This window comes from Cygnus olor, chromosome 7, assembly GCF_009769625.2.
Source record: "Cygnus olor isolate bCygOlo1 chromosome 7, bCygOlo1.pri.v2, whole genome shotgun sequence".
NCBI classification, from domain to species: Eukaryota; Metazoa; Chordata; class Aves; order Anseriformes; family Anatidae; genus Cygnus; species Cygnus olor.
In genome coordinates, this window is record NC_049175.1 from 28138883 (window position 1) to 28283061 (window position 144179).

At 40.2% G+C, this 144179-nt stretch overlaps 3 protein-coding genes and 1 long non-coding RNA gene across 11 annotated transcripts in view; 2 read left to right on the forward strand and 2 right to left on the reverse strand.

Moving 5' to 3' along the window:
- Nucleotides 1–36899: 36899 nt before the first annotated feature.
- GPAM (glycerol-3-phosphate acyltransferase, mitochondrial) lies at nucleotides 36900–85706 on the reverse strand. 6 transcript variants are annotated; one of them, XM_040564120.1, is made up of 21 exons: nucleotides 85627–85706; nucleotides 66178–66308; nucleotides 64035–64157; nucleotides 60995–61068; nucleotides 58523–58636; nucleotides 57150–57299; nucleotides 56179–56275; nucleotides 55081–55217; nucleotides 54350–54449; nucleotides 53405–53617; nucleotides 52852–52965; nucleotides 50757–50842; nucleotides 49676–49791; nucleotides 48710–48780; nucleotides 47373–47637; nucleotides 46722–46864; nucleotides 45185–45262; nucleotides 42089–42229; nucleotides 41380–41569; nucleotides 41211–41269; nucleotides 36900–40196 (listed from the first exon to the last, which is right to left on the reverse strand). In XM_040564120.1, exons 2-21 carry the CDS (start codon nucleotides 66277–66279, stop codon nucleotides 40080–40082), a joined length of 2490 nt encoding a protein of 829 aa, XP_040420054.1. In that variant the 5' UTR covers nucleotides 66280–66308; nucleotides 85627–85706; the 3' UTR covers nucleotides 36900–40079. The 6 variants fall into 6 exon arrangements, with proteins under 6 accessions (XP_040420054.1, XP_040420052.1, XP_040420057.1 ...); XM_040564118.1 differs by lacking the exon at nucleotides 85627–85706 and adding an exon at nucleotides 67658–67852; XM_040564123.1 differs by lacking the exon at nucleotides 85627–85706 and adding an exon at nucleotides 67658–67845 and having other exon boundaries at nucleotides 42089–42226.
- A 14896-nt stretch (nucleotides 85707–100602) lies between these two features.
- On the forward strand, nucleotides 100603–111113 carry TECTB (tectorin beta). Its single transcript, XM_040564124.1, has 11 exons — nucleotides 100603–101056; nucleotides 101954–102042; nucleotides 103852–104042; nucleotides 104534–104676; nucleotides 104761–104833; nucleotides 106331–106434; nucleotides 106509–106592; nucleotides 107192–107354; nucleotides 109285–109354; nucleotides 110297–110329; nucleotides 110805–111113. The coding sequence occupies exons 2-11, from the start codon at nucleotides 101967–101969 to the stop codon at nucleotides 110855–110857; spliced, it is 990 nt and encodes a 329-aa protein (XP_040420058.1). The 5' UTR covers nucleotides 100603–101056; nucleotides 101954–101966; the 3' UTR covers nucleotides 110858–111113.
- Nucleotides 101619–111737, reverse strand: LOC121073321. Of its 3 annotated transcripts, none has more exons than XR_005821615.1 (3): nucleotides 111395–111737; nucleotides 110781–110927; nucleotides 101619–102828 (listed from the first exon to the last, which is right to left on the reverse strand). It is a non-coding gene; the product is annotated as an uncharacterized LOC121073321 (long non-coding RNA). The 3 variants fall into 3 exon arrangements; XR_005821617.1 differs by lacking the exon at nucleotides 101619–102828 and adding an exon at nucleotides 104149–104182; XR_005821616.1 differs by lacking the exon at nucleotides 101619–102828 and adding an exon at nucleotides 108464–109810.
- Nucleotides 111738–141692: 29955 nt separating this feature from the next.
- ACSL5 (acyl-CoA synthetase long chain family member 5) overlaps nucleotides 141693–144179 on the forward strand; it is a 20840-nt gene continuing 18353 nt past the window's right edge. Inside the window, exon 1 of the mRNA XM_040564126.1 lies at nucleotides 141693–141830. The gene's annotated coding sequence lies outside the window, so the exon portion shown is untranslated. The remainder of the gene's footprint in view (nucleotides 141831–144179) is intronic.

A 144179-nucleotide genomic window follows, 5' to 3' on the forward strand; every position in this document is an offset into this window, starting at 1 on the left:
CACGCGGGAAATAAGAATCTCTCTGGCAGAGGGAAAGACTTGGAGGAAATGCTGGGCAGAGTCTTTTCTTCTTAAGTCACCCAGCATTTAAATCCAGCCCTTTATTACAAAAGGTGTTCCTCCTTTCCCTGCCTTCACAAAAACTTCCTGCATTTCCAGCAGCTTCTAAAGCCTTATATTAACTCCCTGCTCTTTTGTTCTCCTGTCTGCCAGTATCTATATCTACCTTTTTAAGAAAAGATTAGCAGGAACTTGTTTCAAACATGCTTTAATATCAGTGTCAATTCACCTTACCTCTAAACTCGGCATGGTCAGGAGACCACAACTTTCAGGAAGATAGCATTGCAGTTAAAGTACACCAGCAGCAACTATTGTTACTGATGGGTACAAAAACCCACACACCATAACCGCACCCCACTGAGAAAGAAAAGCAAGTCAGAAATTGATTTTTTGGTAGATTGCAATTACTTGCTTCCTGCTCTGCTGCCAGACACTCGCACCCCCAAGCCATGCCTGAGGAAAACCAACATCCTTTCTTTACTTCTAAGGCCTCTCTCTACAACCTCGCTTGCCTCATTACACACACAATTGGTCCGATGTTAGTTTATGTTCCAAAGCTAATTGCAATAATTGTTAGATGAGGAACAGAAACCAGGTTCACTGAGGCTACAGAAAAAGGAAGAGCAGACCATGAGAAATCTGATTTCTAAAAGCTTGGTTAGAGACAATTTGAAAAAGGTTCTGGTAGAGGAACCTGACCTGAATGGTCTCCATCAGTTATGGAAACCTTTGACTTCCCATTTCCACCCATTTTACCAACTGTCTTCTGAGCATTTCAGTTCCCTAATCATTTCCATGTTCCCTGAGCTTGCTGTTTGCTTGCTTACTTTCAGCCATGAAGGATATCCCTTCTTGGCATGACTAGGTCTAATGAAGGGTACTATTTCCACCATTGTAAAACATCCAAACATAAGATCTCTTCCATGTTTCCCTGGTTTGTGATTTTCACTCAAGATTTACAAAGCTTGAAAGTGCTCATTTTCCACAGGAATCTGAAAAATTCCTTTGCATGAAAGATACGTTCTGTGCACATAACAGATTGTCAACAGACAGAAAATAAGCTTAATTTCTTCCTACACAGGAAAAGGTATGCTCCTAGGTAGCGTCTGTTACTAACCTAGTTACCTATGAGGCTTTTTTTCTAAGCACATTAATTCATAGATAGAAGTTGGTGGTTTTTTGTTTGTTTCTGGGGAGAAGGAAAAGTTTTTCTACTTTTTAAACTGTGTTCAATGTGAACATTTTGCAAACTCAAAACTATAACTATTACTTTGGAAGTATGACATGTATTACCAATGTATCCAGAATCATTTTGGTCCATACAATGTGCTGTTCTCTATACACGCATCTGAAGAACTACCCCTGCCCTGGAGAACCAATCTGAGTAGTGAGAAAAGTCTCGCCATGCCTACTTCACAACAGGAGAAGCTACCATAATGAAATTCACTGACCATGGGTCACAGCTGGAGCTCATTCCTGGTCACCAGGAAGCTAGCTTTGAACAGACACCATGCATGGTAGCTATGGAAGCACAGGATGACTGCAACACTGCTGCATGTAAATACACAAGTGAGGCAGTTTAAGACTAGTGCAAGACCATTCCAGTTGTAGCAACAGCTTTGGGATGGGGTCAGAGACAGCCTTAACCAAGAGCACGTGAGAAACCACTAACAGAGCACAGCACTCTAATCCAGCTCCCCTAGATCACAAATCAAATCAGCAGTTTTTAACTCAACTTTTTTTTTTTTTAAAGCTATGGTGTCCCTGAACACCAGAAGTAGAGACATTTCTGTTACTTTTTTTTTTTTTTAAAACAAGTAGTTTTATTTTTCGTTTTGCACTATTACTGCAAATCACTCCACAAGACCTTTACTAAGTATCTGGAAGTGCTACTTAATTACTTGTCTTCAGCGGATCAAGCTGCTCACCTGATCAGAGGCGAGAGATGTAGAAATCACAGCTTTCATGTGTTTTAGTTGAAATTGTGCTTTATATTTGAAGAACAGACATCAGATAGCTACAGAAGGGAGTTGTGCTGCCAAATCAGCAGCAACTGCACAGTCACAGGAGCATTAGCTGGATGAACACACATAGCTGTTTTATCCATTTTTTTTTCTTCTACCCCGAGTCTTTGCTGACATACATTCATGTGGAAACAGCAGAGCTTAAGGCTACCCTTCTCTTTCAAACAATTACATGCAAACAAGAGATTGGTCAGCTACCTCATGCCACCACATTTATTTTGTTTAAAAGGATTCAAACAGTGAAAGTATGTCTTGCATTCAGCAGCCTGACTCAGGCAACTATTTCTCAGCCTACTAACATGGGCCTCTCATTCAGTAAGGTATTTAAACACATGATTATCATTATTTTCAAGCCAAATACAATGAAAGCAGTGGGGTTGTATCTGCCCTTATTATTAGGCTTTCCTTTGATGAAGGCAAGGCTAGATAACCCATCCATGGGGCACATATTACTCCAGTGAAATATTTGCATGCTCTCAGGTTTCTTTGTTCATTCCCTAACACCAGATTTACAAAGATTGATCATATTTTCCTCTAGTAATATATATCTGATCCTTGAGCCCACACTGATCCTGACATTCAGCTTGAAATACAGTGATCGCATTCACCTCTGCCTGTTCCATTCCCTCCTGTTACTAACATTGGAGAAGAAATTAGTTTTATCAGACACAGTAGCCAGGACAATTCTTATGCCAAGTTTTCCTGAATTGACATGTTTTCCTATCTTTATTATTAGGAACACCTAAAGCCTAAGAGTCACTACTGATAGACTTGACTAAGTTTGCAGATCTGTTATACTGCATATCAGTATAAAACAATTTGTTTTCTCAGGACCTGACTCGCATAGTCACTCAAGAAGAGGGGAATGGGAGGGGGTCTGAAGGGAAAAAAAAAAGGCCCTTTCTATCTACTAAAAATCACAAATCATGGCAGAGAATGAGAGAAGTAAATTTTCTATTTAGACTCCAGCCTCCAAAGACTGGTTGAATTTCTCCTTACATTACTCTCACCTCATACTGGCAGGTTAGTTTCATCAAAAAGCAAAATAGCTCATGAAGAAAAAAATGATAGATATGCAAACAAAAAGCATCAGAATACCTTGTTTTGATAATATTTGACTAACAAATTTTTTTTTTTTAAGTACTTATTTCAAGTTTAATGACAAATCTGCCCATAAAACATACAACAAAAAGTTTCAAACCTGATGCTTTGGAAAACTGTCCCATTTTGCAAAATATATTTTTAGAACACTGCCTTATCCCATTTCATGATGGTTATGGTAATTTGAGTCATTTTACACACAGCAGAAGTTATGATTTTTACCCTTGCACACAGGGCTGTGGCTAGAGAAGGCAGACCAGGGCTTGCATGGGAGATAACATTTCTCTTTTCCTTTCCCATTTGTAGGAAAAGACGGACAACTCTGGAGCCTTATAGGTGTTATGTGTGTGAAGCCAATGGGTATCCCACATGAGAGAATCAGTTCTCTACTCAGCTCAGGAAAAGGGTGAAATTAACTACTGCTGTTTTGCACAGTGCATTGAAACATGGTATTAGTTATTTGACATTCATACAAAGGCAAAAGGAGAATCAATCTTCTTAGACACCACGTTAATTTGGTTCTTTTGTATATTTCAGCAACTGATAAGACATGCTCAAAATTTCATCCTTTACTGAGTCACTTTACTTTTCCTTGTTCCCTGCTAAAGGATTTTCTCCCCACTCAAGAGAGATGCAAGCCTCACCTCAGGTGTAGGCCCATTTTCAAGGGGCGAGGAAGAAGTGGAGAGACAGGAAAGAAAAGTTTGGCAGATGGCATCTCTAAGGAAATCAGTAAGAGTGGGACTGGAGAGGAAGTGAAGCACTGCTCTTATATCCTAGTTATCTCACTTGAATCACAACTAACTTTATAAGTAGTAAAAAAAAAAAAAAAAGTAAGCTAAGGTCTGCATCAGTATTTCTGCTACGGTACTGGGTAGCGAAGTTCACAAGCTCCCATGGTTATACCTAAGATTCTAGAAGAAGCAATCTCCCTTTCCAATTTATTCCTTACCATCCAAAGCCTAAAACCAATATTCAAATTATGTACTCCAGACTTACAGAGAAAATCCCACTGACCCCAGAGACAGTTGCTTCATTAGAAGCCAAGTGAAAGCTGCCATGCTAGCCATTTGACAACTAATTAACCCCTTCCCAGTTTGAAAGAGTGAAGAGGGTTTCCTGACTAGACCAAGATACTATGTAAAATACATAAAGACCAGTGAGTTAAGCTGAAGCAATCCTGATAGGAACCTCCCCAATGCTGCCATTAGAAAAAATGGAGTGGGAGAGAGAGCACTAGAAGCAAAGCATTAGCTAGGGGATCACAAGAACTTGGTTCAAAACTTAAGTGCATTTTTGTAATGTAAGGGGCTCTTCAACTTGTCAGCATGGAAATATTTTGGAAAAAAAAAGTTTTCTTAGCTTCGTATACACGTCTTGTAAAGAAAATTGGAGGACACACTCCAAGGTATGACAGGAAACACTGCCAAAATAATAAAACCAAATAGAGAAAAAGCATGCATGCTGAAAAAGATTTGGTTTCGCAACACTAGCCACAAGACAAGTAATTTGGTCAGCAGTAACAAATCTGCATTCTCAGACCATCCAGGTGAAAGATTCCTCCTGAGTCCTCACATGATGTATCCTACACTCTTCAGAGGAAGCGACATTCACTAACAAAGCACACAACCTCATCTATAACATCAGCTATTTTCCTGTGGAAGGCACAAGAGCTCCTGAATACTGTACTAAGTGCTAACAAAACAGAGGGCACAGTTTCAAGTTTTCAGATTCTGCATCCATCTTCCCAGCTCATTTAATTAAACAAGAGAGTTACAGCAGAAGTTGGCTGTCAAGATCTGGATGATTTATTTGGTACTGCATTAGCTTGCGGGCAAAAGTTTGGCTCTAGCCTAGTCCATAGTGAATGTGGATTCAGTTCTTATAATGCCAAGAGAGCACTATACAGCCTTAAGCAATTCCTCCTCTCCAACCTCTTGTTGGTAGACTAGGGTTATACTGCTGCTTCCCACAGGGGAGAATACCCACTCTGGAAGCTGTCATGCCTTCTGTTGTATGCTGACCTGAATTCACTGGTGGAGACAACTGAGTAGAAGTGTGAACTGGAAGAACAGTCAGTCCACCTTATTCATACAGCAAGTCCATTAAGTACCCTGGGAGCACTCTAGTGCCCCGAGTCATTTGGGTCAGCTGCACAGAGCAGCTGTGGCCTTTCCACAGAGCTCTGCAGGGACATCTGCATCCCCAGAGATGCATTGCTCAGGAACCAGGTTTCACCCTGTTACCTCATTGTGCAACGAGCAAACCCAGAAACAAGCTCATTTTGTCTACTGTACAGTTCTTCAGCCACAAGTTTTGACAGCAGCTGACCAAGTGGGTCAGAGAACTGTTGATAAATACCAGAACTGGCCTGTCACATCCAGGGCACTCTCTGCAGACCATGAGCATATCCCAAGTGATGAAGCAGGCTCAGCTGTGGTTTTAACACTGGTGGCCATCATGGGATAGCAAGACCATCCCCACTCTGCCATCACTTGGCTCTCTCAGCAGCCAGCAGAACAGGGGAATAAGGGCAGGAAGTAATTCAGGAAAGGGAAGCTCTCTCCAGGTCATAGTGCCTCACAAAGCATGTTGCAGGCAGATTGTCCTTGGAGCTGGCTACAGCTCCCAAAGAGGTAACCCGCTTACTATTCAGTTACATTGAACCTGCTCCACAAGTTTCTCACTAAATACTTACACAGCAGGAAAATGAGTTAAGCATATGGAAAAAGCTCATTTTATAGCTAAGCCAATCTCTGCCTTGATGCACCACAAAAAAACCACGAACACAAGATAGGAAAGCCTCAACACTAATGAGCAAGAACTATGTGCAAGACAGAGGCAAGTTAAATCTGTAATAGCTGCTAATGAGCTGATCAGTTGCACATTTACCATTATTAAAAGAGGACAGTCACTATAGCAACAGGAGCATCTACCAGTTCCTATTTCTCCAAGACACAGGATTCCTCTTGGGAACGTACACCATGGACTGACAAGCTATCAGAGCTTTCCACAGGGTCTCCTAAGAAATACTCACTTGTTTTTCATTGCAGCAACTTCTGCTGTACCCCAGTCCCTTATTTTGACTGAAAACTTCCCACCACGACTCCTCAAAACAGGGAGGAGTTGCTACCAAGAGTAATAAGGCCATACCAAGACCTGTGGTACCTTTGGGACCATCTCCCACATTGGAGCAGTTTGTCATTTCTCAGTGCTCAGCTCTGCTGTCCTCATTTCAGCTCCACTTCCCTCCAGCTCACCTTAGGTCTCAGGACTCTAGCTACCCCTTTCCCTGATCCAGTTACCACGCCCTTCTAAGGACTGAAACAGTTGCTTTGAACTGAATTGGGAACTGATCTCATTTCATTATGCAACACCAGGGAAGAGCTCTTCCAATACAATCAAGGAGCAGAAAAAGCAGCAACATCAAATGAAATGCTGATGTATTTTTATGCAAAAGTGAATTTTTACAAAAACAAGTGATGCAGACAGGAGAGCGATTGAAAGAACAGTGTTTTTGTCTCTGTCTGCATGATTGTCCTATCTTTGTGCTCCATAGGGAGCCAGGGGATACAAGTCTGACCATATTATTTTATTGGCCAAGTCTATCCCAGAAAAACAAGTTGGTTCTCATATCAGGTCAGCTAGGTCTTTGAATCTCCCTGAGGCCATACATTGACATCTGGTACAAGGGGCTCTGGACCACAGCAAGAAACAAGCCTAAAGTTATATCAAATAAAGTCTAACAAAAGTCATGCCCTAATGCCTACCTGCAGGCACCTGAAGTTACAAATATACTTTAGGTCATGATGACACTGTTTCAAATTCATTGGCCATTGATAATAACCAAGGTGCGTACCATTTTACAGTTGTGGCAATTTTGAGTACAGAAGCACAGTGATATTTTGGAGTATTGCAGTAGCAAAAATCTACAGTAGTTCCTCAACAGCTAGCAGATACTTTCTACTTGCAGAAAGCTCAGTGGACAATATGAGAGCCAAGAGATTTCAATTCTTATTTCTGAAGTTACTGGAACACAATTTGTCTTAGCATTATTAGAAAATTAAATGTATGTTAAGACACTTCCTCAAGAACAGCAAAATGAATGTGACCTTATTTTCTGTATTTGCCTAGAAACACCTTATCTGAAGATTGCAGGAACATAAAGTACCCTAAGGAAACTGAATATTTTAGAACAGTGCTAGAAAATAAGTCAAGGAGCAATGCAGACTTTCTAAAGATGCTTAGGATCAGCATAGTTAAGAATAATCAGCAGTAAAACAATTGGCAACTAAACTCCACGCTGGTCATTGAAACAAACTTTATTTCAAAGGAAAAAAAAAATCTTGAGGAATTGCATCTCTAAGATAAAAGATAAAGAAGAGTTTCCCACTTATTTCCCCTACTTTGGTTCTAAAAAGTCTCAATTAGGTTGCTCCTTGAAATGACCAGTTATTTATGATTTCTATCAGGTTAGAAATATCATTAGCTAGTATTTCTGATGATGATCATGCCCTACCGTTCAGGAAAAAGAACAGAGTGCCAAAATAGCGAGACATTTATGAACCTCAAAAGCGTTCATGTTCAAAATGAAAGCATATCTTCAAGATTTTCATGCCCTCCAACTCTGCCCCAAAACAATTTCACTGAGGATAGAGAACAATAGAAACAGTTCCTCCTATTACAGAGAAAGTGAAAAAATGACTTAAAAGCTTGCATTTAAATTTCTTTAGCTTTCTCCAGAATCTAGCCAGTAATTCAACAATGGCATAGAAGAGAGCTACCTGTGCCTACAGTGAGCTCCTAACATGTGAGCTATGCACTGTGAGCTACACTGACTCAGAAACCAGAAGAGACATTATAAGCTCTAGAACACCAACCCAAACAAGGTTCTGCTTATTCCTTCAGAATTCCGTCTTGCTTCCCTTAATTGCCTGCCTGACAGGGTAATATTAAAGTGCCTTGTAGACTCTTCTAACAACCTGCTGCCATTTCCACTGAAGAGGAAAAGACAACAGAAAACATCAGTGGTCCCTTTCTCCCTTAAGGACAGCCCACTGGCCCCCTCAGGGCTTGGGCAGGAGCCCAGCATTCAGCCTCCTTACACCTGGAGAAGGGAGGGGGGAGCCCAGGTGACCAAAGGGATCAAAACAACGAATCATCTGGAGGTCCTGAAGACAGGCAAGGAAGCACCACACTAAGTACATCTAGAGGACCATGACCTATTTGGAGAGTGAGAAGTAGAAACCACAGGACATAGCAACAAGATTGCCTGCTACACCAGAGCAGATCCTCCAATATGCCAAAAATCAGTGCTAGTAATCCACAGGAACAGGCACGTCCCAAACAGCAAGATACAGATGTCTTCTAAACATCTTTATTTCCTTGTACTCCCAAAGTCATAATGCTGGGGGCCATACACTACCATAGACCAATATTATTTGGGCTGACAATACTGCATGGTAGGTTCATAAATCCATGGTACAGCTTCAAAGTTAGAAACATTGCTCTGGAGGCACCACTCATAACATGAAAGATGACACTTTCACCCTCCAGGATGTTATAGAAACTGTACAGAACCGATCTGACACAAGAACATTTTGTCAGCTGCTCTACAAGGACAGACTTTTCTTGTTCTTGTTTTAAATGATTTTACCTCACCGTACCTGACTCAGTTTTCCCCACACAGTTTTTCTTTCCCTTCAAATCTGAAGATGTATTTTTTATAACAAGATGCTTTTCACTTAAATGTCCTTTTCTTTTGTACAATATTTTCTGTGCAGATGTATGTCAGTCCCCATCTGTCTCCTGCTGGGAAACGCAGGATGTGCCTTCCCACATTCAGCCCCAAAGCTGAGCCACAGGCTTGTTCATCTTTCTGTTTGTGACAGCTTGCTCCAGTTTCATGTTGAGAAAAACATCTAGAAAGAAAAGCAGCTTCCATGACCTCTGCTTTACAGACTCCCAGGGTCTCCTGTGCCACACAAGCAACCCTACCCCCACAGCTTGCTCAATAACCACGTTAGTAAGTAGCTACCTTTGAATCAGTTCTTGGAGTTGGGATATATTGCCTCAGAACTTGTAAACTCTGCCTAACTTCTAACTCTGTAGCCTTCTTTGTTTTGATGGGGAGGAGGGAAAGAATTTGGGGGAGTTTCTAAGGGATTTTCAGGCTTAGAAGACAAAGCATTCCTTTTTAGGCAGATGGATGTTGAGGTTACATTCCAGAAATTTTGAGAAATTCATTAATGGTTAAAAATAGCCAGAAACCACTCCCACCTCAAGAAGTTTTCAGCTGAAAAATAGAAGCTGGGAGAGTGCTCAAGGCAAATTTTTACCACCACCACCACCCAAGCATTCACCTGGACCTCTGTTAGAGTCAGGATACAATGCTAGATAAACCCCAGCCATGGACATTATGCCCTAATCCAAGTATGGCACAACAGATCTGGTGCAGCTCAGTGAGATTAGCTAGAACTCATCCACCTGAAAAAAATCCTACCATTGACAAAATATACATCACTTTACCAGTTGAGAGTGCTGAGAATCTTCCACAAGTTGCTGCTGTCCAAAAAGTTTTCTTTCCAACAGCATTTCATCTTGGAATATTAGTTGACCAACTGGTCAGTTGGGGGACTGAAGTACAGCCAGGGAGGAGCAATAAAGCCAAAAACATCCCCGTCGATCCTTCCTTCTCACTGGACACCTGCAGCAGCTCCACTGCCCAGATGGCTGAAAATGATGCATCTCCCTGGAGCAGGATTTCACACGCACACACTATCAATGCAAGTTGAATGCAACCCCTTCCTTCATACCACTTATAATCTCTTCAGACCCGGGACTATTATGCTCCATGACTAAAGGCTGGTCTTTAGGAACACAGACTGATCAGGAATCAGAGGAAGCTCAGTAACATCATTGGTGAGAGCCAGAGTACACAGATTCAGCTGCTCCAAATAAAGGAGAGCAACAGACCAGCATCCTTGAGTGGCACACCCCCTAAAAAATAAGCCAAGGAAAGCAGCTGTCCCTTGAAAGCCTTGCAGACTAAAATTATTGCTAAAAACTGGGGGAACGTGCAAAATATATTTAGTGTTGAGGTGAAGGACTCTGGAATCCACCCAGAAGAGGGGTTACAAGCAGATGAGCTCCAACAGAAGCTTAAAGTGGGGCTTTGCATCTTATTAAACATTATAGAAACCCATAGAAAACAACCTCAGGTTGTTCTGTGAGCAGTAGAGTTTACTGAAATTCCTTTGGGTAAGAAAACTAGCAGAAAACACAGCCTGACTTTAACTGGAAAGTAGTCAAAATGGAACAGTAAATAAAATAATCAAGTGTCACAGTCCCACTTAAATCACCAGGGGTATGAAAATACTTGTTTTGTAGAAGCACTGTTGTACATGTTGGTCTAGGCTTTCAGAGTTATTTATGCCAACCCCTTCTTATACACAATCAAGTAATAATTAAGTCTCAGCGCTCTGCACACAATGTAAGTGCCTTACAATTTTCTGTGAGCATAATTAAAATTATTTATAGACAAGAATGACAGCTGTGGATATGAGTGCAATGCTTCAGTATTAAGTTTAATATCAGCAGGCAGGAAGGTAATTAGTTAATGGGCATGCAGAGTTTTTTGTTTTGTTTTAAAGGGCAAAAGCATTAATTATTTCTATTTGAAATTGCTTTAATACATATTCCTCCCTGAGTAAATCTGAAGATTTGTTTCAGCTTAGGTACTGTTTTATATAATTGAAATCCAGGCTTAAAGTTAGCTGTCACCCAGGGAATTGGTAATAACTATTATCCTACAGTTTTTAACTTGAGAAGTAAATCACTTACTCCTGAGGAGTAACGCACAAAGGCACTAGTGATGCTGAAGTTATCTGCAAAGACTCTGGTTTGCCTAGTTCAGTCTTTTCCTATGAGATCTTTAAGGTGCTTCTGACCATCCTATGAGTGTTCATTCACACTGTTTCTCACACACACTAAAGGACTTTTGCTCACAACAATTTACAGGATTGACCAAGTTCAGAGGAAGGTCACTCCAAAAAAAAGCTTCATGTAGGGACATTAAAAACAGAGCAGTAAAGCTTCAGACAGGTCATGAAGTGACAATCAGGAAGTTATACTCTTTCCAATTTTAGCACTATGAAGTCTTTCTATTTCATGCAGGCAATATATGCTTGACAAAATCCGTGTGTTGTTTTGGAAGCTTTCATAAAAGCCATGCACATAAAAATAATGTGGTGACAGTACAGGGCCAGCAGTCTTTCCAGATAGGCATTAACAGTAAACCCTCCCATGAGTATTGATGCTGTGCCTCTTCAGGCAAGGGCAGGACTGCTGACATTATGATCTTGGAGTAACTCTAAACACCATTATGTCTATCTTGTTTCCTGGTATCCCCAGCAAGCAGCAGTCAAGTAAACTCAATCTTTACTCAGCAGCAGAGCTGTTCCTGTCACCCAACATCATCTCATTGCTCTATGCACATACAAAGACTCCGAGTTGCAATGCTTCCACACATCAGGATTGAGCCCACGAAGCAAGAGCTCCGATGCTGCAAAGATCACGAGCAGCAGAAACTGGTGCTCAAGAACTGAGATCCCAAGGACAGAACTCCACTTCCCTGCTCTTTGCCAAGGGCCACTGTTAGCACAAGGGAATTCTTAAAGATGAGCCTCAAAGAGGCACCACCCCCACCAAGCCGTGAGCTTTATTTGAAGACAGCCCAGGTTACTGCTAAGATCCACTCTACCCCCATCTTTTTTTTTTTTTTAAAGACAAAGTTGATGCTGATGTCCACACCCATAGCCAAATCTGGAGCACAAAATTGCACTGTTTCAGCATTCAGTGGTAGAAGGCACCAAAGTAATGCCAGTCAGCTGCCAGAAGAAAGCATTTCCATCAGCAGAGCAACAGAGTTGTTCAAGACAAGCTCTTATATCTATCATCCACATTTTGCATCGATGCCTGTCTGCCTTATACATATGTACCAACTGAAGGTATCATCTTCTGCTTCAGCTATTGAGCATTTCCTATGTTACTTCCCATGCAAGCGTCAAGTTGTATAACACAGATACTGATTCATACTTGCTAAAGACTTCACCATCATTTAATTGTGTGTACTAATTAAAATGCAGTATGCTGATAGAGGTGACAGTGTAAACAACACTAGATTGAAAGCTTCTAAGCAATTCATCATGCTGCTAAAATATGCAGGCATGTTTCTCAACACCAGAGCATCTTTTCTAATTTAGAAGTGAATTAAGCATTGCTGTATGTCTGTGACTCTAAAATAATTGCAAGACACTTTTCCTGGATTCTCGTGTTTTCCATTTACAATTGTTGCAAGAAGTTTAATGGCAGCTGTAATTCTTTGTGCCTCCCCAGACATCCCTAAGGGGCAGGCCACAATGCCAGTTTCTCAGAAAGTAAACCATTACAGTATTTGCCTGCTATAAAGATCAAAATGTAGAATAAATGTGAAATAGAATGCGATTAAGAACTCTTTCACCAAGAACCATTTCCATCAGGATGTTATTCAGAAAGGCTGAGTATTTCAATGAAAGCCAGTGAAAACGCATCTCTTGGCCAAGCAGTAAGGACTACCTCATGATAATTACTTTCTTAAAAATTAAGAATCCCCTCCAATTATATGCTCATTGCAGATTAGACTGAGAAACAGCATACTAGGTTGCTTAATGCTGAATCACATTTAGTTCACCACAGACAAGGAGGTGAATTCCCCATGAGGTGGGTTAGAATAAGGAAAGATAAGCTTTTTATAACATTCAATTGGCCAATTTTTCATACTAAAGGCAGAAAAGCTTACCCCAAAATTAGCTAAATGAATGTGCGTGTGAATGTTTTTTTGTTTGTTTGCTTTAAGTTCCACCTATAGGATCCTAATATTCTTTGGCAGCTGTTTTCCAGTCTCTTGAAGAGAAAGTGTGGGAAAATAATTTGTGATATTTATGACAGATTATCATTAGAAAACAGCAGAAGCAAGAATGCAAGTTCTGGATACTGAGCAGTTGCACATCTGTGGCAAACCCATGTAATTAGGATCAAAGTGTAGCCACCACTAACCCATATTGGGGTTGAGGAAAATGAACAGATTTATTGGAAGCCAGCCAACGAGAGAAACATTTAACCCAGCAGAACCCTAAGAGTCCAGACAATTCAAAAGAAAGGTCACCTCACCAGATCATCTTCCAGATAGTACTTAATTTTAGACTCATTTTTCCATGCCTGCACAGCCATGTTAACTCTTCCTCCAGCCTCAAGTTCTTTAATTCCTTTAAAGCAGTACATAGCTCCCTTAAATACACAGCAGAGTTCTGTTGCACTTTAAAGCACATGTCCCAGGGTTCTGCATCGTAGCTTCTGAACAACTACAGACCATGTGTTTACCAATGAAAGAGACTAAGCGATGAACAAATAAAAACTACTTCTGAAATCAAGACAAACGCTTAGAAATCAGAAGACAAGAGGGGGAGGTCAGAAATGGAGCCTGCTACAGAGGAATACAACAGAATTATACATCAAACACCCCATCAGCATAGTCAGAGCACAAACATCACTGCCAATACCACCACACTGCCTCCCAGATGTAATCACACCCCTTGAAGCATACTTGAGCACAAATATATTCTGCTTCTCCTCAAGACAAGATCAACTGCAAACCTTAAGCGTCCCAGAGATACACAAATATGAAACCCAAACTTGGGGGTTGAGGTTACACAAGAATAACGCCAGATAATCATGGAAAAATAGATAGCTTGAGAACCCCAAGTCATTGGACAAAGGCATAATAGTTGTAAACAATTTAAAGATGAAAAATCTAATGAAACACATTAAACTTTTCTACAGCTTATTCTCACCTTTCTTCACTCCAAGTTTCACATCGCATCAGGAGACAAGAGGAGAATACTCTCACAAGTCACTCCAAGGTCTCCAGCTGTAAGGGTACGCATCCTTAATACAGGACCTTTCCATAAGGGTGAAGACTTGCATCAGTTCATCTATACAAGAACTAAGCTTGTGGGTAGGAGTCACTTATATTCTACCCACAGACACTCTGGGGACACTGTTGGACCTACCAGTCACAAGAAACTCATGAAGTGGCTGTTACTGTGGACTCACATCATCAGGGCCCCAGTAAAATGCTTCTCTTCCTTGTTGTGAAGTAACCTGAAGAGCTTGAGATAGAATTAATAGTGTATGCTATGTAGCTACTGCCATCTAATTTTCTATCAGGAAGAAGTAATTTATTAGGAGACCTGCACAAGGCAAGGAATTTAGTTCAAGCCTCCTGCAGATCAGGAAAAAAAAAAGAGTGACTTTTATTGACATGTACACACCCTGTGATTCCAAATGAAGGATTTTTAGCCTGGTACAGTTTAGATAATGAATGAGAACCAAACAGAGCTCTCACTGCTGGAGTCACTTCAAAGGGAAGCCATATTTTACTGAAGAAATCTGGGTAGAAACACAGAAAAGTCTGAGACCACATTAAACAAATCCTTGCCAGAGGGAGATAAGCTAAAACATTTTTAAAGGAATATTCAATTAAGCACATATTCAGAAATCACACCTGACATGAATGGAAGAGTTTTGTTTTGTTTTTTCCATGCAGTGGAATTGTTTGTTTACAGACAGGGTGAAACAGATTTCCTTTAGCAAGTTAAAAATCAAGCCTTTCAGAAAAAAAGGCAAAATGTTTAACACAATAGCATGAGATTTAAAGAGTACTTTCCCACATAATAAAGAACAGGATACCCAAGCTTGCCACATTTCATTTTTAGATAACAATATGCTGTTAACTCACTACTTTCTACTCATTTTAACCACCTGTAGCTCCCAACCACATTCCTGCGAAATGTTAGCAGAAGTTAGCTATTCCCTGCATGAGACTTACAGCCCACATCTGCACATAACAGATGTTTCAGAAAAAAACACAACCAAATAAACAGTATTGCAAGATAGCTTAGATAAACCAGGAACAAGAGGTGCAGATGCATGGTGTGCAAAAAGAGGGGAGAGCTCCAGGTGTGCTCCTCCACACCTGGACAGCAAGAGGTCTGGGAAGACTTCTCTCCCAGCAGCTCTGCAAGCTGCTCCTTGTCAGTACCTAAATACCTGCCAACCTTCCTGTTCAAAACCAAAAGCCATATTCACACTCATCCACTTCATACAACACCCTTGTTCATAAACATTGCTGAGTATTGCCCTATTTGCTCAGATTTGCTGGCTGAATAAAATCTTCAACCAAGCACAGAATTACTCACAGAGCAGTGCTTGTTAGAAACAAACAAAAAAAACACATCATTCAAGCAGAGCTCTCCCATTCAGTCAGCCTACCCCTCCAACACCTCATTTTTCCTGTTTAGCCTAGCACAGCATTTCCCTGAAAACAGGCATAAGGCTGACATTTTATGTGATTAACTGATTTACTTATTTCTGAGGCCACTCCTAGGTGAAAAGCAGACTCACCACACACACAGAGCCTTATTTCCCCATTGCATTGTCCTTTGGGGAAGGCCTGCTCCCCACTGGGTAACTCCCTCCATTTATCATAGCCTGCAGAGAGCCCTGTTACAGGGCTTGGCTGTATGCTGCAGCACCCTACCGACTGCTCTGCAGGTTACAGAGGAGTGCAAGCATGAAACAAATTATGCCCAATGTTCAACATATCTCCTTTCCTCTATTAATCACCTGAATAGTCAACACACACAAGTTTTTGAAAGATGTCTGTACTACATTTCATTGAAGTACAACCTGAACACAAGTTTTGGCTCCTGATATTACATAGTTAATCAAAATCCTCGGGCTATGGCTATGACTAGCTTGTTGATAAAATAAAGGTTTTATTTGCTTATGAATTACTGATTCATGAATTCACCAACAAGAAAAAGTGTTATTTAGCATACAGGAGAAAGATTGTGTATTTTGTGCTGTTCTCTCTATCACATGATGGACATCCTATCGCTAATTAAGTTGCGCTCATTGAGCTCTACCTTCACTTTTTGACAAGTAGTTTATTACATTCTCTGTTATCCAGGACCTACAGAGCTTGGCCTAGTCCATGTCACAGCCACCGCTCTGAAATTACAACATCTGTCTGCCAAGTTCAGCAGCCAGCGTATAACAACTCAGTCTGCAGCTCAGAGTTCATCCTGCATCTTGCACCATTTTATCCCTTCCAAACAAAGGTCTAAAATCATAGTTGAAGTGTGAATTCAGCAATAAAAACAAGAAACACTGACGATAGAAGCAAGGCTTGCATCCCTGATTAGCAGTACTTCTGCAGCTCTCACCATAGTCCTCAGGTAAAACAGGTATTTAGCACAGACTCTCTAACAGTTTATTTTCCTTTCTGAGAGAATAAAAGGATGCAGGACAACTGGAGCATCTTATGACATTCTTGACACAGGTTTTGCAGATAGTTTGATACCCTGTCTTCACTAAGCAACATATCTGAAAGGAAGCTCCCTTCCACAGCACTGATGCACCACCTTAACGTGAGCATCTGAAAGAGCTAAACTTGAATACTCATATGTATTGCTTTGAGTAACATCCACAGCCTCTTACAGATGGGTATCTTACTGAGGTTCAGTGCTACATCAATGAACCTTGGTATGTCTTACTGAGGTAAAACTTCTTCAGGAGAAAAACTAGGACTCCCTCAAGTCACTGGCAGTTTCACTCCCTATTCTGGAACAATGCAGAGAGGCAAGCAGTAACTCTACAACAATATGATTACATTTTACGTAGACTATGAAAAGCACCTAGAGATGGTAGGTTTTCGTTGTAGCATCTTTGCTACGTTAAGAAACAAACAAAAAAACTCAGTGCTTGAAAGCTTTGGTGCATCTACCTTGCAGGCCTCCTAAAGCTCTGCAATAGGTACCAAAGTATCTTGTGAAAGAGAATTAGCCCAGCACACACAGCCCAAAGAAAGCAGGGCTCCAAATAGAACAATACAGCCTACAAGTTCGGTCAGCTTCTGGAGAAAATGTTATCGTAATTAGGGAAGAAACAAACCAGACCTATATTTAACAAGGTAGGAAACACACATACATGGAACCTTACGCATTACTCTTTTGATACTAGGTAAAGATATCCCCAAACTAATCCTTCCAATGCATTTCAGCAGCAAAATCTAATTTCCACTTTCCCTCTAGATTAAACATGACCTACCTACAGTTCTCCACCATCACCTAGCTAAGGCACAATACTTGCATCTCAGGAATTCAACATTTCACAAGTATAACTTACACGCATCTTCAGAAGTCAGTAACTACAAACAGTAGTCAGACTTATAATGTTTTTAGGTAAATTCCAGCCATACCACAATTTTATTTAATTTCATCCCACCACAATACTGTAAAGCACTTAACATTTAACCAGACCTTGTCCAAAGAGCACATTCTTCTCCCAGCAGTCCGTAGGAAAACACAATCATCTTTCACAGTCTGAAAAAAGCTTTTGCTTCCTCCTTCAGATTTTATCCTTTGTGGTGTACTGGCTTGTTAAGCCAGGAACTTGGCTTCACCTGGAGCATGTGTGTGTGTGTGTCATTTTGCAGGTGAGAACAATGAACTAATCTGAGACCAAGGCACACCAACAATGGGAAGTGCATAATGTAATATTGATAAAACATGAGTGGTTTTTACAGAATAAATATTTTATGTGTCCTTGTAAGTCTGCTAAAGACAACAAAAATATTTCCAGATTTTCTTGTGCTTCAGACCTAAATCAACCATAAGGATTTCTGTACTTTTAATTTAACCATCCTAAGGTCCTAAACACATTTGGGAATGATGCAGTTTTTCTAGGACCCTGTATCCTTCATGAACACAGGCCCCCACCTGCTTCCAGTTGGATCTCAGATTAAACCTCAAGTCCCCCACCTGTGAGAGTGATGGCATGGTTTTTTCTTGGTATCCACCAAAATATTTTCTTTTACTTATGCTTTCTTTCTATATAGTAAAAAATAGCTCAAGTATTTTAATAATATCAGACAATTTGGTTTTGCTTAGGATCAATCTCCATGTTTTATATGCAGGTCTTTTCATAGAAAGAAAACACTTAAACTCTCAAAACGTTGTTACCAATCTTTTCTCACCTGGGTTCTATCCATCAACTCTCTTTTTCAGTTAACTTCCCCTTGAAGTTTTCCCTATGCTTCCAGAGAAATCTTCTTTTATCTCTCTCTTTCAGCTTCATGTGTTTTTTCCTTGTGATTACCTAAGAGAGTAGATAAATATTTCATCTTTGTCTCATAGTCAGAATTAATTGTTTTATGTTCCACTCAGAATATTTTCTTTGATTAATTAAAACACACATGCAGGAAGTTATACAGTAATTTTATTGCTGTTTTCTACTAAATAGCATTTTGTGTTCTGGATATTATCTGGCAAATATGAAGTTCACTTAAGAACTACAAAACAAAATTGAAAATTAATATAAACTGGTTAATATTGTAGCAAAACTAACAGCAATGTCATCAGTTATAAGAATAGTCATGACACACTATGCATTACTTAAGAAAAGTGTGGGTTTTTTTGGTCAGTTATTACTGCTGCAGAATTTAAATACAGTGCATTGCTTTGATGACATGATAGAAATGCATCAGGTTGCTTACACACTGCCTGAGCTGATGTAGATAATTTAACATTCAACAGAGAAACTTAAATGCATGGCAGGCCCTTGTGCATTGTTATTCCAGGTGCAGCAGATCAAACCGTAAATAACAGACCTCAGCGTACCTGAACCTTGCAGCATCTGAAATACAGCTGAAGACTCAAATCTTTCATGTTGTGACCGCTTCTAGGAAAAGCTTATTATAAAGCAGAAGATATATTTCATGCATTGGTGATAATTATCACTTTAGCCAATATGGGCAAACAGATGTCTTCTTCCTGTTGGATGTAGATAGAACAGATATCCATCACCTTTAAACGGGGCTTCTGCAGTACTCTCAGTTGTAAATACCACAGCTATCAGCAAGCATTTTAAGCACAACAGTGTAACAAAACCAAATCTCTGTGCATGTGCATCCTTTTCCATGTTTTTTGCCTCAGGAAGGGACTAGTTTCAATGAGTGTATAATTCATCCTCTGCCTGGTTTTGATCTCCCAAGGTCTGCACGGAGCCACGTCTGCTCCCATGGTTTCACAGATCAGCTTTCTGGATCCATCCGGCTGAATCCAGACCTGTTCATTCTGGCCACTGCCAGTCTTTTTGTATGCCTTAAAACTCACCTCCAGATAAGGAAATCAAGATTTTTTTACTATAAAGCCCGTCACATAGCCTGATTTTGGCTGTAGAGTCCATACATCTTTTAAACTACGAGGTTGATCCCCAGAAAGTGTGTCGACCACACCACACAGCTTGGTGTCATTGGCAAACTTGCTGAGGATGCGCTCAATCTCACTGTCTATGTCACCAACAAAGATGTTAGGCAGCACCAGTCCCAGTACTGCCCTCTGAGGAATGCCACTTGTCACTGGTCTCAGCTTGTACAACTGTGTTGACTGCAACTCTTTGAGCATGACCATCCAGCCAATTCCTTACCCACTGAGTGGTCCATGCAACAAATCCATGTCTCTCCAATTTCAAGACAAGGAAAGAAAGGCAGGTCTAGAGGCAAGAGTACCAGATATTCCTGTGAGTCCATCGAGCACACAAACTACCTACAGAGCAGAACCAAGTCCATTGAGGATGCAGGGTCATAGACAGGCACATCTACAGATAGAGCCTGACAGCCCTGGGCCGATCTGAAATGAGCCTCCTGGGCCATGGACAGGGGTGAAGCAGGTCCCAGGGGAGGCTGGGCAGGAACACTAAGGGCCATTAGTGCCCTCAGGGGCCTGACAGTATGACCTGTCCCTTCTTTTAAAAGGCGATATTTGTAAACATCATTGCCAACATAAAAGTCAACAACTAATTACCTACACTTTTATGATCTCAGTAGCTTCTGGAAATTCCCCTCAAATACTTGCTGGGCTGATTTTATTTTTTTTTTTCACATTTTATTTTTTCATATATATTGGTAGACAATTACCTTCAGTACCAGATTAGAGAATCCACCTAATGGCTCACAAAAGTAGGGAGTCTTCATCTCTCATCATTAACACTCAGTTAGTTCACCAGCTGACTGAATTATTGCTCATAAGTACTTTTGGATTGATTAGCTCTTGCAGCATATTTTGAGCAGCTTGAATCAATGTACATTAATTTGGGGATCTTAAATTGTAAGACATCGCAGTATTGGGCACACACAGAAATTATTTATTCTATCATCTTTTATATTCTTTGCTTCATTTACATGGATACTTCTGATGCCTACCTGGAGTGAAAATCCTATTCCAAAGTATTCCTGTCTCATTACACAGATAATTAAGGCACAATTAGATCACTGACATCTCTACAGTTTTCTCTCGGAACTGGATGGTCAATCCAAATTATGCTAATTTTTGTTTCCCTGCTTTACATTAGTTTTTTAAACAAAACTTATTTCTTCACTATTCACTATTTTAAAAATTCCTATTTAGAGCCTGACATTAATAGCATGATCCATCCAAGGGCTGTTGTATTTTTTTTTCTGATCTTCTTAATAACAAGCTGGATTTACTACAAGTAACAAATAGAAACAATTCTATTTTTAAACCTCAAATGACAGAAAACCAACACGAAATCTGCAGTAATGTAGTAGTAATATAAGCCTTTTTGAAGAATGAGTTCAAAATACACCTTTCAGACCTGGTACAAAACTGAATGCATTTCAACCTGGAGATGACAGCCCATGATTTTTGACAGAAGTTTTCCCAATATTTTGCCATTTCCATCATGCCACAATGAGTGATTCTGAATATCTCACTTCTTTTTGCAGCAGCCTCCAGCAGTGGAAACCAACAAGACACAATCTGTTCAGTCACATCTTCAAAGCACACATCATAAATGAATATGCAGTACTGCCTCTACATGTGGAACAAGTTGAAATATTTAGTATTAGCCAGCATTGAGGGTATTCAAGCAGATTTCACAAAAGCTACAACAAAATGCAACGCAGAACCCAAATATTCCCAGTCTCAATTCTCATTCCAAAGTTTACATGAAATGTGTCTTTAATAATTGCCCCACTGCCTCCTTAATAATTGCCCCATAATGCCCGCTAATGCCCCCAGCTGGGACTAGGTCTCTCAGACCAAGGTACTAACACAAGCAACATTTTTTGCTATGTGTAGACACTGTCTGCAGTGCAGACAAAGTGGTCCTGAGGTGAATAAGGTCTCCAGGTACTGCCAAAGTTAAAAATGGAAGATATGGTCCTTGGACAAATTTACCCATCACACAGTCAAAAGGATATGTGAAATTTAAGGCACATAACCCACAGCAGATGATGGGTGGGAAATGTGCGATTGAAAGTTAATTGTTTAACAAATTAACTGAAGACTTTATTAACTTATGAAATTGAAGACTTACAAGTTCCAGTGACTGTAGTGGATCAGCAGTTATGAAAACATTTCATATATGTAAAGAAGGAATGAATCTTCCTTCTTGCCAGCTGCTGGTATTCTCAAATCCCAGGAGGTCTTCCCAGTGCTCCCCTGGGGTCTGCGATAAACTTCAGCAGTTTAAATATTAGTCAAGTGGAATGTTCAAAGCCACATAAGGGACTTGTAGGCCCAAAATTCATTAATTTTAGAAGGAACTGAGTGCTCTAAAACCTTTGGAAACATCAAGCATTTTACCCTCATTTCCATGCCTAAGATTTCTTTTCAAGGAAAGCTTTTGGTAAGAAATGCTAGTGTGAAAGCACTGATTTACAGCTATTGCTGGAGAGAACTGATCACTACAAGCAATGGCCACATGAATTTTCTTTGTGCTTTCTAGTTACTCATGGGTGCTGTTTGTAGAGGTGATTTTTTCTAAGATCTCTGGGCTCTCTGTTGCAGGTGACAGCTGTAAGGAGGGGTGATGAAGGATATGTGCTCTAAGAAGCTATGGGATAAAAGTTTTAAAGCACTTGCCTATGACAAGCAGAAGGATTCCATCGCTGAGGGTTACTGACTCTCTAACACAGCGGTTTATCACTTTTGGCCATTCTCTCTCTCTGCTTACTTCCCCCAGGAGAAGTGCTGTCAGAAATGAAGCAGATGACAGCACAACCTCACACAAATATTTATGTTACTGATAGACCAAGACACCACTATCTTCAGATGTTTACCCTAATGATTCAACAAAAAGCAGGGGTGTTCAAACCTCAGATTTTATTTCAACATTTCCTGAAGACGGGGATTAGCCAAGTCAGCAACATTCACCATTGAGCTACAGGGTTAGTCATAAGAGATGTTACAGGGATTCACTAGGACCATTTTGCTTTTTCAGTCCCATTACAGAAGCAGAGTGGTAGTGCCTACATAATGTAGGTATTTTCAAAGTGCTCTTAGGTCTGGCACACTGAAGAGGCTCATGGGGTGGCTTCTTCATCACAGCTCTGCACAAGTAGGTCTGCAGCCCATTGCTTTGCTCAGCAGTGCCATGCCTGCCCTCCAACCTTCCTTCACCAGGTAATCATACCTTAGGGACAGAGCATTTCATTGCAGCCAGCCGTCACAAGAGCCTTTCTGGAGGACCCAGCCTTCACATGATTCAGTTAGGTGCTTTTTAATATTCTACACCAGAGCAAACTTCAGATGTGGTATGAGACATTTGTTGACCTTGGCAGACAGGTATTGTAAAGTCCCCATGGCAGTAACCTCATGTCCTGCCCTCTTCCTCGTCTAGATGACAAGAAATCTGCTCACACATCTTTTCTCTCTCGGGATCATTTTGGATGGTGCTTTCAGATGACTCCCTACACAAGCAATATTGCAAGAAAAAAAAATAAAATCCCCTTTCTTTATGAAACTCCTTAACAGGAATTTATTACAGAACAAATGGTAATAAGAAAACTGTATTTCTGTCTCACAAGCTCCCTTGCAAGAGGAAGGGTTTGAGGTACCTTAAATGTCCTGGACCATCTGCAGAGTTCCCTACGTGGACAACTGCAACCTTTGAACACATCAATTGTGCCCTTTGACAGCACTGTGGCCTGACACCAGGCAAAGCCTGACCCAGTGACTCTGGCTCACAGTCTGTTACTGTGAAGCAGTGCAGGGAGTTCTGCAGTCTGTTAGACTGATGAAACACATCAGGTGTTTCTGAGGGAAAGCTAGAGGGGAATAAAATGGTAAGAGAACAACATATTTCTGAATTTAAACTTTGATTTTTGAAAGAAGTCCTAATTCCTTCCTAAATCCGGTAGTAAGTAATAGTGTTGCTTTATGAAATCAAAAGTTATACAATGCAACATCACCCAGGTTTAAAATGCCACAATACAGCCTGACGAAGGAGGATTAGGAGGGACTGTTTGTTCCTGCACCCACAAAACATGCAGGGAACATCCACACTGCCCAAACCTCATTAGTGAGCAAGAGCTGATTCCTATAAGGCCTTTTTTATCTGAGTGAGTCTCACTTTCTATTATTACTTAAATCCTTCTCTATTACAGAAATAAAGGATAATATTGGCATTTGCTTAAAAATATTCCTGAAGCAATATGGGACTGTGAGTGATCCTGTGCCCCACACACACTCAGCGGCACCCTGTGAGAAGATCTAACCAGCAGAGACCATAAACTTCACCTGATCTGTATAGACTACCAAACACACTATTCCATGCCAAATATCTCTTTCACATACACTGACAGGCACCCCAAGTATCTAATCCAAAGGAGCAGCTGCAGAGCAGGAATAGGAACGTAAGGGCAGTTAAAAGAGAAGACAGGAGATACAGTGGTAAAACGGGTAAAATATCAAGTTGGGTATGGAAAGGGCAATAGAGCACTCCTGCATACATCCTTATGAAAGGAGGGCAATGGTCTTGTTAACAAGAATTGGGAACCCATTGCAGAATGGTCAGAGGAAATGCATGTCAGTTTGGGAGAGAAATGATTCAAACAGATGCTAAAGAGCCTTTGAAATTCATTATGAAACAGTGTCATTTGGTGCCACAGCACTGAGGGATACAGAAGCTCATACAACAAAAGCTATACTGCATTTCAGCCCGTGTTCTCAGCCATGAAGAGAAAAACCTTGGAAATGAACTGGTGTCTTAGCACACGGTCCTGGCGGCTGTCTGAGGTAGGATGACACAGACCAGATTTTCCTCCATCAGGACAAATCCTGCATTTCCGTAATTCACAGAAACTAGAGAGTCCTGCTAAGAGTTGTGTTTATTAACCCTACAATACGATGGAAAACTCCCTTTTTTTCAGTTCTTCTGAGCAAACAAAAATCCTGGGTTCTTGCCCTTCCTCTGTATTCTTTCACATATTTTGGAGAGACACTTTGCAGAATTAAAATCCTCCCCAGGAAGATTTTGTAGGTACAGCAGCACATCTTAAAGATCCCTGCCAGCTAGCTGATGTCATTCAAAATGGCTCTCAATGAGAAATGAGGAATCAAATTCTAAAGCAGCAAAAAACAGCAAGCTTTATTTTTAATTTGTGATAAGCAGAAATAAAGCTATGAAGAAACTGTGATAACAGATTTATAATTTGCTCTATAATAAATGCACTAATAAAAGTGTTTTAAAAACATATTTATTAAGGTTTTGTGGTGGAGTTTCCGCTGAGTCAATCCAAGAGCTGGAGCAGAGCCTAACACACTCTTATGAGTTCATAAAATACTTTAAAGATCTCATGAGCAAGACCCTAGAAAACTAATTTGAAGTCTGAAGCACATTATTTTGTAGTTCATATATAAAATCAGAACATCAGGGGTTTGTAATGACAGTGCTGACACATCATTAACTATAGGGGGGGCTGGTAATTTTAAAATGAAAAAGGAGAAAAATATGAAGAGAAAAATGTGCTGGGTACTGTAAGTATACATGTTTTCCGTTATTTTACCTGGAAGCAGAACTCTTACTTCAGACAAAGACAAATAGTTGAAAGCACTGCTGAAATCCTACCTCATGTCACTGAAAAGTAATGGTGCTTTCCAAAAACTCTTTCAGATGAGGACTAAGTTATAAACCAACTGAGCCGCTCCCCACACTGGGATTTGCCATGAGTGCCATTTGTTTCTTTGCAATGTACAGCCATAAACTTTCCTTTCCTGACAAGGAAAGGCAAAAGCAAAAAAACCTTGTGGAATATGTAATTGGGATTTATTTGACGTTAATGATATAGTCTTGCTAAACAACAACAAACAAACAAAAAGACAACAATAAAAAACCACTTTGCCAAGACATACAAGTCAGAGGATGAACACAGAGAAATCTACATAATAATTAATTTCATTTTCACATATCTAGTCAAGTACCATTAGTTTTCTTGCATGCGTATTGTGTATAGGGAAACAACTATGAAATACATTGTAAATATGCAGATATGTAATTAATATGTATTACAATGCAATACATTTCATTGTAAATGAAATAAATAAAGAGTGTCAATCATTTTATTTCACAGAAGCAATCACTGATTGGGTCATCAAGCCAAGAACATAGACAATTCATTGAACTGGGACCATTCAAAATAAATTCACTTTCACCTCCTTCTTCCTCCATCAATTTGCATGAGTTAGTAACAGATTCATTTCAGTCATGCTATAACTGATTGCTATAATTTTGCATATTTTACCTATATATACTAAGAGGTAGCATGGCGAGTCTCAGGATTAACAGATCTATGCTTTGAATTACCTTTCTTTTTCATGCAAAATCCATGCAATTCTTTACAAGGGCTCTTCAGAAGAAGTTCTTCAAGAAAAAAAAAAAAAAGCCAGTAAATTCACAGTAGATTAAAACTCAGTAGTAGTGAATTCCTATGTGATGAAGAAAGGAATTAAAATAAGAAAAGAGTTCCACTTTACATTTTCAAAAAGAGAAAAATCATGACCTTACAATGATCTTAATTCTTACAACACAAACCATAACGTCTCAAAGGCTGTTCATGTCTGTTAATTTATTTAAGTAGACAGCTAAAAAAGTATAGTTGCCTGAATTTTGTTCCAGTTCCCAACATGAAACTGAGAAAAAAAAAAAAAAAAAAAAAAAGCATATTTTAGGTTGGGAACTACATCTGGAAGTCACCTGGTCCAACACCACCGCACCCTAGCTCAAAGTAGGGCCAACTTAGGAGAGGTTTCTCAGCCTTTTTTCCCCGTTGGGCATGTCACACCTCCAAGAACAGTGGTACAATAGCATCTCTAAGCCCTTGCTCCAGCGTTTCACCACCCTCACTGTGAATTTTTCTCCTGGTATCTAATGGGAACTTCCTTTATTGCAGTCTGTCCATTGCCTCTTGAAAGAAAGACAGAGCCCTTCTCTATACTCTCCGTTCAGGCAGCCAACAATAAAAACTTGTAGGGGGTGGGAGGGGCAAACCACACACATTATTCCAGATGTGGCCTCCTAAGTGCCCAGTAGAGAGGAGCAATCACTTGCACTCCAGCTAACACAACTTCTGTGCAGTTGTCCTTCATGGCCTGGGGAAGTACTGTTGGTGCAAGAGCACCTTGATGCCCACCAGGCCATGCTGCTCCTTTTTTTGTAACCAACATTTATAGACCAGTCGGTGACACTGAGAAATAAATAACGTCTATACCATGTCCTCTGTACTAGCTGAAATTTTAGAACTTTCCAACGTTGCCTTGGTGTATCCACTATAGTATAAAAATGTCTGAATTTGTGGTATACTTTAATTTTCTCCTGGTCTGCAGTCGTCTTATTAGAAACCATTGATCCAGAGTAGATTTTGAAGACACATCTGCAGAAGCCTATCTGGAGAAACAATTAAGCCAGTGCTTTTCTTGGGCATTTGAAAGAGAAAGTTACAATAATTTCAGTAGATGATAAATTTGAGTAAGCAACTGATGCCTCTCTGCATTTATTAAATGCCAGTCTCCACTTCGAGTTAAACTTTCAAATGAATTAGAGTCCAAACCTAAACTCTCCAGCTGGGTGTGGTAAGAAATTTATCTAGCACCTGATATGTAGCTCTCATGTAGTCCTCCAACTACACTTGAGCCCAACTCTACTTTTTTACAAGGGTGGAAAGATACAGATAAGTCACTCAAATTTTTCTCCTGCCTAGAAGTTTCAGGTGGGTGTTATGTTTTTATTCACTGAGCTGCTGTCATTTGATGCTGTTTCAAATTGTTAAGCAGCTTCTCGATCCTCTCTTCTGATGGATGAGACAATTCTGTCTTTACGTAATTCAGAGGAGCCACATGAGACTTAATTAATATTTATAAAGCATTTAGGATGCTCAGTTGAAAAGGGTGATGATATAAAGGCTTTACAAAAACACTCCATTTTTTTCAAGCTCTCTGATGGTGCAGGTCAAGTTAAAGACTCATTTTTCCCTTTCATTTTCCTACAGTAATTCTGTCCCCTATGGGCTGTGTGGAAATAGTCAGTGCCCCGAAGCCAATAATACAGGGAATTTAGAAGAAGAGAATAAACTATTTACTTGTAAAGAATGGCATCCCAGGAACAGCAAAACCAATTAAACATTATTTCCTGTGAATTTGCGTCCTGTCTCCACTAACCACCAGCTCATCGTACATCTTCCCACAGCCCTTACATCTCCAGCGGGGCACGCAACAGCAGAGGCAGCAGCTGGTCCAGCACCGTGCTGTGCCACGAGGCCGCTCAGCTGGTGCATGCTGCTCAGCCATACGACTGCCACGTCTCGAAACAGCAAACAAGTTGAACCGCATAGCGGTGATATTGTATCTTGTTATTACATCTGCAATTACTCTGGCTTGTGCAAGTTGGTTGAAATTGCCTGGAAAAGAAGACAGACATCCCAGCTGTCTGAAGGGCTGCCAAGCACACCCCCAAGCAGAGCGAAGCAGACCAGACTGAGGCTCTTGAGGCCTCTCAATGGTGTCTGGCTTCTACCTATGCCTCATTCTTGCAAACAGCTGCTGGTGCCAGCAAAGAAATCAAAAACTGCTTAACTGAGGCTGGAGCAAGCTGGAAACCTTCCCACCCTACTGCAGGGCAGTACCGAAGAAATGCAATAGGGATCACAGTGACAACAGCAAGGCAGCGGGCCTGAAGGGATGTGTTACAGCTGGCAAACAAAAGCACCGGTTAGAGGAACATCATTGCCCATAGGGAAACACGCGTGTTTATTTTTTCAGGTCTCATCTACCACACAGAGAAAAATTATAGGGAAAGAGGCTGTTTGTCCGTGTTTGTACCTCCGCTCAACCATGCCAGCAAAGCAAAATCATCCAGAGCACAAATTTGTCTCATGTGGGCTGATTTAATGGCATACAGCATAACTCAGTGAGTAACCGAGGCGGCCTCCTCACACAGATGGGCAGGGCCCTATTGCCACCCTCCCCCTGTCCCAGAGGTGGGGCCTGCCAGGCCGAGGCCTGCTCGCCCCACCACTGTCTCCTCTTGCCCCAAATGCTGCTCCCACCAGCAGCTGAGGGGAGGACAAGCAGCTGCTCCAAGGATAAAAAGTTAGAAGTATACACCTACAGCCCCTGAGACCTCTGCCAGCTCCGCCACAGACATCACACTTCTGCTGCTAGGCGCTCTCAGCCGCCTTTCATCCCGAACACCCACAGTGCCCGTTGTGTGTCCAAAACCGTTACACCAGGTTGGTGTAAGGGTGGCATCAGCGGGGAGAAAATTGGGGAGCTGCAGTCCTGGGTGCTGGAAGAGCTGCTGGGTGCGAGCGGTGGGGAGAGAGGAGAAAGAACCCGGGGAAACAAAAGGGAAACGTTTGACAAGAGGAGCCTGAAATGAAATGTGCAGGGAGAGGTTGGGTTGTACTGGGCAGCTGTGAGTTTTGACGCTGCCCTCCGGTGGCCACATTAGTATCCATCCTGCTCCCCCTGCCTAATTCTCTAACCCTTCAGACGTGGAAGAAATCCTTTCAGACTTTTTCTTGTGCCAGCATGGCCACTCCTCCTCTCACAAGCAGCTTAATGGCAGAAGAGTTGTTTCCTTACAAGTATGACTAAAGAAAGCATATTCTGATCCCAAACCATTTAGGGACAGAAAACCAAATGCAGTATTTCTACAGAAGCTATCCCCAGGCCAGGGCACGGAGTTGAACGCAGCAGTCTCAGCAGAAGTTGTTGGGTGCATGGTTTCTGGGCTGGCAGCCACCACCGTGTTCCTTCTTGCTGCTCAATCACCTCTAAGGCAATTGCTCAGGTGCAGGCCCAGCACTGGTGAGCACTGCTTGCACGTCATGAGGTGACCCATGGGTCCTCTCCTTGTTGTTTCATTCCCCACTCCTCCTTCTCTGGGCTAGCTGGAGACTGCCTGAATCACCACAGAGACCCGAAGCCCCTGAACAGCTGGGACAAGGGGAAAGCAAAAGAGCAGGATTTTTTAGCATCAGTGCTGCTGGCTGGAAATGCACATGAGTCACATCTCCTGTGCTCCACAGCGCTGCTGGACATGGAGACTTTTATCAGAGGTGCTCTGCAGGGCACTGGCCATCTCCCTGTCCAGACCCCACACCTACTTCACCTTGCTACACAGGGACTGTGCAGCAGAGTGTAGAACACAATCAGGGGACTCCTCAGTTTATTTAGGGCAGGTTCAAATCTGCTTTGCACTAGTGCCTCTGGAGATTTTTGAATAAAAAGCACTGTTGGCTGAAAAATTAAGCTGTTCACTGGGACACTTTGATTCAGAAGGTTATCTTCACAAGGAAAGGAAAGGCCTTCCGAATATTTTAAAAATAAACTAATGCTTGTAATGATTTGCAGAATATTTAGGAGGCGCTCTAGGAACACCTGGTACTCACATCCAGCCACGGTTTTTGAGTTGCCCTCCAGCTTCAGAGGAAGGTTTTCATCTCCAGGGGGATGGGCTGAGCTGGCAGCCCAGCTCCCCGAAACACGCCAAGGGCAGTGCTTCTCCTTTTCATCAACCTTCCAGAAGACCCACTTCTCAGCTGCCATCAGCTGTAGGGGGCCCTTGGTTTGCATGGGCTCTGGGGACCTGATGTGGGTCTACACCCCAGAAAGCAGATCTGGCATCTGGGGCACTTCCGAGCTGAGGTGTGCTCGGGTCAGGACTTTGAGTGATGGCTCTGTTTCCTTGAAGAGCTTGTCTGGACTGGAGGTTGCAGGATGACTAGTGTGGTTGGGGGGATGTGAAGTGTTGCTCAGAGCCTCTCTCCTAATGCTAATTTTCTCTTGAAGCAGCATGAACACCACTCCATGCCCACAGGCATCAAAGTCGTCTTTCAATGTGTTGTTGTTAGTGTTGGGTGACAAGCACAGCCTGACTCCTGCGTTTATAAAAATCAATCACAACCACAGATAAAATCAGCTCTAAAAGACGTGCTTTCCATGTTAGGCAAATATTTCATCTGGCTGCCAAGGAAATGATGTTTGGTTTCTAATGGACAGCCTAGGGGCTGAGGTATGGGAGTGGTGGTGTCCAGGCCCTCCGCAGGAATCACAGCTGTAGATGAAACTCCACCACCATCTGCTGGACACTGAGGATGGAGCTGCTCTCATCCCTGCTTGTTTACTAGCCAAATGCCAAAATCCATCCAAAGAAACGAAAAAAAGAAAAAGACCAGGGCTAAAGTCCTTAACCCCTTGTTTTCCAGGCACTGGGAATTTTTCTACCCATGGACATAAGTGGCAGCTGCTTATCTCCTTTGGAAAGCCTGTTTTTATTTCATTTTATTATATACTTCTGAGAAGCAATTTTTACCTCACAAAGTACAGCCTGAATGCAAAGTGACACACAGCGGGAAAAGAGTGTTTTCTTAGGCAATTTAAGCAAACAAAAAACCTCTTGTGTGTTTTACACACTAGGGAGCAATCAGAATTAAGGTTAGCCCACTGTATAAGAATGACTTGGGAGGAAAAAAAAAAAAACAAAAAACACCACTGTACCAGAACCCATGCAGGCAGTAAAAATTACCATAGCCACATGGCAGCCACAGGGAGAAATGAATTTTGGTATTGAAAAAGAAAGTCCCCCGAGCCAGTTGGGTTGGGAGTCTCACAGCGTCTCCCTCCCCCCATTTATTCCTACCTGCCGTGATGCTGATGGGCCACACGCTCCATCATGGGCGTGGAGCAGCTGAGCAGGTGCCGCCTGCAGCAGAGGTGCCCTGAGCGGAGCTGTGAGGCCGTGCCCAGCACCAGCACCTCGGTATGGCTAGCACAGGATGGCTCAGCCCATGAGCGTTAACAGCTGTGGCACTGCAGAGGCATCGGTCCAGCCTCCAGCACTGCTCCCAGGACCTGGGTACCACAGGGCACCACGCTGTCGCCTCACAGGCGCTGAAGGACTTTCTAACAAACAAAGAGAACTAAGTGATTTTCCCAGGGTAACATCTGGAGATGTTTTCAGAGCCAGGGGCTGAGTCCTAAGCCCTCAACCCAGGGAAGAGATTTGTCTCTTTACTAACCACTTCACCTCCTCACACGACCTCCAGCAATAATCCACAAGGAATGAACCGTTTCGTCAGCTACCCACTTAGCAAGGATTTAATCCACAGCCCAAAGCTGTGGCAACCCAAAGGTGCCAGGTGCCCAGGCTGTCTCCAGGAGGTCCTGCAGAGCCAGGACTTTCTGCACCAAAGCCACCTTCCAGCTTATCCCAGGTCTGAAGCCGGGCACGGCACACAAGGCTATTGCAATGTCTCAAGCCTGCTGCATCATTTAGATCTGATTCCTTAATAAACAAAGAAGTGAGGCTTTAATAAGAGATAAGGGAGCTTCGGACTGCCTCACTCAGGCTAATCTTTTAATGGTTGAAAATGATAGACAAGCTGCTGCAATTTCTTATCTAGCATTTTGCTTTGAATTATTAATATCCAATTTGTACTTAATTTACTTAGTTCAGAAAATTAACTACATGTGTCATGGGTTCCAACATTTTTCATTTTTATTGCATTCTGCACCGGCAAAGGGATAACTTTGTATAAACCAATTAAAAGACAAAAACAGCCAACCTCCTGCCCTGCATTCTCTCTCCTAACTTTCTGGAGCATATCCAGAAATACCAGCTTTAATATTTCTATGCTTCCTTGCTTCAGATTTCCCTAAACTACAACTCGGGTTAATGATTATAGCTAGTAAAGGGATAAAATTCTCCTAATATCTAAAAGAGTTTTCCCAGGCTCTTGGCAAAAGAGGAACAATTTTGAGTAAAAGGGACAGAATTAGCAGTGCTGAAGAACGAATGGAGGTAGTGCTTGTGGTCAGGGTTTGCAAGGAGGGAGGGATGAGGACAAAGTGATTTAGGGAATACGAGTTCAGACTGGAGCTGGTAAACAATGCAACTCCTGTTCTGTTGTGACTGCTGATCCCTTGCCACCATCTTTATTTCAAATTAGAATGAAAAACTGAAAAGTGTCCACCTCCTAGACACTGAAAATTCTGAAAATGGTGGGCTTACAGTAAGATGTTTCCTTACAATTATGTCAGAATCTAGTTCATAGCCATGGGAAATAGAACTAGAATTAATTCATATTATACCTAAACATTACAAGATATGACACAAGACATCTAAATTTTCCTATCTCCTAGAGACAGGGAATATTCATTTTGTTCCATGTAATGGTTTATATGTGGGATTTCAAAAATATTGGTCAAAAACATGTCCTGTGCTGTGTCTCCCTCAAAACGTAATTTCTTTGCATAGAATGCATTTTTTCTGGGAACAGCAGCATAGCAGTAAAATTATTCTCATTTAGTCATTCTGATCATTTTCAAAAAAGATACGCAACATTTATTCAGAAAAACAAATATTACTTAATGATTCAAGCTAGTAGCCGAAAAGAAGGGGAGATGGATGACTTTTCAATGGGAGCTCAATGAAACATTACAAACATTTTGATGGAAATTGTTTTCTTAAAAGTTTTTAAGGAAAATGTTTATGAGACAAGGTTTGCTCTACCTTCACTTCCAACATTTCAAACTGAGCAGCTGCTTGCTAACACAGCAGTTTTTAAGGAAACGGGATTTTCTGATAGGAGAAAAAAGATGGAAGTTACTCATTAATTTATTTCCACATCCGTATTTAAAAGGATCTAATGCTTACATTTTAGGGGCTCTGATTGAATGAGAAAGCTGAAGAGTTGCTGTTAAAAAGGAATGGGAATGACACGCACCTGGACATAAGAACGATCACAAGTGTCTGAGGCTGTGGCATACAGGAAGAGGAAGCTGTGGAAAACAGTTTATAAATGGCCAGAGAGAAATTTGTAGGCAGAGGTGCTGAATTGTGAGTTTAATTAAGGGGGATATCAACACTGAAAAAGGGCTTTTACAGCTGACAGGTAGCATTTAAATTGTCCTTCTCCACCCTGAAGAGATAAGGGGATGTCTAATTCAAGGTGCCCAGCACCACTGCTAAAAATAGGCTTCAGCTAAATTTAGGTAATCCATGTATTAACATAGCCATAAGGCGAGCCTGTGAAGTTTTCCAGACATGCAAAAATACTTAGCTGAAGAACATAAACCAATCAATCAGCCCTCCCTGAGCCTCATCTGCTGGTAGAGAATAAATCAAAGGCAAGACACATGTTTTATTGATGCACTCCAGCTGGCTGTTAACAAGCCGTGGTGGGTACCCATCACGTGGCAGCCATCAAACAGCACAGAGCTCATGTACAGAGGCTGCTTAAGTATTTGTTTGGGGTTCAGGAAAGCCTCCCAGAGAAAATGCGTGGTGCTAAAATAGTGCTACCATGTATTCTGTGGCATTTATAAACCTTGTTGACTTTGGGTAGATACGATCGGTGGAGCCCAAAGCCCTGAGATAACGCAATAGTCAAGGCAGTGGTAAACTAAAAACTCAGGAAATGCCACTTGGCTTCCAACATTTCCAAAACAGGGGCAGAGTTAACCTGTAACCTAACAGATTGCAGAGTTAATTTTTAATTTGTTGTTTTAATCTGCCAGGAAGAGTCTGGAAGGTGAAAAGGTCAGGGGCAGGATTCCTTCAGTTTTCTGGTCACTGCGGATTTTACAGCTGGTAGGATGCTCCTACTGATCTCCCGTGGAAGCGCTCACACAGGATGCAAGGCGCAGTGCAGAGGCACGGTGATGTTACTCGGTTTGCCCTCTATTCCTTTCCTAATGAATTCTGGTACTGCATGTGCTTTTTGACAAGCTGAGACACTGAGCAAACATTTTTACAGAACAATCTTAATAAAGCCCTCATTTATGTTGTCTTGAATGGTAACGGGAACAAGTGTTGTAATTTGAATTAGAGCTGCTCCTGATCTCAGGGCTCAGGAATAAAGAGCCAACCAGCCAAAGGAGCCTGACCAAGCTGCTTCTGCACAAATCCAGTTCTAGTATGTCTAGGAAAAGTGCCTGGACGTGGAAGGCTGACCTTCACCATCCATCCTTCTGCTCATCCCACAGCACAAACAGGGACAGAGGCCATGGACCCAGCACACCAAGAACAAAGGGAACTTCAGCCTCACCAGGCCATCTATTTCAGGGTTTCTCTATGCCTCCATTAAAAAAAGATTTTACTGCATCAAACCTGATTCTTTTTATTGCAACTTGAAGACTAAATTCACTCTTATCCAATTTAGGAGCTCCCATATCTAGGGATTAATCCAAATTATTCTTTTTTTATTCACAAGGGCAAAAAATAGATTTTTTTTTCCTTTTTTTCTTGTCCATATCATCCTTCAAATAGAGCTCTTCAAACTAAACATGGTATCCCAGCTGATATCAATCTGAAAAGACTGGAAAATTATGCCCTGTGTTTGTCATTCATGTGCAGGGATTTTGCATCCCATCTACCCTTTTCACAACATCATGCCACTTCTGGCCCATGTTCAGCTTGTGATCTACCAGTAAACTCAAGAGTTTTCTCCAAAGAATTGCTACAACCTCCAGGGTGCCACCTGGCTCTCCCAGATCATGTTAACTACAGATGTAAAGAGCATACCCTCTGTCCCATTCCCCAAATCACCGAAGAGACCAGACTTAGAACAGATGCTAGTGGAAGTGTCCACTCTTAATAGGAATTATTTCAATCCATAAATCCATAATTTTTCCATTCTGACTGTGAATAGTTCTTTAAGGAGAGAAGAAAAAAAAACAACTCTTAAAATCCGTACATATGCAGCCTTCCTCAAACTTCCATCACTTCCTAGATGGAAGACAGCATCAGAAGTGACGTGGATTAGAAGAAAAAAAGAAGAGGTTCATAGGCGTCATTGAAGTCACGTGTGGCTTTAGGCACCTTATCTGAGGTCCATGTCTAGGTTTCCTTAACGGTCAGGGATTGTAAAGCATTTGAGACCTAGAGACTGTAAGTACTACCAGTTTAAGAACCATATTATTACTATGCTGGAGAACGTCCTTTTAAGGCCAGTTACTCACATAAATTTTTCCATGCATATTTCGTTGAAATTTTGCATCTGTAAGTACACATGTAACTAATAGCTATACAATAATTAATTAATTGGCTTTTCTTTCTGTTACTGTCAATGGCTATGACATAGACGAAGTCTAAAAGTCTCTTCAGGCTTTACAGTCTCTGGGGCCTGAACTCTGGCACAACACACAGCAATGAACATTTCATACATATTCCTTCACAAAAGTCAGAAAGTTTCAGGTGGGACAACATACAGAAGAATGAACAGGAACAATATTTCTCACCCAGGAAATCCAAAGTGCAACAAAGATCTATAAAAGACTGAAAAGAAAACATTTCAAGTAGCAATTCAGATCAAAGGGGATCTTACCTTGAAAATGCAAGGCTGCTGAAAACTTGATGTACCATAAGAGAGAACAAAGCAGAGAGTTCAAATCAAGTGATCCTTCTAAATAAGCCTGACAAGCTTTTATTACAAGAAAACTGAATTAAGCAAAAAACAGAGATAAGTGCTTTATCTGACATTTGGGATTTTAGAAGACTGAGCAATAGGAAGACATTTACACAAAGAATAACTTGTAAGGTCATCACCAATAAAAATTGGGTTTTATTCAAGCTATTCACTATAATTAAATTTCAGTTTCCTACCTCAGCCAAGAGTTGTCAACTAATTGAACTTTGCTTGCAGGTGAACATTGCTAGAGGCCTCTTAAAGAATCAGTTGATTATGACTTTTTTTTTTTTTTTGAAAGGTGAAACAGCATCCCTCCTTCTCGATTTAAGTAATGATCATCTATGCAGGTTTTATTATATTAGAGCCCCACTCCAATTGATTCACATTTGCCAGATGCTGTCAGAATTGCTGAAAGGGGCTTATTGTTCTCTTGGTCGGTTTGAAATCACCATGCGAAGGGATAATCTGTAGAATCAGACTTCTGCATGGCCCACCCCTCCCTGTAAGGTAAGAGGAACTTTCAGAGCCTTTAAAAAACATGGAAGCCACATACAAGATCCTTGAGAGGATGGGAACAGTGAAACTAAATGGCACCTCTGCTTTGTGACCAAATGGAACTGACTCAGGAGTCAGGATGTCATCTCAATTGGCTTTTTAAATGGTTCTGCTCTAGCCAATACACCAGTAGAAATTCCTCTCGGTCTCCAACTTTCATGTGCACCCACATCTGTAAGGAAAGCTTTTCATGGTTTAATTTCAGGAACTACATGGAAAGGGACAAAGTTATCAAATGAATTATTTTAGCAGGTTATTAAAAAAAACACACTAGAAGAACTTACTAGATGTCATATTAGCAAACAGTTTAATTTATTAAAATGAATCCAGTACACCTCTGTGCTTCTACAATAGACACCCATTACACGTAACAAGTAAACTGCGGTAACATTCACAAGGAAGCAGTACCAGTCTCCTAAGCACAGAAACAAAATAGCAACAGTATCTTACAACACCTCCAGCTCAACCTTCTTTTAAATTTGTGATTCCAATACTTCGTGGAGCAGGCGGTCAGTTCCGTTAAATATAAGTGTGCGTATTCACTTCCTAATCGAAGATATGTGAGTAAAGCCCTATGCTGTCAAAGAGAAGGCAGGTATGCCTCATACATCACTGTGATTAGAGTAAACGTTAACAAAATTATGATCCCCGGGGGACTGGGTAGTTGTGGCAGCATGGCAAATGGAATTTTTCTATCACTCTAAAATACAAGATCTATAGGATGCATATGAAAGCATTACATTTCACTTCTTATGAAAGACCCTGGCCCAAAAGACTTGCACACCTGAGTAATATGTTTGTAAGAATGATGGGACTTGTGTAAGCCTTTATAAGAGGAGAGTCTTAAAATACATTTGTGGTAATTCAGAGTCCATAATTTCTTCTTTACTAGTTAACTTTACCAAGGTTAACTCAACCTGGTGTTGTATCAGCAAAGGAAACATGAGAGATTAATAAAATCAGAAGACACTGAAGGTATAAATACAGTGCAAAAGTGTTGGGTATAGTTTTTGACTGTTACAGTCTGATTATTTTTATTCTGTGCTTTATTTTCAGGAAAAAAGCATAGTTGTGTGTCATAATATACATGCTTGCATACATACACACTTGCTGCAGAAAGCAAAGGCTTCCACTGGCAGATGATTCATAGTACATGACTTCTCACATGCAGTTTTTTCTTACAAAACACAGTCTTAGAGGCGTACCCTCCCTCTGCATACTAAAAGGATTCATTAATGTGTATTCACATGCATAGTACCCTACCCTCTCATTGACTTACATTAATCAGATTTTTTTATTTTTTAAAAGGTAATCCATAAGTTATCTTTAGATGCGACACCTAGCCAGAACACTCCAGTGACCTTAGTACTCCTGGGTTTTACGGTAAATAATACAGATTGTTGGCAGAACAATCTTAATAAAATGACTCAAGTTTTGTTTGCTTCATATTGCTTCATTTATAAAAATCTTTTTATATACAGTCTTCACTGTTAGTACACTTCAGATTTACTGAAATGTAGTAAACTGAGACTTGTTATTCAGAAGCACCTAGTCTTTTTTGACATTAAATGGAAGCCATCAGCAACAACTGTTGTATGAGCGTTCACTGGGTTAACCAACAGTGCACGTTAGCTAGAATGAGATGAAACTTTCCTAAAGAGATAGAGGACTCCACAAAACAAATCATGTGCTAGTCACTACCCTGCCAAAACAGCAGAAGTGTACAAAAACAGATGCAGTTCTCTGGTCAGTTTGTATCCATATTAATGTAGCTTTGGTTCAGAAATTCTTTTAAGTGTTGTAGAGCACCTGGTTTAGTGACAAAACACATGCATCTCACAGTGCTAATTGTATAATGCTAACAAACTATAAACCACAGGTTTCAAATATTAATAGCATTTAATAAAAAAAATTACAGAAATATTCTTGTTGACGAATGTGCAGTACGAATGCAAGCTCCTTGGCCACAAACTCAAATTATGTGCATCAGTTTTGTGCTGGCATAACAGTGCAAATGCTGGGATTCAAGTATGTTTGTCCATATTTATGCTAAGCAACAGAGATTCACGTGATGAATTTGGGGGGATTTTCTGCTCACAAGGCCATGATGTGAGAATCAAGTGAAACACTGCAGTAATGGAAATGTTGATTTCCCTCATAGCAAAGGCAATCTAAATGAGGAAAAGACATTTCACAAGCAAACCAGCTTCATGTACCACCAAGTTATTGCTTCAACTAGATCAGCTGTACTAAAAACACAGGACCACAGCTTGCAATCTAACCTCCTCTCACATAAGATGAAATCTACAGTGCAAGTCCTCTGTGCAAAACAATGACACTGCAAGACTAGAGTCCTGTTTCATTGGACAGAATTATTCATCATTTGTTGTTTTTTGTTTTTTGTTTTTTTTTTCTTACAAGCCAGTTAAATTAGAGCCCGAAGGACATTGTTTATGACATTCTATGTTTCTAGAGGCTACTCCTTTGTGCTAATTTAAATCTGTTCAGCAACAGAATACAATATGAACCACTGTTTTCCTAATAATTGCAAAAGTTATTGCTGAAATTTTAGGGTCAAAATTAAAAATTATTTCACCAAATCAAGCTTTTACTCCACTTAAAAAAAAAATCTGACACCCTATTAATTAAAAAAAAAAAATCTTAATAGCTCTTCTCAAATAGTAAACTAAGATTTTACAAGATATTCACACTTCGGCAACTGTCTCCTGACTTTCAACTAACTGAAGGACAGATGCCACAATAAAAACAAAAAAGCTACTCTCACATTCTTCAAGACAGCAGTGATTAGTGCAATTTACCACTGCACTATTCAGATCTAATAGTGCAAGCTGTGCCTGCTGACAACACTTCTCACAATCATCTGCTACATGATCGTTTTTCTCAGATGTTTGTAACTGTTACTCTCATTAGAATTTTGGCATTTATGTTAGCAGTTATGCAAATCTATGGCTTTATCCATGAAGTATATAACCTGCCTAAGCAAAATTTTAGAAACCATTTATTTAAAACAATAAAACTGGATCGGAATGGAAGTTAGTTGTTTATGCCATAAGCTGTGTTGCCACTAAACTCAAGATCTCAGGGTTAGCTATAGATCACAAATATTTGTATTTGTGCATCTGTTACAGTCTTCAAAAGTACATTTATTTAAAACATAACACTGATAAAACTTCACTCTCCATTTTAAACCTAATTGCTTATTTTATTTTTTGCAACATATTTAACTCGTATCCGAAGTGTCATCCAAGTATCATAACAGGATTGGGACTGTAAGAAACTAATAAATGCATACATAATAAGGCACTTGTCTTCCAGTAGTTCAAGTCAGAGAAGGCCTTACCCAGACAGTGGCACCTTAAAGTCTGAAGGATTAGCAAATGTTGTCAGGCTTTGACAGAGTCTCAAAACCTGTCTTCATGTCCCTGGACAAAGGTGCTGTATGTGTTCTATAGTACCATGAAGCTCATGATGAATTCCAGTAGTTTTTGCCTGTTGCGCTGAGGTAGGAACGTAGTGCTAAGTTCCAAAATAGTGTCTCTCCTTTGTTTTGTTTGACTGAAAACCTGAAACACAGCATGGATATATGTAATTATCACCATATTCAAGTAATCACCGTTTTTAAGAAAAGAAACTATGAAATAAGCACGATGTATGATAAACAGCCAACTCCTAACAAAATTGAGGTACCAAACAGGCACTCAAAATGCATCTGAATTGAATATGCATGCACTTTGAAAACAAGAATTCAGATGCTATGCTCTAAGCAGATGTTATCTAGTTCCACTTTTTCAACAGCAGAATAGACTAGAATTAAAATGATGAATGCCTTTACCATAGGCTTTACTCCAGGATAACTATTGTTAGCTTATTTAATACATCAGAACTCAAGAACAAAGACTACAAAACCCTCCCCTGGCAATATTTTGCCTAAATGCTGGTGCTTTTAAAATTACAATGCTAAATCCCATCTGGTATTCAGGAAGCCATGCCATTTTGATGAAAGAATTTTTTTATTTGAAAATTCAAGATAGAAAATCTAAAATTTGAAGCGTGAGGGGTATAGTGCAAAACTGACCCTTTTCTTCAAAAATAAAGAACATCTGTATTCTCACGATGGACGCTGGAGGTCCAGTAAGATGATGCTCCTGGAACATCAATCAGCACTAAGACAAAATTCAGTAACTAATACTTAAAGATTTAAGTAGTCCTTCAAACTTTGATATAGCTGTCACTAAGCATAGAGCATGCTCTCTGCCTTCCAACATTGTTACTGATGTGCACCAAGGACACAGAGCAGAGCAAAGAACTTTATTAGCTAGGAATAAAACACCTGGTCCCCTAGATAGCATCTGGGCAAGTTTTCACAGGTGCAGGAAGTGGCCTGTTCTGCACCCTGTGTTCCTTTCCTTCAGCCCTGAGCTTTAAAGAAAGCAAAATGTTCAAAAACCATAACACATTTCCACAGATACATTCAGAGATTTTAAACTGACGTTGCGCAGATTTCACAAGTTTTCAAAATTGTGCTCCTTGTTAAAATGAAACTTAACAGTCTCTGGCTTTGACCACAGAACACTTACCCCAATTTCCTTAAAGACTTTCACTGCATTTTTCACATGACTGTAGGTAGCGCTCTCAGCTGCAAGAAAGAAAACACAGAAATAAACAAACTGCAATTGAACTTGGGCTATCTTGTTGCCAGGACAAACAGAATCAAGTACAGTTCCAGGGAGAAACTGTTTGACTTACCATACACAGCAACATTCTTCTCTGTCCTGCTTATTAAGTGCCTGTGTAACTTTTGAATGTATTCAGACTCTGAAACAGGACCACTAAAATTGTGCACGAAGATGACAGCAGAGCTATATGCCTCCAGTAAAGGTCCCAGTAACCTCTGCAGGAAAGTGATGTATTGCTGGTGCTCTTGAGACTGACTCACCTAAGAAAGAGCAACAAGAGCTTAAAAGACAGACACCAGCAGAAATGGCAAAAAAAAAAACAGCACTGCAGTACATGGCAAAACATCAGCCCAAATAATTCCTACTACAATTAAGAGTACAGGGGCACAAGACAGTACATTATGAAAGCATATCAAAAAAGTAGTTTACCAGTTTGTTTTTATCGGCTCTGTGAGAAAACTGGTATAAGTCTAAAAATCAACACGATCAATCTATGAAGAATAAAACATTTAGACACTAAGATGCTTAGGCCTTTTTGTTTCATGACACCACCATTGCCTTTCCACCTCCCTATAGGATTATTTGATATTTCTTCAGCTGTTTTCTCTATGGGAAAGAAAAATAGGTTTTTTACCAACTGTAGCAAAATATAACAGGCTAATACTGGAACCAGCAAAAAGAAAAAGGTTTTATCCTTAGCCCTCCAGAATGAGAGAAGTAGTCTGTCTCTGGTAACAGGCTTCAAGGTTACTAGCCTTAGTACCTTAGCCTCACATTACCTTCAGGTAGCAATCTCTCTGCTCTTCTCCAAAATCACTGTCTTCATCTTCCTCATCACTTCTCCAAGTTAATGGTTCAGGGAGTTTTTTATCCCACTGCTGCTCTGTAAGAGTGGGACTAACATCCTCCTGATCATCCTGCTTAAATTTGAAAGACGAGGTGGTTAAATAGGTAACATAAATAAATAAATGGAATGAAATCTAAGCAACCGACAGGCTTATTTTATAATCTCATCCAACTAAATCAGTCCTTTCATTAAGCAGTATTAACGAAAACAGGGGAGACCCTTATAGACAGGGTTGAGATATGCAGACAGAAAAGAAATTTGGTGAAGAAGACTGCCCTTCTGTAGCCTGCCTGTCACATAAAAGTGAAAATCTCTGCTGTAATGTTGCTGAACCTTCCCATCAGCAGCCAGGCAACAGCAATTACCAAGAAAGTGTTTTCAATTGCATTAGGATAGAAAGCTGAGACGCGATCTGGATGTGGATGTTGTTAACCATTGTACTACTGTTACTTTAAGGACATATTAGTAAACTGCGTTTTATTGTATTACAGGAGCTGAAATCTCAGTTAATGCAGAATGCCAGAAGTTCCTATTTTTAAGTGATAACTTACTGCCTCCAATGATGCTGTTCATGTATTTGTCCCCACGTGAGACATCGGTTGGAATATAATGAGCCAGTTTTAATTGCAAAGGACCCAAATTGTTTAAATCTCAATTATGCCAAGACACTTAGTCCCCTCTACCTGTTGTGTCGCAGCAATTCTGTTCTGCTAATCACCCTGACAGGCACCACCCAAGTTTAGCCTACAAATACTCCACCAGTAATCTGTCTTCATATCAGGGCATGGATTTACACTCATAGTTACCTAAGACGCAAGTAAGCGGCGTCTTAGGTAAATACACATTTCAAGGCTTCTGAAATGAGTGCACGATGGCAAGAATACCACTGGTAGATTTTTTCACCTTGAACTCTTTTTTTCTCACAATATCCATAGTTTGTTTTTCATCTATTTAGGAAACAATTATTAATTAAAGGTTTTACTGAAATTACAGTGCTCTGTAAAGTTGTGAAGTGCTGTTGCAAATAAAATATGAGGTAATCTACCAAGGCAATAAGCATAATCGAAAAGTACATACATACTCGAACTACTCAAAGAGTGGTTTAGTCCTGTTGTGCAATAATGCAAGTATGTCACGAGTTCAGGTGCACAGTAATTCAGGTGCAACAGAAATACTCCAACTAACTGATGCAACAGTCAATTTCAACAATGCACCTTCAGAAATGAGTTTCAGAGATAGCAAATACACACCCAGAAGAATAAGGGAAACCTTCGTGTCAATCATTCATGATTATTTGTTTTGCTCGAAGCAGAAGAGAGATTCTCAAAGGTCACCAACACTAAGTCACTCTGGAAAGTCCCCCATATTCCACTTAGAAATATAAATCATGCAAGATTAAAAACAAGTGGATAACAGACATGTCATTATGATTGCTGTCATAATATTCATGACAAAGAGAAAGGCTTGTGTAGTAAATGAAGTATAACATCCTTCTCATCTCACGGTATGATCAGACGTTATATTCAGAATGAAGCAATGGCCAGAAAATAAGTTTTAAAAAATACTACAGAGATTACTATGTGTTGGGATTGTTTCTTATTTGTAGAAGCAGACAGTAGAGTCACAGGAAAAGAATTAAGAAATTTTTAAAAAGCATGTATCAATCAATTTATTAGGGAACTTCCCAATGTGTTAAATTCAGCAGGAAAGCAAAAACATCAGAAGGTGCAGAAAGTAGCTACCCCTTTTAGAGAACAGGTTTTAAAAACCCACAAACATTTCCAAGCTAGTGTTTGCACTGATTATGTAAATTCTTAATGTTTTAAAAGAATAAGCAGGCATAGAGTTTCACTAAGTTTAAGAAGTTTACTGATGGAGTATCTATTTTTTAAGCATTCAAATGTTGCATTGGTCTGGTATGTCAGATAACACAACTGAGTATTTACACACTGCCTAACAGTTATGTACATCTCAGCTTTAAACAGCCGAATACCAGCCTCAGCAACCAAAATTTACAGAAGAACCACCAGCACAGGTTGCATGCTTGAGTAGACAGAGGTGTCTATCTGCTACTGTCCACACCTATCTTGCTCATCTGTCCCCAGGCATGGAACATACAAGAATCTTCCTAATCCAATGAGTAGCATTCAGTTTTGGATTTATTTAATAATGATTACATTTTAATGCATGATAACATGTCAGTAATTAAGATAAAAAGCGTGCAGTTTTAACTCCAAAGGAGGAGAAGGTTTAATATCCAGGAGTATTGAGTAAATATTACCTACAATTACATGTATTAAAAATGTATCAAAAGGTGTGCGGTAAGACTAGAGAGGAGTAACAGCCATGAGCAAGCACACCAGAAGTAGCTCTAACCACTTTTGAAAGTAAAGAGCTGCGAAAAAAAGCAGCCAAATATCTCTTCTACATGCTATTTTACTTTTTGTCACTTTCCCCTGGGCTCCATGGTTTGGTTACTGTGCACAAAAAATGTCTGGGAAGCAAGAGTATGCTGAGTCAGCCGCTGCCTCATCCCCGCATTCCTGAACAACACATGCCTCTGGTGACAGATTGTACCACACAGCAACTCCAAAACTTCACACCGTGTGAGCAGAGAAGGTTTACAGGAATTCCTAGATCAATGCAGAGGAGTCCAAGAGTGCCAAAAGATCTGTTATTTTACAAGTAGAAATTACACATCTGTGTAGCTATACTACAATTCTGAAGGGCTCCAAAAATAAAATAAATTCCAATTTCACAAGGCAGTATAAAATGTGTCATCTTTAGTAGGTGTAATGGAATGGGACAGTGACATTACACAGTCATTTGTAGGCTCACTTTGACCATCCCCAAATGTCTGATGCTTATAAACGTAAGAATCAAGCAGCATCAGGCCTAGACTTGTTCATTTGTTACAAGCCTTCTGTAATAACATATTTAGAACAAGACTAACAACTAGCAAGCATAAACTACCCACGGCAGAAGTCACGTGCAAGAAACAGCACATTTACTATCTCTGTCATCTTACCTCGGCAACCAGAAGAATACCATATTGTATTAGCCGTTCCACTGATTCATGGCAGACTTGATATATCACCTGACAAGGCTGCAAAACAAAATAAAATGCACTAAATAACATAAAATAAAAAATTTCATCCGTTATACCCATTACAGACACACACCAGTTCCCTGCTCTGTTTGAATTTTTTAGATACAGCATTATTATTCCTTTTAAACAAGTTATTAATCTTTTATCACCATAATCTGAATGTACCACTCTCGTCTATCCTGGCAGACAGACAATTTTTTCTTTCTGATGATTTTTTCTGGAAAAAAAAATCATCATAGAAGTAAAATCATTCAGACTTACAGCAGTGATTTCTTTGGAATTTTAAGAAATTGCCTTGTACGTCTTGAAACTAAATTCAAAAAAAAAAAAAAAAAGACACCTCTTTTGCACTGATCATAACCATGGAGGAAATATTTTTTAGGTTAAAAAAAAATCAGTTATTAACTCTGAAGGCAGAAAGATGAGATTACTGAAGAACTTTACCATATGAACTACAATACTGCCCGGATAAAAATACTAAATTTGGTTTATGTTTCACTTAAAAAGGTGAGAGTCGGGAAAAAAAACATCTAGTCTATAAATTTAAGAAAGAATTCAAGAATCTTTAGAATTCTAAGTAACTTGTACATATTAAAAAAAAAAAATCTAGCACTGAAAATTGTAGGTATACAGATTATCTTTCAATACTGAGATAACATGAGTTCTCTTCAATGTTTTGCAACAAAACAAAAACCAGTCAGGCCATATTTAAAATTTACACTAACTATTAGGTATGGAACTGTGCAACTCTTGCACAACTATTTAAATTAGGATTATATTTTGAATCTAGAGTCTTCGTTTCCACTGTAATTTCAATCATGCATGCAAACTCATATGAGTTTGGTACCCTCAAATATTGTATTTGTTTAAATCAAAATATTTAAACAGCTTTTGGGGAGTGCAGATAATAGTTGTAATGGTCTAATGACATAAGCAAGACAAAAGATGAAGAAGTCCAACCTTCAGTTGTGGGAAGCTGACAGAGAGATCAACCTTTCTTTCTCAGGAAAAGCCTGATGGCAGCAGAGTAGAAAAGCTTCAGGCTCACCCCAGTATCACACACTTAGCGCTTGCACAAGCAGCTGGCGTACACTCAGTATGGATCCCCTAAACCTGACTGACTGATTTTGTCATACCTTGCCGAGAAAACTATATAGCAACAACAATGTGGCAAGTTTCACACCTTATCCGAAACCAGACAGCCTTTGGTTGAATTGTTCTGATGCAACTATACTCATTCAAGTGTTCAGACATTTCCTTGAAACAAATGGTAACAACACTATTTTTTTTTCAAATGATGTTCAACTTCCTGCTGCCCTTTATCATCGGACTGCACTTGCAGTGAGCATATCAAAATCAAGACACTTAAAGAAAGAATTAACTCTCATTAACTCTCTTTTAAGTAACAAAGACAAAAAGAAAGAAAGAAAAGTGAACAATTAATACAATCACTTACCAAAGATATAGTAAATTCATTAGAGAGCAAGTAACACAAGCTGGCAGCTTTTCGGACAAGGTGTTCTTGACTAATCAAACTGGGGGAAGCACCATTGGTACCATTTCTGTACCTCTTACTCTGAACTGCACGAAGACTGCAGGCTAGAGCAGAAATACACATAACCAGTTTTTCCAAAGAGATTTACAGCAAAGGAAACTTAAACATCTGTTTTGTCTATTTCTAGGTCTATAAACAGTCAAACATCAAGCATGCAGCTGAAAAATAAAGATGGAATCACCAGTGTTCTTTTGTTTTCAATGTATCTCAGGTTGAAACAAATTCTCATTAAAATATTGCTAAACAAAGCACAGGTTCTGCCATATTGGCTCAAAAATCCTACAGTACCTTGCCTATGGCAGTGAGCAATACATTAATACTTCCAAGAAAGATAAAGGCTGGTGGAAAAGTTGAGGGGAAACACTCCAAAAAAACAAAACCCAACTTACTTCACCATCAACTTTGTTAGGGTAAACAAGGGCTTAAACAGGAAGGTGAGAAATATATACTAGTAGTAAATTACATAGAAAACTGGGTTTGGGGTTGAGTGCAGACACTTTTTGACTTCATGGGTCACAGGAATGTCTTTCCATGGTAAACCCCAGCACGTACCAATAATTGCCTCTTTAATGAATACATGAAGAACTCCATTGCTGTAGAAGTTGAGTTCAAAGACAGCAGGTATCGTTGTGCTGGGAGTGATGAAGAACTCATTGTTTCGACTAGTGTTTGTGATATTTACACAGTTCCCCAACAAATGGATGGCATGCATGACAACATCATCTGAGTTCCCTGAAAAACCCAAGTCAAAGTCACGGGCTAAGACCTCTTCCTTCATGGAGAAGAAATCTTCTACCAACCTGGAAAGATCAGTTCCCTAGAAATAAAAACAGAATCAAAAAGTAAAATAATCTTCTGCACAAAAGTTTATCTGTACATTACATGTACATAGCAAATACATAAGAGACTTTGATTTTCAATAATCCAAAGCCCAACAGTCATATTAAAAAGCCTTGTTTTTCACTGAAATAGACCGTGGGTTTTGAATTACATACAATTAAAGCCACGCATCTATTTAAGAATGCAAGATTTTTGGTTGAATCTTAGTTTATTTCACAACCCATAGAAACCTAAGTCATTCTGTAAGAAAATATGTTAGAGATCTCATATTTCCATTACCTCTACTATAAAATGAATGATTGGTTATCTGGCCACAGTGTAATTAACAGAACTCACAAGTGGTTGGAGATACGTGGAAGAGCTTGCTTTCCTTGTTTTTTGGCAAGATAGCTTCAGATCACATAATAAAATGCTTCTTTCATCCCATTATTTTAGGAAATTGGAAAGAGTGAACTGATGGGAATAGTGATACTGCCTTTGACAGGGAAGATTACACACCTGACCAATACTTTTCAATGTGTTTTCAATTTATGTGCAATAAAAGCTTCAAATTGGAGGGAAAAGGAATTACAGACAAAATGCCAAACACACTTGTAAGAGAAAAAAAAATCCAAGCCCCATGCACAAAGGTTCATTTAAACATTAAAATAATTTTGCCAACTTGGCACAATATTCTAGTACCAAGGAACAGCAAAACTCATTTGAAAATTAACTGAAGAGGCGCTAGCATATTCAGTGGTAAATGTGTTTCAACATCAGACATCTAGAGTGTGATTTTAACACAACGGACAAAAAACATTTACTCTTTCTAAAAGGCGTAACTAAATTTTGAATTTAAAAATCTATTTTTATATGAATGTATATTATTATCTCATCAATAATGGATTATCTCCAAGCATTCACTGCTAACCAAAATACAAGAGTACACGAAATCCACCTCAAATGCACCTCTCTTCTCTCGTCAGTATCACACAATAGTAGAATGCATACTATGCTTCTAATTAACAAGTTTAAAGCACTGTTTGTCCACTTATGCACAAAAGCCTTACCTGTCTATGTCTGTACAGCAGCAAACAGGCAACAATGTGGGTGGACATCACCGCACAGGACTTGTTAGCAGCTAGAAGTAAACAAGACAAAGTTAAACTGAAACACTTCAACTATCAGAAAAGTTTAGAACATCATTACAAATGAAACAGTAGCCACTACTTAAAAAAAAAAAGTAGTGATACGGGCAGAGAACTGTACATTCTGAATGAAATACAAAGTGTATTATGTCTATATAGTAACAATAAAACGGTATGAACTATAGAATTTCAAGCATGCCCTGACACTACTGTATCTCAGCCCTTAGCGCTTCAGCTCCTTCTAGCAATACATGATGATCATCATATTCACCCTACAGAAGTACTGTAAAGACCATGGACAATTCTGGAGACCTGCAGGTATGGAAAATATTAAAGTAATCAAACTACAGTAACTTGAACTCAGAAGCCTGAGTAAAACTCAGAAATTTACTAAGCTAGAAGTGCCGTTTCGTATGCATCTCTTAAATCTGAAATCACAGATCTGCTAACTGAAATGCACACCACATAGCCTGTAAGCCAGTGGTCCGTGTAGCTAGATGAATTCATGAGAATAGTAACATAAATAATGCCTACAAGACACTGCAGTAACTTCTTACATGGTGCAATGAGAAGTCATGATGTCATATTGATACACTGATATCAACGCAAACACTTCAAATTACATCAAGTTCAGTATACTAGTAAAAAAAAAATACACAAGTTACCAATATAAACAGAAGGTCTGTACAAACAGAAAGACAGTCTATTAAATGTTCCAGAGGGACGGAGGATGGCAAAGGAGGGAGAACTGTCAAGAAAGCATGTGAAGTCAAGAAATGATCCCCTGGAATGGAGAGAATTTGGAAGTATGACACTACCAAACAGCAAGTTAGTTCATGCAACAAGCAAGACAAAATAAGTAGCTGACAGTGATACTGGAACACTTACTGAATAAAATGTGCTCAGCCAAGTTAGCTATCAGCTCTCTTCTGTAGGGCTCACTGGTTATATCCCTGGTGTTAGGCAATGAAGCCTCTCTACCTTCATCCACAGTATCATTAGGTCTAAATACAGAATAAAAAATTGTATTATGACATTTAGATTTACATTGATTTTTTATTTTTTAGATACACTAACTGAACTACAGTGCAAAAATACACTATGAATTCTGGTAAGGGCACAAAATGTTATGCATAACAAGATCCACAAGAAGTTGAATGTCTAACAACTTTTCCAGACACTTTCTTCACACTAAAGAACAATCCAAGGTAAGAACACCAAAAGAAAAAGGGCAAACAGAACATTTGCCTTGTCCTATGGCTATTCATGACTTTGCTATTACATCACTTGCACCCCACAGCTCTTTTCAATGAATACGGACAGAAGTAGATTAAGCAAATCTGCCTAGAAGGCAGTTTTCAGCTCAGCCACTCCACAAGCTAGAAATGGTCTTTTGTATGGACCTCAAACTTTCCAAAGATAAATATCTAGACTTCGTCTTTACTAGGACCACACAGGTTTGTAAAAGTCGAGCAAAACTTCAACTAAAATCTAAGTCTTTGTAACAAATGCAAGTCTAGCCCTATGGTGAAGTTTTTCATTTCTGAATGAGTCATATCCTTGAACAAGGGGTACTCACTCACAAGTTCTCACTATTTGGTTTGGAATTCTACCAAAATCCACCTGAGATGTTTGTGGGTTTTAAAAACATATTCTTTCTTTTTCATTAAGAGTGTTATTTTTCTTCGCTGACTAAATTATTCTGTAAAATTTAAAATTAAACCAACAGAGGTCACTATAATTAATTTTTTTTTTAAAAAGCCTCCTCAAGCTTATTTGAAAAAAAATCCCCAGAAAGAATGCAACTCTTGGAATAAATTGCAGTTATAATCGCATAATCACTGGGGAGTTCAAGCATATCTTGAAATGTAATGCAGAATACTAAAAGCCAAAGGAAAATTGAAAAAAAAAAAAAAAAAAATCAACCTGTCATCCCTCTCCCCAACAACAACAAAAAAAAAACCTCTACCTTGATGGAAGTATAGCTGGTAACAAAGCTTGTTCCAGAGAAAGAGGAGCAGGCACAGGTTTTTGACTTTGGCTGTTGACGTATTCCTATTAAGAAAAGGATTGATTTTTGTTGGTTTTTTTTGTACTTTTCCCACATTACTTCTGCATTCAACTGATAACACTATTTATATGAAAAAGGCAATTATTCAAAAATGCAACAGTGATTAAAAATAGCTTACATTAAAAGAGTACTAATAAGGTTACAGAAGTGACAAGTTTGCAACACTTTATTCTCTTTTAATTCTATTTTATGAAAAGGAAAACTTTCCACCACAAGGAATCCATACTTGGTGAAAAACACTGCCACAAAAAAACAATACATAATCCCTGTCAGCATCTTGCTGGGAAGAAGTCCTTTGAGACTAGCTTCTCCATGATTAAATTAATGAGAACTGCCTTCATTAGCATGAATGAGAGCGAAGTCTAGTACTCATTCAGAACCCACAAAGAGATTATAATTATTGCTTGTTGCTGCTTTCCTCAAACACCAGGACAGGGAGCATCTCCATAGGTAAACACTACTATAGAAGCTTTAGCTGTAAGACATCACAAAACTGAAGCACCCAGAAAGCAGGCATCAAACCACATACTTGGAATTCTTGAATCCCAAATTTCTCAGAAGACTCTCCTTACAGGTTAGCATTTACATTACTCTGTTTTCAGGACACTGTGTTCTTTCAGTTCCTATGAAGACTAACGTGGGAAACTACAGAGCCACTTAGCCTGCTGGTCAGAAAAAGTTCTCTCCCAGGAAAGCTGTTTAAAAGGCTTTCACAGCCAGCTCTCCCTCTTCTGTTTCTAATTCTGTATTCACAGAACTTCAAAAGCTCAAAATTAACCCCAAAAAACTCACCTTAGAAAAATTTGCAGTGATATAACTACATCAACTTAAATTGATATAGTTACGTTTTTGCAAATCTTGGTTAAGGCATATTTAAACAATTTATGTCACGCTTATTCTATTTCTGGAGTACAAGAAAGAATGCACATACAAATGAGACCTGGCAGAGGATGCTAAGAAGGTATAGAGTGATCAGTATTTCACTAGATTAAGAGGGCAGATAACATTCTTTTCCCTATACTGATCCAAGAGCAATCATTAGCTTACTACCAAGAATAGCCTGGAAGTGACCCAAGCCTTCTTCTTTGGAAGTGAATTAATATCTTTCCCTACTACACTAATTATAATGCAGTGCAGACAGTCACAATAATTTCATGCTGTGGTAATTGAACCCTCCAAAGCTCTCCAACCTACTGCTTTTCTGAGAGAAGTAGGGCAGAAAGAAGAATGCCTAATTAATTTGAATAATGTTCTAGTAGGTTGTTGTTACAGCAGTTAATCTTATTAAAGTCACACTAAAAAAAAAAAAGGTATACTGTAGCAGAAGACAGATTAGTGAAATGCAGATAAATTAAGTATAATACTAGCAAATTCTGCAAAGAGATAAGGAAAAGAAAGTAAAAGCAGCTAGTAGTGAGCCAGCCCCTTCCCCAAGAAACCACAGAACAGTATTTTGTGATGTTAGGCAACAGGTGAAAATTAATAATGAACTATGGAATATGTAGATCTGGTGATATATCCATGGTGCCTTTATAACTACTAACTTGCTTAACAACTTTAAAGATCCAATGAGACAAATACTGTTCCTCAACAATAGTGTAAACCATTTAATTACTTAAACTGGAGAACTGTATCCAGTTTCCTTCAACTCCAAATGTCTATACAACTTAAAGAATTACTACACGATACACAGATCACTTCAAAAGCTGTTAAAACAAACAAACAAAAAAACAACAGTGAGAGTATTTACGCTAATTCAAAACTAACATGATCCTTTATGTCAACTTTGAAACTATTTCAACTTAACACAATTGTGTTTGAAGATTCATGCCTTCAGTGAAACAGGGAAGTTACGTACTCGTGTCCTACTGGAATAGAATTCTGCAGATTATGCTAATAGTGACTACCCCCAGTGAGAAAATAAAAATAAATGTCCCATTACTGAAACAGCAAAATCAAACTTCAAAACAAATCTTCAAAATACCAAACTTACTTTTAAGGAAAACGGCTGTGCAAAATCTACTCTGACACACCCATAATTCTTCCGTAGCATTCTGAAGACTCCTCTAGCTATACTCCAAAGGCTTTCATTCTTCTTAGGCTTGCCCTGGAAAATATGAGTAGTAGTTGGGTTTGGGTGCTATTTCTTTTTGTTTTGTTTTTGGGTATTTTTTGTTGTTGGTTTCTTCCAATTTGCAATTAAAAAATTATGTTTAAAATTAAAAATGCATCCAACAGACAAGAAGGCCAAATCTTCTGACACACCTTATAACTTCAAGTAAGTCTAGAGAACTACTGTTTTCCATGCGTATTACCATTTGAATGTATCATTTTTTATGTCATGGATTTGCATTTAGAATTATGTTACCTATACCTCGGCACTCCCTGTCAGAGAGGTTCTGTGATTCATGGCTCTACATTCTTCTTCACTAACACCAAGTGCATGTGACAGAGAACTACTAGCACATCATTTAACTGTGTAACACGTCCTCCTGCACATAAACAGAAAATCCCCAAGGCAAAACAAGCTGTTAAGTTGCTCTTACCAGCTGTTCACTGTTATAGTGACCTTCAATTATGCGATCATAGGAGATTCCCACAGGTATAATTAGGACATCAGGAGTAGCATTTGAGAAGAGAGCATCCACCACCACAGATAAAAGACCCGCTCTAGCACTGGATGTCTTTCCACTTCGAGACCTTGTGCCTTCCAAGAATATTTCTAAAAACTGCTGCTGTCTCAACAATTCCTCTATGTGCTGAATACAAAAAGATAGAAAAAGAAGAAAAAAATAAATATCTTCATATACTCATATACTGGCAAATTCACATTTGAAACATATTGCTCCTTAGCAGCAAACATTTCCTTTTACAACAATGGAAGACCATGAGTTGGCATGAATACTTGTAAGAACAAAAAAAAAAAGGCAATAATTACTGCTTGGCACAAACCCAGACCAAACTGCAGTTTAATTTGCGTGAATATACAAGCAGTATACTGCCATTTGTTCAAGAACATCTCTAGCAACAGTTGATCTAGCTGATTTGCATATGTCTCTTCTGGTTCCTCAGTACATCCCATCTTCTGAGATGCAAATAGAGCTATTTTACTGAGTCGCACAAAGAACTACATCAACGTATCATAAACAGAGACTTCTATTAAGTTAGTAAAATCAGTGTAGATAGGCCCCAGTACAAAAGACATCAGAGAAACAAGATTAAAGTTTAATATTAATTCAGAGAGACTAATTCCACTTACTTTAACAAGGATTATGCAACGTGAGAATCTTCTCATCCTCAAAGGTACCAGGCATTCAATTCTCTCTTATTTCACACATTCAAGACATGACACAAAAATGTATCCTGCTTTTCTAGCATGAACCCCAAGACAAATTCAAAGCAGTAAAAACCATCCCCAGGCTGATGGAAATTACTCTACTTGCCACCCAACTGAAATGCTACCTATGGACACAAAGACAAGAAGTACATACCACATAGAGCAAAGCTCTGTAGAGGAAGTCCTTACGACCATCCGGACTCTGATCTAACTTTCGACGAATGAAAAATCCTCCTAGCTTGCGGATCAATGTGCTACACAATAAAAAAGAAATATACTCACTGGTTTCAGATTGTACCAAACTACTACACAGCCAGTATAAAATTCCCAGCACACAACAGGACACCCTCTAAGTCAAGACAGTCTCCTTCTTTTCCTGCTATTTCCCACAATGTCCAGTGGCTCTTCAGAGATCAGGTATTCCTAAGTTCTTTGTCACTGGCAAAAAAATACCTAGAAGATCTTCAGATGTTCTTCAGCCACCAGAAATACGATTTAAACAGAGATCAAACTGGAGTACTTTCCCACAAAGTACTATTCACTCAGTACTGTTACTGCCCAATAGTCATCTCATGTAACTTCATAAAGAATAGCTGCCTATTCACATATGGTTTTCATGTACTAATCTTTCTTTACTCACCTACCCACTTTGAGACTCCTAGAAGAAATTAATATTATTCCTTATCCCACTTAATTTCTCAAAAGGATTTTGTTATGGTCTCTCTCCAAGCATGCAATAGGAACCAAAAAATTCTACAGAATTGCCCAGTCACACTGATGCCCTTACAAGTGGACGTATGATATAGTGCACAACTGGTCAACTGATCATTCCCCCACTTCATTATTTTTCAAATAATGAGATTCCACATAGTTTATTATCATTACCTGAAGATGGGGATGTTGAGATTGTTCCCTGCAGCAATATAGGGTGCTTTGATGTTATGGCAGAAAAGTATGAATGTAAGGAGCAGGTAGTCAATGTGAGATTTATGAACAGGCAAGAAAATAAGGGGCAAATTCATCTATGGAGAGGAGAGAAGAAGAAGAAAAAAAAAGACAATTGATAAGAACCGTGGAACATTACTCCTTTTCTAAAATCTGTCATCAAGATTGCTAGCATACTATCAGAACTGATGATGCCAACATTCATTTCGTTTACTTCTGGTTTTCATTCAGCTGTGACGAGAACATTTCAATGAACTCTACTTTTTAATTTTCCAAGGTCTGTAGTTTTCAGTTGTATGCATTACCAGACAGAATGATTGATATTCTTCAGACTCACAGTACTGAGAAAACAATCAAAAAGTTTCAAGGGATGTAACCAAATCAGAGTCACCAAAGTGTTGCTATTTCTTTCTATAAGACATCAACAAGAATCTATGAATAGCGGGCTTCCCAACACCGTAATCAAAAAGTAACAGAAAATAACAAGAATCTTTTTTTTCTTTAATTTATCTAATGCATCTTTATAAAGTAAACTCTGCAAAAATAATCGAGTCATTTGAGTGTAAACGAGATGGCTGAATTTAGGAGTTATTTTAATCAATTTCAGTAAATATTGAAGGACTGGCAATAGATTGCTAACAAGGAAGACAAATTCTTAAAGTTTTTTATTCCAAATTAAGGTAAGAGCAATTCTGAAAATCCTAAACATACCTAATAATTTATTACTGGCTGCCTCAGCACAGAAAAAGAAATAATGCTGGATGCAGGTTTACGTGAGATAACCATTCAACCTTACAGTTAAAATCTGATCCTGAAGCAAAGATGAAGACACTGCTGACATAGTATTTTAGGTTACACAACTCAAAGAACATAATATTTAATTAAAAACATTATTTCCGAGCTCTGAGACAGATCTATCTAGAATCTGCTATGACATAGACTTAGGAGAACCCTTCTGAAAAGAGAAAGCACTGTAAACATTAAGAGAAATTCCATCAGAAATATGCCTTACTAGATTCTTTCCCACCCCACCCTTACCTCTGTTGCTGCTTTGACCATTTCTATTTGACCTCTGTGGATCTGAATATTCCAGAAAAAGCTATTAAACAACTTCAGTAACACCCAGCCAGTCAACCTGAAAAAAGAACAAACATAATTCAAAGAACTTCGTTCATTGCTGCCTTCACTTTTATATTGCTTCCACACAACTAAAGACAAAGCCATAAAATCTCATTACTTCATATTCAGAAAAACTTACTATGAAATCAGATTGCTTAACAAGTCTTTGCCTATCAACTAAAGCCTCTTGTAATTATGACACAGAAGTTGTGTCAACTGCAGTGCAGGCTGTTCACACCACAAAGACTACTGTATGTATGTGGCAAGCTAACAGAGGTCCTATGATCGATTGCAGTAACTAAGCACGTGGATAAACATGTTAGGTGACACGGCGAATCTGGTCTTGTAGGAAAACTTAATATAGTTACAAAAAAAGATACGGTTTGCATCACGAAAGTGAGTGAAAGGACTTTGAACATGACAGAAGCAAACTGATCTTTAGTAGTGAAATCGTATATTTTATCTAAGATAAGACTCTAAGACATTTATAACTACAGGCTATGATATTCAATGTGTTACTGGAAAAAAGATCTTTCACAGTCTAAGATCCTGCAGCTAGCTGCTCTTGTCTGTATCAGCCTCAAACAACAAAGGATACCAATATTGGTCTAAGCATTAGCAACAAGCCTAGTTTTGGGAGAAAAAAACATGTTTGCATTTAATCACATCATAAGATTTATCCCTTGAAAAAGAGGTAGGGTTTCTGCTGTACCTGAAAATGAAGAATAACAACCACTTCACTAGGTGAAAAGGACTTTTTATGGAAAAGGACTTTTTATGAATAATTATTCATTAATTATAAATAACATGTTACAAGCTTTGCTGGTATAACAGAGACAGCTTGGCTGTTCTTCTATCCATTGACAATGATGATGAGCCATTTTCCTTACCTGATTAAAGCCGGTGACACATTTGCTACCATTTCCTGGAGAATTTTCCTAGCTTTTTTCTTCACTTTGTTGATAGCTTTAGGATCCGTCTGAGCAAAACTACCTGGAACGCTTGGTTCAGAAGCTTCATCTACAATGGCCTTCTGCACTCTAACATTAAAAAGTAAAACTTATGAGACAGTTCTGCAACAGAAGAGTTCAAGACAGACAATAACTGCTAGGAATGATCTATATACTACTACCAGAGTAATTTGCAGGCATAAAAGAAGATAAAAAGCCACGGCAACATTTTGTGCATTCCAAATGAATTCAATTTAATTCAGTACTGCTAAGCTCTGAATTAAAGAGGTGGATGATGGATGGATGCACTCAGATTTGGTGTATAAAACAGTATGTACACACTTGATAGGTACTGACACTAAGTGATCACTGAATTTCAGAAATGATTAATAAAGTTAAAACTGCAAAAAGCGCAGCTGAAATCTCCTCTTTGTTCATACTTTGTTTTTACTACCATAACAATTTCACTTACCTCATTAGACAGATCTATGCAGTTGCTGTTTCGCATTTCTACAGGATCTCCCCACTTGAAATCTCAGTTTTACAAAGTGTAACTAAATTTTGTATGGGTTGTTTTTCCCCATTTAAAACATATATAAGAGAGATTAAGTGGATTAACACACCGTAACTGTGGCACGAGGTAGTCTGCATTGTTTTACAAAAGCAACATCATCATCTTCAGATGCGACTTGAACATTAAAAATTCACAAGAGTACTCTGACTAGACTAGACTGGAGGAATGGGTATGTGGCTGTGTTTCTCTGTGTCCATGGAAAACAGATACCTTACTAGCTGATCAGGGGATCAACATGCCTTTTAAAATGCAGTAGATGAAATAGAAAACAAGCTCCACAAAACAAAGAATGGGTACAGACACTCTATAATCTTTTTCCAATTTTGCCTCACACTATTGTTGCATCATAAACTAGGGTAATCTGAAATGCCACTTTCCCATTATTTTTGAAACACTGAAAATTTTTGATGACAATAGTATGGCTTAATTAATAACGACTTAACTTGAATTAGATAAACAAAAGTTTGAAGAGTTTCCGCACAGCAATTTATTTTTCTGTGTACTGAGTCTGCTGTCCACCCACTACGCATTATTCATTTGGAGATTAAGAATTACAAATCTCCCCTCTTAGTATTCAAACTGAAATTGCAAGCCACAGTCCTGAATGTCTGTGCTAAAGATACTGTATCTTCTAATGTATTTTAAAGAGCATAGTTTTCAAAGCCGTCAGTTTCCAAATTCGTAGATTATAATATAATGTACCAGTCATACAAAAAAAAAATATTTTGCATTATCTTACCTGCTGTTATTCAGCACATTTTCTGTCAGATTCTTCGCAAACATACCCTTATGAACATCCCTCTCTTGCACAAAAAGAACATAGCAAAGCCGTCTTGCAAGCCATCCTCTGTACCTACAAAAATATGAAGCAAGTTTGAGTGTCAGCCTCAAAATAAACTACTGGCAAAAAAAAAAGAAAAAAGAAACAAAAATAAATACTAAGAAGCAAAAATAAGTAAAGTTCTTCAAAGAGCTACTTAAAAACTTCTGTATTTTCTGTATATTTCTGTATCTTAAGTCCTGACCACTCCTGAGCTTATTCACTATTATTCAGTATTATGCAATGATCTTTCATTACCTTGCACACATGGAAATATTTGAAGCTTACACTTTACTGCTGAAAGATCTTCATGAAAGCAGAAGAGAAAACTGTGAGAAGCTGTTAATCCAAGAAAGAAGGAAGCATGTTGCTAGGACCAGGTAGAAAGTCTGGGGCCTAATTAACAGTTTCTCTGTCCTCTGCCTCTAGCAAGTGACACAGAAAGCAACTGCCTGTAGTGCCATTGAGGACACAGCAGTAGGGCAACATGGAAAGAAATACAGGGATACAGAAAGAAGCACAGGAAACTATGAAGCATACAAAGCCCATCCTTTTTTTCATCCCTCTTCACAAAAAGTCTGTTCTTAGGACTGGCAGTGCAATGTATTGCTGATGCTCCGTTGGTTGTCCTAGTCCTCGCCCCAGATGGAAACGCTGCCAAGGTCTCACTTCCTTGCGGCCACCTGAGCTGCCGATGTTGGCCGTTAAACCTCCCTACCACATTTCAGTGTATTTACACATGTTGTAAACAGTTATAAAAGATGAGAAGAAACTTGCATACTGCAAAATGTCAAACAGAATTAGCCACAACTGCTGTAATTGGGATGAGTGCATACGCACAAGCAATCAATACTGTCACATAACACTTCCACAAATATTCAGACTGTCTCTAAGGACAAAGAATTTTGCTAACCATGTTGTCAGGAAAGTAGACTGGTGATGCTGCTTTAATTGCTTTTCCATTTTCCCATTCCCACCTGAGTTTGAGATAGCTTTATTGATTTTTCAAAAAAGCAAAGCGAAGCAGATACGCTTCTTTCTGTCAGGAGTTTTTGTAGCTATGAACAAATTCTAACAGCATGCATCTATTAGAGGGACCTGTCAAGGTATAAAGGCTTCTGTATTCATTTTAAAGCTCAGGCATAACGCGAAACAATTAGAAAAACTTGTTTTCTAATCATGTAGCAAGGACATAAGAAAAAACACACAGAGTAGATCCAGTCAAGATGTATTATTTTGTTCAGAATCTTGCTCCAAATTACCAAAACTGACATATTCACACCTCAGAAAAAGGCCGCTGATAATTCTTGGCCTTAGGAAGCTTATGGAGACACCTGTTGCTGTGGAACCCCAGGGGACCTCAGAACTTCATTATAGTCTGAGAATTGAGGATTTTAATAACATTCTGAGCTAAAGGCATTTTATTTCAGAATTATTCATTAACCCATATTTTGTTGCCCTTATATTTCTAATTTAAGAATCTCTGACTATTCAAAACCACCCAAGGATGAGACTTCTCAAACTAATATAAAAAGTCAAACACTATTTCAGTTATTTTTCTGTATTCTAAACTACAGACTCAACTCTTAAAAAAAAAATCATTAATTCAAATTGAAGAAAGAACAGTCTCTAACATTAGCTTCCTCCCTCTCAAGCACAGCACAATACTGCCTTTCTTCCACTCAGACACTTTGGCTCATTTCTTTCAGGCTGCTGGCCTCTCTTTGTTTGCTCTGATTCCACAAACACTGCAGAATCTGCTTATGCTAATGATTACTGCAAAAACTTCAGCAAGCATTATTAACTTTCCAAAGAACAAAATGAAGATTTTTGTGTACTTCCAGCATCTTCCTTCCAGGACACAAGATATAATTCAGGTAGCACAAAAATACATACTCATATTTATGACAAATACACCATCTTTCAGGAGCTGCACTCTGCCACTGAGGCAGAGGAGTCACAGTCTAGCAAGACATTTTCAGATTTAACTGTCATTGGTAATAATAGTGAAAGCCTAAATTGTGAGCCAGATTTGCTCAGTAAATTAAAATGCAGCCCAAAGTCATTCTTAAGTATGGGAATAAAACAGCTCCTCTCAGCATTATACTAGAGATGCTGCCATTTGCAATGAAGGAAAAAATGCTTTGTTTTTTTTTGTGAAATAGGTATGACCTTTACACTCCTTGCCAATCATCCCAAAGGACTTTGTCCTGTTCCCAAATGCACACAGCTGAATTTTACAAGTATTTTACTTTCCTGAAGCCAGCATCAACTCCTGCATTTCAAGACTGCAATGTATATTCATTCATTCTGGACTATCCCAGAGATTTCCCTGCCATAAGAACAGAACATACTGAATTTCAAAAGTAAAAGAAAGACTTGCTACTTTACCTGGTATGTGTTTCATTGATATATATGACATTACGTAGACCCAAAGAAGGAATACTAGCATTGAAGAAGTTATCCTGTAAAACCAAGGAGAAGAAGATTGGAAGACCGTTTCTCTATATAAGAATAGTTGTGTCTTTACATTCCTAGTAACATTTAAAATAATGCAATGTTTTTCACCTCTATTATAAACAAAAGCCAAAGCAAAGAAGTGCTGAATTTCCTTACAAAGTATACAGAAAATGTTTTGAAATGAGAATAAAATTCAGAAAGTCACTACTCCCAACTCCAATACTTTCAGTGTATTCTCTAGGCTTTACTGCATACAGAAGAGAGAAATGTTCTGGTTACTTTCTTCAAGCCAAATTTTTTTTTATTATATTCTGGTGTAACATAAACCAGGACTTGTCACAATACAGAACTCTTATTTGAGCCAGAAATTCATTAAGCCACACTCAGCATTAGTAAAACCACGAGCCTTTTTACACTCAGCCTGTGACATCCAGTTGGACAGCGGATCAGGCATCACATAACAGCAGCCCAGGGGTGAGAATATCCATGGTTACGTGGTAAACTGCCTTCACATTCCTGCTCTGCCTGAACAACAAACTCAGTCCAGCCTCCTACATAAAGGCTCTCCTTGTCAGACTATTAACTGCTCTGGGATGAGTTTGGGAGCAGTTCCACTTCGGATAAACAAACATTCCCTGGCAGGCAGACCTGAACTTTAATCTTCCATTTTCCAGCTAAGAACCTTGACCAAAAGATTAAATATTATTTGGGCAGAAAGAAACTAATTTTAAAACCGGTACCATGCCAACAGGAAATTATAGGTCAAGTCACTGGGATTGTGCATTTCAAGGAAGTCAAAGACTGGGAAGTTAAGGAGAAAGATGGTTACCAGCAACAGCAAAGCTACAGAACAGCCTCATTACCAATTTTGCAATGGGAGACAGATAAGAGCCTTATTTGTTTGTAGTTTGTTTAGGACACTTCATTTGCCACATATTGAAAAACATGAGTGTCCTTTGTCATTTGCAAATCAGGTAGAAATTACACACTGCAGTGGGAGCAAACACTCTCACCCCATGTTAAAGCACAGCTGTGTAGTACATACAATCAACAAATTGTAACTTTAGGCACTTAAATGGAAACTTTCAATTAATACCAATTTCTCACAATGTTCACTCATAATTTTGTGCACTATGACAACTTCTTTATCTCCCAAAAATCAGCAACAAATCTGAGGATGCATCGATGAACGCCTGAGTCCACTCCAATGCTCTAACCATTAGGCTATAAACTTGCTCTGTGAAATCCATCCTCCAGGTGCCTTGTCACACTTCAGTTTTTCCTTGTTTAATTCTGCTCTGATCCTCTGTCAGGCGGAAGATGTGGTTCTGTGAGATGAAGTGAGCTAATCTCCCAGCTCTGCACCACAAGGGAGCTGCCCAGCTCCCACACTGCCATGCCCTACCCTTTCCCACCACCTCCCCACCTCGTAACTTACATCACCACTAGCACTGATGAATATCAGACCCCTTAATGAGCCAAATTCATTCAGGTAAGGCAGAAAACTAAGAGAGATGCAGGCTAAATAAATAAAGCAGGTAGTTCTGCTTGGTTGGTGAACTTTATCAGCCACAGGAGAGCAGGAAGAATGTAAGAGAGAAAAGACTTGCCACTTATAGCACCAGCAAGGTGCTAGCTTGGCCAGCTCACTAAGGAAATCTGTCTTGCTCATCTATCCCTTTTCCTTGAGATAATTAACTAAACAGACAGCTCAAAAAAAGTGAAACAGGCGGACTCTAATGAGAGGATCTGGTTTGTTATTGTCTGTGGCAAGAACGGCATCTTCTTGGGGCATAACGCAAAGAAGGACTTTATCAGGTCATGCCTCGTTCCTAAGTGAGATCTCAGGATTAGTAATTTCTTATTAAACGGACAAAATACAGAACAAGATTTTTCTTTTTAAAGTGTAATCCCCAACTTGAGAGGAATAGCCTAATTACTAATAGCCTAATGACTAAATGCATAATGGCCCTAGTCACTACACACCTTTTTACAAGTCAAAACACCCCACTGTTTGTTAGAAGCAGTCCCAGTTTCTCTAATTGCCTGTCTTGCTGCCCGTATCATACATACTCTTCACAGCACATTTGGATTTCTATCCCACATTTGTGTACCATTGCTGCAGCTTTCTATTTTGTCATAGTAATAAAGTGAAATAACAACTTTTCCTTAGTCAAAGGAAAAGGCAAGTTTTCATTTCAGTCTGGCCAACTATGGAGCTCAGTGCAGGTGTAGCTGAGTGCAATGCAAAGCCTGCGGTGTACACACAGTCAAGCCAGAGGATGAACTTGTTGCACACTACATTATGCCATTTATCAGCATTTTACATCTTCAGCCTACAGAAAACCTGCTCAATGCAGTTCAATAAAGGTCACATTTTAAATCAGCTGGCACAATGTCTCTAGTGCCACCCTCTTGACGCTGTTCCCAGCAGACAAATATCCCTGCCATTGTAACTGGCACGTCTTGCTGCCAGGATGGGCAGACAAGCCAAGAACTATTTGGGTGCACAAAACCAAGCTGTCTTCTCAAGCACAGGATTGATCTCTTCAAGTTTGAAGGGAAGTATATTGCTTACTTTCAAAACTGTGCCTATTGTGTGGATAGAGGATTAAGTATCCTAAAAATAAGCCTTAACACTTTTGTAAGCACCAAATTCCCATTACTAATCCAGTAGAGCAGATAATTTTTTCCATACATTTTCACAGTACTCATTCTGAAGAGCTCGACAGTTTTGTGCATGGAGTAAGTCCGCACTGAAAAGCAGGAGACAAAGCATCACAATAGATCTGTGTCATCCATTAATTCCATGACAAAGAAAATACAACCACAAACAAATGAGAAAAACTATATTCCTTTACAAAGTAAGAACATTCTGACCTTAATTCCGAAAGTAAGAAAACTACTGAAACTTCATTACACTGTAACTACGCATTATTGTCAAACATCATCCAGCCTGTAATCTTCTTACCCGGCTCTGGGGAGTGCATACGTAGCAACATCGTCCCACAAATGGCCTTTTTCTGCTCAGTAGAGTTTCTTTCCATTTTAAAGTGGCAGATCGGAAGAGAGGAGGCCTAGAGTTACACTCTCCCTATGGAACAAAAGAACACCATGTCAATATCCAGCAATATATGTTTTAATGGGTATTTGAAAACTTTTTATTACAGGTGCTGCCAGAAACACACACAAAATTATCACAAAAAAAAATCCTGAAATCAATGCTTATTTTTTAAAGATTTTTTCTAAAACAAATTATATCATCTCCAAATGATGTGATTTAAAAACAAAAAACAAAAACAAAAGCAAAAACATTGTGTTGTACTTGTATATCTTAAACATTGCAGCATTTGCTGATGTGTGAAATTTTAAAATAATAACTCTAATATGAAATAGCAATGAAATTTACAGCTGAGAAAAGGTGAAGAATTTAACTGTAAATTACACTCTAATGTATAGGTGCTCATAAAATGAGCAATGCATTTCAAGCTTTTACTGGACAACACCCTGTAAAATTGCAATTTGAATATACATGAAACATTAACTCCATTCACTCTGTAGGCTGTTCTTCAGCAGTTTTATTCAAATCAACATGAAAAAGGAACCACAGTTTTTTCTCCAGTGTTAGGATAAGATTACAGAATGGAAAAAATCAAAAGTAAGTGCATTTACAGAACACGTTCTGTTTGTTAGGACACAACAAAAATATACTTAACTACAAGATTTACAAAGACATTGGCTGTTCCCATTAAAGTCTACTGCATTATTGCTTCCCTGAGCATAAGCATCAGGTCCACTGGACTCAGATTTTCTAAACCAAATACTGTAAAGTTTTTTTAAAAAGGGAAGCCACAGAAACAAACCAAAATGAAAAGATAGCAAAATAAACAGAAATATGTTTAAAATAGCACCTCCAAATGGAAGAGAAGCATGGTAGAACCAGTACCTTAAAACCAGCATCACATAAGTTAGAAACACAAATACAGATTATCACATACCCAGCTAGAAAGCCAGCCCACTGAGAAACAACCAGAAAGTCAAAAGCAATGCTGAAGATGACTGAAAATAAAAATATGCACATATCACATCTGGCAAGCTGTATGAATTTGCACTTATTCCAAGGCTAGCTCTTCAACTGAAATAAACATGCACCAAAATGCTAAGCCTGGCCCACTCCGTTCTCTATCACCCTCAGTAATGCTAACTCCTCATTAACCAACTTTGCAGCAAAAATGCTTCTGCTTGCCTCCAAGCTCTGACCAAACTTACCACCACTTTCTTACAAAACCTTTGCTATCTTTTTCGCTTGCCTGCCTATAAACTACTCTCTCACAGATCTCTCTGTTACCACAGCAGCCTGCTGTGTAATGTATCCTACTCCTAGCTAGATATAAAACCCAGCTGCGAGGACATCTGTCCTTTTCCTCAACTCTGACCATGTCTCCAACCCTTCTTCTGTACCAAGTTCAAACTCCTCCTCTCCAGAGCAGTGCCTAATTCCTCCTGACCTATGCTTCTAAACCAACCAGCACCCAGCTCGTCCCCATGTGGCTTTGTGCTTCACCCAACCCTCTCCGTTCCTTCCCCCTTTGTCTCCTCCAAATCCCCAGACTCACTCAACAGAGGACACCGACTTTTAATAGGCTCTTTATTTATATCCAACAAGTTTCCTCTGCCTGCTGTACTGCATGAATAGCTCCAACTCTAACGGTTACATCACCGTGCATCTTTAGCCTCATGCTCCTTTTCCCTTGCACGTTTCAAAGAAGTACCTCTTTTGGAACAGGAACCAGCTTTCTGTTTGACTTTCTGTTTGACCTCAGTTTGCTACATAATGAAATTCTGCACATCTACTATTATATAAAATGATTACTAACATCACACCAGTAGACTGTGAGACTACGAACAGAGTTCAATATGAAGATTTTCCCTATTGAGCAACATTAGTCTTTGGCACAGCACTGAACTGTTCTTCCTTACATTTCAAGTTATATTAAAACCAAAAGTGTATCACACACTAGAGATGATTTAAAAAAAGTCCACCTTCAACTTGCATACAAAAACAAGAAAACAAAAGGTAAACATGGCCAGCCACATTGACAATTTTTACTTACCCATTCTTCATTGGAATGCTTACATCTACCAACGCTGCACTCTGCTGAGGTGGACACATAAGAAACATCTATCGTTCCAAGGGACAACGCAGTTTCATCCATGACACACGAGTTGAACCGAAGATCAGAAGCTGTAAAATAATACATACTTGTTTATAAAATATTCATGTATATATCGTTTCAGGGATGGGCATCTAACAATTAATTAGCTAACAGGTATTTTTGCACCTTTCAGTAAAAGTTAGATTCTGAAGAAGTTTCACTACAGTCAGAAACCAGCAGGATTTAACCCACCACATTCGATTTTCATGAACGTGGTATACCAATCTGCTGTGTGCATGTTTTTCCTTCCCTTCTCCTCTTCCCATTACAGCTCAACGCAGCCCGCTTAGGCTTTTCCACTGTTCTTCACTGCGTGGATTAAACCATTTGGCAACAAGGATACAAAGGACATTTCAGCCGCTTTTAAAAGTTTACTATTCTCTTGCACTACATGACCTCATTCTTTCATCATTTGCTTCTGAAGGACACCAATCAATTTGATAAAATTTCCTTTATGTTCTCTCCCAATCCTATCCCACAGTAAATTTTATGTGCCTGGTCTAGCTGCAGTCAAACCAGTTTACAACCTCCTCGGACGGAGGAGTGCTCCGTGCAAAGCACACCTCTAATTCTGAACGTGCTGCTGACATCAGTGACGTTACGGGCTCGCTGGATTAAAAAGCATTGAACAGGTCTAAAATTGCACAATTATTTTAAAATGGACGTTTTATCGTTCGTATAGCGAGCAAGGTAAATAATTCTCCCTCAAACAAACAAAAAAAGGAGGCCAAACATACCAAAACAGCTTAGAATTGTATATCTGCAAAAGTCTACACGTTAAACTATTTTGTTTTAATGTCCTATCAAAAGAGGAATCCCAGCACTTTTATCTAGAAGTAAAACATAGAGTGGCAATTCTGCCTCCTGCATCTGTCCCTGCAATGACACATTACAGCCCAGCTACAAGGCATCCAGAAGCGAGACCGTTCCCCTCCAAGATTTGCAAGAGCAAGGCCTAACAGAACTTGAGCCCAGCGCTGTGCCTCCCTTGCCCCCCTCCCCGGGCAGCCCCGACCCTCTCGCAGTACCTGCCCGCACCAGGTGCACGCAGCGGGCTCCCAGCACAAACTGGAGCCGGAGCACGCTCAGCCTCGCACTCGGGCATCGTTACACAACCTGAGTACATAAGGGAACCTCTTCTTCTTGGCTGACTCTTAAGTTTCATTTGCCTTTTTTTTTTTTTTACTAAAGCACATCAATACTCAAACTACACAATAAATACAAAAAAGAGTCCCTGAATACCTAAAGAATTCAAACGAAGCGTGTCCTCAAATCATGCTCAAGGTGACCTTGGCTGCACCTGCGTACGTAAACGGCCTTTAAAACCCGTGTCTCGGTATTTCACAGCCTGCTCGAGCGCTACCAACGTGGCACGTACCTCCGCCGAACGCTCCGCGCCGCCAGGCTCAGGCTGCGAGCCGCCCGCAGGCCGCCATCCCCGCGGGGCTGGGCGCAAGGACCCGGCGCTCTCCCGAGCTCTGCTCCCGCTCACTCCGCCACCGGGGGTACCGCGTCCCCGCCTACTGCCAAGGGGCCGGCACCGGCACCGGGACGCCGCCGGGGGTGGCCCCCGCCGGGCAGAGCCTCCGCGCCCACGCGGCTCCGAGCCGCCCGCTGCCGCCGCCGGACCGCCCCCTGCTGCCCGCCCTCGCCCCGCAGCCACCGGGGGGAGCAACCCCGGACCCGGCTTCGGCTTCGACCCCGGTCGCTACCCGCGGCGATGGCTCGGCGGCGGCCGCTGCCCCCTGCCCGCCCGGCGGCGCCGGGCCTGACGCGATTTCCTGAGCGCCCGCCGCCATGGCGCGGGCCCGCTCGGCCGCCGCGGCTCCCCTCAGCGAGCCCCACTGCGTCCCGTCTCCGCACCGCCTCAAGGGGCTCCGAGGGTCCCCGGTCCCGTCCCCTTCGGGCCAAATGTCGCCGCCCGCCGCCGCCCCCCGCCACCCCGGCCGTCGCTAGGCAGCCTCCCGGCAGCCGGCTCCACCGCCACGCTGCCTTCATACCCTCCCTCCTCCCGGCTCCTTTTCTCTCCGATTAGGGCTGCTAAAATAAAAACCCCGAAAAAAATAATACGTAAAAGCGTGTTTGTATGGGTGTACAGCAGCTCGGAGCTGTTGAAATTCGAACAATTGCAGAAAATTCGGGACAGGTATCGATCTGCCTACCTGGCCTTGCAGCACTGCCAGTTTGTCTTTTGCTGAATGCAAAAGTAAATGTTGATAGAGATTGCTGCACATAAACAAACATGGACTAATAGCATGTCTTGGCTTTGGCAGTCTTGGGCGATTTAAAGATAGCGTTTCTGGGGCTTAGTTTGAGCTACATGCCTGTGGAAAGGCTTGTATCTACGTTTCTTCTTTGAGCCTGCACTGATACTTAATACGGAGCAATACAGGTATAAAGTGACAAAAAATAATAAATCATTTTATGCTAACGCAAATATCCCATTTACAGTCTTTTTTTTTAAGTCACCGAAGGACGAAGGATGTATTCTCCTTCTAGATGCCACTTCAAACTTAGGACAAATGAGAATTACCCATGCTTTTCACACTTAAATGAAATGTGCGAGACTCGATAGAAAACCAAACTGCTACATGCATTTGTAAATTGCCCTATTTCCCGTGACTGAGTATCTGAGGAGAATATTTACTATTCTTTAAAAAAAAAAAAAAATGCTTTCTTAAAAGTATTCTACAGCTTATGGGCCAGAAGAGTTTTTAGATCCCTGCTTAGCAAGGAAAGATACTCTATTTGTTGTAAGGTGGACTTCGGAGTTTACACCTACTTTTCAAACCACAACAATATAACATGATCTCATGAAACACACAATTCTTTTAAAAAGATCGTGTTTCTGCAATAAAACACAGTGCAGCACTAGTGCACAGCATATAGAAAAGCACCACCTCCTAGGGTGTTGTATTTTGTATAGCAGAAGAACAATCCCCAATTGTATTTCTCACAGCACATTCACAACTGAAGTTTTCTCCCAGTTTTCTCATCATCGAGGCCAAGAATTCCAGCCTTGGTTAGCGCTGTGTGTGTCAGTTCTCATGATGATTAGTTCAGATAGTGCCAAACACCCCCTTACAAGTTCTGGCCAAGTTCTGGCCTCCCAAAAGCATCACAGCCAGCGTCTGGCCACTTTGGAATTACAAGCCCATAGCTGACCAGCTTTGTAACAAAGACTTTGACTTCATACCAACTTCTTCCTGAATAGATTTACTGAAGGTCAGCAAGAAAGGGAGGGCAGATTCAGCTTTCGTTTGTGCCTGCTGAAGCTAAATGGATTTGTAACTGCTTCGCTAATCTGAGTCTAGCCTAGGAGGCTGTCTATATGAAAAGAAAATACATAAGGATTTCATCGATCGAGTCGGAGCACTTCTGTCAGACCAGTGACTCAGTTACTGACCTCAGCCCAGCGCCACTTGCATTACGAGCACCTCACTGCCTCCCTCGGGTGCCGCGGGTCCAGCCAGTCAGCAGGGCCACGTCCTGCTGTCAGGCCTGAGGGGGGAAAAGCTGCATCCAAAGGGGAGGCTCTGAACACTGCTCAGAGAAGTGAAATCTAGCATTGCATCACTTATTGTGGTAACTCTCCTTGCATACAGAGCTCATCACAACAGCTGTGGTCCCAGTGTAATGCTGCCGCCTCATTCTGATCACAGTGTCTAGGATGGGCCGGGCTAGGTGGATGAGGCGCAATGAGGCACCCCGAGCTGTGGCTAATGGGGCAGAGCTGATCTAAAAAAATCACTCTGGAGGAAATGATTCAACAGCTAGATCGTGTGACAGCTGAACAAAACAGAGATGGCAGTGAATGCTTATATCTAGAGTTCAAGAAAATGCAACAAACGTAAAACAGTTACAATTGTAATTAGTGCTGACTAATCATTTTGTTGCTCCATTGCATTTGTATTTTTACTTGGGAACGTCCTAGTAGGTACTTTACATTATAAAAGACCATTTGTATTTCTTACATGCAATTTTACCTTCTCCAGGTATGGAATTGCTTTGATATTTTTTCCCCTTTCGCACAGTTTTTAGTGTCAAAATATGGGATCAAACAGTGCACTCGGTTTCGGCATGCTATGATGTAACTCTGAGCAAACTCCCAGCCACGGAGTATACAGGGCTGGTCTGCATCACTCCCCTCTAACAGATGAACTGTAGTGCATTCAGAATCTAATATGGATCCTTTTTCAGGCTGGAAAGTGGTTATTTCTTTGATAGTAGTACAGGTAACAGAACAAAACCTCAATGGCCTTATCATCATTTTTTGCAATTTCTGCAGTCTGTGTTAGTATCATTTATGAGTAGACTGCTTAGGCAGTTCTCTAAACTGTTTTGAAAAAATAGCAAATAAATACTGTATTTTACTTAAACATACTGCTTGTGTGTAATAATAATAATAATAATAATTTGTTTCTGGTATGATTTTGAAGCAGTGTCCTTGTTTTTCTAACCTTAGCGAATTCTTGGCTTATTGTAAAATAAATCCAGAGATAATTTTGCCACTCATCTGAAAAGGATAAAGAATTAGTCCAATGGCAACTGCAGCTCAGCAAGATCTTTTTACAGGATACACTTGTATAAATCCTCAGGCTTAATAGTAAAATCTCATTTCAGTATTCAGGGCTTGGTGCTGATGTGTTGCCATGGAATCAGGCAAATGGGAAAAAAATTTGGAATGCTGTAAAGGAACAGGCTTTGAGGGCTGCATGTACTCCAAAAAACTCAAGTACTGCTGAGCCTTGCTTCCAGAAAACAGGGACTCTGCCCGGCTGCTATTGAAGTCAATGGGAGGCTTGCCACTGACCTCTGTAGGAGTGGGAGCTCGCCTCAGTTTTGCAATACATCTTTTTAAACTTAAACTGAGGTGTTTACTGTGCCTATGAGTCCAGCGAGGTAATTTGCATTTTATGGCAAACCAAGAGATCCCTGGCTCTCCGTGAACAAGCTGCATACCACTGTGCATAGCTGCCTGCAAATGAGAAGGAGCTGGTAGGATTCATTTTTTGTCACTAAGGATTAGTCCTTCCAACATTCACATTCCTCAAGAAGCGTCCAGCGGAGTGCAACAAAGTACCTGTTTGCTACAGGATGCTGTGGGGGCAAAGGGGGACCTGGGAAGAGGAGGACTTCTTTTACATCGTGGCTACCCGTGCCCTGCACCCCAGCTCGCCTTCAGCAATTCCCATGATGTCACTTTTAGTAATAGAGACACGTTTACAAAAGAGTACACAGCATCCTCTTTAAAAAGAAACTTTCAGCCCAGGGAGCGCTACAAAAGTTAGGAAACCAAAAACTGCATGAGGAGGGAATAAAGACGCAGACAAAGATTCATTGTTTGCAGCGACCGGACTTGACCTCACGTGACTATGAACAATAATGAATATGCAATTTGGCAGTCGCAGGACTCGATGTCAGCAGTATTTTCTTTGGTATACAATATACTAAGAGCATTTGAGAATGGCAAATGGCCATGAAATGGACTGATAAGATTGTACATAGAAATGGTTTGACTATACTTTATATCTCTTTTCAGGACAAATGATTTCTTCTCATCTATTTCATCTCCCTTATCTCGAGAACAAGAGCAAAATTCATTAAGAGCACAGTGACTCTCTCCGATGTCATACAGCACATTGTGATTCTGTAATTTCTTCTCATTCAAATATCATATTTGCTACTTGAAAAGATAAGGGCATTTCAGCCCAACCTGCTCCTTGCTTTTCCCTTGAATTTGGAATTCATATAGTACAAAAATGGGTTTTGTTCTAATGGAAAGCATTATTGGATTAAAACCAGTATAACTAGCTTTTAAACTTTCAGACAACATAGCGCCATTTATCTATCAATCAATTGCACACATACTTGTATTACCTACAAATCAGAAAATCTTAAGTATCCAAATGAATTTGCCAGCATTATTAATTTAGGGACACTTACTGACAGAATTTGGAACAAGATTCTCCCACGCTCAGACCTCAAGCAATTTTCTAGCATAACAATTCAAGCTTCCCCATACCTGTGGTGAATAAGGGGTGCATTTTGTAAGAGCAGGCATTTCAGTTCTCTGCTTTTGCTTGTGGAGGATATTTGCAAAGTTGATTTTATCTCAGAGTTGATTTTATCTCAAAAATAACAAAGATGAAACATTGATTTATTGTATATTGGTCTTAAATACTGTGGGATACATCAAAAATATTATGCATTTGTAAATCATTAAAACCATTGTGTGTGTAGAACTCTGTTATATAAAGGATAAAGTCAGCTTTGTTTCCGTAGATATTTCAAGTTCCACTAAGGGCTTTATTTTATGTCAAGCCCAAAGGACTTTTACTTGTTGCCAAGTCCCCCACAGAAGACAGTGAGAAGGCCAATTTCCTCTCATTTGGTTGCATCTCTAAGAATGCAAAGCTGCACTCTCACCCTCCAAAGAAACAACCAAGAAATGGAAATAAAGAAATCAAAGAAATCTGGGAGTTGAGGGCAGTGAGGACCATTTTGGAGAAGAAAAAAAAAAAAAATATATATATATATATATATATATATATAAAAAGCATAGCATAAAAATAAATCACAAAATCGTGATCTTATCAAATTCACTGTGACTAATCCTTGAGGGATGGCAAATTTTTCTAGAATAACACAACCCCTAATTATCCTGCGATGCTAGACAAATCTTTTATCAGTATCTCCAAACGAGGTAGGTTTTACTGCTGAGGTGGGCTCTGCTCTGCAGCAGGTGCCTTTAGAAGGGCTTTTCACATCTCACAACTTAAAGCACTGTGGATATTGGAAGTCAGGATCACAGACAGCCATTCCAACCACCAGTGCAGAAGAGTTTTTAGAACAGATTATGACACGGGGTTTCAATCACACAATGTCACACCCCTGCCCTATATTATGGGTATTCAGGACCTTAGCCACCAAGGTCTCCCAGCCCGGAGCCCTGGTGTCGGACACTAGCCATGGAGCTGCTGCCACTGGCCATCACATCCCCAGGCATGGGAGAGGCGTTGGTACTGCACTGACAAGGCCGGTGTCAAATCATAGGTGCTGCCATGTGACCACAGAAGAGGCTTAATGCTTCTGACATGAAAGCCATAAGACTCATTGGTTGGGAGATTGTGTCAGAATCTCTGGGACATCTTTTGCAAACACCTCGGGAGGTCTATGGGGTCTGTTCTGACCTGGTGCAGTGGTCCTGACGCAGACTGCCACATGGACTTGATCATCCTCGTGGGTCTCTTCCAACTCAGGATATTCTGTGATTCGATACATTCCAGTGAAGAAGTCATAACCCCCATATTTTCCAGTCTCCTGTTTGATTATCTGTTCTGCAGGTGAGCAGAGCCATCTCCAAAATGCAAGCTCCCCACAACCCTCTGCCCAATTTAGCTGGGCAAAAAAAAGGAGTTCACTGATTTTGGTTCTGCAAAAAGTAAACCTGAACTTTCCGTAGTTGTCTAGACATATTTCTTTTTTGCTTTTGGAAGTCAGTCTGACGGAAAAATACAAGGTCTCTAGGCTTCAGGTTGTCATATATATCTATAATTTTACATTATTGCAATTTTATCTATAAACAACAAAAAAAATAAACAAAAAGGAAGCTATACATTTTGTTTCAGCACTACAAAATTGACTAAGAACACTGATGAGTTGTGTTGTGGTTTTTTTTGCCTTTGGCCTTCTCTTTGCACTAATCTGGCTTCACTGGTTACATTTCTATTCTGACATTCAAATCATGTTGAGAAATTTTCCCACAGTTTGTTTCCCAAGCAAAAGCATTTTTCCTACTCATTTGTGTGTGTTCTGGATCTGGAAACCGCAGAAAAATATTCTTGAGTTCTATGCCTAGGCCAACAACTGTACTCTACTGCCAGATTTCACAAGCTATCAGTAAGCATTCGATGAAAATAATACTGATTGACTGGGCAAAAGTGTAACTTTCTGTTATTAAATAACAGATATTCATCTCACAACAGGATAAAATCCTACTCATTTTTTATTTTTTTTTAAAATGCTTGAAGCATAACCTAGTAATTTCCCAAGCTCCTTATACCTTTTTGACATCAGAAATCTTTTATGCATGTACCCTAGACTATTAAATTGCTTAATTATTCCTGGATATTCACTTGGAATAGCAGAATTCTTGAATATCTTCTCTTGTAAATAAATGATATTTTTGCAGCTCTGTCTTTTCCACTTTATCAAAGGTCAGTGCATATTACTAGCTTGGTATTTTGTACATGGTCAACCATTGCTTCAGGAAAATTACATGGTGCATAGCGTGACAGGGCGGTTTTGTAAAGCTCTTTGTGGGCTTAGGACTGAGTCGCTCCACAGGTCTTTTGGATTTAGGATCGTGGATTTAGGAACCATGTTTATTCTACACTTTCCTCTTTATTTCTCTCTCCATAGCAAGAGCAAAGCAAAAGAAGTTTTTGGAGGGTTTTTGTTTACCTTATATTCAGTGAGAGTTACTGCAGCATCTCCCAGATCAAACTGAGCTCCACCACTCAAGCTGAGTGGTTTCCCTAGCTTTTCTTGTTGATGAATTTTCTGTGCATTTTCACCTGTGACATTTCTCATATATATTTTTTTGCAGTTATTATTCAGTATTTCTTATATACACATTAAGAATGTGATAACTAAGTTAACAAATTAAAAAAAAAAAATACAAGCAACAAACAACCACCATGGGAAGCACTGCCAATGAAATGGGGATAAAAATGTTATACAGAAATTGGATGTACGTAGGGACCAAAATAAAAGGGATGAAAGAGTGCACCGAGAAACAAACAAATTCACTATAAATTATCATTGTGATAAGTTAGAAATGGTAAAACAAACAAACGATCAATCAAACAAAAAACACCTTGAGGTTTAAGTTGACAATAGCATGAGCAACTAACATGGTGCCACATCTAGTTGTATTTCCAACACAACTAGAATATATTCCTGCATTATTTGGAAAGTGTTGTTATTAGGAAAGATATAAAACCTTGTCTACAATACCACGTTCAGTGCAGCTACCATTCTCCCAAGCAGATGACTTCCCACTGTAACAGGTACAGAGGAGGGCTAATAGAATAATCTTTACAAGTTCATGGTGATTAACTCTAAAAAAAACAATGATCAGGAAGGAGGCTTCTTTCTAGAAATCCCTCAGGGAAAACACCGTACAGGGAAGTACGCCAGCGTGAGCTACAAGGTAAAATCGGCACAACATAAAGCAAATGAGTAAGCACTGGCCAGATTGGAAACTGGAAAAGGCTCCTATGCAGCTAAGAGGTAATTTCTGGAACAGCCTTTCAAGAGGATTGTGGTGCAAAAAATAGATTTATCATGGGATCATCCAGACATTTCTGGCCATTCTTTGTTCAGTTTTAGCTCCTCTGGTGAATCATTAGTGCATCTGGACCAGGAGGTATCATCAATAATCCCAATATGATGAAAGATGAAGCAAGATTTCATAGTTTGTTTACATTAGGATCACAAATTGTAGCTATAAATATCTTAGACACCATATTTTAACTAATATTTCAAGGGCTAACATAGTTATCTGTTCATGATCAGCCCTCTAAGTGAGAGCCAATATATTTTGAAACGTGATTTATTTTCTAATCTAGGCCTTGTTAAATCTCATACAGCCTGGGTCACATTGATCTTGAGAAAAAGTTATCTATATCTCTGTACTTGCAAAATCTGGAAGCAGAACAACCAATGATCAAAGAGCCTGAATGCCATTTTGCAACTTCACTGTCAGTAGCACAGCCCACTCTCTCCACTTCTCTGTTCCATCTATCCCTCTGGTAAATATATATAAGATGGCTTCTGAACATAGATGTGACACATTTTATATTCACGTGTTCAGTTGATATTCACAACTGAAAAAGGCTCCACTCAAAGAAAGGTGTGCATTTTCAGAGGACCACAACGGAAAATATATGCTGATGGGACACTGCAGTAAAGAAATGCTTTAAATCTAACTTGTGGGGCTTGCTATTGGGATTCAAATTAATCATTCAGGAAAGTGTTAAATTAATGTCAGAGAAGGAAAGGAGGTAAGTGTTACTATAGTTAACAACATTGCAAATTACAACCCTGTCTACAATCCTGATTTAGATTTAAATAATTTTTTAATTTTTCTTAAACTCAGATTTCCCCCTAATCTCAAGTCTCTTCAGTTTTCTCCATTCCAGGCTAAACTCCGTAGTTAGTGCAATGTCCAAGACATGTTTAGACTCTTTCCCTGGTACAGATGCCAGCTTGGCTTAATTAAAACTAGATTAAATAAAAGAAAACGGCCTAACACAGTAGATCATGCATAAAATGAAAAAAAACTTTGTGACTGTTGACTTCTGACATCTTCTCTGCCTACATGTTATCGTGTTTTGGATGATCTAGCCTGAAATCCCTGGGGTAAAAACATGGCAATACAAAAGTCAGTGGTGAAACTCCCACCCAAACCAGGAGAGCTGCATCACACTGTTACATGCTAAAAATATAACAGGCACTATATTACAGGGTAACACAGCTACATGTTTTCTGGTGCCTATTAGAACTTATACTGGCCTTCTGATTTAATAAAGCATTTGGTTTATGTAGGAATGATTTAATCAAGGTAAAATTATTTCAACCAAGAGTAACTTTTGAAAACATGCTTACATTTATCAGTCGTGATTTGTCCAGGATACCTCATGGAACTGCAATCTATGCATCCTTTCGTAACAGGCATTAAGAAGCAGTTACACAACTTAATGCAAACACCACCAACAGATGAAAAACCCATGGCACAGACAGGATCTTGAGTAATAGTCAAAGCAGTGCCAGAAAGCAAATTCTACCTGCAGAAAGCTTTTTTTTTTTTTTTTTTTTTTTTTTTCCTTTTTCCATGTTAAGTGCACCTCAAGAGATGGTCTGAATTTCGGTGGCTGGTAGGCAGGTAGTAAGTACCTTTGTAAGTCTTAATGCACAGTCTGCCAAAAAGTGGCACTTAATTGTAAAACTTTTGTTTTTCAAAGCTTACTAATACAAACTTTGACCAACACTGACACAAAACGTGTGTGCAATTCAACTCATATCTTTACTGACTGCAATAATAAACTTTTGATCTAAAACAAACAGATCATTAGCAAACAGATATTGTTGTGCACTGTGGTTACTTGGGCCTCTCTCCTCCTGTGATCCCTTTCTTTCACTCACTGTTCACATGCTTCAAGTTTGATGTGTGAGCCTGTCTTCGTGGTGCCAGGGCCTTGCAGCTTTCTGAAATTCAGCACAAATAAGGAACACATGCCATTTCTCTGGGCACAGTTTATTAGTGCCCCTTAATCATAACTGGCAATGCTTTCATCTCAGACATTAGCTTAGGTCACAGGGTATGTCTAAATTCAGGCAGCCATGCCCGTAGATAGAGGTAATCTAACTTCAAGAAACATTATTCCATTAGCTATCTGCACTATCTTCAGAATACTTTTTGAAGTTGGTGCTATTTCTTGATAAATGATTCTCATTTTCTACAAAAGGTGCATTCCAAGACCCCTTTCAGATACTTTATACTGCAGAGATTTAATTGCCATACAGATTATTTGATGGGACAGATTGCAGTCACTTGACATCAGTAGAAACTGGGATGACTCCAGATTTTTACTGGTATTCTACAACTACTTGTATTCTCCAAATTTCTAGTAGTATTCTACAAAAAATAAAAAATAAAAATAAAAAATCCCAGCCACTATAAAAGACTCAAATTCAAGACTCACATGCATAGCAAGACATAACTGTATGGTCAGAAATACTTTTTGAGAGATGCCTACTTTATCAGCGTTTAGCTACGTTACATCTTTAGAAAATACTCAAGTATTTTATATACCATCATGCCTGGAAGGATACACTTCCAGGGCTTTTTTAATGCAACATCGCCTGCTTCCTTGACTGAGATGTTTGCAATGGGTGAAGTGGGTAACATGCTTGCACTGAAGATATTCAAACAGCAGTAAAATATTAGCACCGGATGATTAAAGCACATGGATCTGGGCTGCATTGAAGGGACATGAATGCTGAAAGAAGGGAAAGATTTGTTTTTACCTTTTTCTTCATAGCTTGATCAACTCATCCAACTTCTAACCTGCTAGTCTGAGGTCTTTTATTTTCCTTTTTGATTTTCCTTGTTTTAAGCTTCAGTGTCTCCAAAACCTCAGCCACTTGGGAATACTTAAATACATTCATTGTCACTAAAAATAAAAATTAGTCGTCAAAGAACAAGGACCAGGCTTAAGAACTACCTGAAAACCTGCCCCCTCCTGATTCACCCTTTCCCATTGTTTTTCCATCTTCTTTCAACAGAAAGCAACTATGTCAGCGCATTGGGTTGTTTTGTTTTTGGTTAAAAAAATGCTAAAAACAAGAGACCAGCTGGGAGGTCTACAGTGAGCTAGTAGGGAGATGGGTGAGCTAGTATGGGAGATGATCCACATGAAAAGTAAGAGGTTAGCAAAACCCTGACTCTGGTCCAAGCACAGAGATGGGAGGAAGAGCTCAGGGAGGGGCAGGAGCTGTGCCTAGTATCCCTGCCATTAGCAGATGCGTATGTGCAATTGTGCTCCACGAGTCATATCCTACCTCTTGTGGGGAGAAGTGTTGTTTCGTAAAATTGAATTAGAACAGAACATAAGGATGGGGGAGGGAGAGTCCCAGGAGGAAAAGAGACTTCATGGAGAATGAGGTCAAACCTCTGCTGAAAAAAAGTACATTCTTTACATGATTATCCAGGTTAAGGCTTAGTTTTGTTTTCTGGGGGGTGAAAAAAGGAGAATAACTTAAATACTCCTAGCATGCTTTTTCCCTCATTTCAATTTCCATTTTAAATATACATATATACACACACATTTTTTAGTTTTGTTTGTATGCTGAGAATTCAATTTACCAAAACATATTTGAATTTAATCCCTAACGAAAAGTATTTTAGTTTGTCAAAGCCCTTAAAAGCCCCTATTTTAGCCCTGTCAAAGCCCCTCATTTGTCAAAGCCCTTAAAAGCAGAGTCATCACCAAAGGATGATTTTCTTGAACAAGGTGTTCTCCTAAATAGTATTCTTTGCTACAGCTTACATCCAATTCAGCCGTGACTGAAAACACTGTAATTATATCAGTCAGGAACTTTTTTTTTTCTTAATGAAATAGCTTGCTAAGTGGTTTCTACCACCTACATATTGGAGGCCACTATACTATCATATAGGCTACCTTCCTTCCTTGCAAAATCACCCCACTATTGGCAAAGTGCCACTATATCTCTATATACATGCCTAACTGCTGCGTACAAACTAAGGATCTATGAGTACGGGAGAATCTGGGAAAACGTGATGAAGCATTTATTTATTGTCCTCTGAATTCCTTTTATCTTCATCTCTTAATTTTTTTTAATGCTTGTTTGTACTGGTTACTCCAGAATTGTCTGTCATCTACAACATCCTAATTGTATTGCTTTAACTAACAGATATGAAATATTATTCTGCAGATTTATTTTTAACTGTGGATTTTCCTTCCTTGATTAAAAAGTGACAAGGACCATACAAAAAGATAATTGTAAAGCAGGTCACAATTCTAAATAAAATAAATAAATAACACTTAAGTTTCTCTGTCCTAAACAATTCAGTTCCCTTTGCTCATTGTAGGAGACTTGCAAACTATGAATTTCCCACTCCTCACTCTGCCTGCTAGTATCCTGAGCACTGTATGGGCACCTCTAGCTATATTTTCTTTTCCTTTTCAGGAAAAAGAAAAGATTTTCTTTTCCTCTCCAGGGGAAGAAGAAAAACAAACAAACAAACAAAACAACAGACAAAATAGCCACCATCTTACCACATCTGACCAGTGCTGACAAATGCGTGGTCACGAACAAGGACAGAAGTTACATCTGCCTGGATGAAGCATGATTCATATTTAGAGGGGAAGTACTCAGGAGATGTGCCAGGGATTATCTCCGTCCCCTGCTGTTTTATCTGCCTTGCTGAGGCATTTACATGGCTCCCACTACTGTGCCCAAATACATAGGAACATACAGCTATTCTTACAACACCCAAGTAAAGAGGAGAGATTATATGGGTTATCTCAGGTCAGAAGTTTGAAGCCGAACAGATCATTACACTGACTTCACAAGCACTTGATCAGTAGAAGGTGTTTATCAACTATTTCTATATAAATCAACACCTAGCCCCATTCCTAAAACATTTAGGCTACTAAAAAAGTCATCAAGAATTCCCATCTTGGAGGCTTTATTGGAAAGGAACCAATGGTTCTACTGAACAGGTGTTTGGCTCATAGCAGCTTCTTTTGGTTCACATCAAATGCTCTGGCTGTCAAGATAAATATATTTCATAATAAGACTTCTAAATTTCTATTTTAGTCAATAATTTAAGTCACAGAGCACCTAGTAAGACTGTATTTTCCCTGTTTCCCATATGAACATAAAACTGTGTCTATTTCTATTAGATTAAGATGTCACCTGCCGTTTCTCCTGTAGAGGTACCTACTGTTGTCCAAGCAACACATTACACACCCCTTAGTCCATAACCTCTACACACCTGTTTTGACATGAATGAGGGAATGACCCTCTTCTTTATACAATCATTTATGATTCCCATATGATACCATACAGTCAGAAAGTATTAACATGTTTATAATTATTGTTATCTCTAAAATGGCAAAATACCTTCCTACCTGGTAGGATGTTGGGAAAGACGATTAGCTATTATTTGGAGAGGCCCTTAAGAGACTGCTGAATGCTAATTCTTTGAAGAGAGAGACATGTATAATCCACTGACATTTGTTTAACAAACACTCAGGACATCGCCTCTGTGGTCTTTACAGCTGCTTTGCTTAGTAGCCAAGAGAAATAAGCAAGGCTTGATTGCTCAGAATTAATAATGGGTTTGGACAACATTTGGCTATGAAAAATAGTGTTTTCAGTATGTTGACATCTTTTCCCTTAAAACACCTAATATTCCAGTTTTATCTAAATATTTCTTTTTATCTTGTATCAGCCTTCTAATGCATTACTCTCTCTCATCATTTTATTGGTCAATACATGTTCATGCTCAATGAGCTTAATCAGTAATCTTTTTTAGATTTCATCTAAGAAATGTCTTTTTTTTTTTTAGTTGTTTAGTTTCTAAATTAACTTCTATGTTTTATTCCTTATTTCAGAGTCACAACACTAAGTTCTAGATATGTAGACAAAGTCCTCATGATGGAAAGTCTGTCACCAGTAAAGGTACTACAGGAAAAGCAAACAAGAAGGAAATGTCATGAAATTCCAGAGGGCAAAGACACTTTCTGCAGCAGCACCACTGCCATGAAATTAGTTTTCAGCACGTATTTAATAAATTTCTATTTTTACTGGTGATGATGCAAGCTTAGTAAAAATCAAAGGGCTTGGACTGGAACTGATGGCACAACAATGCTAGATAGTTTCACACAATACACCTATTCAAACAGCTCCTGGAAGTTACGGTCTCTACCTCTCAAATCTCCATGCTGAAATATCACTGTGGCTATTTCATCAGCAAACAACAAGAGCTTTAAGATTAATTTAATACACTAACCTTAACATGGTTTAGTCAGATCTGAGAGCCAAACAATTCTAAAATGTTCTTAACACATTTTAACAACACTAGAGCCAGTAAGATATTTTTGCGTGAAAGATACCAAGTATTATATAAGTTAGCCTTTTTTGGGACTTTTTATTGTAGTTCAAATCTAATTTCATACCAAATTACAAACAACTTTGACCCAATCACTCGCTGGAAAATGAAGATGTTAGCTCAGAAATATTGCAACACTGCCCTATGGAGATGGGCAATCAGCTCACGGTTTGACAATGTGTTATCAGTGACGTTGCTCTGTTTCAGGAGAGATGTAATTTGAATACTTCCTGTCTTCTTTCTCCAAAGTGTGCCAGGAACCTCGGCTATGCTGTATGTTGTGCAACATCTTCCCTGTCTTAGTGCACCTTGAGAGAGATCTTGAGATAGAAGTTCAGGCACTGAAATGTATCTTCCAGGGCTCTATATGACATTTCTGAATAGGCAAGCATTTCAGTTTTCTCTTTAGGAAATCTTTGGACAAATCTGTCAACACAGACTAACTTTTCTCTGTTCTCTTTATAGAGATGCATTCCACATACGCACAACTACTATGCATTTATAAATAGCATAAATAGGTTAATATAGACATAAATTCAAGTCCTGGCCTTCAGCATTTGTTCAGCTGAACAGTCCTCTTTCTGGAGATGAGTCTCACTGATGCTAAAGAGGCCTGTGACAGTATATATTACTCAGAGGAACCAAGATGCAAAACTTGAAATTCACTTCCAACTCATTCATTATGCATGTATGGTTTCAGTTCTCTTAATGGAAGGCTCACATGGATCATACATTTTAACTACATGTTAGAAAGAAGGAAATCTATACATTAACAAGAGGAAGAAAAAACTAGTTCCACTGTTCACCATTCAGTGGAGATGGAAATCTACTCATGAATAATGCTGAGAAGGCCAAAATGTGTTGTGTGTTTCCATTTTCCATAACTACTGCAAATAACAATTCAGGGAGTGCTTTAGCTAGTAAATAAAATATTCTAATACATATTTTTCACATTCTGGTTCTCTCTATATAAATGCTATAAAATATTATTTAACCTGTTCTTTCTTTTTTTTTCCTTTTTTTTTTTTCCCCCCCACTTAAGCTCCTACAACACAGTTAGAATTAATTTTGCTAAACTTTTGGACACAAAAAGTTTGAAAGCCTTGAATAATTTCACTTTCTTATCATCTGCTATGTGACCTCTTTCCATGTGAAGTAGTGAACTTCTAACTTGCCTTTTATTTTCTTTACATTTTCATTATGAAATCTTTTCTTTTTGCTTTGTATATAAGCCCCCAAATATGTATCAGTTTAGCTTTCCTGACTGTATTTCTGTGTTCTTGACCACCATTCTCATCCTCAGATCTATCTCCTTCCTCCTACTTTTGATACACATTTCACTTTGATTTTCAAGTCACAAAAGCGATCCTGATGCAGCTTTGTCAGTTGTGGGAAGCATGTAGACACAGCTTATTCCAAATCAGAAGGTTCAGTTTTAAGTCTTTTTAAATGTATCCCTTACAAGAAATTAGATTATTACATACCAGTGCCCAGGAAAATCCACTTGCTGCTATGGTATGGTTAGTAGATATTCCGATAAGTGAGAACACATTTGGTGCTAATCAGGTGAGAAAGTCTGAAATAGCAACGAAGAGAATCATTGCGGGTTTTTAACCCAGAGGAGGTAACCACCTGGGACGATATTGCACGTATTGCAATAACACAGTATTGTAACCACAGCTCTAGCCCAAGGGGAGCTGTGATTCTCTTTCCCTGGCCATGTGCTAGACCTACAAGGGATCCAACAGGCTACGAGGTACAGGTGTTGCTTTAGTACACTCAGAAGAGATGATCATTTGGTATTGTTCTGAAAAATTAATAACAGAAAACTGGAATGGACTTAAAGGTTCAAACAAGTTATACAAGTTGTGTGACAAATTCTGCTTTTCTGTCTGCTTTCTCTGTGCCCCCTACAACACAGAAAATTCATCCCAAGTCCTACTTAATCTCGCTAATACTGAGAGATTACTGAAAGGCTAAGGAAAAGCTGACCTGGAATGAAGGTCATACGTACTGGGTGAGTTTCATCCAGCTAAGCTTTGACATCTATATCTGTACCTCACTCTGGAAAGAAACATTCATTTCTAGGGCAGAGTTCATCTCATCCTAAAGTAGATGACTCGAACATTCAGATGCATCGCTCCTAACAGGCTCTGAAGGAGCCTGTTTCTCTGCACTGAGCACAAAATTAGCTTCAGGTGACTAACCAAAATAGAGACAAACCACTGACTTCTAGTGCTGGGCAGGGTAAACCCCAACCCAATTGGCAAACCTTGACCGTACACTACAAAGCAAATAATTGGGGAGTTTATATAGATGCACAGGACTAGCATAAAGCCCTGATGTATTTGTATTTACCCACTGGAACAGCTCAAGGAAGTCAAAGCTGGACTTCAAAATATGAAGCTCTAAACAACTTCAGACTGATCATCAAAGGCTTTAACCAGCTCAAAGCTATTCCAGCAAATAGATTTGCAGCTGGGTTCCTGCAGCTGGTCTTCCCTGCAGGGTTGTTTCAGTCCTTGGAGTAGATGTTATCTTCTCACTGAAGATCTCAAAGGATCTAGCTGTGATGGAGCTAATTATAGGTAATCTGCTGATATGTGATTAAATATTCTCACCAGCACAACTTGCAGGTTGTGTGGTATGCTCTGCTATGCCAAGCAAGAGGATCTGACATTGAACAGTAATAAATACCAGCTCGGACTGCAGGAGATTAGTGATTTGAAGCACCTGTTGTGTGACAAAGACATCCATGCCAGGAACAGCTCAAACGAATTCCCTTAAACAAGGAGGCCTTGTCACGTACTTGTTAGGAAACAAAGTCTTCATTAATCACAATTAAGGAATCATTTCTGAATATTTATTTTTTATTACAGACCAGAGGAGGAGCAGATGCAACTGCTGATCCACCCACTGTGCTCAATGTGCTACAAATATAGCAAGAAGAGACAATTCTTCCACTAAGGAGACTGCAAGCTAAAAATACAAGGCAGAGGCTGAAGGGCAGCCAAAGGCACACAGGGTGGTATGCTGTGCCTGTGATCACCCCGCTGGTCTGTGCCCAAGGGCTGTTCTCTGTCCCTGCAACACTGCTTATACAGAGTGACTGCAGAAATTAAAAAGCCTCTAGAGACCACTAAAAAGAAACTGCATGTAGTGATGTCTTTCACACTGTCCTTAAGCTAATATGAAGCCAAAGTTTTCAGTCAGTGCAATACTGAATGAGTAGCTGCCTAGTTTTCTGTAAAACCAATGGCAGGACCTGCTTCTGAATGACTAACACTACCAGCACTGTCTGAGAACTGATAAAGCCAGTAGTGGTGTTTGGTTATGAGTAGTCTCAAAGTGAATTGGAAGAACTTGGAAGTCGTTTTACAGAAACCATTCTGCAAATCACCTAGTGAGCCTTAGGAGAGGTCCAGAGCACTGCAAAAATTATTGAACTGGACACAGAGGCTTTGAAAAAGATCTTTCACCTACACCAAATTCTCAGAGTGCTCCTAGTCTGAACACAAGGAACTACAAAAAAACAGGAATATGTTCCATACAAAAACCGAGAGGTTCAACAATGGAACATAAGTGATTTGGCCTTCTACATCTGAAAAAAAACATAACCAATACAAAAATAAGCATACCTTGACCGCAGAATCCTGGTGTCAAGATGAAATTATGTCCTCCCAAAAGTTTATGCCACTGTCAAACACACCCAAGGCTGAAAAATATACAAGAGACCCCAATGAGCACGGTGAGTTTCAAAACAAGTCCAAAATGTTCTGTTCAAGTCACTTCTTGAAAGTTGCCCTTAAATGTGAAGCAGCCAAATGAGGAAAAAAAAAAAAGCAATTAGAAAATAAAATTGCATCAAAGTACTACTAACAGAAAATTAAACATCTAAAGAAACTTCTGATTCCCTGCAAGGTGGCTAACATGTACGTATACCTAAATGTGACAGGTTTTATTCCTATGCACGGGCTACTTGATGTATTTATGTTTGGAACTGATCTGTTGCACAATGCAAGAACAACACAGTAATAACAGAGCATAAATCAGTTTCCTTGGCACCAGGGTCTAGATGGCAATAACCTGCAAATAACACATGACTCATTGGCAATTCCCTTTCATTTGCTTATTTAAAGGGAACAATATCGAAATTCATGAAATTATGCCCATACAGTCAGCTATATCCTATTTAGACAGCCAGTTCATATAGGTGCTGGCACTGAGTCATTTTGTCCACTAACCAGGTTCCTGAGCCAAAAATTATTAACCAAAAGCAGTTACAAGAGGATGATGAACATGACACAAGTAAAGCAGTATCCTTAGGCCATTACATCTATGACAAAACAACTGCTATCACGTAACAGCAGAGCATAATCTACAAATGAATTAACAGGTCTCTGATTTACAGGTGGGAGAGATATGTTTTCAAAGGGAAGGTGGCAGACAATTTGTTTTGAAAACAGTTAACGCCTTCAATAGTAGGATAATAAAACTTAAGCCACAGTTGCAGGTTGTTTCAAGAAGAGCAGGAGACATGCAACCACACCACAGGAGAGGTCCTGTCCTCCTTGACGTGCAATCAATAAATGTCACAGTTTTAAGCCTTGCTTTTTGCACCTGCTCAGTTCCATAAGAATAATACAGGGAGCAGAAATTCAGCATAGGGAAGTCAGGTGGTGGATACAACACACTTCCAAACACTGCAGAGCTAATTACCGCCCTGGAATCACACTCAATTGATAGCGTGGGCCGAATAGATGCTGGGGTTTTTAATTGCTTGTTGCTATATTAATGTTACTTTTATAGTGACTAGAAAAGACATGACTCAGAAACAAGCCACCACAGGAATGACAAACGTTTCAAACTTGAAAGAAATGTACTGGTCTTTCCTGATGAAGATCCATCAGGAGGTAAGGCAGTGAAAACGAAAGAGAATCTCACAGCAGACAAAATATTTTTCTTAGCCCATGCATATTATTAAATATCTATTAGACATGAGTAGCATACAGTCCTGTGGGGAACAAAATTGATATAGTCAAGTTATCTGTGCAAGTGGTTTGGAAAGACCAGACCCTTCTAGAGAGGAGAACCCCAGTGAGTAAATCCTCACTGTTGCTGCACTGTTGATTCAGATATCCGCAGGTGGGTGCTTAGCTAATGGGTGTACTTACACCCACAACCCAACACGCATCCCAGCAGGCATGTACCCATGTCCTTATTCAGGATAACATATCTTCTCAGCATCATACACACACTAAAGAAGAGCCCACGCCCCTTCACGGTAATTTTCTGGTCTTTGTGCTAACTTGACCTCCTATCTTATATATATATATATATTTTTTTTTTCCTCATTCACTTACCTGCTTGTATTTCTTTTACCTTTTGACATTTTTCAAAAATGAATGCCATGCAAAAGTTGTGCTAGTGCAATGTTTACCCAGCAAGGTCAGGAAGATGGCAAAAGCTATCTGGCATACAAAGATGGGGGAGAAGTGCAAACACGAGCAGTCATGCCAGACACTTTCAGAAGCACAGCCAAATGCAGGGTCAGAGAGACCACAACAGCAAAAATGAGTCAAAACGTCCTATCCTGAGCACTGCAGCAAGACTCAAGGGATACTCATGTAAATAATCACCAATCTCAGCAGGCTAAAAATATTCTCAAATTTTCTCTGATGTTGTGTAAGAAAAAATTTTCACACCAGATGCAAATATTTCCTAGTAGACTTTTGACTACAGAACCTGTCTAGCTCTCCTAAAGGTATCATTCACTTTAGGGCAGAAATAAAAACAGGATGCAGAGGCTGACTATTTTTCCGCTCCCTATCAGCTGCTAGTTGGCTATTTAGAAACTCATTAACTTCCTCAACAGACCTTGACCCTAATTAGTGCCTGAACTGACCAGCCTGCCCCTTTCTCCTTCACCTCTGCCTCTCCGAGCCTTCTACAATGATTAAAAGAAACCATACTCCTTTTCTACAATTTTAAAACTGGAATTGCTTGAGCTATCAGGATCTGCACACAACTGCTAAATTCCCTTCTGCCTCACAGCTTGCCAGACCATTCCAGAATTGTCCAGCTTGCTTTGACACCCAAATTCTTCATCTGTACACATACTTCAGAACCTTCTCTAAACGAAGCTCTGTGGTTTCCTTTTCTTTGCCTTTTGTACAACAGAATCTGTTTAACTGTGATTGAAGTATCACCGGCGCCATTTAGCCAACTGCAATGTTGATGCCAATCTTGTAAGCTTTTAAACACCATCAAAAAGAGGTAAATGATCAAAAATGGACTCATTCCAAAATTGTAATGTATTTTTTGTGTAGATATGTACACATACACTCCATAAAGGTGACAAAAAAAAACTTATCAATATAATCGAAAAAAAACAGAACCTCTCACATTAATTTATATCTAAATGGATGCAGCCAACAATGTTAAGTTCAGTGAGTATGTGAACTGAAAGAAAAGCAAAATGCAGAAATCAAAATGAGAAAAAGTTCTGATTGCAAAACATAAGTGTGGTGTTACTCAGGCACTTACACAGTTTAATATATGTAGCCAGCTAATGCAAAATGTTCTTTGTTTCCTGAGTTTCTTCCAATTTATCAGAAATATTTTTCACATTCAACATCTGTGAAACAAAACAAATGCTTCTGTGCCCTGAAATTGGTATTTTTGGATGACTGGACATCAGTTTCACCAATGCACAGCCAGATGTGCCCCTCATACTCCAGCTCAAGCCATTCTCTTCTTGGGTAACTCTGATAGTCCTTACTCTCTAAAATAAGGGGAAGTATTGTCCGTGCACACAGACTATTAAAATAATCGGTCCAAGGGCTATAAAGTAATAATGCTATCCTAACAACTGTCTAATTATTATTATTACTGTAAATGCCACCTAAAGACATCTTATTTTGGATAGGCACAAAGATCTTCCGTTGGCATCACAGGAAGGCAAACTGAGGCCATCATAATTCATTATCATAATTACATATTGATGATAACCCTAGGTTTTTTTGTGTTTTTTTTTTTTTTCCCCAAAAAAAACAATGTTTGAAAAACACCATTACTGCAACAACAGGTATGAGGATGGTAATCTCCTGAATGTTTTCATTGGGTACCTGTGACAATTAAATTAAATTGTAACCAATAGATTTCTCAGCTCACAGTCAGTCTGGTGAAAATAATAAGATGTTTTAATAAACTATTTTAACAAAACATGATACTGTGACACCCAAGCAATTTCTTAACATTAAATTTTAAAGAGGCGTGAGGCTACAAGGTCCCTTTAACATAACAGTCAGTAGCCTGTTAAAAATATTCCCATTCTGGCATCCTTACCTTGAGTAGTCACTTATTTACCAAGCTTGAGCTGTAGACATGGTCAAACCACTGATTAAATATTTCCTGAATTCTATCACTGTTTTCCTTATGATTCCATATATAGGTACCCAAACCACACTTGCCTTTTTTTCTGCTTTCCCACATTTTCATACACTACTATCCAATTCTATGTTAACTGTCCTTTGTTGGACACAATTGTCCCTCAAGCTCTCATACCTTATCAATTTCTCAAAGACCAGCCTTTAAAAAGACATTTACTGAATAAGCAGACATTTCCATCCTGAAGAACACTGTAGAATTTCTACATTAATTCTGTACAGAATTTGGGTGGAAAGTTGAAATAATGACTCTATGGAAATACTGATGTATCCTATGGATATATTCTCCCTGTGGAACAGAGGCATTGTTTCCCTATTGGTTCTCATTTAAAAAATAACATAAGGGTTATAGATTACCTTTGGAGTAAACACTGCTTTTCATAACAGCCCTCTCTGCCAGTACCCTTCAGGGCAACTGCCCTGAGAAATTGCCCTCAGGAATAGTGGAGGCTCTCTGTACTTACAGGACGAAGAACAATCTGAAGGATAGATGGTGGGCTTGGTAGCCTCACTGTAAAGCAGTCTCACTGCATGCAAAGTAGCTTCATTGCAAAAAGTACTTTCTGAAAGACAGAAAAGCTGTTTTGCATGAAACTCAAAGTGCAACAGATTTATTTGGCAAATATAGATGGAGAAGCTTCCCATGCTGAATAATAATGGCAAGAGGACTATCAGTTTTGCAATCTTGTAAATCACTAGATTTCAACTCCAAAATAATTTCTTTTGAAAAATATGAATTAGCCATCTAAATCACCTAGATCAAGATTTTTTAAAGATATTTAGGTGCCAAGTCCCCGTAGAATTAAGATTATGGACAATAAATATGGAGCTTTGAATAGATTAGCTATGTCATTTCAAAAAAAAAAAAAATATATATATATATATATATAAAAATTAGACTATACTGGCCAAACAGAAAAAGCTGTTACCATCACAATAGTCAACCACATAAATAAACCATCGACATGATTGATCTCAGTGACCTTTAATCCTCATGGCTCTTTTCCCAGGCCATCTAGGACACTTTGTCCGGTATGTTAAATCTGAAAGATAATAATTATTGTAGATAACATGGCTATATACAGCATTTAGAAACAATTATGAAGGCATTTCTCTGCACAATAACTATATCGTGCACTATTCAGGATGCCCCAACTTTGATGTGGACAGACAAATAAGAGACAAGAGGACAAGAGGAGCTGCCCCTTCTTGTGCCACCCGTGCAAAATGAGAGGTGAACAGACCATGCACCAGGAAAGGCCAAGGTAGGTCTCCCTGCACACTGAGCCCTGGAAACCTCTCTGATGAAGGCAAAGCAATGAAATACCAAGATGCAGTTTCCTTCTTTCTCCTTTGAGTTTCTATGGCCTCTAAACAGCAAAACTCAGGCCGTACCTGGCCTCCTCACTTCGCTTTGTGAGAGCATAGCTGGACTGAGACTAAAGGGTCCAGGCTGGCTATGACTGTGCAGCAACACGGGCCAAATAAGAGCCTTTATTTCTCTCTCTTTGGATGGTAATGATTAAAATAGCTGATAAAGTGCAAAACCACACATGGATTACCTGGGATCACAGCAAAAGGCTGGTGCCAAGGAGCTGTGATAGCTGATCGCCATCTACTACCCAACACCAACTTCTGCCTCCCTGGCCACAGAGCCTTGCCTCACTGATGGGTTACCTACAGTGAGATGAACAGAGGCAGAAGAGCAAGGAGAAAACCACCACAGAAACCCTGCACAAAATGAGGGAGTGTTGGAGGGAAAGATTTACCAACAGAGCCTTATACAGAGGTGCATTTAAGTAGCACAAAGTCAAGAAGCGAAGGAGACCACACGAGTACCGGTGTTTGCAGAGCTCAATGGGAGTAGTAACTGAACAGAAGGGTGGTGGGAGAGGAACAGTAAAGGGAGTGTGAAGATGAGAAGCCAACCCACATTCCCAGAAGGTGGCATTACATAGTAACAACTCCACACCATGTGGTTTTAGCAGCATATTGGATGCATTGTAAGGGTTGCAACTAGAGGAGGAAAATAAAGACTGGAAAGTGGAGAGATGAGCTGGCAAAGGCATATGGATCAATTATGCTGGTAGGAAAGGAGACCAAGTGGTTTGAGGTCACTCTGTAACTGGAGATCTCTGCTAAGTTGGCTCCTGAGGGGATTTGAAAGAGGAAGGGGACATGTAGCATTTGTTGTGCTGGAGAGGAACGTCTTTCCAAACTACCTGATACTAGCCATGAGATTAAGATTTGGAACCAATTTCAAAAATGTCTGGATGACTTCTCTCACTCACATCTGCTGTTCCTGAGTGACATAGGCTTTGATCTAGTCTATTGTAAATTACCAGATAATAATCTACATTACTAGTCAATTAATGTATCCCCAGTGATTCAAGGAGATTATGTTTGCCTTTATATTATTACTCACTTGCTGTGTTGGAAAAAAAAAAAAAGACTAAATAATTATCATTATAGATAATGCAAATAATCGGAACAGGCCAATGGAAGGTCCAAGGGATGGAGCAGCACTCAGGTGAGGGTGAGACATGATCACCAAATTTCATATGACTTAGTCATCTTGCTTTCCTATGTCACATGTTGTCTGTTTATAGCACACCACTAACACCATCTCCTGGCCAGTTGGTGTCTGGAGTTAAATCTTTCTAAAGGTATCTGAGAATCTGGAAAGAAAGGTACTACAAACAGAGAAAATATTATTTTTGCCATACCTCATACTCATTCACCTCTGGCTTCACATGTCAAAATAAGACAGTAACACCCCCCCCACTCCCAAAACACAGACACACATGCTTGGATGTAGGGTGCAGGCACTTCAACTACATTCTTTTTTTTTCTAAAGGGTTTCTAGCAAGAGGTATCAAAGAAGTTTGAAATCAGCTTACATTTTCAGAACTAACCATTGATTTGGATATGTTTTTGGGGGGCTCACTGAGGAAAACAAAACCGAAATTAAGGAAAAGCCTGTGAAAACAGACCCTTTTCCAGGGTCTCAATTTCAGTATTTTAAACCTCAGATACTTTTTGAAATATCCATAATAGATCTTCTTCACCTGTTGTTATCAAAGATTTAGCATTCACTCTTCCCTTTACTTGTTTTTCAGATATCATGACCATCCACAGATGCAAACAATCTCCAACTTCCCTTGCTTTTGGTACAGCTGAATTGTTAAAAGACCAAGGCCTGTCAGCACTGATAGAATTTATCCAGCTGTTTTCAAGCATTTGAAACAAGACTGACATCCTCTCGGTCTTTCAAATTGTCAAATTTTAATTTTCTCTAGGTGTACAACACAGCATCATAAGGATTTACCTTGGAAACTGCACAGGGTTTTTGCTTATAGGTATATCAGTTGGCCCAGACACCTTCATTTCAAAATCATTTAAGACCTAACTCACAACACAAGGAAGATACCTTCTTAGTTTTGACTTAAGAGACCACATATCCAGAAAAAAAATCAACAGAATCAGTAAAATGTATTTTTGCCTTTAAATTAGCTCAGGAACATAGGGTCAACTTCTAATTTTAGCTAATCCCAGAACAAACAAACTGCAGCAAAGCCTCCTGCGTCATCAACAGCCTAATCAATCTGGAGTCTTCAGCACAGCCTGTCCTAGAGAATTCAGTACTTGGAGCTATAGTGGGCTTCAGAGGAGAACAACTATGAATCCCTTGGAAGAGATCAGATTATTGTACTCCTGAGGGATTTTCATAGAAGAGAACTGCAGTGTCATGCTTTCTGGAATTGCTTGTGGGAAATATTACGTGAATTCCTCTAGTGTATTATAAGTGCAAACATTTTGCAGATGAATGCAATGCTCTGTTCAACTAGTTTAGATTGAAATTGTATCTTTCTGCAGAGTGCATGCTTTGTCCAATTACTTTGTCCAATACTAATCATTCTGTGAGCACTGTGAGCCACCTATCTCTCTACTACTGTAAAGCATGATGAATGGAAGGAATCATCTCAATGCATATATCATTGAGATACATTTGTGTGTTGGGTGCAATTTGAAGAAAACTATATCCTTTAGATGGTCTTTTCTATGTGAAGTCCCAGAAAGCAACCTTTTTGGAGGCTGAATGCATTAAAGGATATGTCTTGACAAACTGGGGAGAAAAATTTTGCTTACAGCATCTGAAGAAGAAAATCTACTGTGACGTTCAACTGATGATGGAATTTGAGTAATCAAGTCATCATTAAAAAGCTGTATGTCCCAGTTTGAATAGTAAACTGACAAGCAGGGGGAGTTTGTCACCTCAGGTAGCAAAATAGCCTTTGTGATGAATGAGTCCTCTGTTCCAGAAGTCACGGCCTGACAAGTTAAGGCAATCCTCCTGTAACTTCACAGAAAGGTTTTCTTATTCACAAGACAAACACATCCAAAGTTTGCTTGGATAGCTCCTCCTCCAAGCTGCTTACAGTTTAAATGACACAGGAAAAATAAAAGCAGCATGGCCTGCTCCAGAGCCCTACACTGAGCTTTGCCCTTCTCCAACTCATTTCCATTATCTGCAAAATAGCGATAATAGTACTAAGATCATGATAAGCATTATTATGATCACTTTTCAAGCACAGCACAAGGTAATTAATACAGTTAAGTTAGATACATGTCGTTCTTGAAGCCACATAATTCCTTATAACAAACAGATCTCTTCACAGCAAGAGAGACTGTCTCTGAGCACGATGCTATCAGCCTGATGAAAAATCACAAACTTTAAAATGGGGACAACACTAGTATAATGGATACAGTGTGCTAAGAAAGTAGGTCTAAGAACGAACTAGCAGGATTATGTAGCTTGGGAAATGAGAACTGTGATTCTAATCAGCAGCTGCTATTGAGAGAAGAGCAGAGGTTTTGCGCTGGATTTGAGAGGGCTGCGCTACAAAGATTATTTCATACAGAAAATGACTGAATCTTAACTCTTCAAAGGATAGGGGTTACAGTGAGCAGATTAACATGGACACTTCATATTTCTATACATATGAACGGTCAACTTCAAAGGAAAACAATGTGATAATTGTAAAGAAAGTGTTAGAAATATAACGTGTTTTGCGTCCTGTTTATTTGCACTCTGGCTTTTAGAGTTCCTGTTGGCTAGCATGACGAAAACTTGTAGCTTTATATTGCAGCTGAGATTTACGAAGCACACAGGCTCAGAAACTGAAGGAATAAATGAGAACCAAATCAAATATTGTCAGACTGGAGCTAAAGTAATGTTTTAATTAGTCATGCAAAACTTTCTGCATGACTAGAACTAGGCCTGCTTTTTCCTCATCAAAAATACTTATTTTTTTAAAGCAGATGCTCTTAGCTTTTCTGGCACCATAAATCTTCCCCAGTACTTTGGTGGAAGTTGGTTTCTTCCCATGGAAGCACATGCTACTCTCTAGCTGCTCCATCATTTCTCAAGGGTCACATTTCTCTGTGTCACAGTGTGGTAGGAAAGAGGGCTGGAAGAGACCTGGAGAAGACGATCTAGTCTATTCACCCTTCCCCAAACTCATTCCAGACACCTCCCTCCTGTTGTATAATGAGATGTTTAGTAATTGGCACCAAATGTGTTAAAGGAGCTTTCTGTTCAGACTTTGTAAGCCACATGAATAGTGCTAATCAATTTCTAGAAACTATTTTTTTCCAGTCCTTCACGTGTGCAATCATATTCAGACCCCACAACACAGCTTTGTAATTCATCTGGCTGAGACAGCTGGAGCTAGGCTCTGCAGCTCAGCTAAGGGTGTTACAGAGGGAGCAGAGTACTTCAGGCTCCCAGGGCAATCCAGGTAGCAAATCTGAAGAGATCATTCCAGGCCTGGCAATGTGAGTGGATGGAGGCAATTCAAGTTAGGTGGTGCTTCAAGTCTTGTTATAATTCTGTGTTTCTCCTGCTTCTCAGATTTCTTTATCAGTTTGCCTCTATGTTTTTCTTTGCCTTTTTATTTTTTCTTACTTAACCTAACTTACAGAACTCTTATTTAACACTTTTTTTTTTTTTTTTTAAACATTTAGGGTCAGTTTCTCAGAGTTTAATGGGACTGCCACTGAGTGACACCAGAGGAGTGATTTGTCTTTAATATTTTCTTTAATGCCTCACTGCACTGCAGTCTTTTTCTTTTTTTTTTTTTTTCCCACTCCTTCTGTAGCAAAGCATGTAGACTGGGTGTGCAGCGTTATTTATGACCAGCCCATCATGGCCAGAAACCAGGCAGAAGATGAGACAACTACTACAGAGTTTGTCCGAGTTGCAGTGACATACCCCAACCCACGCTGAGAAACATGACATTACTGCAGCCTTCCCAGCACTGGTGGGATAATGTCCAGAAAAAAAGAGTATTACTGGAACAGGAAGAGCAATGGTTACTGTGTCAGAGCTAGCTGCCAACCTGAGAAAATTAAACTAATAAACGACACAAAGAGCCCATTTTGACTTCTTTCTCACCTTCCACTAAAACCCTCCCCCTCGCCCCACGCCACCAAGAGATGAAGACCTGTTGCTGAGATAACAAGACCCGAAAGGCTTACAAGGTGTTATACAGAATGGCGTGGCTGGGATCCAAAAAAGCACTTAGGCACCTCAGAAGCCATTTAGGCCAAATTCAAGCGATTCCAGAACGCTATTCCCCAACAACATCATTCTCCTAAAACACAGTTAACCCACGTTTTCTCAACAGGAGGTGCCTGCAGCTCAGCTCTGGCACACACTGAGTGGCACAGCAGCACTGATTACAGCCAAGTCCAGCTGCCGCAGACACTCTCCCTTTAAAGCATCCTGAAGAAGACAGGCCGGTGGGTCAGAGCCCTTGGCCCGGCCTGTGGGAGATCCAGATGCACTTCTCCTAGCCCACAGAGCTCAAACTCCCACGTAGAAACCAGCTTTGGGCTCTTGATGAACAACCTGAGGGTGCTGTGCCCACCACAGCAGCTTCGGGCACATGTACGGCAGAGCACACAGGGCTGCTTCAGTTTCCAAGGCAAAATAAAAAACAAGCATCAAGCCAAGCAGAGCAGTGTGCCTAGGTCTCAATCCAGATGTCCACAACACCCAGCCCCACTTGAGACGCCCTTGTGTATCCTGCCTGGCCTCCATGTCCCACTTGAGTCTCCTACAGGTCCCGCAGCCCAGCTGCAGATATCTTGGCCACCTCACAGTGCCTGTTAACACGCTACATGCCCAGTTTGGGCAAATGAATCAAACGCCTGGCAAGTTTAGGCACCTCCAAGAGAGCGAGCAGCCCAAGCATGGCTGTGGCCTCACGTGATGGGTTAAGTCATCAGTTCCGGTCTCGCATGACCTGCTTTATATGTCTCATGCCTTCATTAAATCAAGCCCCAACCCCTTATCCTGAGCAGCTCTAAGACAGCCCGTAAAGAAACGCCAAACAAAACACTTACCCACACAAAGGCTTCAAGGAAGTTCAGCTGGAAACCGGTGTTTTTTTCCGACAGTTGTGAATTCCAGGCAAAATGCTGCTGGAGAAGCTTCCAAAGAATATTACTTTGAATTTGCTGCCAAGGCTAAACAGCAACAGGAACAGGCATTCAAATGAACATGAAATATGACTGTTTATTTAAGCCACAATTCTGTGCACCCTGAGATTTGCTGTTGTGAATGTGTGTGCATGCACCGGACAGCAGAAATGTCCCAGGAATGCTTCTACAGCGGGGTGCCTGTGCTCACCCACACCCCAGGGAGTGCATGTACTGACAGCAGCAAGCACTACCTACCTCATCATGGCTGCAGGTGATTCCAAAAAAAAACTGATTCAGCGTTGGCGTAGTTACACAGACAGGTGATACACGAGGAATTTTAGAGCAGAAGACCATCTCTTCCGGTGGTCTTAACCTGCATTTCTGATTTTTATATGACTCCCTCTCCCACAGATGTGATTTCCTCTAATTTTCCCTGTTTCTGCTTTGATTTTGGGCAGTTACTGCAGAATGTCAGCTACCTGAGGACTGCACAGTTCTATTATCTGCTCCCGAGCCTGAAACACCGTGTGAGAAATGAGTGACCAACCACGTGCCATGAATAACTAACGATTCGAAAGACATTTATTCTATAAAAGCAAAACAATGCTGGCATCCATAAGGTATTTATGACTCGGGGCTACAAGTCTACACAGCACAGTCCACTGTAGACTTAGGATCCAGCACAAGTTTGCCTGTACCAACCCAGTGCTGCATTTCCACGATAGGATCCATTAACTCATAACAAGCACAGCACAAATGTAGCTACCGTGCCTCCAGACCCAGCAAGGATATCTCCACACTTGCAGTGTAAATGCACCCCTTCTCTCAGACTAAACTAAGTATGGGTGTGGTTGGAAACACCATCACCAATACATTGCTAGTTCTGGGCAAGTGCCGCCAGATTTCACTCCTCCTAGAGTCAGTGAACCCTCTCCACTGGTTCTCGTTACACTTTAAAGTCCTCCCATTTAGCTGAGGGGCTCTTCAGGTTCATTGTCTTCTCTAAAAACACGAAAATTGGATGTCACAATATCCCTTGCAGATTCAAACAGCAGAACCTCATTTTCTTCATGTAAGAACCAGACAGTAGATGTTCGCACGGCTTTCAATCACAAAGAGAGGAACAAAGCTAGAGAGACGAGCTGCCCTTGTAGGTGAAATTCACAATAAGGCCTTCATCTGCTCTTTGTCAAAATCTCTGCAGATGCTTAGATCGCTGAGATTATTCAATGGGCTTGGAAAGACTCAGGGAAACACAACAAACCTCGGTGTTATCCTTTGTAATTTAATGGCTTCTCTTTTTCTGTGTATTCAGTTACTGAGTGAAACCTAACCCTTCCCCAAGCCTTCACCTTTGATCAGAGCAGGTATCAAATGCTGTTTGGTTTAGGTACATTTTGTGCTTGTTTCTTATGCAAATGCAAACTGCTATAAACCAGCTGGCACCTTCGCCAAATTTGTTTCATGGACTTCAGTCTGTTTTCTACCTTTCACCTAAAAGGGGTATTATGTACGTGGAGATTGTTTTTCTGTGAGAAGATAACGAGAGATTTATTTTCTTTCAAAAATTATAAGATTAGATCCATCTTGGAGCAATTCCACTGAAACCTGTAGCATTACATCAAGGATTATTTAATTTCATTTTTTGATTAAAATTATCAGAACAAAGCTAATCTGCATTGAAAATGTTAGTATTGTGGTGCAGTTGGCTACTTACAGCATTTTTAGCAAGGTATTTACACTAAGCCTCATCAAGGTTAGCCAAATATCTTATGCTCCAAATCAGACATGCGTGGCCAGATCTGAGAGACCAAGTCCTACCCCAGAGCTGAGGCTGATATCTTGAGCATGAAGAATCAGTTTGGATAAAGCTATGAGGCCTTCCTCATGCACAACATCACAAGGAAAGACTTTCTCATGCAAGCCTTCCCCTTGTTTATGGGCTGTGTACACCTGCTAACAGAGTGGCTCATAATGTCTCACCAGTCCCCGGTTCCTAGTTTCAGATCAAATACACAGTAACACACACACACAAAACCAAGTGAATATTTACACAGCATGTACTCAGCCAGAGCTGGGATTTGGAAACCAAGTGTGGGCTTCAGTTCCTGCAGGAAGATTTGGGGTGAGGCTATAACACAGACACCTGCAGTCAAATTTTCCTGATTTTAGGATTTCTGATCAGGATAATTCCTAGTAAGATCAAACTAAATAATTTATGAGCTTCTGTTCTTGTTCAGTGGATTATTATTAATTCAATTAAAATAAAAACAAACCCTGGCTGAGGCTGTTTATCCATATGTGCATCTTTAAGTAATCTCATTTAAATCAGCATGTGATGGCTTGCAGGACCTGACTCACAGGAATAGTAGGAGCAGCCTATTTAACATGATGTCTTCTGTATTACAGTCCTTGTAAAGCTTCAGGTCTAGGTTCAAGTTTATTATCTGAAGCTAAGCACAGAACATTATAGGCTTTAAACCCTTTTTTTTTTAGGGCTTTGAATCAGTTTGCAAGAAGCAGAAGTGACCTTAATTACTTATAAACATTTTCATATCATGATAGATTCACCCTCACACCATCATTGCTGGGCGAGCATTAGCATCCCTTGTAATGTAAAGCATAGTTATAGACATGATCAACTACTGCCATCCAGCTTGCAACATTCCTTGTAGTCTGGATTTAGGGTAGTGAATGCTCTCCTGGTGGTGGGCCCATAAATCTCAGCCCTTTCCTACACAGAGCACCCACAAGAGAGATGAAAAGTCATTGTTCAGTACTTCAGGTTAAGATCAGAGCTGCTGTGGCCTTCTGTCCCACTCCCTCCTCCCTCAGAAACGCCGGACTAGTGATGACTGGAACAACTTTACTACTGCATGACCCCCCCGATCCAAAAATTGCTTGGGAGAAGGCAGACCCACATCAAACCCTGCCAGAGATGAGGTGGAAGGAGGCTCCCTCCGCTGGGAGAACTCCACACAAGGAGGCACCAAAGTCAGCTCTGAAGAGCCCGTAGGACTGGGTGCCCCGGGGCAAGGTCAGCAAGATCCTCTGTGTTTTGTGACTCCAGTCAGAGATCGGAGCACAAATAGCTAACGGCACCTGGATCTGGGTGGATACACGCTACCCAAAGCATCGGCCATGCCAGCATACATGGCAAGGCTGTTTTATGACCCAGGTTTTTTCTGCAGGCCTGTAAAATAGGAACAGCATACCGAAGTCCTTTTTCTGGGCCTGTCACTGTAAGCTAACACAAACAGGATGCAATAGGTCACATGAAAAATTTACCAGCTATGACTGTCATATGGCAAACATGACCAATGGTCATGTGGAGGGCAAACTGACAGGAGTTTTCTGTACAGTGGTGAATTTTACACTGTAAAATAATCTTTAATATATAATTGTAATAAATATATACTTCTACAGTGTAATATTTAAAGTATGTTGTAGAGTCCTATACAAATGTAGTATTATATATTATGCAGTATACTTGTAAGGTATAATAGTCTTAAGGAAGGTCCTACCTAAACTCAGTACTTCAGATTACATTCCTGTGAATTTCTAGAAAAAAATAAATAAATGAGATAACTCCAAAGGTGGTATACAATCTGATGAAATCACTTTTGTCCACTTTCCTCTTGCACGGCACAAAACATTGACCTTGTCAATAAGCCATTCAAGACAGGCATCTAATTCCTATAAACATTTTCTTTCACTGAATTCTAAAAGACAGCCATGGTTTTTCTCTTACAGAAATTCTACATTTTCCTAATTAATGTATTAAAAATCTGTCACTTATATGCCTTTAGCAGGTTTCTGCTCTGTTATTTTCAAGATCTGTACAAAAAACATCATAGAAAATCTTAAAAAAAAAAAATCAAGTAGCAGCAATACAGCCCCATCTAAGGAAAAGGAACTGCTTTTCTATAACTTTTTTGTCCTCCCACACTGGACAATACTGGCAGGCTGAGATTTAACCAGAGATGGGCTCCTTTTACAAGATTGCTTATATAAAGCGAAGATAAGGCCAGGTGGGTTCATTTGAAAGAGGACATCTTGGGAAGAGCCGACAACACAGCTACTGGAATAAGACCGCAATGAAAAGCTGAAATACTTAATTCCTTCCTGTCTCGTAGGTATTATACTTCATTTATTGTAGAATGCATAGCATTATAATTGGATGGAATTGTCACTGAAACGTAGTGTAAGAGCTTTTTATAAATATACATATTTAAAGAGGCTGAGTGAAAATGTTGAAATTGATTCCTTTTGTTGGAAATATTTAAACAGCAAGACTTTTTTTTTCTTTACCTAAATTATATTTGTTACATCTGGCACTCTGCTCAGTGATGTAGATATGAGGGCAGACACTGAAGAGTGTCTACAAAGGGAAAATACAAGAGCTCCAGTCCCAAGCCCACAGGCTGCTCTGTGCCAAAGTGTGCTTCTGCCTGCGGGAAACAGTTTGTAGGTCTGAGACCTGCAGTGGAACTGGAAATTACAGCTAAATATGATAATTCTGAAAACTCTAAGCTTAGCAGTAGAGGAGAAATTGCATCATTGACCAAAACTTATCTACATGAAGTTAATATTATATACATCAGGATAGCCATCAACACATAATAGTTTCAGCATTAAATTATTAGACACAGCATGTTTATTTTTGGCATCATATTTCTTCTAGTAATTCTTTTTTTTTTTTTTTTTAATCTCCCATTGTTTAAATTTCATTTAGTTATTCTAAAGCCTTGGGTTTAGAATCTACAAGAACAAAGAAATCCTGGAATAATTCAAAGCCAACACTAAACTGAAATAATAAAATTGTCACAGTAGTGACACAGTGACCATAATGGCATTGGAAACATATGTCCTGTTGATGAAATTAGGTTGGATGACAGAATACCAGCAATGTTATTAATTTCTCTCTGTTTAAAAGTAGCTAGTTTAACAGTTTCAGGTCTGCACCGAATATATTTTTTTCCTTTCCAGTTTTAAAGACAATTTCAGCTTTTATTCCCTGTGTCCTCAGATCATTGCAAGAAATGGTGCCTGGTACTATTTATCTGCTGGTCATCTTGGCTCAAGCTCTTGCAGGGCCCTGCACTCCGAATAAAGCAGGTAGAATAACTCAAGTCTCCTATGATCCTTCCTTGTATTTAAGCTGCCAAAAGGTTGTTTTCTATTTAAAACTGGTTTTCTTCAGAGAGTTAAACTGTTGGTTGCGGAGAGCTAATCCTTTTACATCTTTTAATGATTTGTTTCCAGTTAGCACAGTAAAACAAGGTCCTAGCCCCACAGAGAATTAGGTATATGCTTAACTCTGCAATAACCAGTGTAAGAAGGTTAGGTGCGAGCAGAATTCAGGCATAAGAAGACAAAGAAAACAGCAGAAATTAGAAATTGGCCACAATGGCCTAGGCTGGATGCTGCAGATCTTTGCTGCCCAAGATGGGCTTTAATCCTGCTGACTGCAATCAGATGACTCGTGCTGAATGAATGTGCTGGGCTGAACTTCTGAACGCCACTGCTATTTAAAATAAAAATAATCATCATAATTGAAGCTAAGGACCTAATTACATCCTGATTTCTGCCTTGAAACAAGAATGTTCTGGTGCCAGACAGACCTTCAATGCAGAATTCACTAAAATTAACAAACACGCTTTTGAAATGTGTTGGAATATGCCTCAATATAGAGTCTTTGATTTGTGTGCGTGGCATGTGTTTATAAAACAGACTGGTGTACAATACTGCCAGTAATGTCAAGGTATACTTACATATTTGGCCCTCTATCCATTTGTTTCAGTGTCCTCACTTACACAAGCAGTTTCTCTGAGCTGCAGGACTTTCCATAGCTGTGAAGCCACCAGCGATATAGATCTGACCACCAACACAAACAGAACTAGCCTGGATTTAATAAACAGAAAGGAGCAAGTTGTTAAGTTCCCTATTTGACTTTCCCTGTGCATTTCCTAAGCTTCTGCAGACAGAGAAAGGCTGAAAAATAATGCTTTTATCATAAAAATGAAAGTGTCCGAAGCTTTAAAATACACAGTTGAATAATTCTGGACAGAGGTTCTCCTTTTTTCCTTTTTTTTTTTTTTTTTAAAAGGTAGTAATTAGTAGTCTTTCTCAATTTTCAGTTCACTAATGGTTAGTCATTATTTGCCCTTTAAATTCACATAAAACCCTCAAATTCACACTGCCTGATCCTTTGATAAAAGGCCCAACTCTTCTGGTATCACAAAGCAATCAGTGTAAGTTATGATGTTGAATATTTGTGGTTGTTCCAGCAATAACCACATTAGGAAACAAGTTGTGGTGCCATTGTGCTATTAGCTACTGCTGTTAACAGAGCCAGGCTTTTCAGTTCATTTTTGTATCTTAGCTTTTATTGTGAAAATTGTAAAACTTCTGTTTGCATTGGCAGTGCAATGCTAGTGCAAAGAAACAGCAGAACATGCTGTGGCCTAGATCAAACACCACTACAAAAAGATGCAAATTACTGAAGACTAACAAACTTCACCGATATTATTTCTACAATGTCAGTGGCGTTACACCAACAGAAGCCAGCTCTGCAGCATAACTTAACATGACAGATTTCAGTGCAGCAATTCTTTGCCTCGCGTTTCTCAGCAGTCTCTCTGCTTCCTAATCAGCTATTCCAGAAAGATAAATATACATGAATTTCTGCGTTGATTAGAAGGCAAAGGCAAAACTCCTTCAGGGAGGACTGAATTTAACAACCCTGAGGTCAGTTCTGTGTAGCGCATGCAGTCCCGGTTCCCTTGCTCCTCACAACAGGGGACTTTCCAGCACTCGTTCCTTCCCACAGGAATTTAATCCCCATGGAAAGCAGATGTGCAGACCTGCTTCTTTGAAAGGAAAACACCCCTGAATGTCACTCCAGCTATACTGTTTTCCTTTCAGATGTAATTCTGGTATACTGCTACCCTAGAACCATCATTACAAAAATTCCAGAGTGTCCTTACGGATGGGAGGTTAATCAGCTGGCACTTGGAGGCATTTGCTACAATGGGATCCATGATTCAGGATATTACCAATTCACAATCCCAGACCTGTCACCGAAAAATAAATCGTACTGTGGGACACAGTCAGAGGTAAGAATATCAAGGTCTAAAAGAGGTAAGACTATCATTTCTAAAAGGCAGCAACAGAGCACAGCCCGAGCTGGACTCAGAAAGCAGCTGTACTCACTTGAAAGAGCCCGTTTGCTTCAGCTTGGAGTGGGCTTTAAGTACTGAAAGGGAGAGAAACTTCAGTATCAAGGCTCATTTAGATTTGGAAGAAGGAAGAATTAAATAGTCATGCTTTGCATCTGCAGGCAAAATACTCACAGGCTTAGTGATAATAATCTGTGTGCTAGTCACCCATCTGCATGTGTCTTTACTAAACTGAACATATACATGTAGTAAGGTGTATATATATATATAAGAAGCACAGCATAGAAAGAGCTTAAAAAAAAAAAAAACACGTTTCCTTAGGGATAGTGTTTTGTCACCAGATTGAATCTTTACATTTCAACCTACCAAGTTGATCCTAATGCCTCTAATGCTCACTATTAGTTACATTTCTGTCTTACCATATACAGTTTAAGAACCCCGTTTATCACTTCTACAACTCCATTGTCTCCAATGACACCTCAGTGATTGTGAAGAGCCAGCCTGTGAATTACTCGTTCACCTGCACGTACAATGCCAACTACCTGGTGAACCAGGCTGCCTTTGACCAAAGGTAAGTCCTGGTCTGGGTGTGAGCATCACCCCTTTTTCAACACCATGCTTCACTCACGCAGAGCTGTGTTTGTTATATCCCTAGGGTGGCCACCGTCCACGTGAAGAATGGGAGCTCTGGCTCATTTGAAAGTCAGCTATCCCTCAACTTCTACTCTGTAAGTGCTCTTTGCCACCCAGCTTTTTACCTTCACCTTCCACAAATTTCAGCCTAAGAGCTGGAAAAAAGGGCTGCTGCTCCTCACTTTTGTGTGTCATGGAGTACATTATTAGCCTGTAACAGATAATTACAGCAGGGTTTGTACAGGTCCTTGTTTCTACTGATTAACGGGCATATAACTTAAACTGAACAGAGCAGACACATGCCAACTGTTCTTTTAATCCCTCCACATGAGGCAGCTTCTTCTGCTGAGAAGTACATTTCTTACATGCTGACAGGTTTTATACAAAAAAATAAAAATTTGTTTGTAGTCCCACTCAAAGAGCAGCATGCACCTGCAGGCACCACTGCTATGACATTGTCTCTGTAGATACAGAAAAGCTCCATGCATCTCTCTTGCAGTTTGCATCCTCTCATCTGACAGACATTTCATGTTCCCCCAAGATCTTTAGGTCATGCTGGAATTTTGTTCCCAGCATTTGTATCTGGATATCAAGCTGATCTTTAGAAACAGCCATCTCCTCCCCACAGCTCTGTTGTGCTGCTGGAGCAGCCAGCTCATGATCCTTCAGTCTTTTTTCCACCAAAGCACACTCAAAAGCACCAAAGCAGCCTCTCTATTTTAGCACAGCTAGAAAAAGCACAGCTAGAAACATAGTGAGTTAAATTGATAGGTCAGGTAGAGGGAGTATTGAGCACAAGGGGGATTGATGTTTCTCCCCTGACACGCTGTATTTAGGACACCAATTGATAGGGCATTAAACATTTTGGCAGCCCTTAGACGCTACATGAAAGCCCATGTGCTCTTGTTTTCTGACATACGGCATGCTGGTAGTATATAGTGGCAAGGTCCCAGGAGGTGCCCCAATGTTCCTGTGAACTCCTGACAGAATGACTGCAAAAAATATTCGATAGGCAGTGAGCAGTGGATCTCTGGTAGGTTTTTGTTGTTATTGTTTGCTTGCTTGCTGTTGTTGTTGCCAAATGATGGTTTTGTTCTAATGTCCATAGGGCTCCCAGGAGTCAAGGAGGGAGCAGCTGAACTGTGCATAGTACATTTTACCATTGAGAACATGAGCAGAACAAGCTCTGAAAGCCAATAGAGCACTGTTTTGTTATTTTGTTCATATTTTGCTGGGGAGAAAATGTTAATTTCAATGAAATGGTCTTTTTCTTTCGTGCACTATTCCAGGATCAACTCATTTTAATACAAGGACCAAGATGAGTTTTGTGACAGTACTTCTGTAATGACTCCTGTGCCAGCAGCTCAAATTGCAGGCTGAGTAACGCCTTGTTTTAAATACAACCTTGAAATTATTAAAAACTGTTTTAGGATTACAATACTCCTACTACTAAACACACATTTTGGAGCTTGCAGGCGATAAGAACCCAGACTTCTGGGTCTGTCCGTCCAGAGCTGTCTGAAGCTACCACATGCCTTCGTTTCGCATGGTACTGGTAGCGTCTGATGTCTTTTTCTTTTTCTCTTCCAAAGAATGCCAAGTTTTCAAGCATAAAAGAAGCCCCTTTTGTCGTTGAAACATCAGAAATTGGTTCTGACATATTTGCTGGAGTGGAAGCTAAGGGCTTAAGTGACAGGTAGGTAAGAAAGGAGAAACAATAAGTTGGCAATCAGGATGCTATGTGCTCATCTGATGCTTGTGCCTCCCCAGGTTCAAAGTAGTTCTCAACAACTGCTGGGCAACTCCCTCCTCGGAATATTTCTATCAGATCCACTGGCCTCTCATCACCAAGGGGTAGGTGCCGGTGGGGCCCGGGGAGCAGCTCTGCCTAGTCCTGCCCCAGGGACAACAGAAACGTGGGAGGCCATGAGAGGGCAACCTCTGGTGCTCGAGGCAGCAAGGGAAGGGTCGGTAGCTGTAACTGGCACTGTGGGGAGCAGCCCCTTCCAGCCATAGCCTTGTCCCCACTCTCTGCCGCCTTCCTCTGCCCACCAGCAGGCACCATGGTGAGTTCTCAGGCTGCTGGCACAGCCCCGTTTGCTCACTGGGGCCTGCTGCCCTCTGTGGCTGCCACGGGCCTGAGCCTGCAGCAGGCCCTGGGCCACCTGCAGTCACAAGAGGCTGGAAAGAAAGCAGGAGTGGAGACAATGCCTTGAGTGCTGGTTAAAAGGAGATGACTTGAGAATAGCTGGAAGGCTTTGCTAACCCTACAATGCTTGTTAATCAGCCAGAGGCCAAAAGGTCTTGATTTCTGCAGGCCCAAACAGTCACCTCACAGTCCTATTGCTCCCCAAGCATCTAAAAGCTGGGCAAACGCCTCCATCAGACCATCACCTCAGGATGTGATTATTCACAGGTCAGGGTCTGACACTGCTTCTTCACACACAACACAGGTGTGCCACAGACAACTCCATTCTTGTGCATGAGAATGGGAAAACAAGCCGGGCGACCTTCCAGTTTAATGCCTTCCGCTTCCGAAACATCCCCAAGCTGTCCAAGGTCTGGCTGCACTGTGAAACGCACGTCTGCGACAGTGAGAAGTTCTCCTGCCCGGTGGTAAGGCCTCCCTCTAAGATAAAATTTGCTAAATTTGGACAGAGGATGTTGAGAAGCTCCTGGGGTGGGGAGCCGGCAGCAGAGCTTGCATTAGATGGAGCCACCGCGAGGCATGAACCTGAGTGGTAGGCTGTGCACCCTGATCCCTGTCATGCCACGGGCACTGCATGCCACGTTGGGCAATCTGTTTAAACGTGTTGGGAAATAGCGTAGACATTTAAAACTTGTTTTTTGTCGATACGCCAGACGACACTCCTGTTTGACAATTAGCTACAGCTAAACAAAAGCATGAGAAAAAAAGGGAGAAAGTAGAGCACTTCCCATTTTACCAACTATCTCAGTGCTGAGGCTCAAAGCTCACCTCATCTCAAATAAAACCTCCCAGTCCTCCTTCCTGTGGAAAGTCCCCTCTGCTATCCTGCAGCTCTGCAGTAAGCTCTGCTCAAAGCTGTGCTATTCTGCAGGAAATGTGCAAATTGTTACTGAAGCAGGAACTGAGATCGCAGAGAGGTTTCTGTGGCCTTAGGTGGGAATGGGAGGAGAGATGCTGTGCAATTATTTAGCATGGGGAGGGAGGTGTGCACCGATTGCACCAACTGATGCAAGGGTGAGGGTTATTAAAGGGTCTTTCTTTAAAGACTTTTTCACTTCCTTCAGTAAGTCGGGGCTTCACTGCTCTTTCTCTCACTAAATGAATATGTCTTTGCTATAAAGTGAAGCTGAATTTTATTTAACCTGAAATGAAAGCCCAAAATACTCTTTTGCCCATATCCTGTCATTTCAGCAACAATTAATTCTTGCTGAAGAAGAGAAAACATCACTCCTGGTCAAGCCAACTTTTCTTTTTAAACCCCTTCTCAGTCCAGGAGCCACTGTAAGAGGACAGTTTACTACCCAGCCTCAGCAGTAAGCAGGGGGGACTGATTTATGCAAAAGCTACAGACCTGATAGAAATGCATTGTTAGAAATTCCAAATTTCAAAGGCAAAAGAAAAATGTTTTAGCTTATGTTTTGTTGTTTGCTTTTAAAGATTTTTTCAACTCTTTATCCAGCCGCAGACCAGGATTTAAAAAAAAAAAAAAAAAGTATTCTATATCTGATTTTCTGACATTACTTTCAAACATCTACATCACCCTTACAGGCACAGGGTGGAATTCTCTCCCTGCCCTCCAGGATAGGATAATTGCTCCATCAGGCAACCTCCACGGAGTCCACAGCCAACCCAAAAATGCAGCTGGTGGTCTACTGCGATTAAGGCTGAACCAAGCAAGGCATAACCAGAATTATCACACACCAGTTTTGTACAAAATGCTCACAGCTGGGGACTTGCAAAGGTCAGGGAATGGACAAGGACTTTTAAGCTAGAGAGCAATGCCTCCAATACAGACCTTGTCAGCTGTGACAGGAGTCATTAGAGCTGGGTATGAGATGATCTGTTTGGAAGGGTTTTGGTGCTTCACGCTCATAGCCACTGGGCAATAATTACGCTTAGCAATAAACAACAACAGAAGTCTTCATAGAGATCATGGGTTAAATAGATGGAGCTCAGCTACCCCATTCCTTCTTGACAGGGGGGTTTGTTTGTGGCAGCATGGAAAGGGCAGCCGAGGAGGAGGTATGATCAGCAAGTGGATGCTCATCTGCACTCCGCCACCTCACAGCTGAAAAGGGCACTTAGACTGACAGCCACCGTAAAAGCTGTGGCACACTAAAATCCTTGTGAAATATGCAGTAAAAGCTCTTGAACCTCTCCTGCACTAAAATGTCCCAATTACAGAAAAAAAACAGTCCCTAGAAAATGTGCAGAAGAATTGACACAGATTTTACTTACTTAGTTGGAAATATGAGAACTGGCTTTGGATATATATTTGGATATATTAATTTTGTATAATTCAACCATTATACACAGTTTTCTCTCTGATCTCTTGAGACATGTGACAAACGAAAACAGCGCATGGAACAAACTGGAGGTGTTTTGGTGGCTGAGATCTCTGTCCGCAGTAAGTGGCCGGGTTTCTGGTGTGTTTCTTCCTTTGGGAAGCAATGAACTGGGGAGCAGCTGGTGGCTTGCAGAGCAGGAGCAAGCACAGGGAGCAGAACTGCTCCCCAGTGAGAGCAGGAATCTTGAACAGAGCTTGGTCTCTTCCAGGTTCATAGCTCTGACAGAATAGCTCAGTGAAACTCTCCCCATTCACAAAGTGAGTAACTGCACCCATTTGGCATTAAAGATAAATGCCCAAACCACTTACGCACCAAGTTAGCAATGTAAACCCTGTTCACCCACGTTTGACCTCAGCAACAGCCTGGGCAAGCTCTGATGAATTGCACGTGAGTGGGAAAGAGGCCAGGCTTAGGAGCAGCAGGAAAGCTGCACCGAAGTTTTCTTTGCACAGCTAGTTGGTTCTTCAGCATAACCATAAATCTAGCTGATTAACCCCGCGTGCCTGTTGCTCCTCCTACACAAATTGAACAGACATCAATTTTTCCCCTTACAAAGCAAAACCTTTTTCCTCTTAACTGCTGCCTCCTGGAGACACCAGGAATTTCTCCCTGAGCTAGTTTAATTCTGCAATCCAGCACATCTTTTGAAACAACTCCTTGGAACAAAGTATACCTTAATCAATGCTTTCACTAAAGCTCTTTATACTAGTTTATCAACTGCATCCACACCATCCTGAAAGCCAATTTAAAATTAAAATATATGTAGAGCAGCATTATTGCCATTCCGTATGTTAAACCAGTGAAACTCCATTAATTTAAAAAAAATAAAAGAATTGAGAATCCTTTTACAACTTCAGAGAGTAAAGCCAAGAGTAAGAAATACCCAGAATTTCAAAATGTTGCAAAAGTTATCTGTTCTGGTTTTACGAAGCACACTGGTGCACTTTGCCCTATTTTAAACATGCCATTCAAGTGTTATCTTTTTCTTTTATTTTACACAGGCAAAGGTTTATCCAGATTTTACACACTCTCAGGTAAACAGCAAAAAACAACAATGATTATATCAATCCCAAATAGAAATCCTGAGTGGCTCTGTCAACATAAGACCCAAAGCTTGAAGAAAGACCTGGTAATTTTTGTAAATCTGATAGAAAATATTTTAAAATCTTATATCTCAATGTTAGACATTTTGTTTTCCTCTCCTAGACACATCCTTCACCTTGGACAATGAAATCATACCAATAACTTCCAATACTGAACATTAATTTATCTTAATTTTACACACGCTTCCCAAAAAGGAACAAACACATTTCAGTGTGTTAACAGAGGTGTTTGGAAAGCACTTCTATCTGGGAGGGTTTGAAAAGTCTATTCAAAGCCTTTTTCCTAAAATCTGATATGGTGACAGACCCATGTTAAGGCACGTAGTTATAATGGTAGGGACGGGCATAAAACAGGAAAGGTAAATAACAGTAAAATACTCACATTTAGTCTTCATTTCTCTTGCAGATATCATCTTCCATCTCCTCTTCACGACTGGATTTTGCGCCGTTTTATTATAAAATGAAGCTTAGCTGTGTTTCTTAACTTTTCCCCATCCTCTTTGGACCTGGACTTCTTTACTGAAGATGTCTATTTTACAGAGAAGAAATGAAAGTCACAAAAAATCCTTGTGCACCATTTCACCAGATAAATAAACCATTCCATTAGCTTTGTGCCTCTAGTATCGGAGAACCCCAAAGCTGATTCACCTCTCTGAGATCTCTGCAGGTGTTTTAACTAATGAAAACCCAATAATTATGTATTTAACTCATGCCTCCTTTTAAAGAGCAGTGATGCCAACTCCATTTATTTCTATACAGAACATAGTGATATTGAAACTCAGCACTTTCCAATGCCAAATTTCCCTTCAGGTTCCCCCTTCTCTGTCAGCTTCAATGTGGCATCAAGCTCCCCTCTGGGTCTGCTCTTGCAAGGCCCTGAACACCTCAGCTTGATCTGTGGAACCTTCCAACATGACAAAAACTAACCTAACAGTTCGAGGATGGGAGAAAAGGGTGCCTTGTACGTAACAATAGTTAGAAGGTTGTTGGAATTACCTGACGTTTCTTTCCTGTTTCGCAGCAGTGTCTGTATGGACTGGCTGGGGAAAGCAGAGCCCAGCACGTGCTGCAGTAGGCACAACACCATTGGGACTATGGTGTCTTGCTGACTGGACAGGCTTAGTGCTGAAGAGCTGCATGGTATGGATGCAAACTGAGCACATTCGAGGCTGGAATACAAGGTAGTGAGCTTTAGGATACATCCCTGGAGATACAGCTAGTATCAGGTATGGCAGAGTCCAGGTGTTAGTTCTGTATCTGAAGTAATGAAAGCTATTAAATGCCATAAAGAACAAATCACCATAAAGGGAAACCATGATTTCTAAAGAGCAACAAGTATCAGGACATAAAACAATTATTCAGCAAGTCATGGTAGGTGCCTTACTTTCAGTAACTACTAAAACAACATTCATCAAAATTTCTGAAAATGTCAGGTAAGAAACATTTCTAGATTTTTTCCATGAAACTTTTGGTACCCTAAAGGTGACAGAGAGAAGAATGACTACAGCTCTTACACCTTGTTGTTTTTTTTTTGGTCCCCATTAACAAACTCAGTGGGTGTACATGTGTCTGTACACACTGCAGCATAAGCACATTATAGAAATAGGCATCTAGGCACTGCTCAGCTGCATCCCACAGTTTTTTTCTAGCCAGTTTCCTCCCTCCAACAGTCTAGACATGTCAAGGATGGCACAAATATACCTGCAGTGAATGGATCTGGGACAAAATGCCCAACGCAAGGGGCTTACTCTGATTTAAAAAGCTACAGATTGGCTTAATCCCTAATATTCCCTTCTGCCAGATCACTTTTCTGGAAGGTCCCCAAAGCATTCATATCTTTTTCAAGCTGCTATTGAGAAAAGCTTATCTATTCTCCCCTCTCCCCAATTCGGTTTTGAAAGATCTTGATGCCTGGTGAACACAGTGATGCTGCCTCAATCCCTCCCTGGCTTGAGGCAGTAAAGTGATGGTGGATCTCAGCAAGTCGGCCTTCTCAGAAATGGGAACCAGGAGAACCACAAACATTTTGAAGCAGCCATGTTAGCTGCTCTTTTGCCTTCTTGGGTTTTCTCTACTCCCGTTATCTCAGAACAGAGCAGACTGTTTTGAAAAGAGGAATATCCCTCTGTGAATGTCATTCTACTACATGGAAACCACCAGCATACGAAACACATACTGCTATAGGTTTTAGGGAGGAAATTTTCTAAATGGTTATATTAAATTAAGGTTTTTCATCTCACTGTTCTTTCTGAAACCTCGTTATTATGAAGATAATGCATAGCTAGAGTATTATTACATTACAGCCACACTTTTCAAATACACACAGATTCCTCTTACCAAGGACTTTATTTGCTCCTCTAGGTGTAATCTCAATGTTTTTATAAAATATAAATGTATTTATAAAAATTGAGAACAACAAGGCTGTTTAGAAATTGAAATTATAGCAGATAGCATCCACACAGCCTACAGAAAAATGGTCATTTCAGAAGTGCATTTAGTCGTTGCATACAACAGAGGGCACTCTCTTGACAGAATTGTCTGATTTAGACCAGAGTATAAAGGAGAACTAGATCTGTGACTGAAGCAATTCTGAGCAGCACAAGTGTCTACATAAGAGCAGAGCTGTTGAATGTTTTGATCATCACCCAACATTTTGACCAGAGATAATGACCCTTCAGGTGCTTCTCCTCCATTTGGTGTTTTGCCTCCCTTTTTTCTCCCCATTAACACCCCAAATTTCAAAAACACCCTACCCAGTGGCTTTACCTTTTCAAATTCTTGGCCTTGATGAATGATATTAACTCACTGGCTTCTTCTCCAAAGCTTATTTCTTTTGCCTGGCCTTTGCAACAGTCACTGTTCTCCCCGTCACAGCTATATTGTGCAGAAAGTCTTGAGCTGAGTTTCCTTGCCAGGTTGATTAATTTTCTTCTTGATTATGCAATAAATGTTTCTCTGGAGCAAACCTTGTATGATTGCAGCAGCTGTAAAGTGTGCCTCCAGATTCCCAGGCTGCCTCCCTGCCCACCATCCCTGCTCCAGGGATGGAGCCTCTGGGCATACATATCTCATCCACGCGTTACAGCACCACACTGAATGTGGTTCATGCAGCCAGCTAGCTGTGGTTGCAGGACGGGCAAAGCCCTATCACCAATCCAAATCTGGATCACTATGTCCCTACAAGGATGGTTTCTTACTAACAAATAAATTAATATAATAATACAGCTCCCAGAAGTGACTGCTAAAAGATCCATCTGCCCCAGAAGACAGCAACATGTGAACAGGCTTCACCTCTGGAAGTGAGCCACTTACTGTTCCTTAAGGTAGCTCAAATTGTTCATCCTAAAGAGCTCGCATAAAAAAAAAAGAACTATCATTCCCCTCATTTTTCCTAACCAGCATATAGATTTACACTACTTATTTAGCTAAACAATATTTATGTTGCCAGTATTTGAAAATGCAGTGGTTGCAAAAGATTTTGGTGGAAACTAAAGCTTGGTAAGCTTAATTTCAGATGCGCTATAACACTGGATCTTTTTCATCTGGTGGGGCATGAAGACATTTGCCTTGATCTCGGCATCTGAAAATGCAACTTTAGGCTAATAACCAAGATGTAGGGAAAGAAAGGTTAGTTACAATGAACACAGATAATCTGTTTAGAACCCAACATTTCTTTATCCAAAGATTACAATTTGTTTTTGTCCTAAATCTTCCTCCTATTTGAATGACCTCTAATAGAACATAGGTTCTTACACGCTTCCTTTCTCACAGTGTGGGACTGTAATGCTGAAGCACAAGGCCACCAAGGTCGTGGCAGGAAGGAGAGCAATGAACACACACAGGTGTCAAGATAACAACAACAACACAGGTTGCAGCATGATAGCACTAGTACAGTGACACACATTTGCACAATACTTTGGTCATTAAAAATAGGTCACTCTTCTCACTTGTGAATGGTAAACACCATTAACTTAGATGGCCTTGGACAGGCACTGCAGATGCAAATAACCATTAAGAAGGTCTAACAGAAATTGCCAGTGAAAGAATTGGTCATATTTAACAAAATGATCAGTAGTGCAAACCAGCAAGCATGCTACCTCTGCAAGCTGGTACTGTCCAGCCTTGATACTCTATGCTTGGTGTCTCCAAAAAACAGTGCCATGGCATTATGATTGCTTCCACTCCTGCCACCTCAGGTCCTGCAGGGAGAAAGAAGAAAAAAGCTCCAAGACTGTCAAATCAGAATGGGTTATATTCAGGCATTATGCCTTATATCCCGTGCTGGGATCCCACAATTTCGAATCCAAATTTGCAAATGAATATTCAGTAGCTGGTATCAGAGGGCATGCAAATGATTCTTGTGCAGATCAGAGATGCCAGACTAGGTCTGACCTGATATGCCAACAGAGCACATCCCCTGCTAGCTTGGCCCTGAAAGGAGTGAAGCCCAACCAGGACTGCAAGCCTTTCTGGTAGGGGATTTCAACAGTAGCACACTGAGGTAAACATTGCCTACACTGTCTGAGCCAGCAATACATTGCACAATATTAATACAGGTAACGTTTCAGATCCAGACAGCACATGTAGCTGTGTACAAACTCCCTGCTTTAATCCTAATTCAGACACCATCATCATCTCTTTATTCTGTAAACCTATGACATTTTGTTTAAATGCTCCAGCCAGGGACAAGAAAAAACCCTACTTATCTCATAATAGTATCATAAGAACCATGAATCAGTACATACAAAACATAGCCTAGTTCACTGTGTGTATTAGAAGTCAATCTCCTCACCCTATTCTGAAGACCAAATCTGTCCAAGTTATCTCCATACAAAGGGCAGCTGTCATTCACAGGTGCAGAAGAAAAAATGACTATTGATTGATAAGACCCTACGGCCATTTCACATAGCATAACATCATAACCCTACAAAGGTCAAGTCCAATGGCTTCAGAGAAAGAAATAACAAATCTTGCAGACAGGCAGTTAGGTACTACAGGGAGAGGATGGGTTCCTGAGGTGCCAGAGCTGCATTGTACCCTAAAGCATGGAGATCAGCATGCTTTCCAATACACTTTCTTTTGTTATTGGAAGAAAAGATAATTTCCATCCATTCTTTTTACCCTGTTCTTCAAAAGCAATTATATTAGACATGCTCCGGTTCTGACAGAAACGTTAAATGTTCCTATCCAAAGCCCACCTGCAATGCAAACAGCTCTTCTGTGGTGCAACCAGTCTGCAGTCTCCCCAGACTGGTTCCTACACTGTGCCTCCTCTCCTGCTAAATCTCCTGCTAAATTTTCTCCTCTCGTGGTTTCACCCACATTAACACTCTCCTCTCACAGGCTGGCTCCCCGTGGGGGTTTACAGACCGTGACACAAAACAGCACTGGCAGGGATCCCACCCTGCTGCAAGTCAGTCTGCTTTCCTGCTTACACTCACCTGCTCTACTATTTGGAAAATAACATCAATATTTTTCTTCCGGGAATAAACTCAGTGACATACATCAACACTCTTCAGACAGATATTCAGGTTGTGTATCATATTGATCTAATTTTTAAAGAGACAATTAAATCACAGTAGGTAGCACAGACTTGTCAGTAACATGGCCCTGAATTGTGTTTTGAGAAGATCTTGCAGGTTGAAATTGTGCTGTGCTTTCCCGTAAGCACATTCAGCAGCATCCAAATGATGCAGTACTGAGTGATGGGAATGGGGAATGTAGATCCTATTCCTTGGTGAGTGCTAAAGCTGAGGCCTAAAGTGAGGTCTTATCACTGTGAACCGTTTGCACAGCACTATAAATTTACACAGGGATAATAAGCCCTGATAAGGGCATTCTGAGTACTTCTCATTGTCTTAACGCCCAACACTTTCTATAGCACCTTTTCATGAAAACCTCAAAGTACTCTAAAAACAGTAACTAATCTCAAAGATTTATTTTTCCCTATACAAGCTGATAAAAACTGAGGCAGAAGGAATGAAGCGAGCAGGTCACGCACGGCAGGGCGACAACTCAAATCCCTGCTCATCCCAGTCAGGGGAAACGTCAACTGAATAACAGAAATAGTCAAAGAAAAATATGTGGCCTGATCTGATGTCCGAGGTTGAAATATGAATTGAGAAAACTTACAAATTTTATTTTGTTTGTATTGGAAAGAGCAATTCCACACATACAGAAAATCAAGACAACAGATGGAAAAATTCCCATGTACCATTTACGAGGTATCTGGTGATCCCCAGTAACTAACCACAATGATACATAGCAAACAAAAGGTAAAACTGAAAGGTTAACCACCCGGAAGGAAGTTCACCCCGACAGGTTTTACCTCGCACTTGCAATAGGTGTGTCCCCGTGCCTCAGTGGTAGCAATCGCTTGCCCTGTGGTGTGCCCAGACCTCCGCCCCCGGCTCACCCCCAGCCAGACTTGGGCTGTTTACCCGTGTGAATGCCGATAATGCAGCCTCAGCTTCTCTCTGGGCACAGGGCCTATCTCGAAAGAAATCTCAGCAATCAGGAATTTCAAAGACATCATAGCTATTTCTTCACTGCAGCTGATCCCATTGTGGATGGGTTGGCTGCAAGCCACCGTATATAAGCAACACCAGTTTCCACCTTCAGCAACAAAGCAAAAAAACAGCAACTACTCTTACTAGATACACTACGGGTTGGGGTACAACTTCATCCGATTTTAGGGGTGTTTCAGACTAGCAGACTAAACATGAAACCAGGTGTTAAGATGCCTTTTCTCCCTTAGTTTCAGTGCTGTCTTACTGAATGCTACTGGCCTTGTGGTCTGGAGTCCGCATTGCATCCCATAGAGAGAAATGTTGATTTTGTCAGGGTTTGGCTTTGACCCTTCCACAGGGCTTCTTCTGCCTATGCTTACCTTTGGGCTAAGTGAGGCTTGAAAGGGGAACTTTGTAAGGATTACTAAATGTGTACCAGCTTTTGAAAGTAAGTGCCATGCAATTCAGTAGGATTAGAAGAATATTCTGACTATGAACATACAAAGACCTCCTATTTAATCTTTGCTTTCATCATTATTGTGGAGATGCTGATTGTTTAAAACAAAAATTTGTTCTTCTGGTGGAAGAAATTAATTTTAATAAATTTATCAAATAAAACAGTTGAAAAAGCTTTATAATTTGATGAAACAAATGTTCAATAGTTAAGTTAAAAATATAAATAAAACTGGATCTTCACTCCCACAGTGACTATATTCCAAAAGATAAATAAAAATGGGGAAAAAATGTTTTGAATGTACTTGTTTAATGGTCCTTCATTGGTATAAACTGAAATTTTATTCAGGCATATTCCTAGGGGAGATCATCACCCACGCCATACCTTTCTTTGGCAGATTCCTCCTCACATCCATTAACAGCCGAGCAACACAGCATATTGCGTACAGTGTCAGACTCCAGTAATTCCCTCCTGGTGGCTGGGCTTGATGGCAGGGGAAGGACAGAATTGTCTATTTTGTATTACAGGCCTTTTCGTGATGTCTCATAGTTTGATCAAACTTTGGTCCTTCTACTGGATGTTTCTGCAGAATTTAATATGTTGCTTATTACATAGTCATTTCTCACCCTACTAAGATTCTCACCCTACTAAGAGTAGTAAGGTAAGCTGATGGAAGAAATAACCTTGAAACACTGGTTCACCTAATTCAAAGGCTCCCTCTGACAGTAACCACCAGCAGCTGCTTACAGAAAGCTTCAAAGCACCAGAGCATGTACACGGTGAATCTCACGGTCCCCTGTAACAACAGTGGTAACCACAGCTGTCTTGCAAGATGCAAAGCGGTAAGCTTGCAGCCTGGCCAAATTCTATCATATATTTTTACATAATAAAATACTGAGATGTCAAAAGCAACATTTAATAACCTGAGAGGATGGGATGCAGGGAGGAGGTCAGAGGAGCGTACTTTTTAGCAACTCAAAAGGTACTTTCATGCATTTTAACCTTTTATCTTATTTTGATTTTTTTTTCAAGATTTGATTTTTTGTAGCAAGATTAATCTTCTCTATTTTGCTTTAAGAAGAGATTAGAAGAACATTTAGGATGAGAAGGGACAGTACTGATTAGAGATACAGAAAACTTAACAGGAGGCACCCTGTCACCCATTACAGCTGAAGTCTGTATAATAAAAATAATACTAATAAAGTAATTAAAAAAAAAAAAAAGAAGTAGGGTCTCATTTCTTACCTGCCTAACCAACATGACATCTAGTTTCAACTATATATTACTCATCTCCATTTCCTGCTCTGAGCCACCTAACACTGTCACAGTGGGCTGTTTAGCAGATATTATTTCCCTGCTCTAGAACAGCTGCATTTGAGTGGTGAACAAACTCCTGCATGGTCCACAGGTCTACAAAACCCTCGATACCTGTTAGGTGAAAGGTCCAGCCTATTTGTGGCAATAACATTCACAAGTGAGCAAAAAAAACACCCTTCAGGGCTTGTCTTTCTCAACCAGCAATAAGAAAATGAGTGTCTGTTCTGTATTTTCATCCCAACAAGCTCTTAAAGTGGTGATGATCCTTTCATTGCACTTCTCCACACAGTCTGGGATGACTCTAAGGGAATCATAGCAAACTAATCCTTTATTCTGCTTATAGTCCCTGAATACAGCAGCATGATTCATCAGGATCCCAGGTCCCCATGTGGTTATTCTCGTATTACCCAAATTTGACTGAAAAGGTGCATAGAAAGGCAGGTATCCTTCCCATAAAGGGCTGCAGCCCCTCACTTGGGAAAGTTCACAGGCTGAGGACTGCATGCAACAAGGAACCGGTAACAATTAGAGCTAGAACTTGTGCAAATAAAAATAGCAAATAAGGAGAAATTATCTTTTAAATAAAGAAACAAATGAGGAAATATCATGTGAGGGCTTTAGAGAAAATGGGGGGAAAAGGGAGACCATGGTTGCTGAATCACTTAAAAAGTTGCCAACTAATTTTGCTGAGCTACTTGAAATTTGGGGGCAGTGGGAGGGACTTGGAGGGATGCATGTGGTTAGGGCTTTGCTTGTAGTTTTTTGTTTGGTTGGTTGGTTGGTCTTTGTAACAGTTTATAATCAGTAATGGGGTCTCCGTCTCGCATTAGAAATCCAACAAGGGACTTATTAGTAAGCTTAGTAAGTTCTATCTTCTTGTATAATATTAAAAGGTCAAAATCCATACAAGTCTTCAAAGATGAAGCTTCTCATCCTTAGCAAATAGACAGATACATTATTTTCTATCTACGCTTGTTTCAGGTTTCTGTGCTTTTGTGCAAGTAAGTACAGCTCCTTCAGGATGCCGGTAACACACTTCCAAAAGGACTGTGTGTAAGTTCAAACCAAGAAATATTACAACCTGGCAACACTGACAGCAGAAATCCCTGCTAGGGCACTTCTCTGTCCTGCAATCTTCCTCTAGTGGCGAAATTCTTGTTTCCTGTCAGCCTACACATCATCACGGCTCCGCTATGGCTACCCAGCAGTACCCCCTCTACCTTCAGACATCTGCAAATGAGTTGGTGCCGAGTGGTACCTAAGAACACAGAGCCAGCCCTGACTTTGATGTGTAAAGAGAATAAAGAAAACAAGTAGGAAACTCAAATGCTAGGAAAGATATAGCAATGCCAACAGACCGCTGCAGAACTTTGTCTAAAAATAGGCTAAAGGACCTTAAATTTAAAGCTACGTTAAATTAAAAAAAATAATAAAATCAAGGATGGAAAGAGCGTAGAGTCATGGGGAGAGCCTCTACAAAGAATGAATTTTCCACCCCAATGGCCAGAACTAAACACATATACACAAAAAAAAAAAAAAGGAAGGAAGAAAATTGGTTCAGGTAACCACAGGCAAATAACCAGGTTAAACGTTCCCTCTGTTGACAACAGGATGACAATTCTCTTTGTGTAGTCCTGCTCTTGCAGCTCTCTATTTGTGGTCAGATACCAGAAGCGGCACTGTAACTCAGACACCGCGCATACACTCATGCACAGGTTTCCAACTCGAGAGTGAAATAAGTCCTTCGCTCTCTTTTGTAATTTCTACCTGAAGGCTGGGCATAAATCCCCACGAGGCTGCCCAGCTGCTGGCATTTCTTAACATTTTGCAGTGTATAAAAGCAACGGGATTAAGATTTTTCTTACACCTCTCATTTCTAGGTACAGGGAACTGGAGAATGGCGCTATTGCAGCAAAACCCAACTAGTGCAGGAGAACACAGCCAGCTGGCTTCGCCGCCGTGTAGTCTTTGGCAGCCCGTCAGCACATTTGCACCATCCCAGCAGCAGAGAGCAACCGTGGAACTGGTTGGATCGGCTTGTCGGGGATGGCGCGAGGTGTGGGGCAACCCTGGGCTCTGCTGTACTTGCCCTGGCTCTTCCTAACAGGGTTTCAGTGGCAGGTCTGCAAAGCCCTGCAAATCAGCCTGAACAATTTGCTGCTGGCAATCGTGGAGCTGGACCAGAGGACACCTTTAACGAGACTGGCCTAACCTCTGGACTGATTTTGAACTTGCTAAAGGTTTAAAACTTGCTCACAAACCTACACGTCCCAATTTTCAGGGCTCCTAGTTTCTCAAGCAGGGTTCAATTTTGGTGACTAACTCTGCAAGACAGACACTAATTTTAACCTAAGGCTTATTCCTTAAGTTCCCACTTCACTTCCTCCCCACCCCATTTTTTTTTTTGTAATGTGACTGTGCATGCCACAAACTTCCGTTAGTTAACATTTATACAAAGTCACTGTCATCTGCAAAAAGAACAAGGCTTTCCTCACTCCCCAAAGTACCTGGCAGTTCAGCTCTTCTCACTCTTAAACATATCCACTCGTGCCTGAAGTTTGGCAATATTCATTACAAAATTCAGTGACCCGTCTGTAGGAGGAAAGCCTCCTCACCAGCCAACAGAAGCAATTTCTTGTGTTGGACTGCAGATGCAGGCAACTATTTAAGAATCCATTTCTAACACCTTATAATTTTCTATAAAATTTCTATTAAAAAATCTATATAAAATCTATAAAAATTCTATAAATTGCATTTTATTGTATAAACAAAGGGGGAAAAAAAAATCAAACTGCTCTTTCATCTGAAGCTCAAGACAAGTTGTTCAAAAATTAAATGTTTTCTTCCCCACAGAAATTTCAGAAAGTGGGAAACAAGCTACAGATAAAAGAAAATATTTTGGAGATATTTTGGAAACCTGTTAAAATATAGTTCTTTTTTTTTTTTAATTATTATTTATTTATTTTCATTTGAGTGAAAAATACTGATAGTGAAAATTTTCTGTCAACCTATAAAATATAATCTCCTGAGACATGCTTCTCTCCCCCAGTTCAATGCCCAATGAGCCAGCAATCCCTAGGTAGATGAAGCATTTATCACACTACAGCAGAGGATGAGAGGAACACGCTCAGCCTCACATTCTCTCTGCCCTTGCTTCATGCTAAGCTGGATGTTCCCCTGTTAGTTTCACCCTTTTTCCTTGTAGAAATTAATCATGATCTGCAGAGCAAGTGGATTTCAAACTACATATTTGACCCTCTTCAGGTTGCTCAGGCACCATAAGAGTGAGCTGCTAATTACAGCCAGCCGTAGGACTGATATTTCACGGTAAGGGTTTGGAGAAATACATGATGGTAACAGCTCTACTCATGTTGAAACCAACTGGTCCAAGCTTGCCTGGGAAAGAACTGCTGCTGAATCAGAGTTCAGGTCCCAGTCACACCAAAGATTTTCCATGAGCTACAGATGGATGAAGTAACTAAGTGGCTTTTCAAGGGCACATTGTGCTTGTCCATGTTCGAAAGAAACAGAAGCATGTTCCAAGGGAGGCAAGCACCAAGAGAAGACTGCCTAGGATGTGCAGCGTCTGTTCTCATGCCATATAGTGCTTTGGTGAAAGCCTAACAAAAAGTACTCTCTTTTGCAGATTGTTAGTGGAATAAGGAGATGTTACTATCTGTTACATCTGCCCCTTTACTTTATGACAGGGTGCACTGTTAACTTCAAAGAGCAATAAGAAGGTCACTGTAGACCACAGTGAAGGATGACCTCACATCAAGTGTGAGGAACAGTCTGTGTAGCCCAGTGCAGCACAACCATCAGACAGCACAAAGGAGCCAGGAGAAAAAGCCTGCAGCTCAGTGGCCTTAGGACTTTCTTTTTTCTTTCTCCAAGACTTTAGGAGCAGAGCACACCATAATCCTTGCATCCTTTCCCAGTTTGCTGCTCTGAAAGTGTAGGCAGTCCCGGTCCATAGGCAGAAGAGTGGGACAGTGTTTGGTCACCATCTGTGTCACCCTTGAGCCACACAGCTCAGTACGGGGCTGTCCCCATCACGTTCCGAACCCAGCACTGCAGCCGGGTTGCCTGATCCAAGGCTTGGAGGCGGAATGCCCTGCTTGTGCGCCCCAAGATGGAACAAATTCTCTTTTCCTCTTCCTTATCTTGATCCCCTCCAGACAAGCAATGATCTTAGCATAGATCATGGCTTGTTCCCCAGGGCAGCTGGGCTAATGAACCTGGTCAAAGCACGGCATCCATGTTCCCGTTCCCGGATCTGGGCTAAATTAAGACACTCATCACCAAATACTATAGACTACCAAGAGTCTTCCAGCAAGGTTTGTAATTCAATACAAAAGGACGGGAGAGACAGATCCTTGGAGAACTTCCTCCACCTCTTAGTGGAGGCAAGGATAACAGGCATTCGAAAATAATTTTCCTAGGATGCCAGGTAGGGACAGACTGTGTGCAGGCTGATGAACTGTCTGAACCGCACAGGACTGGCACCAAGCCAGTGTAGCTGTAATCGGTGATGCTGCAGCTGGTCAGATTATAAAATGATTGTGCCTTACTCAGCTTCCTCTGCCTGCCTACCCTCAAGCAGTACCTCTCCCTAACCCAGCTCTCTCACAATGACCTGGAGTTAAAAGGTAAACCAAAAGGTTATTCTGAGAAGAGTCTAAGGTAACCACATCATTTTGGCAGAACTGCACAGATCTGATTTCGAGGTACTGATCTCAACCTCAGTTAGTGACAGCCAAAACAATACATCGGGCTACCAACTCAAAATACAGCTCACTGGTACGCGCTCACAGGTCCTGCAGCCGCCCCTACGGGTACAACCCATGAGAGGAAGCACGCTGGTTTAATACAATTGTACTCAACCAGGAAACTGTCATTGTATGCTTACCATACAAACAGATTTTACTGCCTTTTCGTACTGGCAATCAGTGCTCTTTGATCTCTGATGTCCTTCCCGTCATTTAACATTTCCTTTACAGACACAGTCCCATCATTTCATATTTCCATTACAGGCACAGCCCCAAGGTTTAACACTTACTGTGTCATGGAGGTATGCAGAGTAAGAACTCACTTTAAACAACAAATCCAAACCAAAAGAGCAACAAAAATGCAGCAGTCCAGATATATTTGATATTTGCCAAATCTTTTCAGTTAAAAGTACATTTAATTTTCACTAAATTCCTTTTTTTTTTTTTTTTTCCCAAATGCAACTGTGACTCCAGACCACAATAAGTAACTGACAATCCATACCTAAAACTAACCAGTATAATTCTTCACATACTAAGGAAAAAAAGTATGCCTAGAAATGCCCTATGTTGTTCTCACATTGGGCTTGGGATTTCTTAGTCCCCAGGGACTGAAAAGTACATGCAGAAACCTCAGGTGCACTTTGTCTGGAGACGTCCTTATTCACGTATGCAAATCTGGGGAAATGACAAACTGGGAAAAGGAAGAGGTTTACTTAGAAACTTATCATGTTAGCCAAGTGCTGTAAGCAGGGGGCACAGTGTCAAACCTCTTTCTCTGAAGAAAGAGAACTGTGAATGGGCTGTCCCTGCAGGTCTTTCCTACACTTCTTCTGTAAAATATAAGTAGTTAGCAAATTCCCCTGGAGAACTGAGGGTGACCAGGTACACACGGCTTTTGCCTTTGAGCACACTGTTGTTTCCAGTGCATCTTGCAAGAAGATGTCCTGGAAAACAGAAATGATGTCCCTCCTCTGGCATGCAATTAGCAACTCCGACATCTAACCCAATCTCCTGAAAAAGGCTAGAAACTAAGGTTAGCTGGCTAGTGGGTTGTGAGATTTTAATGCATTAGTTTATTGGTTGATTTTCTCCTATCGGACACCAAGTACTTAACAAAAAAGTTAAGTTACTTGCTGCATTATTACAGACCTTAGACTGTTGGACAACAAAGAAAGCAAGTTTCCCATTGATCAGATCTCACTGTTTAACTTCTTGCATAACAGACTTGACATCTGAAGAGCTGCAGATTGAAACAATGATTGCAAATGAGGGGGGAGGTGAAGAAGTACATATTCTCATTTCCCTTCCAATTTGTCATAGAACAAACAGAGCTAATATTACATGGATTGAATTAAACCGTTTGTCACCACAGAGCAAACATTTATGTACAGAATTTAATCACATACACATCCCTGGAAAGGCCACTAGGCTACACAATTATATTAGTAGGTAAACATGTATGGCTTGCTGAATACCAGTTGGCTGACAATTGGTTACATTGATGGAAAATTAAGTACTTTGGCAGCAGCTGGAAACTGCCACAAATAATTTATTCATTATTCACTCCTGCAGGTACACCACCTGGAGGTAATGCAAGAAAAGTAGAGCATTTCATGCAAGAGACTGCCAGTTGCAGGCTTCTCTTTGCTGTACAGAAAGATAATTTCTGCCAAAATATCAAACCAAAACAAGTGATAAAAAAAAAACTGCAAAAAACATTTTCTTGAGTGATGGTGAATAGCAACCTAAACCAACACAGAAACATCTGAAAACAAGACAAAGACAATAAGAAATAGCTTCATTCATCCTCTTGTCCTTTCTCCTTTTGCAGAGGAAAAAATACATATTTCACTTAAAATTATAAATTATCTATTAAAACGCCTCTTTTTTTTTCTTTCAAATTTCGGCAATGTTATGTTAAAAGTTAAGAACTCCATCAATATCTTGGAATTCAACAGCTTCCAGTTTTGCAAGACAGCATTTTCTTATTTTAAAAACACAGAAGAGAGTATTTCTCCCTCTTTCAGAACTGTGGGACTTCTCAAGAAAACAGAAATTCAATTCCCATTTTTTTTCAAAATTTTGAGGAATATAAAAAGAATTTTCAATGGGTAAAAATAACAAGACCAAGAACAAAGTAACACCTCACACACATGCAACTGCTCAGGGAAAATATCTCAGTTTTCATGTCCAGAATTAGTGGGAATATTTATTAAAGGCCAGCACCTGATAGTACTGAAGTAACTGCTACCTTTAGAGCCTTCCCAGAGAAGACACATCCTTCACGGGTCCAGGTTTTACTCCTGTAACTCCAGTGTCTGGAGGAGCCAGGAGGGTGGAGAGAGCACCTCATTACCATGGGCATTAACTAGTGCTGATAAGCAGGAATGGTCTGAGCCCTACACAGAGAGCTCAGCCATGGTCAGCAGCCAAACAGCGTGTCCTGGAAAAGCCCAGGAGAAGCAGTGCAGCCTCCTTTCCTGCTCTGCTGTGGAAATGAGCAGGCTGGCAGGTATGCACACCTCACCCAGAACTCTTCACAGGCTCAGCCCCAGCACTGACAGCCTGGGGTTTGCTAACCACAACCCCCTTCACTGCAGCAATTCATACAGTGCACTTTCTGCCTTCTCCTCTGCCATCGATTTACTCTTGACTTGGCTCTAAACAGCCTGATGGGTGGATGAGCACACTGTCTGAATTTTCTGCCTTCTTTCCTATCTTTTCTGCTTTTACACGTGTTTTCTGACCTGTGTTCCTCTGGGGTTCAGGAAGGACAGAAAGTCACTGCTCTGATTTGCATTGTTCTTCTGAAGCACCGAATGTGCAGTCACAATGTCATGTGTGGGAGTGACCTAGGTCAGAGATTATTTTATTCCAGCTTTCATATGCAAACACAGCTTTCCTTCCCTCCCCCAGGAAAAAGCAAAATGCTAATCTACAGCAAGTCGGACAAAGTCCTCTTCCTGCAGATTGTTAGGATGCAGCAAGGGGAAAGCAGCACATGCTATCAGCATGGTCTTGGGGCCAAGTACAATGCCAACAAGAAGGCTGACAAAAGATCACTTTCGTGTGTATAATTTACCTAGCTATAGTCAGTGCCCTGTGCTAAGACATCTATTGCTCCAACATAGAATGATATGTCTTTCTAAGGTAGCACAGCAGAAGACAATATATATGTATTTTAAAGAGGACATAGCAATGAGTTTGGAGACTAAGAAGCAGATTTTCAGTGATTAAAAAACTGTGCACTTGCGTGACACAGACATCAGCTTCCTACAGAGCTCAAATGCAGGCTGTTATAGAGCAGTCCTGAGCACAGACATCCTCACTAGAGCGAGTCCAGTCCATCAAATAACCATTTAAATTCAGAGTTTTGTGCTCTGTGGATGAATTGCCTTTTTAAGCTACTGGATATTCTGGATGGAGATCATAGAGGAAGCATAATAAAAAGCACTTTATAGACTCAAAGACAGATAGAGGAATCACAGAATCATCTAGGTGGGAATTGCGTCGGTGTTTGGCACACAGTGATCCTTGCTGAGCACTCTGACCTGCACAATGCTAGCAAAGCATGTAAAGTAATGAAGAACGTACAGCAAATTGCAAAGAGGTGGCTGCAGTATTAATCACGATGGCAGTTTTCAGCATTCACTAACAGCACAATACTTCAGCTGCATCCTAGCCTGGAGAGGAACGTTTCCTGTTTATGAAGCCTCACACATTTTCTGCAAGAGCTCGTGTTGTGGTGTAGCCCAGCTCAGCACCACGCAGTGGTTTGCTCACTCACCCACGGTGGGATGGGGGAGAGAATCGGAAAAAAGGTAAAACCTTGTGGGTTGAGATAAAGACAGCTTAATGAGGCAGAAAAGGGAGGAAAAATAATAATCATGATAAAAGAATATACAAAACAAGTGATGCACAATGTAATTGCTCACCACCCACCAACTAATGCCCAGCCAGTCCCCGAGCAGCGGCCACCCCCCAGCCACGTGCCCCTGTTTTATTGTTCAGCATGACCCTGTAAGGCGTGGGACATCCCTTCGGCCAGCCTGGGCCAGCTGTCCTGGCTGTGTCCCCTCCCAGCTCCTGGTGCACCCCCAGCCTCCTCGCTGGCAGGGCAGTGTGAGAAGCTGAAAAGCCCTTGACTTAGAGCTACTACTGCTAAATAAAAACTAAATATGCACTAAGGAAACAAACACCAATTTCAACACTATCCCATTTCTACATCTCATAGCATGACAGACAAGTGCTGTGCATTATCCTCGTTGTTTTACCTTCTCAGGTAAGAAAGGCTAAGAGTAACACTCCGATAAAGCCAAGCTGACTTGTCCTTACTGTGCTCCCTTAATGCCTTCCTGCTGACACTTCGTAAGAACACGACCAAGGGATTCATTGAAGGGATGGATTAAAGTTGGGAATGTGCAATCTCAGCTCCCCTTACAACCAGGGAGCTGCAGGTCCTTTCACAAGGCAAACCAGATGTTAGGCAGTTAACCTCCCTGTGCAGATGTCTACTTCTTCCTGTTGATGACAAAGGAAACCTACGGTGACTAAGCCTTCAGTTTAAGTAGCACGGTTAAGCACCTACAGCTTATTGCACGTGCATTGAGGCCTGCAGAGCATCTGTAATTCAGCATCTTCCATCTGGAAAGACTATTCGCTTTCTCTTTGAAATGCTCATGTAACTGGGAGCAGAAATTATCCCACTTCGCTTAATAAAACAATACCAAATAGATACATGACACTCAATGGAATAATTGTTCAGTCACTTTCCTACCTACCTTACTTAACAATGCTGTATATTTAGCAACCTGAAATCCAGGTGACAAAGGAAAATTGTATTTGAACTGGAACTTCTAGCAACAGATGATAGGTACTTGATGCTCTCCTGCCAGAGGAATGCATCTTTTGTGTTATACGTGACATTAGCAGCAAAGGTGACGTTAGCTGGGCTGGTTTTCCACGCAGATCTACAAATCATTGGCTTATTCCTATGCAATAGCTTCAGGTGAGCTTCCAAGTAATGCAGCACAGGTCCAGCCAAACTACTCAAGACTTTTATGTAGTACTTTTTCTAACCATTGTACGGGAGACACAATTTTGACATAAGTGGCAGAGAAGGATATTGTCCAGCTTTACTATCTGCTCACATCCAAACATAGGAATATCAGAGTCAGAAGGCCAAAAAAGTACCCTAGAGATGGTGACAGGAAGACAGCTTTTTATTCTGTCTTGGAAAATAGAAAGCAAAAGTTATTCTGTTGTGCAGCTCTTAATCGTTCTATAATCCTCACTAATCCCAGTTGCCACTGGATTCTGCTTTTCATTTTACAGATTAGTTTGGCTTTATTGGTTCCCAACAGTTTTCAGTTGTTTTTGTACTTTATAGCACTATGAGCAAGTTCCAAGAGAAATCTCAGACTATTACCAATGCAGCTGTCTTACAGCTGAAAAATTACCAGATCTGTCCTCTGCTCAGGAAAGGAAATTTGCCAGCAGATCAACCAATACAGCTTGCTTTTAAATCCCATGACTCAATCATCCAGAGGCATGCTTGTACCTTCAGCAAGGAAGGTGAGCCAATATCTTCAGTTGTTGGGCAAGTGGAATTGCTCACACCACCTCTCTGGCAGGTCTGAGCTTTGCTGTTGTTATCCTTGGGCAGGGTACAGCAAGGAAATCACTCCAGAGCAGAAAAGAATAACAAAGGGGGCTTCTGAAACATAAAGGCACAGACCTTCTCTTTGCTGGTTCACACAGGCTAAGCGTAAACACCCTGCAGTTTTATTCAGTGGGTTATGCTCCTTTTTCACCTATTGAGCAGGGTTATTTCCTATTGAATGTGTCTTTTCTGTAACATGGCCATCAGCACTTTTTCCTACCTTTTTGATAGTAGAAAATGCAACCATTCTCCCATTTTGAAATCAAGAAAAAATGGATGCCTTCCTTCCCATGATGGTTTCAGGAGGATTTTCAAACAGTACTTGTTAAGCTCTAGAAAATGCTAGTCGTGGGTTTTGCCCCACATATATTGTTTAACTTCCTTTTATCAAAATATTGCTGTCACTTATGTTATTGGAATAATATCAGTATCAAAGAGAAATCATATTTCAATGTCTTTGGCCTGACATTCATGCAGGAAGGGACCACATTGAAACCAAAGAGCTTGCAGGGTAGTTAGAGGATGCAACAGGTGACAGTGACTAAAAACAGAGGACAAACAGAAGTAACAATACAGAATGATGTGGTACCTAGGTAACTCCTATATACTCAGTAGTAGATTTTCTCTTCCCCCCATGATGTGTGTCTGTATCAAAATTTACATCCAGTAACACAAAGTGGTTGAATGATTTTTGGCCCTAAGTAGTCCCTGATAGAAATAATAATAGTGATAGTTTGGCTTGGGAAAAGGTCAGTAAGAAATGAAAACAGTAGTTAAGCAAAAAAAAATGTTGCAAGTTGCAAGTTAACCGTTCTTCTATAGAAGCACGACACCACTTGCAGCAACCCCATGTTGGCGTTAGGAGAACGGCATATTGCTCCCTGCAGCCTGACTGGGAGCACAAGCAGGAACAGCTGCCACATCAGTGGCTCTTGGGCATCATTTATATGGACTTATTACATGCTCGTTAAAACACTGCAAGACTCCCTCAGAGCAGAGCCACAGCCCACTGGCACCAACAATCACAAGAGCCCTTCTGATGAAAAAGCTATTTACTTTTGGCACTCAATTCTAAGTTGTAAACTCTAGGTACTAAACCTTCATGAGAAAAGTTTCAGTGTCTGAAAAGGATACAGAAACTCTTCACTGCAAAAGTGGCTTCATTCAGAAAATCCTTTCCCAAATCACTGCAAATATTTAATGGAAAACCACCACCACCAACAAAAAAGAATGGAATTCTTCACCACTTTGCCCTAGATCTTCGAAGCCATACCAGAGGTGATCTTGTAATCACATAAAACATTCGACTAACAGACTAGAGAGCCTGCTGGCAGGCAGTGTCCTATTAACACAGTGTTTTCTGGTTTGTAATCTTGTGAGTAGGCTGGGTAAATCACTAAGGTGAACGCACTGCATAAAAACAAGTTATTATTACGTGAGGGTGTAGCTGTCAGTATAAAAGATGGATGAGTAAGCAACCGAGTAGCAAAGAGCGAGAAGCTAGCAGCAGTGCTAAGGAGGCTACTGAAACAGGAACCAACACTATACTGAAAGAGGTGAGTGACTGACAAAAAAAAAAAAAAAACAACTAAATAATAATAAAAAAAATGTTGCTTGCTTTGTGCACTTGGGCAAAGATGCCTAGCTGATGTTAACAGCTCCCTGCTACCACCAAATTAAGACATGATATTGTTTATCTCTTTTGTTCTCTACTGCATGGTTTGGTCTTTTGTACTAAGCTCCTTAAAAGATGTTAAGAGTTTTATAGTTTTACATATGCTGAATATATTTTCTAGACTATCTACTTCCACATACCATACTTGACTAACAGCTACTATTATGTGATCCCTTGCTTTGTGCATTTGCACTTCGGGGCTGGAGATGAGGAAAAGAAAAGGGATGGAGAGGGGAAAAGAAGAAATGCTAACTCTTGTGAGAACTATTTTATACCTGGACATATGTGTTGGGGAGAGCAGAAGTGAACAGATAAATGACAACTAGGACATATGAAAAAATTCAACTATGTGGACTGGATAATTTGGTATATAAAGGGCTAAGGGAGATAACAAAATAATTTACACTGCTGTGTATTTTTGAAGAGTATGTTGATTTACTGCAAGACTGGAAGAAAGCAAATAGCACTGGACCCAAATGAAAAAAGAAAGATCCCAGCAACAGAATGGATACCAGTTTTTTGTTTTTGTTTTTCCCTAAATAACGACATAGTAAAGTAGTACTAACAAAATAAACCATACCAGTGACTACACAGAACTAAGCGAAGCTATCGACTGTACTACCTGGATACACCTCACCTCTCCAGACAAACATCAGAGGGGGTTTTTGTTGTTGTTTTTTTTTTTTGTAAAAATCAAACACATATTGCAAAATTAAGAGATAAAGAGAATGCAAATGAGATGAAATCTAGCTGAGTGTTGCAGAAGTGTTTCATAATGTGACTTCTTGCAAAAATTTTTGAAAAAAATCATTTAAAAGCACCAGTCTGCATCAGTTTTGAGTGAAACAGAAGAGACAAACTAAAGAAAGATTCACCGTTTCCAGCACCTGTCAGGATCTCCAGAGCCCTGGCTTCTCCCTCCAGCTTTGTTGAGAGGCTGAGGTCAATGACCTTTTATAATTCTGCTCTACCTTTACATGTGGGACCACCTCTCCTTATGTTTGGGCAACAAGGTGGCATCTGGAAGTATTACTCTCATCTGAAATAATTAGCGATATTACTTACACTAAAGGTATTACAATATGTGGGCGTTTAAAATGAAGTATGGCATGTGACTGCATATCAAGAGGAAGTCAAACAATCATCTGTGCTCCACACCACGGACTGAAAGATGAGTAAGCTTGGGATCTCAGCATCCAAAGGAGGACAGAGCAGAAGGCGTTACTACAGTACAAACCTTTTTTTAATCGGTATATGCAGCATATGGAAATGCTTACTGTGGCCAGGAGGTTTTTATTCTTTCCAAATTGGCTGAAGCGATCTGCCAAATAATCATCAATATAATTAATGATCCATTTGTCAGTGATGATGATGCTTTGACATTTATAGAATTTATAGCATTTATGGCATTCTCCTGCAACCAGAGGACAGACCACATCCTATGATACAGACATGGGCTCTGCTTGGATGCCGTAACTGCCTCCAGAAAGGTTTCAAGTTGGATGTTACCAGCTGTAAGCAGTGATGTTACATGAATATTTTCAAGAATTCATCTTCCCATTGAATACTTCTACCAGCAAGCACCTTCTTTGGATTGCTACAGACTGAACCAAAATGCTGTGACTGCAATCACAGAAAATTTATTTAAAGCTACACACAGTCAGAGAAGCAAAGCTCAAGGAACAACCTTGGGACAAACCATAGCATGGCTGGTGTAGGTGGGAAAGGTTAAGGAAAGAGCAGGCTGCATGCCAAAGGGCAGGCAACACTCAGGAGCTCTGAGAGGCCTTGAAGACAGAGAGGTCCCACAGTGAAGGGATGAATCTTGGCAGCGCACGCTGCTGTGGATGAAATGGCTGCCTCACACTTCAAAGGTATTCGAGGCAGCATGAGGAGAGCCTCAAGTGCCATCCCTTTTTGTACATGACCAGAGCTGAAGACACAGCCTGCTGCTGGCCAGTTAAAGCACTTATCAGATTTGCATCAACTGTGGCAAATCGTTTTGCAAAAAATCCCAAACTCAAATGGAGAGTACCAAGACATTGTGCTTCATCATCCTGGAAATAAAATAGTGCAATTCCGGTCAGCAATATCTGTTATCTTGGTTATTTGGTCTGAAAGCTCCTCAAAGTAAACTAGAACTCATTCAGCTTTCAGAAACTGCAAGAGACAAAAGAAACCGTCTTCCCAACCTGCTGTAGCACTGATTGCTTCTAGAAAGCACTTTGTAGGAAACACCCTGAAGAGAAATTAGCTCTTCTTTAGAGAATACGATAGATATGACTGCGAAAGCCTTGGCAGCGACCACTGAGGGCTCAAGAGCTCAGCACAGACGAAGAGCACAACCTGCCTGGATTTGCCAAGTGCTTTCCCGTCTGTTAGCTGTTACAATTATCAGACAAACAAATCCACTTCCCTCCCACTTCCTAACAGAAAATACCAAACTTCACAGCACAAGCAATATGCTTCGAGATCTGGCATGGGCACAAAGCAACCCGCATCAAAGGCAGGCCCCACCACAGCCAGCAAGAAGTTGCAAAAACACCGTGTTAGCACCACGCGAAGTAATGCCCAACGCTTACACAGAAATACAGGCCCAGTGTCCACATCCTCCCCCCACCCATTTCCCTGCTCATTTTAGCAGCTCCTGGCAGGAGCACAGGGATGTCTTTAGCAATGACAGATGAGCAGCTGATCCTCAAGGGGAATCTGGAGCCACTGATTCCATTTCCAGTAAAAATGGAGCACACAAACTGCAGCCCAGGTTTAATTTCAGCCTATGCTGAGAGAAACTGCACTGTGATGAGAACAAACTTATACCAAGGTTTTACCTCGTTGCATGAAAAGCATGAATAATAGGACAGTAATTAACATTTGGAGGTGGAAAAATCATAGATCAATTCACCTGAAATTCTAACGTGCTGAAATAGAAGTGAAAAGCTTTCGAGAGGAAAGATTGCTTCCCTTCTCTCTGTTTATCTCTTTTCCATTTTAAGTACAATTCAGTCTCCCTGCTATCCTTACTCAAGAGTCTTTTCTCATTGACTTGGAAACAGATCAGGAACTTAGCTCCAAAAATCTTGTTTAACTTCATTTAAAAATCATTAACTTTCTTAAACCTCATTTAACTTCATTTAATTTTCTATTTGTATGTGCAAAATTTACTATAAAGCCAGAAGATTTAAGACCTTTTAAAAGCTTAAACCTTTGAAAGGTTTTAAAAAGCAATCTAATTTGGACTACGATGTTTTAGATATTAAAATACAGGTAAAATTTTAATGGCTGCCTATGGAAATTGGACATAATTTCAGCAACTGAAAACTTTGCAGTTCAGAACACATTGATATCAAAATTTAACACTAGGAAAAGACTTGTTAGCTTTCACTTTATATATGTGATTTCAAACTTAGAGGAAAATAAGTTGTTATAATCAACAGCAAAAGACTTAACAGTGGAAGAACGTCAGTATTTTTTACTGAGGGAGAAAGTATTTGAGTATCATGCTCCGGGATGTGCACCGCACTAATATGTGAGCTCAGAGGCAGAAGGAACATGTCAGAGGGGATAGAGCTCCCTGATAAAATCCTCCTGGCTCCTCAGAACAATGTTTTTTCTCTGATGCATCCCTCCAGAACAGCCTGAAAAAGGAACCCAATATCTTAACATACTGACTGAAAAGCAGTAGTCAAACTGCATCTTGTCAAGGGTGATGGACGGAACTGAGCCTGATGTTAGGCAAAATCTTCCCCCATTCCAGCACTTCCCACCGAGATTGGGAAGCCATTGGTCTAAGCATCATGCTCAAGGAAAAGAACCCCGCAATCACAGGACAGGGGGGAAAAAGCAAACCACAGGAAGACATACTCCATCTCAGCTGCTTCTGAACAATCTGGCATAAAAGGGATGAAATATTTGCCTGCCTAAACTGATGGACAAGGGCACTAAGAGACTTCTTGGCATCACAAACACAATCAGCACAAACAAAAGCCAGGATAAAATTACCTAAGGCCAACTGGTCTGAAATGACTGTTGATGGTAACCTGGACAGCTGAGCCCAGCTGCTGGCTGCTATGTGGGCAGGAAGAATTCAAGGTGCCTGAAACACCACAGACTGGAAGGTGTCTAGCTCTTTAACCAAGACATTCAGAAAATTCAGAAGAGCAAGAGCTACGGCAGCACTGTAACAGATGGGAGTCCTTCCTTGGTACCGAAGGGCACACTGAGACCACGATGTTACCAAGTGGCCATACATCCGAACCTCAGACATGACACTTTCCTCTTATCCTCTTTTTATTCTGCTGGCTCCAACTTCTTTGCCTGTCACCAAAATTTAAGTAAGTAATCCTAATTAACTAGAGGATTTTGGTTTGCTTATTTCAATGACGTTTTCAGTTTGGACTGAGTAGATACCACAAGTCAGGGCAGGTCAGATTTTACAGACAGTTGTGTATCATTTAGCACACTCTGGTTGGAAAGAAAGCAAATGGGTAGACAGTATGCGGGATAACACTAACTGAGGGATGGGGCAAGTACCACTAGCTGTGAAGTGTGAGATTGCCTCAGTGTTACTGTTCTTCATCTCTCCATCTAACAAAAGAAATTGCATCATGTTTCATATGGGCAGGGTGCAAATTCTCTTCTTGGACAGAAAAGACTGGCAGATAATGGGGGAGAATGAAGGCGATACTTATATTTTTTTCCATTTTTTTTCTCAAGTATTTACCTTGATTCTCCAGTGAAAAGTGAATGAACACACGTGGTCTGATAAATCAATGGACATTCTCCCCTAACTCAGCTCTTCAGACACCACATGCATTCACATTTGAGGTAGGATGGTGGCTGGCTTAATTTGCTTTGAAAATGAATGCATCCAGAGCAGCCAAGGAAGTTCCAGATCTCCCAGTAACCTAAGTACACACCTCCAGATACCAGCAAAAGGTCCAGGAGGAGCAGTAGACGGCACTCAGTGCCCTCTGTGTTGCGATCTGCAGAAAGGGGCTACCAATAGCTGCTGCAAACATCTACTGGATTTTTTTTCTACCCAAATCTTTTTTTATCTTTTTTTAAACCTTTAAACTTACAATGAAGAATTTATAGGTAGTCCAATACCACTAGAGACAAAGGTCATGGGTCATGAAACTACCAAGGTGGAATAGGCTGCTGTTCTTCTGTTCTTCTTACAGCTAACATGCATTTATTTTCTCTTCTCTTGCATTCTGCTTATTTGTTACTTTCCTCCCCTTTCTGTTTGTTGTTGTTGTTGTGCTTTTTGTTTTGTTTTTTTAAACTTTTTTTTTTTTTAATCACTCCCTGTCTTTCATTTGACCTCAGGAGCAAATCCAAAATGGATTACTGGTTGTGACTGTCTCATTTTATCATGGTTCACATGAAATAGTCCACATGGTCTAAAACAGAAGATGTAACCCAAATAATGTGTGATTAAGCTTGTCCTGAATAGGCAGCTGAAAACAAACAAACAAACAAAAAAAAAATAGGTATCTGGCCCAGTTATGGTCTGAAATCTTCTAAGAAAAGTTAACAAGAAAAGTCTACTGCAGTGACTGCAGTGTAAATACCATAGACATACATTAAACACGTTGCACACTCATACATCATACACTGATTAATCAGTTAGTCAAGGGCATTTACTTACCTCATTCCAAACCCTTACTAAACATGACCCAGGGGTTACAACTTAGCCACAGGAAGTACTTGATTGCCTGAATTTGATCACTGATTTTTTTTTTCTTGATGTACTTCCCTGAACTGCATTTTTTTTTTCTTTCAAGCAAACTGCTTTTTCAAGATCAATAGCTTCAATTGGCATAAAATTGAATTTGACTGTTCTTTATCTGTACAACCCTGAAAAACCACATGTGCTATTGAAACCATCTCAATGTCCCTAAATATCTGACCCTAATTTTAGGCATCAAAATACAAGTACTTTTATCAGTAATAAGGACTTTCAAAAAGAGAGGCTTATTAAAATTGAAATACACAGTTTAAAGAAATGTCTCTTTTTATGATTTCGCACTAGAAGGATTCAAAGACCTTCTAAAATTTAGCTCCAATGACCTGTTTCAACAGAGTTCTAAAGAAATATGTACAATTACTTTGGAAATTAAAGGCCATGCCAGTACTCATCAGACAGTCTTTTAAATGCATGGGCCTAATGAACTCCATTGAATTAAATCACAAAAGCATCAGACACCTTATGTCATAACAAGCCACCTCTTGCACTTCTTATACCCAGTCTGGTCTTTAACTGGGACAAAATTAACTCAGTCAAGGCTTGAGATGAAGCACAGGTAGAAAGAAAAGATTTTAGAAAATTATAGGCAATCTGCATTGTTCTAGTAACTATGCAGAAGGTTTGCTGCATATGAAAGGTTGGATGTTAGAGCCCAACTCTGTACTGTTTTATAACGGCACCTTATCAACATGGATAGAATTACCTCTAGATTAAAAGGAAGGAAGAGCTTCTACGTTATAGAATTCCTAAATTAGATATGGACCCCAAATCAGATCAAACCTCCTCTGAATATCAGAGAAAGAGTTGATCTCCAAGGCTTATCCTTTGTGTTACGCAAAGGTGAACAGAAGAGGTCCAAGGCACTACATATGAAGGACTGTAACAGGAATATCAGCCATTCCAATGTATTTATTCCTCTGCCATTAGTAGAAAGGTATCTTCAAACAAAAAAAGTCATTGCTAGCTCTCTTGTTCAGCTAAATTAATCAAATAAAAAGATTTGATAAATCAAATCTTCATGCCTATCTATACTATAAATGGAATTTGATTGATTCAACAAGTTACAGCACTGTGATAACACCTACAAGCATTCCAAGTGGTCTTTAAACTTTCCTCATCTAAATATTACACGTCAGATATTGCTCCCTTTGAACATTAGCTCTTTCCTCTTTTATTAGTCCATAGATCCAAAGTCTAAAGTCACAAGTCACTGAGACAGATTTGCTTCTCTCTTTTTTTTTTTTTTCTCTCCACTTCCAGTTTGAATGGTCAATAACCAAAGTCTCTGTTCACAAATTGTCATGACTGGCTCTCCTGCCCACATTTTATCCTGGCAGTAGGGGAGGTTAAATGCAGCAATTCTGGGGGGGATAAACGTGTAGGTAGAATAACAGAGCCAAACTATGAAAACTAATGAATAAATGAATTCGAAGCTTCAGTTCTTGGATTATGTCTCAAGACTGAATTTGAAAGTCTAAAGAAGTTGATGCAGAGGCCAAGCTCTGCGTGGACACAACAAACCTGGGTTGAGCTTCAGAAGGTCATCAGAGCCTCAGCTTTAGTAGGTGCTTCTCATTTTCATCAAGAGTTAAATACCATGAAATCTTCACTGATTGCTGCCAGCTGGATCTGGGCTCTTCTGTATCCACAGTGTTTGCCCATTTTATGTTTGAGCAGCCTCCTTTATATTATTAACCTTTAAAGAAAGAAAAGACCTGATAATTTAATCTGTCCACAGACTTTCATCACAGACATGCAGCTAGGCAGAATGTGTGCTGGATGGTCTCAGGAGTTAACATGCAATACCCAGCATTTACTGCTTTTAAGATAGGAATGGCTTTACTTTGATGGAGAGAGAACTGCAAAGACAGCTTCCTTTATTTTTCATCTATGATACTCATCAGATGGAATAAGAGTGATCAATACCAAATGGTTTTTGTGTCAGAGCTCAGAAGAACTAATCTTTTGGGGGAAAATATCTAATCCTAAATAGACTAATGTAAAATTCTCAGTCTGCAAGGCGAGATATAAATCCAATGCTTCCAGTTCCTGCATAATGATTTGTGCCAATTCATACTTCTGCAGATTTCATTAACATCTACAGTTATCTTAAAAGTATGATTGGTCTGGCTTTAAAACCATTGGAAGTTCTGGGGACGTGCCATAGATTTTCAACAGAAAAAAAAAAAAAAGTCAGATACTTCAATTTCATACAGCAGCAATACCAGAAAATAAAACAAGTGTGCAGCTGCTCTTGGGCACCACAGAGCCACTGATAATATACAGACAGGAGCAGTCTCATTAACTCATCTAAACAGTTTAATTAAACATCCATCCCTTTTATTCAAAAGCATTAACCCAGTAAGAATGACATAAAATCCTCGCACCAAACCTTACTACTGTCGTGGCCATTATTTAGGCTGAAGGGTTAGAGTTTGTTTCATGTTTATCACTCGACAGCCTATTGCATTTGAGTAGATTTCACAAGACCAATAAAGAAAAGGCTTCTTATATGTTACCTAGAAGAGTGATTAAACTCCAGCTTTGGGTGGTAATGACCTTTAACTCCACTCTTTACAGCTTAGACTAGTTGCACAACCTCAGCAAGAATCGCTTTTAACCAGCATTCTGGGATACCCCACGGTTATATGTTCACTGGCAGGCAAGTGAAACATGCCCACAAATCCCACTGTCAGTAACGAAGATGGAAGTGAGCGGGAAGACACACCCCTTGCAATTTCTTGTTCCCTTTTGGTGAATGCTCATCACTCAAGTGTCAAGTCTGTACAAAGGGTAAACGCTTAAATGGTTTGTGTGATATTTGAAGGAGGAGTTAATGTGACTAGTTGTACTTCACATAAGCACAGAAAATGGATCTAATCAGATATAGATATATATATATAGATATATAGAGCTTTCTATCAGCTATAAAAACTAGCTAAAGAAAATCGGGATTATCACATGCTTAAAAAACACACTAAATGCAGATACTTCTGTCAAAAATTAATAAGCCTGAATATTTTATATTGTACCCTGCTCAGAGATTTCTAACTAAATTGAAATATCATTTTTCAAGAAATTTCAAACCTGACACAATTCATATGATCCTAGCTAGTCTACAGAGACTTTTTCATGTCATTTGTTTTCTATTTTCTTCAGAATTTAGTCTTGAGGGGAAAAATTACCAACATTTTTGTGAACTGAAAGTTGAATGATTTATCCCAGTCTCCTGGGAAATAGCTTTTGTTAATTCTGACTAGCTTTCCCTTGAGCCCCTCCTTTTCAAAACTAGGACATAGGTGATGTTTCCACAACTGTTTTAGTCTCTTTTATGTCACTGGTTGTGTGTTTTAGTTACTGAGATCACCAACTACGGCATCACTCATTCAGAAACAACAAGGAACATAGATAACATACACAGACAAGCCTGCATTACAGAACATAACCCCATGGGTCTTCTGGGGCTTGTGAACCTGTTTTCTCACACCTGCTTTCAAAACAAACTGAGTAAAGGTCCACCACAGTTATCAATTCAGCAAGACTTTTGCTCTAGAGCCCAACCTACGCGACTCAGAGATGAGACATTGACCACTCAGAGTCGCTTAGGACTCCCAGCTCTCTTCTTAGCAGTAAACTAATCAATAGTCTTCACTCATCAGGAAGCAACTTCAGAGGTGAAGAGTGTACAACTTACATTAATTTGTTGTTCTAAAGAGGTAAAAAGCCATGTAGTTTACATACCAGGGAGAAAGAGTAGAGAAGGAAACATCATTACCATTTAACACATACAGGTTAGCCTAGGTAATTTGCTTTGTCTTAAGTCTCCTTGCTACTCTTCCATCACGTCTGAGATAAAAATGCATCTAGAGCCAAATCCACAGCTGATGTCAATAATTCTAGCTCTTCTGAGACAGTGAGGCAACACCCACTTACAACAACAAAAAAAAAAGTAGTTGAACAGGAATCTAGTGCATACCTCATAACAGCGTTAAATTGACTGCTTTGTTTCCCACATGCAAGGTGCACCGTAGACCAGAGCCAAGAGACTTGCACACTGGTAGCAAACAAACTCTCTACACCAAGTTTGGAACTGCCCCACTCGTTCTTTCATCCTCCCCAAACCAACAGTTTCTAAAACTTACAGGAAATTACAGATCAGAAGGTCTAGGATGATGATTACTGCTGCCATAGGTGCTTCCAATTTTACTAATCTGTGTTGATAGAGGCAGATTTCCCCATCCCAATCAAGAATACTTAGAATCATAAATGAAAAGCATTAATATTGTATAATTCAAATATTAAACACAAGTCAAATTACAGCACCAGTCAAACCCAGCCTGAATCAACAAAAGCTTCATGATTTTGAGCAGTCTGAACAGTACGAAACATGCAGAAAGAACTTTCATTTTAGCTTTGTGCCTTGGATCCTGAGGAGCAAAGCTCTTCTAGAGCTTACACCCACAACCTTCAGAAGTGAAGCAAAGGAGCTCCACCTCACCGCTGGGTCCCAGTACGTCACTGCACAGCTGAGCCCATTCTCAATCAGCATTGAGCACAACAGCAGTTACTCCCACTCTATAGAAGAAGGGAGACAAAATAAATGAATCCCACTTAAAACAATGCAAATTGGTGATGGAACAGGTTTTGTCTGCTCTTGCCAGTCTACTGATCCTTTGCACACCTTCAAGGGAAAGATGTATAATGGTAAGATAACCAATCCCCTATATATCCTAACTGCACTTAGAGCTCCTGCTATAAAGGAACGTGCTCCTTCATAGACCGCTTGAGCTGTAAAGAAAACCTATTCCTCAGCAGTCAGACATGCTTAAGAACGGGCAAAATATAGGAATATGTTTGCAAGCTCTAAGCATAATTAAGAGGTACCTCATCTCAGTGAAATGATGCTTATTTGGTGTCCCATGCACACTCAGAATAAATGGAGCCCTGCTGAAAATCCTAGTGTGAAGCTTTCACAGGGCTGGGGTTCACTTTCACAGCGTGCTGCTCTCTTCTGAAGCTGTTGCGCAAGAGTTGTATGTTTAACATTTCTAACCAGCCAAAATTGCTCTTTATATTTGATCAAGAATAATTTTTACCTTTGAACCTGTTGCAACGCAGGTTCAAGGGTTACCTGGGTGCAGTGCTGCCTGTTTATTAAAGCCACACGCCGATGATTCGGGGCTCAGTCCTGCTGCAGGAGCCAGGGAAGCACCAGCCCTTGAGCACCCACTTGGAGTTGTAAAGCAGAGAAGCGAGGCAGCCTTGCCAGCCCCTCCACCCCGGGTGGACAGAAGGTAAGCAAATCCCTCCTGGTCGGAGCCAGGCTTTCCAAAGTGCTAGGCTTCCTACTCCTGCACAGGAGTACTGCAAGGGGAACAACAGCCTAAATTCGCTGTGACGTACGTGCTGGGTGCTGTTAAAGGTGACAACCAAGTAGTTGGCTGCACAAGGAGAGGGTCTGGGCTCACAGAGGCATACAAAGAAATCACAGCCGGAGGAAGTGCCTGAGCGAGAGTAACCATCTCAACGCTCCCCGTTGAAATAGCCTGGCTGGAACGGGAAACCTGACTGCTGGCCAGGCTGAAGCCATTTTCTTATCAGCATGCTGGTTTTGTCTGTTTAAAGATACAGCACATGGGGTGCTAGTGCCAGCTCCCATTCAGGTTCCTCGTGAAAACAGAGCTCCAGAAAAGGAGCCGTCATTTGGTTCTGCAGCACCAGAGGCAGGCTTTGAAATGTTGCCAGTAAAAAGATGTTATAAACTGGATTGTTTACACACACACAAGGGTATCGGCAAACCTTAGTACTATAGGAGCTTAATCCCTAACTAAAAACACAGAAGCTGATTGTAATAACTTTTTTGTAAATAAATAAATAAAAACACAGTTTTCAGAGCTATAGAGATGGAGCCTTCTCCAAGCTCTTGCTTGTGCATAGAGCTGCAGCTGTAACTGAGGAAAGGACAGCAAAGAGAAAGGGTAACCAGAAATCAAGCTGCAAGTAAGCCGGCAAAATGTGTGCTCCATCATCCTGCTCATGCTGCCTTCTCTGAGGAACCCACTTATGCTCTGAGAAGATCATTTCTGTCCCTGTATGGTTTCTTTGTTTTACAAAAGCCAGAAGGTTGTCCTCAAAAAAAAAAAAAAAAATGGCAGACCAATAAAGAATTATTATTTTTATAGCTGTCAGAAAACATACAGGAATCGAAAACCCCTTCAGATAAAGTGAGCCCATACTTCCCACAGACTCACAAAACCTAGCTCCAAGTCTTGAAGTGACAACAGAGAAAACTATGCACTGAGATAGAGCTTCCCCTTCGCTTACTTACAACCGATTCTATTTGCCATAGGTAGACGGGATATTTGGGCATCTTTGGATGGCTAATGCTTGTGTTGTGCCATGACCTTAGTGTTTGTTATGAAAGCTCATCTTACCTCTCCTTTTGTGACAGTGACAATAGCAATCAATTTAAACTCTCTATATACATTCTCTGCTCTACTGATCTTAATTTACAAGTAGGTATGAAAGATGCAGGTATACATTTTACATATGCATACAAAAAGAAACAAAGGTTGAGTTATTCGTGACTCTGCTTTGCTTTATCTTTTGGCAAAGAATTACTGGCAAAAAATATATTTGTGCCTCCTTTAAAAAGCCAGGGTTTATTCAGATCAGTTGAGGCAATATCAAAAATAATAAGCCTCAAAATTATCGTGTTATTTCTTATGCATGCTGGGGAAAGAGCATCAGCTCTATTTTAATTTATGAGCATTAAAAAGTACAAATCATTAAGGAAAAGCTATCCTTCACAAGGCTTTTGCGAAGTTCTCTCACACCCCCAGCAAAAGTCAGGGCATCTGACTGAGACGTACAGCATTGCCACCCAACAGCCGATCGCAGACAGGGCAGATTCACTACTTTTCCTTTTCCTCCTGAAAAAATAACAGCCTGAGGTCAGATATCTGAAAGGAGAAATCCTCACAGAAGAACTCACAGTTGTTGTTAATGCAGCCGGCTGGGCTGGGAGCCTGTCTTTCCTTTCCCTTCTGTGTAAGAGGCATTGCCTTTCTCTAAGCATAAGTGCACCATGACTGGCACTACTAGAGCTCAAAGTCACAGCTTTGTTTGAATGCCACGGGAGCAGCTCTGGGTAGGCAAAGGCAAAGGAGTTTTGTGCAGAACAAGGTATTTCTTTTTCATCTTCATCCAAAGCTCATGACAAAATCAGTGATTTAACCCCCAGCTTCCCTACAGATCTGCATTGTTAAATAATGCCGAAATTGCAGAGTAAGCTAGCTTTACTTCAATAACACAAACCTTGAAGCAGCAATGAAGATATAATAGCAATTAGTAGAGACTAAGTTTTAGCAAGCCAAGGTCCAGGACAGGTAGAACTCTTTATGCAAGTACAAGCTATGTAACTTCTTAACTTTATTGTAGTTTATTCTGGCTAGGTAAATTATTCTGAAGTCATACAGCACAGAGAAGCTTTCAGATGGGCAAACTGTTAAGGAGGAAAACATTTCCAAGATCTGAGGTCAAGGCACTAAAGGAGAAATTTAGGTAAAGCTACTGTCTTCCTACCTCTCAAAGCCTGCTGCAAATTTCCAGTTATATCAGGCAAGCACCATGGAGAAAAAGGG

Coding starts and splice junctions, on each gene's coding strand:
- GPAM (XM_040564120.1), bottom strand. CDS start 66,279: ATGGATGAAACTGCGTTGTCCCTTGGAACGATAGATGTTTCTTATGTG. Junction 61,069..64,034: donor TATGCACTCCCCAGAGCCGG/GTAAGAAGATTA, acceptor TTGGTTTTACAG/GATAACTTCTTCAATGCTAG. Junction 42,230..45,184: donor GTATTCTTCTGGTTGCCGAG/GTAAGATGACAG, acceptor TTCAAATTTAAG/CAGGATGATCAGGAGGATGT.
- TECTB (XM_040564124.1), top strand. CDS start 101,967: ATGGTGCCTGGTACTATTTATCTGCTGGTCATCTTGGCTCAAGCTCTT. Junction 102,043..103,851: donor CTGCACTCCGAATAAAGCAG/GTAGAATAACTC, acceptor TTTTCCTTTCAG/ATGTAATTCTGGTATACTGC. Junction 109,355..110,296: donor GGCTGAGATCTCTGTCCGCA/GTAAGTGGCCGG, acceptor TATTTTACACAG/GCAAAGGTTTATCCAGATTT.